Below are 121,896 nucleotides of genomic sequence, written 5' to 3' on the forward strand. Positions count from 1 at the left end.
TCGTACAATTATTCTATGTAGCCATCAATTATTAGTTCATGTTCGTGGGAAAGTAGCGTAACAAAACAAATTTGTGCCATAAATGACAGGTTGTGATTAGTGTAATAGGGTGAATGTTTGTTTATTCAATTAGTTGAATTTTTGATGTTGTGAGTGGGCTACACGTAGGTGCTGATGTTTTGACTCCCAGCGAAAGTGTGAGGGAATACACGATGAGGATAATGTAATTAATGTCCAGAATGATTAATGTTATGATAACATGCATGATATTCGTACTTCAGACATGCCGCTGAAGTTTAAAGCAGATGAATATCATGCTTGAAAAAATTAATTTGTGAATACTTTGTCATTTTTAATAAGTATTGTCTGCAAAATGACCACCCTATGCGGAACTGTGACTCAACCCTTGATATATCCTATGGACTTGTTCCATATTTCTCATACTTGTAGTTGGAACATTGACAAAATACCTTCTTTCACTGAATAATCCTCCTCTGAATCTGACATTGCTCTTCTTCCCCTATCGAGTCCGTCTCCTTGCCTTTTGTATGACTGCAGGCGATGTATTGATCGGCCATCAGTGAAAACCTATTGCATGACAACCCCTTTGTGTGACAGCTACACTCCTGCCTCACGCCACAAGGCAGGGGCAGAGCAAAGTCGCTGATCGAGATGGGGGATAGCTGGGCGCGACGTGATTCAAATTCAAGGCACACCTCACAAAGGCTCACATTGCTTTTTAATCTATCACTCGTAGAAGCAGTCGACCATGCCTCATTAAATTTCTTTTGTTATGGTGTGTTTGATTTAGATTAGAAAAAATAATCAAAGTGAGAAAAAAAGTGAGCATATGCCTCATAGAATGATAAATTGGATCGAAGCTATATCAAACAGAAACCAAGTATTTGGTATAATATATTGAAGATCAGTCCTTCAATTGGTCAAATCATGTCATATCAGCAAATTTAGAAAGTAAATCATTTAAAATTCAAAAATCAGTGTTTAAATACACATTTAAGTTTGATTTGTATGTACATTTCAAACTAAAAGAAAAATGTGGGAAATCAGTTATTCCTTCTTTTTTTTCTTTTCTTACTGGTTTTATTCTGAATGCATCTTCCTCACCTCCAGTATAGCCCTTTGTATTAAAAGAAATCCAGTAGTTGTGAAAAAATAATGATAATCAGTTACTATTTTTAGCACATCGTTGATCATCAACATTCAGTGGTCTGTGGTTGCAGATTGATAGCAGAAATAGTTGTACAGATAAACTCTTCAAAGATAAACCAATATTATTCTGTTTGAATTGCTGTAATGCAATAAAGTAAAAGATGCCCATAATTGTAGTTTTCTAATTTCTATGTTTGTTTGGAACCTATGTATTAATCATGTTATAAATTAATGTGGATATATCCAAAGCCTATTCAATATTAAATTCATTTATTTTCACGTCTGCATACAAATGAGTTTAATTTTTAATTATATTTTTTAAAATTTTGTTCTAATGCTTCAGCTTAAATTACCAATAATCAATATTTCATGAATCCATGCACAATTTTGTCCATGCTCCTTGCGAAACCTAATATTACATTCTAATTTCCACTTTATTAATCCCTGCTACCCTACCAAGTAACTATGATGGGGAAAGGTTAGACGACAATATTGACTTGACTTCTGGGGAAGGAAGGAGCATGTACGTTCCCCTCAGATCCCTCCCTATACTCTGATACTCTTTGAGTGTGGGCGGCATTACCATCCCGGGGCTAGTGAGATAACAAATAAACTCTAGATCGAGATAGGCAGATGATACGCTTCTACTACGATGTCACAACATGTCCCCCGGCCCGGAGGACATATTACAGGCAGTGTACATACGTGTGTATGATGATGTATCCAAGAGTTAGAATACGAAGCAGGATTGTATCACTAAAGAGCCAGCAGCTCGTTTTGTAAACTTCTTGGTTTTGATTGTTTGTCAATCCTCCATTTTTGAGGATTAAAGAGAGAGTAATATAGAGTGGGGAAAAGTTTGCTATTGCATTTTGTATTGTTTAATGGGCAAACCATTGACAAATAAACGACTCCTATTGATGATTCATGCATTACTATGTGGCACATACTATAGCTACAATTTCTCTGTGATCAATTTCTTACACTACCGGCAGTCAAACTTCTCACTTGAACCGTGGATCGAAAACAATGCCCAACCCTAACCCTACAATTTAAAATAAAGCCTAAAGCAGATGTCACTGAAGCAAGTTGGATCATCACATTCACATTTACATCATCATTCTTGTTTAACTTAACTTATTAATCTCCAAATCTGTTATTTGTGTGTTGTGTTTTCATTTCATCTTTTATCAGAATGATTAGACTTCTAAACTTCTTTGCAAAAACAAGATGAAAATAAGATTCTTCTCTTAAGGTACTTTAATTTTTTGGATTATTATCAAATTAGCGTATTATTTATCTCCAAATGGGAAAAATGTTATGCTTTTGTTTCCTATAAAAAAAAGTATTGATGAGAGTCACACAAATCCAGGGTCTAGGATGAGGAAGCTGAATGATAGTCTGTTTGTCCCTCTGCAAGATAATAAGCAATTCTTGGAAACCGAAAGGAACCTAGCACCTCCCTCAAGGCGATCAGGTTGGTAAACAAATATGTAGGATCGCATTGAGGCTTTGAGGGATCTCAATTTGGAACTTGTTGACATATTGGACAGATTGCGTGAAATATAAGAGTTTTATCATTCAAAGTATTCCTCTTTGGAGTTATAAAAAATTATACCTGTCCCACGTCTGTCGCTCATCGAACACTGTGATTGAGATATGAGCAGTGTGGGAGAAATTGAAGAAGAAAGCCTTGTTAGCAGCAAATTGGGATGGTGACAGAGTTGTCATTTTGATTTTGCCTTACTTGAAAGTGGTGGCTGACTGGGTTTTCTGTCACATTGAAAGGCAAGCAATGTCCTGTTTCGATCAGTCATCAGACCATTTGAAAACTTGCTGATAATATATGAAAATGAAAATATAATAAACTGTAAAAAGGGGACACTTTAAGAGAGGCTAAATGATCAAACAAGTATCGGTACATAAAGTTATGGGCCTAACATTGCCTCAGGGCCCCAACAACTTTTTAAAGTAAATACCTGTTAAGACTAGAAATTATATAGAGATGCTATACATTCCAAAGTGTGAAAATTTATACTTCTGGAAATAACTTTACATCTGTATATTTGCCCTGTATTTCCAGATGAGAGTAATGACTGTAATTGTAGATTTCAAGATAAATGTCTAAGGGAATAAGACATACAGCTGACTTAAGATGAATTCCTCACACCTTTCCACCACCATTTGATTTTCAGCTTTCGTAGAGGTTTCATATTATACATGAGTATACATTTCATCCTAAGCTGCATGCAGGCATTGATAAATGCATTGATGTTTACTTGCTCCGGAGAATCTTTGTTTTACCGTGCACTGGATTTGAATTTGACCTCTCCTCGTAAAAAAGAAGAAGAAGGGACTGACTGTTTGAACTTGGGTTTGATAGCAAACAATACGGACCGCAGTCAGTACATGCGTTTTGATGCCAGCAAACACAATCTCCATTCTTTTAATCACCTGCAGCCCTTCATTTCAAGCGAGATGCTCCGCTAGTAGCAAATTAAAACAAGTCGCGACGATTCGTAGGTGATGCAAGTACACCTCGGGCAGATGTTCTTGTCTCTTTTCATTAACATTATATAGCCTCCATTGGATGGGTAGTTACGATGACTTCGCCATGCTGGGTGTATAACAAGACCTGAAGCAACTCCGTCCTATTCACCTCTTTAATGGCATTTTGAGAACAATAAAGGAAAAAAATGCGCTGACACAGTTTTTATGGTTTAAGTTTGGCATGTCTCTGATTTGTTTTCCCCATTGTATACATAGTGTTGAGACTTTTTATGGATAAATATGGGGGTGGGGGAGGAGGGTGGAAGATTTATAATTTGAGGGTATATTGCTTTAATGTTGTTTTCATAGGCCTCCTTTGTCATGTAATAAGTATTCAGTGTACCAAAATTTAAATACATGTTTTGAATTCAACAAGATTTAAGCATATACATGTATAGGACTTAAAAGTGGGCCAGTGTAATGTTGAGAGGTAATTGTTTCTAATAGATATAGGTACCCTCATATGCCATTCTATTTCTGCCAGCTTTGAACGTGAGGATTTATAGTAATTATCAAGAGACTTTGTATTGGATCATTAATGCCAAGGGAGTGATGAATTACAAATATACAGACAATATCGATCACAATAAAGGTAGACTGAGGGATTGCAGGTGTAATAGATTTTCTCTTCTTTTTTAAAGATTAAAGGTACTATGTCCCATTTGCAGGCCAAAAAATGAAAAAGTTAAATTCCAACTGCATTTGAAAGATAATACTAATGTAGAACTTCCCTAAAAAAGGTAGGGCTTGAAAATGTCTTCAAGTGGGAAAATAATGACTATTAGTTGTCAAATCGACTTTAGGGCTATAGAGCCCAAAAGTAATAGTCTTGATTTTCAGACGATTGTACCGAATGGTCATACGTTTTATGCTGCGCAAAAATTCAATCAGTTTAATCTTGGCCATCACAAGAAGTGGGTTATTGATGTAGACAAATGCTCATGTACCCTTTACAACTCTTTTCATGTATGTTATTACCAAAGAAGAAAAAAGGCCAGTCAGTCACTCAATAGTGTCTGATAGTGAAGTCTAGCAAGTAAACGGGTTTCCTTGCATAATTTGAATATGAGGACACTGCTAACGTTTAAATTTCACAGATAGGACATACATGACATATTCATAATTCCTGCAAAGTTCTACAGAATTTGAGGTTGGCTGCAAAAGGGACATAGTACCTTTAAGTTGCTATCTGCAATACGGCCACTGCAGCCAAGCATTGTCGAGGGTGGTTAAAGCATTATGTAGGGCGGCCATTGATTTTTCCGGTGTATTTTTGAAATAAGGATTGTTTTTCTCATGTTCCATATTTCCTCTGTCTATGTTTTTTATGGAACAAACAGGATGCAGTAATGGCATTGACTTTCTGAACCCATTAGCAACTAGAGATTTTGTAGAAATGGCCTACTTCTCACTGGAAGATGTTGCAATATTACTCTCATTTTGACATTGTTCTGAACAATATGAAACATGTGCTATTTTTTTCTATGCAGAATCCTACTGTAGACATCATAAGGATTATGCTGGTATAACATTATCAGGGTAGACCCCATACAACAGCGCGTTGAAAACAGACAGGCAGTTTCAGGCCGTACAGCGAGTAAAAGGATGTGCGGTTTCGTTGCTAAAGGGTTAATAACTTAATGTCCAACAATACTCATATTGAATATGCAAAGTTACTTGAATCAAATGGAGTAGAGCTAACAATATTTCAGATTTTGTAAAAATGTTTTGCGTGTTTTTTAAATTCCAAAATAATGCCAAGGAACAAAACGATGATTGATTGCAATCCATTGCCTTCTTTGTTGTAAAATGGTTGCACGTACACACGGCAGAATAAGTAATAATAGTAATAATAAATACAGTATTTGTTATGCGTCATCAATTTCATAAACTATTTTGAGGTGCAGAAGCATAAAATTAGAATGAGTTACATAGAGAAATGAGATAAATATGCATAGATGTAAATTTGTATTAAAAGGAATAAGAAAGCAAAATTTGAGTTTAGGGGTAAAACAAAAATCATTGACATGGATTGAGTACTTTTTTAAACATTTGATGAATTATCATTTCCAAGAATATTGAAGTCTCTGTGTCAGTGCACTTGCAACACTTGATGATTTGTCTTCCATAAGTACTTCTAATCAATTTGGCAAGTAAGAAAGACTATAAATAGGGATCTAAAGTATTCTTTGGCAGCACTTTTACAAAAGTGCAGCAGTTTTGCTTTGATAATTGATACCACTCATTATCATAATCATCTTGGTGAGATGATTCAGCCTTGGAATAAGTCTACTTATAAGGAATAAGTATCCACCTGAGACTAGCATTAGATTGATACGATGCGGAAGATCCAGGCTTATCCCAGATTTAGAAGAATGGGCCCATGATTGAATATCGGAAAGCTTGGGATTCAGGATTAGGGTAACCAAAGGAGGAAGAGGTAGAGAGGGAGAGATGGAGTAAGAGGGGGAATAGAGAAAGGGGAGAGAAGGGGAGGGGGGGGGGGGGAGAGGGGGAGAAAAGCAACCTTTTTTCAGTGTTTTAATATGTACCCATATCTTAAGATGTTTGAAAACAGGTTTGCGTTTATCAACATGCAAATTTGCCTGAAACGCGTTCTAGGCCAGAAAAGGTATGAAAAACGCACCCACTGACAAACAGATGGAAGCATAGACAATAGGAAACGGATCAATGAGGAAATGAAGAGTTCTGTAAAAAGGTTTTAACATACATATTCTATTTGTTTTCAATATCCCTTATACCAAAACATTAAAATAATAGACAAAAAGATAGACCGGTGAAATTAGAAAATGAAGATGTTTCAAATTAACCTATATATTCTATTTGTTCACAATATCAAATCATTCAAACATTCAAAAGTTCATCAGGTCATATGGATCCTATTTTGTAAACAGGTGAATCTCAAGTGTCGGAATATATACGGTAGATGGAAAGAATTGGAAGTCCAAAATGTAAAATTTCCCAAATGGGATTGTTTTCATATCTACTTAAGACTACTTTATATGGATTTGCTTGATTGGGGAGGTGGGATGGGGGCTCTGATCTCATTAATTTATTGAAGGGTCCCTCTCAGGAGCAGAAGGATCACATTGGAAGAGAGAGAGAGAGAGAGAGGGGTGGGTAGAGTTGGAAGAAAAAGAGAGAGAGAGAGAGAGATAGATAGAGTGAAAGAGAGTTAGGGGGTAGAGTTGAAAGAGATAGAGAGAGAGAGAGAGAGGGGAGGGTAGAGTTGGAAGAGAGGAAGAGAGGGGGTAGAGTTGGAAGAGAGAGAGAGGGGGCATATAGAGAGAAAGAGAAATAGAGAGAGAGAGAGAGAGAGAGAGAGAGAGAGAGAGAGAGAGAGGAGGAGGGTAGAGTTGGAAGAGAGAAAGAGAGGGTAGAGTTGGAAGAGAGAGAGGGGGCATATATATAGAGAGAGAGAGAGATGATGGGAAGAAATCAAGAGGGGTGAAGGCTGGGAGATATTATCATTAGAAGGAAAAGCTGATTTGATCCCAATTACTTTCTTTCCCCAAAGTTACCCTCCCTTCTTTATCATCTTCGTTTATTACATCCTGTTGGGAAATACTTTGCCAGCACCATGCACAACCTATGGTATGAGGTACAGAGTGTTGTGGAGTACCTTTGATATTGGGTTCTCTATCTGATTTAAGCTTTCTCAATTACCATAGTGGAGTATGATTTTAATGAAAGAAAATGAAATTGGCCGCACTTGATTTGAGATGTGGAATCTACAATCTAATGAAGAGATCTTATGATTTGAAATTCATCTGACTAAATGTGTGTAATGAAGAAAATACGTGACAGTTAATATCATTGTTTATTGCATTTTGCAATTTAACTCTCAGAAGTTACAATGTGTGATAAAAAAAATGAATGAATGCAGATTTGCTTTTCCTCAATTTGAAATTGAGCATTTGTACTTTGTAGCATATATAATGAGATGCATGTGTTATTTTGTGTTGATTTTGATGGATTTATATTTTTGTGTATTTATCCACCAATTAATCGTTTCTCTATTCCTGTCTTGAAACTGATCCAGAATAAGATTGGATTCACATTGTTGAAATAGCAAAATAATAATTTGTTAATTGAAGATTAAACCCTTGCATTATAATCTAACATAAGTATAATTATTTTATCTATCATTACCCATTTCTGGAAAGATATGTAAGCTTTTACTATACTTTCCACTGTCATTTGATGAATAGTAAACTAAAATCCAGTGACCCTCACGACTCCTCTTCTCTAGTATTAAAACAAATAAAAATGCATTAGTCAACATTAGATAACTCCTATTAAACTCCCAAACCATATAACTGATTATTGCTGCTCTACATTTGATAAATGTATATGTGTATTGATTTTGATCTAATGTTGGGATGGATGCTTTCTCTTACAAGTCATCACCCTCCAACGACGATGCACCATCGATGCTCCTCCACATGCCCTACATGTGTCAAAAATTGAGACCTATTATGGTATATATAGGAGAAGTAATTATTGTTTTGCATCCCAGCTGAACTCCTAATGGCCATTATATCTAATCAGCGGTTGTCAAATGAATTAACCTCGATTGCTAACAACTTCTGATGTCACATGCATGCATGGCAGGGGTGAAGTATGGCACAGATGGTCCCGGGTCGGGTACTGTTAGACCGCGAGGGAGGACGGTTAGCACATTAATTCATCCCCAACCTTAATTTATGTGAAATATGTGTTTATCATATGACTAATTGATTTGTTTGTATTGTTTAAATACAGCTATGCAAGCATCCAATCTCTTGTACATTACTGTTATACTTACTGCTATATCTATAGGACCATGTTCGTTTGATCTCCAGGGACCAGATACACTGTTAACACATAGCCTTTTTTCAATGACAAATATCAATGACCAATCTGCTGATAACTTCAGAAGCAAGGATTTCTTACTAGCTTATAACAAAAACTGTCATTTATCACTGACAACATGTTTTTGAAACGGAGGCCCTGATCTATATTTTGTGACCTGAATACTTTTCCCATGAGCACACTTTTGATCTTGTCATGAAGTAACAGATTGTATTGCATATTGCATACATGTATATGATAGTAGTTTTAATCAGCGGTTTTAATCCACGTTAAATGATTGCAATTTATTTGAATGCTTATTAGTTTTTCTCTCTGCAGCTTGATCATACAGGAAAATACTGATTCAATATTTATCGATGGAAATTGATTACAAGAATCTAATATTAATGTTATTAGAGCATTGCAGGACCAGGAGCAGTAAAAACAATCATACCAATAGACGTCTACGGTGCTTAGTGAAAAAAAAAATTAATGGAAGGACATAAATGGTCTAATTGTTCGAGCCAATTAGCAGTCATCTAAATGCCTTCGTAGTGCCCTTGTCGTCATGCCGACAGTCGAATGTGTAGTAAGGAGCTGTCGAAAAACACTTGAGACAATAAGTATGTAGAGAAGATTGATAGAGAAGTGCTGGCATGAGTGCCCCGCAGTGAAGTGGGCTTTGACTTGCATTTTTTCTCTAGTTTCATTCGTCAAGAGTAGTTGGCTTTAAGTATACAAAATTCCTTTTCACTACCTTATTTCTATGTTTTATGACAATTATATGTGTTAGAAGTTGTTTATGTTAAATTGCAAGATTGCATTCACACCCTAGAGCTTAGTGTTCTATCACATTTTGTAGACTTGTAATGAATTCGATATTATAAGCAGCCTCTGAATAGTCAGTATGAAATCATTCAAGTGAAATTTTGTATAAAACTGCTGGTACTAAACCGATTTGGCTTCTGAAATAAAAAAAGACATGTAAGTGCATTTTTTTTCTGTAATTTACCAGATCACTCTCTCTAATTCGATAGATGAAATGAGCAATTCATCCCTTGATAATCTCACTGCTATTATTATGTAGAATAAATGCTATCTTTGTAATAAAAAAATCAGCCGCACTGCAGTTTTCCACTACTCAGTCTTCATTTTTAAATCCCTTGTGTTATTCCTAATTCCATTACGACAAGATTATGAAAAGCTAGACTCCTAGCAAGCAAAGATTTGCACAAATCGTACGACAAGCTAGCTTTCATGTATGTAATCAATGAAGGGCGGCCATAAGTGCTTTCCATATTGTCGGATGTAAATTACTCCAGAATCATCATCGATTGGATCATGACGAGACCGTTCTGTCGATGACGAGCAAGAGAGAGAGAAAGAGATGGAGAGGGAGAGGGTGCGTAGAGTGAGTCTGACAGCCAATAGTCATTGATCAAGTTCAATTTTCATCACTTGGTTTGCAGGGGATTTTCTTTGTGTGTGTCTAGCCACTTGTTTAAAGCTAGATTTTTACCATTTCCTGAGAGTCAGAGTCCAATTGTCCAATATTTCTTTATTCAGCTCCTTTCACACTAAGTACTTGACTTGAAATTCGAAGGTCGTGGTTCAATCCCCGACACGGCAGTAATGTCCTTTGGCAAGGCATTAACCTACCTTTGCCACACTCGGCCCAGGTGAGGTAAATGGGTTCCTGGCAGGAATTAACTCCTTAAAATGCTACAGCGCTGTAATGGCAGCTAGGCTAAAGCCGGAGTAATAATTAATTTGTGCTCCTTGGAATAGAATCGTCTAGATAGAGGCGGCTATATAAATGCCTTTTATTATTATTATTATTATTATTATCATTATTATTACTTGAAACTTGAAATGGTAGGACCGAAAATTTGTAAAAATGTTATTTGATGTTGCTGCACAAACTCTCATCTTAAAATCAAGCATTTTTTCTTCTTCTTTCAATCATTGACCTCGTGTTCAAATGCAGGACTCGGCCTTAATTTTGATGCAGTATTCATCAGCATGTTGTACAAATTTGCATGCATGTCCTTCAATTCAGTTCCTTTCATAATGCTTCATGCACGATAGAGGTAGGTATGATCACAACTTGATTTGATGTGAGGCTATTTCATCAAAGTCAGACATAAGGAGAATCGGTAGTACTCGGTCGTTTTCACCTACTTATTAAAAAGAACAACAGCTCGAAAACATTACGGCTGGAAATCATCATCATGATGTAATGTGTGCTAAATATAGCTTGGAGTTACGCAAATGTTTGACGTAGTACATCAACAGAGAAAAAGGGGGGGGGGGGGGGGGGGGGAGAAGTCACATTTTCTTTGCTTCTTTAAACATGGAGGAAACCACTAATGACTAGTGTTCAAGTGTTCATATTTTCTACTCTTAGAGGCAAATCGTTGAGCATGATGAAAGCATTTTTAGTTTTTGGTCCTGTAACAAATTGGTAGGAGGGAAGATTTGCTCTGTAACGCAAAATCCAATGCTGCAGTACAGTTACATTTTTGTATGAAACATGTATGTATGATTAAAATAGGGTTCAGGGTTTGATTTTTCCAGAGTCCTATGAACAACAGACAGAAGATTTTTAATTTTGAATGTTTGTAAAAGCAAGGAGAGAATAGTCAGATGAAAAGCATAGCAAAGAACCGATGAGAACATTTGATGGTTAGATAGATTTGATGGGTAATACTGCAATTTAAAAGCATTTTCTATTTATTGTTTGTTTTTGCAATATTCCTTCTACTTCAACTTGATAGTTGCATCAATTAAAAAAACAGAAACATTTAAACCACTGGAAAAACCCATGAGAAACTATCGAAATGTGCTCGTACCATTTTGGGGGGAGTGTGTTAGCAGGGGGGTGTGTTAGCGTGAAAGCGAGCAGAGTCACGCGAGCAAAAACCGGTATCTTACCAAAATTTGCTTTTACAGTGAAAAAAATCAGTGAAGTTAACTTCGGCAGGCATTTAAAAAAAAAACCTGCAGAGGTTTTTTTAATTGAAAGTAACGTTCACCAGAAGTTGGAACGAAGCAATGTGAGAAAAATGGATGATTTTTGGTTACAGTGTAAATGCAGCTATTGAAAGCATTTATCTAAGAGATACCCTGACCTTTTGATGACTTTGTTTGTCTTGAATTTCCCATGATTTGCATGTTGTTTGCCCCAAAGCACCTCTCTTTTTCTCTCATGTTACTCTCTCCTTTCAATCAATCTTCTCATCTATGCATTATCATGATGCCCGGCGTTCGAGAATCGCCCGCTCTCAAACTCCCACTTTCTAGCTTCGAGAAGGAACGAGGGAGAAAACATTGCAAAAAAACACCCTAGCATTTCTGGCTGCATGCAGCGTCTCTCTCGATCTAACCCTCTATTCCACCTCCAGCATTTCCCTTCACTCTTTCTTTCTGTCTCTCTCTCTCTCTCTCACTTTCTCTCTTGCTCTCTCTCTTTCTCTCTCTCCTCTCTCTTGCTTTTTCTCCGCTCTCTCTTTCTTGCTCACGCTCTTTCTCCTTCTCTTCGCTCTCTCACTCTCCTGCGCTTCTCTTTCTGTCTGTCTGTCTGTCTCTCTCTCTCTCTTTCTGTCTCTGTCTGTCTGTCTGTCTGTCTCTCTCTCTCTCTCTCTTGCTCTCTCCATCTCTCTCTCTCTCTCTCTTCTGGTCTTTCTCTTTCTCTACCTGAGATAAAAGTGTTTGATTTCAAGCTTCCAACGTCTCTGGACCGTTCCCCTGGAGCAGTCGTCAACGTGCGCAGCCCCTCGTATATAAGGCCATATTTCACCACTTGGTCAACACCACATGCAAATACACATGTACATATCCGAAAGAAAAAGTCTTAAGCTTTTATACATCGCTCCAGCGTGTCTCAGATGGCTTTTCTTGTAATAGCCACTGTCGAGGGGTGTTCGGGAGTGATTGGATAATAGACCGTGTTGGTGATTATATTTGATCATTCTTGCGATATACATGGTTAGGAGAATTCAACAGTGCATTTGCATAGAGGAGTCAAAAGAGGAATTCCTCATGAGTGGTACATTAATCACGAGATGGTTTTTCTCTCGCCTTGGCATATTGCATTCTTCCACACCATTATGACGCATGAGCATTATGCTGGGTGATATATGACATTGTGATTTTTAGCAGCTTGGTGATTACACAGATGTTTTCATTATAGATTAATATGAAATAGATATTCTAGGGGGTATACAAAAATGAGCCCCTTAAGTTAAGGAAAAAAAAAGAAAGATACAGGTTGAAATATGAAAAATGATCTTGCCTGTAGAATAACTGGAAATAAAACAATTTTTCACAGCATGAAACATTGCTTTATTGAAAGTGAAAAGATATTTAATTTTTAATTAGGAGAATCATGTTTTTTCATTTTTCTGAAGAAGTATAAAGTGGGCTTGCTTGCTTTTTATTAGTATGTATTTGCAATCCTGCAAATCCACCAAATTTTATCAATTGATGTAATCTTAATGTTCAGTAAGAAATCTTAGCTGGCATATGGCAGATTGAAGTTTGCTAGGAGTAGAATTGAATAAAGATATACTTAAATACTGCTGAAATTGTATACAAAACATATAAAGGAAAGGGAAAAAATATAATTAGATTAGTCATCTGTGTACTAGAAATATTTGTTTGCACAACAGTGTTGTCCTGAAACAGTTTTAATAAAAGAGCGTTTAATTCCAGTATGGGAATCAGCCCACAATAAAGGCCAAAATCAATACACCGCATGCAATCCTATCCCTGTATCCCCGAACTGGCTGCCGATTTATAGTTCAGAGTAGAAAAAATACCCAATACATCATCTATTTCTGCCATATGGTCTGGCTTTATGTAATTTCATCATTTGTATTTGGTGAAATTATAATGTACACTGGATTGTGATAGCAGTGATTATAATGAGGGTTGTGTGTACATTGGATTAATGCTTTGTAGATAAAAATTGATTGCTTGGGTAGTGTACTTAGCTATATGAAATGCAATGTGGTATACAAAATATTAATATGAGGGAATATAAGCTTGAATTATATATCTGGGAAAGGGGTGGGGGTAATACCAAAGCTAAAGTGGCCATGGGGCTGTGTGGATGTTACTCTTTGATATTGGGTAAGCTGGGTATAAGGGTCTCCCCTTCTCTTAAAACATCCATCAAGGATGTTGCCTGGGCAATACTTGTGAGAGCGAGGCTTGTGGGTTTTTTTATGGATTAAACCATGGACCTAACACATGATTAAACCATGATTGAATTAAAAATGCATGAATTAAATCAAGGAGGAAGTAGAACTTGTACTCCTTTTTAAATATAAATTCTGTCCAACATGGTATTTCAAAGGAATAAGGACAACTGTTTAGAGCATTAATTGATGATAGGAGTGATAAAGCAGTTTCTCAATTCTTTTTTTCTTTTTGAGTTATCATTTTATCTCTCCAAAGCCCTCTACAAAGCTACGGTAATTGAAACTCTACAATATGCACCAGAGATGTATACAAAAACTGGAGGGTGGGTGGGGGGGGGGGGGGGGGGTTGCCACAAATGCGATAAATGTTATGCACTTTCAAGTTGATGACCATTAAATCAGCTCTCAATCAATCTGCACAGATACATCATTCTGGCTGCTTTTACATTTTTAAATATTTGTAGTTGCAGTTGTAGTTGCAGTTGTACTGTGTAAGGATAAACACTATTTTTATTATTGAGGAATTGCAGACTCAATGGTTCAATGTCTTTTTTAATGCTACAGTAACATAGAGGAAGGTCACTGCGAGCAGATGGTGGTGAGAAAAAGAACATTTGCCTCTCATGGCTTGGCGAAAAAAACTGTCAAATGAAGTAGAAATTATTGCACTTGAAGGATGGCTGGCTGGCAAATTTGTATTGATTGAAAATTTATGAAGATTTTATTTCCTGGTCAATAAACAGACGTCATCAAAGTCCAGCTACAAAGTGGACAAGAGAATATCAGGTTAAAAGAGTATTGATTTGAAAAGAAAAATATTGATGAAATAAATGAAAAGCTCACCTAAAGTTCATTTAGAGGCTAAGTATGAGATTAATTCGCTATATGAGTTTTGTAGTGGAGTCATAAAGATTGGTATCGCTGGTCACAAACAAGCCGATTTGCCAACTAAATATGGCAGTCGACAGTAGTGAGGAAATATTTGGAGTTCTAAGTTTGCGTGGTCATTAATTTGTCATCTAGAAAGCACATTGACCTCTGGCGATACAGCTTTTATTCTGTCTGATCTTACGTTCTTTCACGACCAAAATTAGGTCTCTAGAGTAAATTCTAATATTTGAGGCCAATCCAGATGGTCTTTGCCTCTACTCTGGGCCGGCCGTCCGTCCGTCCATTGCATCTTTCCTGGTGGAGAAGCAATCAATTCCATATGAAAGTTGCGGAGAATCGTATGAAAATCAATTTTGTTTCAGCTTTGTGCAATAACGGGAATATGAAAATATCCTGAAATAATTTTATTCATTTTGGGTATGAGGACTGAGGAACCATATTGCCATATATGCAGAAAATTTACAATCAAGGAATTTGAATGTTTTGTAAGGTTCATATGAGGTATGTGGTTGTGCAGAATATGAAAATGCCAAATCTATGTTTGAAAATAGCTACACATTGATAAAAGATTGTATCCTCTGTCATATCTCCCCCATATTAAAGTCCTTTAGAGTTTCTTTCTTTTGTGTTTAATCATGTTTTGTTTTCTCCTTTTAAATTTGAAAATTCCATCTTCAGAAACTGGGTCCTATTTTCAGTTAAACTATAGAATCTCACGGTGATACAGAATTTTAATGTCACATACTTATTTGATGCATCAGTGTTGTTATAAGAGAAACTAAAGAAATTCTATATGAAATATACAATCTCCTACCAAAATAGTTTTGGTTTGCAGCCAAAGAATGCATGACTTTTATGTGAGTGAATTTTAAAGGCAAGTTTTAATTGTGTGCTTGACATACCAATTTAGATCACGTATGCATTTAATTGATGAATTTCTTTCTTGAAACTTGTATGCATCATTGATTTAAGAAAGACATAATTATTGAGAATTTCTGGCCTTGAAGGATAATTTCAAGAAATTATGGTGAGGTTGTTTCGTGGACACTCACACAGACATGTTAATAATAAGAAAACACCTTCGTCGCAAAGTGTCGTTTTGATATCTTTCCTCTCATACCATTAGTGCATGTGCATTCTGGTGAATTGTGTAAGAAAGTAGAAATCTAATTATTGGTGGAATTGAGTGGTATCCTTGACAACGCTCACGTCTTTGGAACACAGGCATTTGACTTTCCGCTCTTCTGGTCCCTATTCCTCCTTCTTGGTTTCAATAATAATTATATTGGCAGCCCGGCGTACTGACTGTTCAGGCATGGTGCATGGTGGGAGGCGGCGAGAATCGGGAACGAACATACCTATCAATCAATACTCATTTCCATGTATTGGTTTCACCAATAAACCCAAGATTGTATCTCCATTCACCTGTATAGAGTATGAGCCTTTGCCTGGCCCTAAGAAAGCAAACTGTTATTAATTTTGTATGAACAGCCATTTTTAGAGTTATGTTTGAAATCTTTATAATCATTATTATTCATTTTTCATCCTCTATGTGAATGATGTTATGTGAGTAGTAGATCTGAAGGCATTCTTGAGCATTTGCCATGTTGCTTGTTTTCCACATGAACATAGTGATATCTTATTATCTAGATAATTACTTAAACAAGATGTGATGATGATGATGAAGTGGATGTTGATGTTGATGTTGATGTTGATGTTGGTGATGATGATGGTGTTGATGATGATGATGATGATGTTGATAATGATGATGATGATGGTGGTGATGGTGGTGGTGATGATGATGATGATGATGATGATGATGATGATGATGATGATGATGATGATGATGATGATGATGATGTTGATGATGATGATGATGATGATGATGATGATTATGATGATGATGATGAAGTTGATGATGAGGATGAGGATGATGACGATGATAATAATGATAACTCATTTGTATTGCTGAAAGACTTAAAAGCATTCTTGTTCACGTTCCTGTGTCATGCCGAGTTACTGTGTAGCAAGTTGAGGATAAAGTTTACATATTCTCTCCTCTTCTTGGTGCTCCCGAGCTGAGAACGTTTGTTGACTTGGGAGTCGACTACGATCGAGGGCATTGTCAGGTCATATCTTTCATGTGAAGTGCAAGACAACCACTTCATAGGCTCTTTATTCCTTCTCTCTCACGCTGCGACTATCAAATCGACGTAGAAGGAATTTTGCGTAATGTGGAGATATTGTCCCCCTCCTGTTTTTTAAATATATTATTCCAGTGTTTTAAAATCAGATTTGTTGTTGTTATTCAGTGTTTCACAATCAGCTACACCTTTGGACATTGTTTTGACAGGATTTCTTTTAAGTCACCATTTTTTCTACACGGTCTGCCATTTGTGAGTTGTGCCATGCCTGAGGCTTTCATTACATTGCATCAATGCAGGATAAGAGCTCCTAAAGATTTCCACCATTTAATTATAAATGAGAAAAGATGATATGTTGTTTCACTGCAAAAAATTACTCTAATGTACAGGCAATGTCATTGAGTTGGACATATTTTGCATTGCCCATAGGCTACACTGATCTTTCAAAGAGCAAATGTATAATGAGTCTGTAATTCATACTCCTTAAAGTTTTCATCATTTAGAGATTGTGGATGGTGACCGTGAGAACAAAAATAAAAAGGTCTCTCGACCGACTGTGACAGGTTTGAAGTATTCCATCATTTGAGACATCTGTAAAGGTTTTCTCCTGGAAAAAATATGAAGGCGCTGGCGCTTGTATGGTTTTGAAGTAATCTTTCTTTCATTAAAAATGTGAAAATTATTTCAATGATTTACTTTCAAGTGGAAAAAAAGAGAAAATTGTATCCATTGAGAACTAGAAGAGCTTTAATTATCAGCAATTTACATAGATGCAACATCCTTTTGATACAAGTCTAAGCACCAGACAGACAAAATGATCTTCAGGGACATAATGCCCCCTCATCCGTGAACAATTTCCTTTCATATACGGGCAGTATCAACTTTTGACTCCCGTTTCAGCTTGTTTCTCATTAGGTCGAGGGAGAGAATCGCGAGAGTCGGAGAGGGGGGTTGGCTGCTATCTCTACAGTGGGCAGCTGTGTCCATAAATGTTCTCTGTATACTCAGAAAGCAAGTCAAGTTGGCTGACAGTAAACCAATTATATGTAGTCGGGGAATAATCCAAGGAGGTGATCATCATCGTAACAAGTCACCGTGGCAGCTTGTCTTTGCATGGAACACGAACATGGAGATCGTTTGGAGGAGATAATGATTTCATGTGTATGTGATTACCCAATTGACTTCAGATTCCCTTTATCTGATCAAATGAGCTGTTAGGAAATGTATTGTATCATTTAGAGCCCCAAAAACACACAAATCTCATTAAAAGAGGATTGATTTAGCAGTCTGGAATGTAGAGGTTCAAGTTAACATTTTTTCTTCATGTTACAGACCACCAAAAAAAAGAGAAAAGAAAGAAAAAAAGAAGATGCTGGAAAGAAGAAAAAACTTGCTCGTAAGCTGTAGTAGCTCCAAATGTTACAAAGGTAACATAAATACAGTCAGGTAATTCCCATTGTAATGAGATTAATCGACATCAAAATATACAAGTTCATGCCTTTTTGGCTTTTTTCAGACAGCAAAAACAAAACAAAAACACATTTTGTTTTATCCTATGGGGATTTCTCTTAATCTCATTTATTTCATGATTCCTATTAATTGTTAATTATATTTTGATCTAAAAACAGACTTTAAATCATTCCTTTGGCACGTAACATTCCTATTACCGGTAAAGCTGTCATGACAATGCCCCTACACCCATTGTTGGCTTGTCTGTAGAATTTATGCGAGAGCATGGGCTAAGAACTCAGTTCTTGCATCTAGATAGGTCTGCTAATTGAATGCACTTAAGTTTCATTGATTTATAGGTTGGGGATGTTGTTTTGACGTCTCCTGCTGAAACGTTAACATTTTAGATTACACAATCATTCTACCATCTTGTCATGAATGTCAAACACAGTGAGGCTCCCGTTCGTCCTTTTCTCTCTTCTCATCTACCTCTTCCTCTCTGCATCTTTTCCACTGTCCATCTCACGGACTTCTCATTATAATTGAAATCTTGTGATGCATCCTTTCTTTTTCCTCACGTTCATTTCCTGGAATTCATCTTTGCCTTGATCTGTGTGTATCCATTTTCATTTTTTGTCATGTTGTCAGTTCAGAAAATGCATTATTGAGAATTAGTGCTCTTTTTTTTTTCTTTCTACATTTCATAGATTTCTTATCATGAATGATGTCTTGTGATGTACCCTTTCTCTTCCTCACGTTAATTTCCTGGAATTTATCTTTGCCTTGAACTGTCAGTATTCATTTTCATTTTTGTCATGTTGTCAGTTCAGAGAATACATTAGTGAGAATTAATGCTCATTTTTTCCCTCCAGCAAAAATAAGCTCACAATTTTTTCACATTTCTTGATTAAATCCAGCTGTCAGGATTTGACTGCAGGTATCTATCTACCTCTTCCTTAGGGCTTTAATGATTTCTTTATGCTGGTTAAAGATTTTAACCAAAACAAATACTCTATGGCATTGATGTGACGGTTCTAACCAGCATGTGAGCTTTTCACGGAGTGTCACTCGTAAACTAGGGTAATCTGTTTCATTTTGTAGGCGGAAGCATTGATTGCAGTGCAATGATTGGCTTGACAGCCATACACGAGCAATAATTGATGTGACAGCGCCAGTTTCATATCCACGCAAGATCGGTTGTCATGTGCCGTGCACATAAACACCACAGAAACCCTATATGGACAATGCAGGAAGAAATGTTGGTATGGTGTTTTTAGCTTTTGAAATCGAACCCCAGTTGCCCAAAATAAGCATCACAAACAATATACAGCCTACATCTATCCATTCTTGAGTTAAGATAAAAGGAAATATTTGATATTGTTTTAAAGATGAAGTTGAGTTCTGGTCATGAGATTGCATTGTGAAAGAAACGGTGTGAAATCGACCAGAAAAGGTTGATCATCTAGCACATAAAAATTTGTGTGTATTGCAAGGTTCTGGAATCATCAAAATGATAAGAAATTTGGCCAAGTCTTGGTAAAGTTACAAACACTGTACACAGAAAGATGTATATGGGACTACACGAACACGTGGCATAAAAAACCTACCCCCCCCCCCCCCCCCCCCCCCCCCCCCCGAGTTTTGCGAGTTACATGACATATTCAGAATATGAAGGCATTTTAAGAGCCATGCTTTTCAGGGAACATGTCTTATCTGATGTTCTTCCACACTTGCATAATAAGAATGATAATGCTCACAAATTATTTTTCACCTCTTTCCAGAACTCAACCTTCTCTTTAAAGCCTATGTACAGCACTGTTTACCTCCTTCATGTTCAAACATGGTACTGACAACCTTCTTTGCTTTCACTTCTTTGCTTTATGGTTAGCAGATTTTGAGTAATGAATATTTGTTTATTTTATAATATTTTATAATCAAAGCAAGTAAATGATGAGATTTAAAACAAAGCCTGTCACATGTGATGTATTGATATGACATCTACTTTGAGGAATGATTCCATTGGCCTAATCAATTTCATTATGCTGACCTGTGGCTTTTGAAAGAAAAGCTAATTTGCTGATGAATGGACGGTGGTCAATACAAAAATAATGATTTGCTTGCAGCATCCTCCCACGCCTTCATTTGCATGTCAGTAGAAATGGCATTATTACATTATAGTTGTGTTTATATGACGAGTGGATTAATGAGGATCGTGACCTTACTGTCGGAACTGTCCTAATGACCTGACCGAGCTCTTTATGGTTCGTTAAGGGCTTCACTCATTATCATGTGCGATGCATGGTGTGAATGATCAAAAAGCAGATTTCATTATAATAATGATTTTTGAGATTTGATGACCAAATCATGAATTCCTTGTTACATGCACATCAAATCATACTGCTTCTCACGAATCTCACCCAGGAGTATTAAAGTCACTGATGTGATTTTAAGTGCTTGCAATGATTAATTCAAACCTCGTTAAGAATTCAGGATGCAAACTGCTCATTTTTAGATGCATACTGGTAATTGGATTTTCCTGTTCTCTTGCATACTGTATTAAAGCATGATGAGAAGTTTAACAAAAATGTTAATGTGACAAGCTATTATAAGGTATATGTAGAAAAGAAAGAAAGCTGATACTGACTGTAATTGAGATTAATTTGATACACTAAATGCAGAAGTTAAAAATATATGTCCAAGAAAAAAAAATCATTAACACTGCAAAGAGAGCTGTATTGAAATAAGACAAGCCAGGAGTTTCAATGAAAATCAAACATAAAAGAAAAAAAAACTCATACTTTTTTCTGAGGCTGAGTGAATAAGAAGTAAAAAAGTTGTGTGTTATAGGTATTAAAAAAGAAAACATTTGAATGACAAAGAATAACACAGAATTAGTTGTTTACATAGGAGCAAATAATAGGAGACCATACAAATGACAGCCAATCCTAATATGGGATTTAACTGTGGGACTTGTGATAGATAGATGCTCAAGATTCACGGAGCATGTGAGTGTGGAAAAAAGAAAAACCATTCATTAAAAGCAATTTAAAAGACAAACAGGTCAAGAGTTCATTATGCAAATATATATTATCCTTACCTCGTAGAAGAAATGTGCTTCTTTTGCACACAACCACCGAGAGCCATTCTGCCAGATAATGAGTAAAAAATTTCCTTAGTGAGTATAAATTCCTTGATAGATGTAAATAAGACGAGAAGTCACCAGGTCAGTGAAGATGCCACGTGATAAATCCAAGAAATATGTATCCAGGAGAGGTGAGCGCAACCGAGCTGTAAATCCAATTTTTTTTTCTTCTCGGGCCAGTGCTTCGTGGAGAGCTTATACAAGCAGCATGAGTTGACAAGGTTACGATAAATCTGACCGGTGATTAAAACGATATGAGCGCAATCGGACTGAACGAGGGAAGCTGTGCACCTGTGCGTACGAGATGATGATTTCCAATGAAAAGACTGGGAGAGAGAGAGAGTGAAAGAGTGTGCTGGTTTGAGGGAGAGTGGGAAGCTAGTCAGACTCGTGGTTGTTGGTAGTGGTGGCGGAGCTCGGAGAGAGAGAGTCATCTACAGCTGATCTGAAATTGTTGATAAAAAAAAGAGAAGAGAGGGGGAAAAAAAGAGCCCAAGCCACATGGTGTAGGGCTTTGTCAATACGCACACACACACACACAAACACACACACGCTGGAATAATGTGCGGCTGTAGCGAGATACACTCTCACGCTTCTATGATCACCATCCCACACACAAACTCTCTCAGGCTGTCATTCATTGGTCGACAGACTTACACTCTTTTGTACCAGCTCATGCATATTTCATCATGAAAACAGAAAGGAAAGGGGACTCATTATAATATTGCACCAGGGTGGCTGGTATACACAAGTTGCCAGGCAACGGGATGGTGACGTATGGTTGACGAGGTCTCCTTTTCCATTCATTTCGGGCTTTTGGGAGCTTTTGGGATGCTTTTGAATCCTCTGTGATTTGGCGGTGATGGGTAATGACTAATTTCATCGTGAATTGCCACTGTTGATCCTGCTTCGCAAGGTCAAGTATTTAGTACTAATTGCATTCCCAAATGTCAAACTTGTGTTCATTGACTACTCATTTTAGATTCAAAACAAATGAGCAAAAAAGATCATGCCAGTAATTTGACTGGAAAGTGTCATAGTTACGTCCTCATTTTGATATTAATGACTCTGTTTTAAACGATCTTGTTTCATTTCTGTCAGTTGAACAACAGTAGCACCCTAACATCCTACTGGGGCATATGTGCACTTGCTAAGCTGATGTAGATTATTTATTCTTTTAATTTAATTGATATAAATGCATTTTCAAGAAAATATTAACATTATTATATATATATTATTTTTTACAATAATTACATTCAATACCAAAATGTTGGCGCTTGAAAACATCTACATAATTATGGCACCCAAAAGGATAATATTGAGCACCTGAATATTAGCAAAAATATATAACTTTGATTAACAAAATTGTTTTCATCCACATTTTTTTTTTTTTTTTTAAATAACGAGGGAACAATGACCAATGGGCTAATGTATTTACTCCTTCATTATTATTACATCATTATTATTATTATCATTTAAAAAAATAAAAATCTTCATATGTTTGATTCGGGTGGTTTTAAGAGAGCTGAAATTAAGTCCTAGTATTAAGGAATAAACAATACTATGTTGGGAATTATAAACATTAATTTTGTTAATGCACACAACTTCTTGTACAGTCAAACCTGTCTATAGCAACCACCCAAGGAAAACACAAAAAGTGGTCTTTGTAGACAGGTGGTCTTTACAGACAGGTACCTTTATTACATGTTTCAATGAGAAACCATTTTCAAGGGAAACAAAAAATGTGGTCTTTGTAGACAGGTGGTCACTAAAGCAGGTTTGACTGTATTACACAAAACAGAAGAGAGAAGATCAATATTTTAAAAGAATCTTTCTATTTGGCTCAAGACAATACTCAGGAAAAATATATATTTTCATTCCAAGTTTGTGTCCTTTTAGACAGTGATGTTGTGATGTGAAACCTCTTTAAAATATAAAAGGCTATTCCTATGTAATGAGGACGACTTGCAGACTACCCCTTCTACAAATCCATCCGAAATATTCCCTTTTCCATTTTAAGTGTAGTAGTCAAACAAAGCATTCTTCCATAAAAGTCAATATTTCATGATTCATGGTGAGCAGTAAAAGACCCAGTGCATCCATTTTTAATGTCTTGAAGACTTTTCGACTTTTATTTTGATGGCTTGTGATGATGCATGAAATTGTGATATATCTAAATTCATGCAAGGGTTGCTTTGCCTTTAATAAAAGTTATTCAAACAGAAAAATCACACACTTTCAACCACTGGTTAAGATAACACTTATATTATTTATTCTTTAATTAGTGTGATTGGTACAGATTGAAGTCAAACAGATTAGCCAAATATTTTAGTCAAATTAATTGAGATTCATGAGCAATCATGAGTGACAAGTGATGCATTTTAACAAGAAGATTGTTGCATCTTTTAAAAGCCTGAAGAGGGCAAATAAGTTTTTGTTAAGGGGTAATTGGAAAAAAGGAATGAACTTGACAAAGGGTAAAATAATGAGATTAAATAAGATTGCACCATTAAGGAGAAATCATAAGGATGAAAAACAAATGAGCATTGATAACTGCAAGAAACTCTTTGTAAGTAATCAATATATCAGTTGACTAATATAATTATTTTATCTGTGTCTTAGCATTGGCAAAATGCATAAAAAGTACTATATGAATAATGGCAATAGCGAGAAGAAATTAGAAGAATAAAATACAAATATGTATTGATAACTGCAAGAAATTCTTTTCAACTAATCAATTTTTCAGTTGACTACCACTGTTATGCCTTTTATTTTTTTTCTCTTAGCATCTAAACAATGGCAACATGTCCAGAGCAAGTCAACATTTTAATTATTAATTAAATTACTACTCTGTGCAGAAAGTAAATATTTGTATATGCAGATTGGGCATTATAGAAGTTCTTTAATAAGCTAGGATGAAGCCTATATACCGTATATCTAAATTATGGACCGTCTCTTGTGTGTTTATAAACCTATGTAAACAGTATAAACATAGATGCCTTCCAAACTCCTTCTGTATGATAGAGTGATATATGGCTCCCGGAAATATTTGTATTTGGAAAGAGAAGGATATGATAGCAATGGAAGGGATTATTAATTAACTTGATGCTTCCTGTGGGATTATAGTTTCCCTGTTTTTGGATAAACAAGATATATTAACCTTTATATGGATTTGTGCAGTCTGTATATTGTTGCTTGTATCCAGAATACTATAAGTATATACCATCCTTTAATTAAAGCCCCTCTAAAGTGTTGGGATCCCCGAATTCACCAAAAATTTGATGACAAAATCTAACTTAAATTGTATCATAATGTGAAAGAGGATGTCATTTAGGACACACTTCTGCAAAGATTCCCCCCCCCAAAAAAAAAGAGAAAATGTGTTTGAAGACAAATATAGATAAAAGAACATATAATTATGGTTTTCTGTTGCATGCAGGAAACCTAAATTTTGTATTCTTTCAGTCAAAATGACATCCTTTTTCACATTATGATACAGTTTAAGTGAAATATTGCCATCAATTTTTTTGGGCTCCCAACACTTTAGAGGGGCTTTAATGTACAATTGTTTTTTTTAAATAATGGTTTTGCTGGTAATGTGTTATTATGTATTCATACTGAACATCTACTTCTAAAAATAGCATTTATTTTCCTGTGCATCACAAGCAGTAGACTAGTGTAACATTTAGCTAGAACTAACCTTAAAATTAGAATTCCATGCTATACTGCCGTTTTTTGAGACAGCATTTGAAAGTTCCATTGTTTTCATGAAGTGGCTGAACATAAAATAATTAGATACTTCAGTTGAGACAGTAGAACAATTTCAAAATATAGTATGTAAGCTAAAACCTGTGATTTCCTTTTTGAAATCAACCTTGGAAGTCATGATTGAGAATATCTACCGTATGTCTGGATGGTGACCTTTTGTTTCATGAACAATCTGAAATGTTATCTTAACATTCAAAGTGGATGTCCAAACACATATTAATTGTGAAGTCATATTAGGGTGACCTTTGCATGAAAAAGCAAACTTTATCCCCACAATGCACATAAGTGCTTGTGCATTAAGCCCTGTGATGGAACTTAATTGCTACATGTATTCACTAAATGTACATGTACTTGCGTGGGAGGCCGCGGAGAGAGTAAATAAAGTGTCATTTAAAAGCTGTAGGCCTTGATACATTGATCAATTTGGGCAAGTCCAAATGACTTGGTGAAATTCCTTATGCAGTAATCGTAGCAGCAGCTCCTAGGAGGGGTCTTTTAAGTTGTAAAACCATTAGAATTCTCTAAGCTTTGTTGTTTTCTTGAATCCCAAGATTCAGCCAGCTCATTAAGCAGTCGTATCACTGACCTGACTGTCTCCTCACGAGGCCATCATACTCTAAGCCATAAACCGTGACAAGAATGCTAGCAGATGATCTTCCATCCTTGCTCTAGCCATGTATGATACGTTTCATTTGCTTTTCTTGGCAATTTCAGTCTATACTGGGTGTGAACTTAAGCAAAACAACTTTTATAATTAATAGTAATTTTATTTAAAAAATGCAATTTAATCATAAAGTGCCTTTGATTAAATGCAAATTAAATTTACAGTGCTAAAACTGAACATTTCTGGAGGAATTTCATTTCAGATCATCAGACTTTTAAGCAATGATTTCTTGAACAAAAATATTTCATGTGGAATCTAAAAAGTAGCCCTTAAAACGGTCCCTTCATGGTATATTGCATTTTACCTGACACTATGTATTACATGAAGTAGATAAAAGGGCAGCCATCACTACGTCTCCTTCACAAACATTCACTTTTTCATGTATTCGCATGAATTGATACTGAGGTAAGCTGTCTGGCAAGGGATGTCGAATACTTTGTCTTTCCAAGTAAGCTCCTCCATTCCTCCAGTGTGTCTTGCAGGACAGGTGAAAAATGATGAATGTCTGTTGTTTGACAAATACCCTGCATTTTGATCAATTCTAAAGCTTGTATCATTAATAATGTATAGGAGAATCTACCTTGTAACATTATACCTTATAACATTATAACATTTCATGTAAAAGATTTTGGTACAAATCTGCAGTAAGAAAAATATCATGATTTCTGTACGCCAACATATAGAGCTTAAAACTTGAGAGGATGAAGATAACACATGATGTATTGATGTTTGCAGTGTAAAGCTATTACTCTTCCCAGTGCTGTCCTATGAAGTCATTGATACTTAACTGCATACAGTGAAAAATGTTAAATAGCTATTCATGTTACTAAGATGTCGGAAGAAAACTAGGCTACTTGACTGTGGTTTGCGGGAGAAAACTCATGAGTCAGGCACGCTATTTGCATTTCTTAGGCTTCAGAGGGGATGGCTTTTCTTTTTGTGGCTGAGTGGATTCTGGAAAGCGTACCCTTCTCTTTTTCCTGAACCCCAAGGGCATGCAAGCTGTATTAAATTGAAAATCCCGAAAAGAGTGGATTATTCGAAGTAAACAGCTGGATTAAGAACTAGACGGAGTATGGAAGAGATGGAAGGTCCTTAGAATTGAAGTGGAATTGTTATAGGATGATGAATACTGCATGCATTTTTAATTTATTTGGCTTGAAACGAGGGCTTTCCACTGCATACTGATACTCGATAGGAGTGAAAGCTTTGCATGTTGTAGGGTTCGCTTTTAACGTCACCTCGCGTGAATGTTGATATTGCATTGCCGTTGGGATGGGGTCCTTGGATATTTGATTTTAGAATCGAGGAACGGCCTTGAAAGGTACCTTTCAAGGTAAACAGTGCTCTATGTACGAAAAATATTGATTTTAGGAGACGGTTTTTTTTTTCCTATGAATCTTCCAGAATAAGAGGAAGAGGGTGGCAGAATTAATGAGAGATATTGTGGAAGCATTATCGTGGGAGTCGCCATGTGTGAAATGAGAAATAATGCATGAGTAGAAAGTGTGATATAAGTGCATGTCCTATTAAACTAATCAATGATCCATTATATTCAACATGGATTCTCAAATCAATGATAACAGGCAACTAGGCACGTAACTGATTTTTCTCCTTTTTTTTATACTGAAAATAGTTTCGGTTGATATTTTTCTTAGTGAGCATATATATTTTGTTATTAAATTTGTTGTTAAAGAGTAATTTTTATCAATTTTATTGTTCAGAGAAATATATGTCTTATATAGGAACATTATATTAATTAAACAGACATTTGCCATTTACAATCTATTATTTGAATGTAAGGTTTACTGCAAACAGTTAATATAGAACAGCTGTTAACATTCTGTTTTTTTTAATATAATTTATATATTTTTATTTCTAGAATTGAATTCACTTAATTTTGTCTGTGTGATATTTGTATATGAGAATTAAAGGGGAAAAAAAAGATATTCATTTTTTTTAAAAATCCTTTTAGACACAAATAATCACAATCGGTTAGGCGAGGCGTCAAAAATAAATATACCAGCCAGCGGCAGCAAACTGCACTTGTGCGTCCTGGCTGCATTTTTTAAATTAGCTCAGCCGGCTACCGCTGGCGGTAGGAAATGGCGTTCAAAAGCATACGCCGGCTGCCGCCTTTCGAATGGAAACCGAGCCTCAGATCCCAGCCTGGCGCAAGCCGGCTGGGCTAACAAAAGAAAAGTAATTGCCCTAGCCAGGCTTCGGCCGTAATTGCAGCCTCGATGCGCCAATACGTGAGGCGGCAGCCTGCTGGTATCGATATTTTTGACGCCTCGCCTTATGAACATAGCTTGAACAAGTCTTGTATACCATATTTTGTCCCCCTTATTACAGATCTGCCACACCATACCATGGTTTCATGATCATGAACAGACTGAGCCTTCACAACTTGACTGAACCAATCACTAAGGATTTGGACTACACTCTCCAAGAACCATTCTTGCTCTACAAGACTGCAAAAGGTACAGGATATGGTTTATTAATCAATAACCTTTAAGATATATCTTATACATTACTGCCTCAAACTTAAAATCAGACAATGGTTTGATGGCATGTTTCTTGTCAGTGACCAATCAGAATCTATACAAGATACACTGAGCAGTCCTGCCTCAAACTTGAAATCAGACAATGGTTTGATTGCATGTTTCTTGTCAGTGACCAATCAGAATCTATACAAGATACAGCAGTCCTATCTCAAAGTTGAAATCAGGCAATGGTTTGATTGCATTTTTCTTGTCAATGATCAATCAGAATCTATACAAGATGTAGCAGTCTTGCCTCAAATTTGAAATCAGAAAATGGTTTGATTGCATGTTTCTTGCCAGTGACCAATCAGAATCTGTACAAGATACAGCAGTCCTGTGCCTCAAACTTGAAATCAGATAATGGTTTGATTGCATGTTTCTTGTCAATGACCAATCAGAATCTATACAAAATACAGCAGTCCTGCCTCAAACTTGAAATCAGACAATGGTTTGATTGCATGTTTCTTGTCAGTGAATAATCAGAATCTATAGAAGATAGAGCAGTCCTGCCTCAAACTCGAAATCGCACAATGGTTTGATTGCATGTTTCTTGTCAGTGACCAATCATAATCTTAACAAGATACAGCAGTCCTGCCTCAAACTTGAAATCAGACAATGGTTTGATTGCATGTTTCTTGTCAATATCCAAACAGAATCAGATACAGCAGAAAACTTGATTCTGATTGGATAACTAGATGGATGTTGTAGCTCAGGAAGAAGCAATCTGCAATCAAATAAGTAAATATGTCAGCAGTAAATCTTCTCCAAGCAACAACAAAAAAAAAAAAAAAACATTCAAATTGATTATTTGGTCCATTATAGATTAAATGACAACATTTATCAGTTATCCAACAGTATTTTTAATATGACGAATACCAAAAAAGAAAATACTTTCCACTGAATACCAAGCCAGAGAATACTTTGATTGCAACTTATTGGAAAGCATGCTAATGGAAATGAAAACATCTTGGGTTACTTATACAGATTACAGCCAAAGCGAGGTTCCTTAAGAGGGATAAATCCCGGATAATGTTGATTTTAAAACTCGACAAGACAATGTACAATACAGTCATTTGTTATGAGGAATGTTCCAGGGGTTGAATAATTTGGGATTAGAAACATAGAGATTGCCCTCATGGACTGACCTATTAGCTTGAGAGCACATGAGATGGTTTGTCCCTGTAGGAAAGCATCCGATTTCACTCTGGAAGACGTTCTCTTAGGATCCTGATGCATCGAATAACCCACCACCACTCACTTAGCAAATTAGAACTTTACCTTGCTCCCAGATACCCTCTCTGACTCTGATCATCAGGCTAGTCGGATAGCTTTTAGGGTCTCACAATGTTTCTCTCTCGTTCAGACCAGCATTGTATACGGCAGCTATATGATAAATAAACACGATATATGCTATAGAGTAAGTAATCTATATATATCAAACAAAGGTTTGAGCATCATTTCAAACAACACTGGACAAGAAAATAATAGGATCTATTGCAGAAGTAACGATTGAAATCAAACAAAACCTCATTTTTAGCGCTTACTGATATGACTGACCAGCTGTAAATATTTATGCTGAACGATGCTCATGACAAATTATTGATTACATGGAAAAAATATGGTGTAAGGTGACTTGCCCATACCTAGCTTCTCTGACATTCCTTTACACAATCATTCTTATCCTGTATGAACACACCTTTCACTTCATGGTGATTCTTGAAATGACGTTTCTTTGTACAATTTTTTGTATATATCCTGTCTCGTGTGAATGCCCCATCATTGGTTTCCCTGGGCCAAACTGTTGGATGTCAGTCATGTAAGAACACACCTTTCACTTCATGGTGATTCTTCACGCAACGTTTCTTTGTACAAATTTGGTGTGAACCCTGTCTTGTGTGAATGCCCCATCATCGGTTTCCCTGGGCCAAACTGTTGGATGTCAGTCAGTGACAGTGTCCGTCTTCAATTCGCTAAGTGCTAACTTCTATTTAGTCTGATGTCAGATCATCAATCCTTATGTCGGCGTTGGTGTACTTTTCTCTCCTATTATTTGGTCAGTTCAAGCCCTGTGTAAAGACTCTCCTTTCTGGAGTTTGATAGCATAGTTATGTAGTGCTGGTCAGGTGGAACATATACTTATCATAATGTGATGTTGATGCAAGAAAATGAAAATGTACAATTCAGCCTTCCTCCTAAAAATAGGTATACAATCCAGGAAGACTCCAAGATTTTCATATATCTTTTAAGATCATCAAAACGCCTACAGGTATATTTTCTCGTCCCCCATTTATCATGTCCTCAATGATTAGTTCTTTCATCTGGGTGTTTCAATAGTATCCAGGATTTTAAAAGAAATGTCATATTTTCAATGATCATTATACTCTTACATTATATTTTCAGATTTTTGTGACAAACCAGTTTGATTGTAAGAACAATGAATTGCTATTGAATACATTCTATATGTGATAAGACAGGTTTTCTTTAATTTTCTTGTTGCAATTTCTGAAAAAAAAGAGAGAAAAAGGTGGGAAACATAATGAAGTTCAAATCGTGCCTGACAAGCGTTTGATGTAAAAAGTGGCAAGATGAAGAAAAATTCCTGTGGATGTGACAAGTTAAAATCGTATGCATGTACATGTAACTTCATATTTCATTTCCCGTGCCCCAAAAACGCCTAAAGAGCTGACTTCCTTTTTTTCTTCCATCTGAACGCCCCTTGCATATATCCGAAACCAGGAAATAGAATACCATTTTAAAGTACACCCTGTACATGCTACATGCCTGAGATTGGTGTTATTCACAAATAACACAGTTTTAGTCCATTTGTTGTTAGGAGGGGGGGGGGGGGGGAAGTATGAAAAAATAAATTGTTCATAATTGTGGTCATGTAGTTGCAAGAAAGGGAATGCAAGTAATTCATGTTCGATGTTTCTTTTCATCATTAAGTAAAAGCAGGAAGATGATAGGAATGGGAATGAAGATGAGATGAGACGTTGCTTTAGAAACTTGCTTTTATTTAAAAAAATCCAAGATGGTAAGTTAATCTCATTTGTGCTATGGACAGCAAGTCTAGCCTAAGTTTTTTTTCCTGTTTCAAAGTTTGTTTGTATTAAGAATAGAATTTGTGTCTTCTGCCAAAAGAGACTGGTAGATGCATTTTGTAATTTGAAGTTTATTCTATTAAAATATGACCAAATTTTGCATTGAAACATTGAATTATACCTCAAAATACATCTTGTGAAAGTTCATTTATTATTCATTATAAACATGGTGGCAGTGAACAGGTAAATTATGGATTTTTTTATCATATTGTATCCACATCCATTAACATTGTCTTGAGTATAAACAAAATATAGGAATCTGTGGTTTCAGCAAATCTCCACCTTAATCCTTTATGTATTTAATAGTGTCATCCCAAAACAGAGTAAACAAAAATCTGTGCGTATTTTAATCAGTTTGAAATACTGTCTTTTTTCCCCCAAAGATCTTCAATGCAAGACATCAGGCTCTGATGGTGACAAATCGAAATACTTTCATATTATGAACCTTGTGGTATGTTTTATTATTTTGTCATCTACAGCAATCTGTGGGATCTGGTTTTATAACAGGAAAGACTGTATCAGATTTGCAGAACTGATTCAAAGGTAAATTATATGATGTTGCACCACTCACCACAAATCATATATAATGTTTTCTCTCGTTTGTTCAGGTATATTTCTTGTTTATGTGCTTTGTATCTAATGGACAGGAGCTATGTATTGTAATATTATCATGCTATTATCATGTTATTATTATCATGTTATTATCATGTTACCGGAGTGTTGGCTCAGTCAGTAGAGCGTCCGCCTCACAACCGGGAGGTCGTGGGTTCGAACCCCGGCCGCGTCATACCAAAAGATGTTAAAAGATGGGAGTTGTTGCTACCCTGTTTGACGTTCAACAATAAGGGATAGAGCAACGTCGATCTGGCGCTGCTCAGTGGCTGCCGGGCTCACGATCAATTGGGCAAAAAGAATTTCCGTTTCGGTTTAAAAAAATTTGGAGTGGACTATTAGGCTTTTATTATTATTATTATTGTTATCATTATTATAAGCTAGGATCATTAAAACACCACAGATTTGCAGTTTTATGTTGGTAAAATTGAAATAATAGGGATTGATGACCCTCTCTCATACTTGCCTGTGTTAGAGAGGGTCCCATCTGCATTTTAAAACAATCTCTTCCCTCCATCTTGCGTTCGTCAATTTGATTAACGGAAGTAGGTCGATGTTAATTAATAGCAGGGGTTTACAGATGGCAATGTAGGTTGAAGCGTCATGTTTTCATAAAAGAGTTTGGAAGTTCAATCAAGTCTGAATGCTATGTCTGACATCCTGATATTTATCATGATAAAAGATGCATGTAGTGGATCCCTTAGGCCTACTACATGCCTCTTTATCATGATAAACCTTTTTATTGAAGCCCTGGATTATGTCATTTGTCAAAAATGTTGTATTTTCACTGTTATTACTGTATTATTATCAATTTTTGTATCCATTTGATCTGTTATGATTGTAAAGGAATCTGCGATCTGGCCATCTGGTCGCGATTGATTTCTTATTAATAAATCGTTTTAAATTAATAAATAACTAAAGTTTGGAGGAGAAATATGTGTGTCTGTGCTGATAAGAACATAGTTTGCAGATGTAACAATATTGAATTGACACATATATCATCCGTGTGGAGGAATGGAGTATATACCCTGTGAAATAACAAATATTCTTATAATGAATGTGAAATAATGATAATAATACTAGTGGAGTCTAGTATATAGCTCTCATGTATGACACATTGGCACTCCTGGTGCTCCATTTTTATTACCCTGGCTTTAGCACGGCTGCCATTATGACACTCAAGCATTTAAAGAAATTTATTCCTGGCAGGTACACATTTTCCTCACCTGGGTGCAGTGTGATGTTTAATGTCTTGCCAAAGGAATTTAGTGCTGTGATGGGGATTTGAATCCTGTACCTTGTCCAGTAGACCACAACACATCTACATAATTATGAAATGATTATTTGGAATGAGCTGAGAGCACTATTCTATTTTCGGATCCTACACATAGCCTTTAAGCTTAAAGAGACTATTACTGTTTTCACACTGGCAATATTTTGCTTAACCCCGTACTATAGGTGGGGTTAAGGGGGGGGGGGGGGTCTTAGCCCCACCTATAGTACGGGGTTAAGCCTATTCCACTTTCTGTTCAGACTGGTTTTTACCAAAGTGGGCTAAAGTTGGCTAACCCCACCTATAGTACGGGGTTAACTAACCCTGCAAAATAGCAGGGCTAACTCCGCAATTGTGGTGCTAACTCCTGCTAACCCCGCAATTGCGGTGCTAAGCAAATGAATGAGAACAGAAACGAAAAATAGTCCGGTACTACGCAATGGAGCGTATCGCAGCTGGCCAGATGCGAAGTATGTCCAATCATAACATACACGATATCCGGGGTTAACGAAATGCAGTGAGAACAGCAGGAATTTTCTTATTCCGGAATAGGCGCTAGTACGGGACTAAAAACAGCGAGTGTGAAAAGCCAAACAAATAGTCCGGGGTTAAGGATAGTACGGGGCTAAGCAAAGTACGGGGTTAAGCAAAACCAGTGTGAAAAGAGTATATGAAAGATTGTGCAAAAAGAAAATAGTGGACAAAATATATTAATTACATCAATAAATTGTCTTTTATTAAGCTTTACTTCAATATGTTAAATTTGAAAGGATGCTGACAACATTGGGGGTACATTTCATGTATTTAGAAATGATTTTGTGAAAGGGAACAAAGGAGAAAGGAAGGGACAAGCAGAGACGGTAGTAACGACATCCCTGGACAAAGTATTTTTGTGAAAGAAAGAAGGATAAGACAGGGAAAATAGGGTTCAAGCAGAGAGCAGAAGAATGAACTGTATTAATGAGATGATTCGATGTAGAACCAATGTCCAGTCAAGCTGTTAATTCATCTTTTCAGAGTCATCCATGTTTACTAATTTTGTCACTGATCAGAGTGCATTCTATGAAACAAATACCTTTCTTCTCTTCAAATTAGCTTGCCACTGTTTCACTATTTTGCTGCTTTGACCTTGTGAAGTAACATTGACATAGAGAGGTGCTTTGTTGCAGGTTATTAATATATACCAAAAAGTCAATAGCTCGCTCTCTCTCTCTTTCTCTCTCTCTTTCTCTCTCTCTTTCTCTCTCTCTCTCTCTCTTTCTCTCTCTCTCTCTCTCTCTCTCTTTCTCTCTCTGTCTTTATCTTTGTCTTTCTCCTTCTCCCTCTCCCTCACCCTATTTCCTTCCATACCTCTCTCCTTTTCTCCCTCTCTCTTAAAGGTATAGTTGAGTTCTTGTTTAAGATCGTATGAGGTGCTATCTTGTTGTTCAACAGCTGGTTCAAAATTACTGACTAATTGTGGAGCACCACAAATATTAGAAATGGTTATATTTATGGATATTTCAGCCGTCTCTGAACCAATTTTGATCAAACAAAGATGATTTTGTCATCTAAATTGTATATTCTTTCAAATTTGACACCCAGTTTTGTATTATCTCACAAAAACACATTTTGTGTAGCGCTCTCTGCAACAAAACTCAACTATCCCTTTAACAACATAGAATAGTTTTAACAAAATATATTTGGCAGAAGACATTGCTATTGTTTTGATTCTGAATTGTTTTCATTGAATTCCTACCCTGTCATAAATTGCTAGGTTATATGATAACAATAGGTTTCACTCTATATATTTAAATCCTGTATATTTTCCTATGGTCCTTGAACAGTCTTTAATTTTAAAATTTGTGTTCATTTTATCTCCTTGTAAATTATATGAATATTTCATTCAGTTCTAAAACTGTCATTGGAAGTTCTTTTTTTAAATTTCTTTTTACCTTCTCTCTATAAATCTATTTCATGTTTTTTCATTTTTAAAACAATGTGGACACAGACGCAAAGATATGAAACAGTGGGACTACCCTTATAAACTAAGTGCTTTTTGTCAGGGTCCCAGTTTTTAAAAATCAATAATGATGAACAATATAACATAGAATCAGAGTATTTTTAACAGCATTATAATACAGTACAATAATACATAAAATCTAAACATACAGCATGTTTGACAGGTTAAAAGGAGGCGAGTAGGCTGTGTCTGCCTGTCGAACCAAAGATCGTGGGTTTGAATCCAACCCAGACGGATGACTGAAGCCTGCGTTGTGTGTTAATGTGTCCCTCCCCTATTTCATAGATGTAGGCTATGTTAAGTGGAAAACACTCTATCCCTCGGATAGGACGTAGAGGAGAGTCACCACCATTGCATGTTAAGAACCCGCTGCAATATTTGTATAAGAGTAGGGGGAAACTCTGGTGTAGTGGTCCACCTGCACACCCCCAATCAGTTATACCGGGAGGAGAGACCCGAGGGTTACAGTGATTCAGTTCGCTCGTTTGCCTCCCAGGCGCAGGCGAGGCCAAATACTTAATAATAATAATATGTATGAAGTACAAAAACCTGATAATTTATTCTTTCTTTTTTATGATGTTTTGTAGATTACTGGTCAAAATTAGACAGGAAGGGTCACAGCCAGTCGCAGCAAGTATGCCCGCACCTACAGATATCCTATCAATGCTCAGTAAAGCACAGCATGAATATAAGGTGAGTGGTAATCGGTTTGTGCTCCATCGTTCTGATTCAATGAATAAATTTGCAGGAAAATACAATTTGTCAAAATTTGTGACGATTGCAGGTCATTTCCGTTCATAAATCACAAATTCCAATGTATAATTTCCATGAAGTATTTTGACATGTTTTTATATTTCTTACAATAACATTTGGAGCTACCAGTAATGTTCCATGAAATTAGCATAAAGCATTTTAATGGAAGTAGATTGTGAGAGTAAGGCTTTATAATGGCGTACCGGTAAGTCCTTTGATCCTCTCTGGTATTTGATTTATGGCTTGTTCACGTATGTTGCTGAAAACCGAGGCGTTTCCTTTTTTAATGTGTAAGTAAACATCAAATGAGAATGAAAAAAAAAGCTGTGTGTAACAGAAATTCTGCCTGTTCTCACTTATCTTTGTAATATATCAACATTTTTAAACAGGATGCCGCAAAAGAAATTTAGTTAAATTTTTTTTTAAAAATACATATTTAATAATGTTGATTTCATGAAACACCAAATTACTAGAAGCAGCTAGAGTATGTAATCATGAGGAAAAAGCATTTTTTAAAATTTAAGACAAAAAGTGTATTTCTTCGTATTATTTAGAAACAGTATGATTTCAGGCAATAGAGTGTCCTAGCGCTGTGTTATATGATGCCATAATGTGAAGTGAAGCGCATTATACATATATCATCATTTTTCAAAAGAGCGCCAAGGTTTACCTCGTGATGTGTGAGACGATGCATCAGGGGATCACATAAATGCCTGTAAAACCTTCAACGTATTCCATCTCATCCAAGAGAGGTCATATAACTGCTCTATGAAAGAGGATTGTATGAATATTTGACCTGTTTATTCCTATAGTCAGTCAGGAATGCAGTACAGGCATCTCACAAATTTTACAATTGAATATATATACCACAGACAAGAACAAGATTAATGAGGTTAAATGGAATTTAGCATGAGGATTTAGCGTGATGCGATGTTTGAACACTAGAGGGCAGTATACTAATGCCAATATTTCTGACTGCAAGCTTTGAATGTCCCATAGACATGTGATCCATACTCTAGTATGTCCAATGGATAGATTTTGTTGAAATGTGCCGTTGGAAAAGTACATGCAAAATGTGCCAGGTTGATTTTTTTTTTTCATTGTTACTATGTTAAGGATACATGCACGTACAAATTATTGCACAATCCATCAATGATCACTGGCAGTGCCATGATATTTTAAATGTTTATGAATATCAACCACAACTCCTGACATAGAAATGAATAATTGTAACTTTGCTGTGGATTCTGGTCAATTACAAGTCTTCAAGAGATGGATTTCTAGGCCCCATCCTATGTTTGTGCTTGATTGAAAATAAAAGCAAGCCTTCAAATCGATGGCACAGTTACAATCTCCCATTTGTTACTTTTAGAAATTGCAATCTCTATGATACTTAAGTTGAGTGACAATCCAGTGCGATCACGCGCAGATCTTCACATTAAAGATGCTGCCAGAGTTTTGCATCTCGCCTACAACCGGTCAAATAAACATTGCTAGCAGGGTAATCATTTATTTTTGGCTTGATCAGTTCCTATGCATCATTTTCTTTTCTTTTTCAGCAAGGTACAAAGAAGAAGAGGAGTGCTTCAGAGAGCGGTCCTTCTCCCATAGGACCTGGTGGTGATGCTGGTGGTGGTGGTGCAGGAGTCATAAGACCAATCCCTGTCAAAGTTTCACCAGGTATGGAACTCAAAATGTTTGATATATAATACTTTCTCTCCAATTAGTTGTAGCAAGAGAGGACATAATATACATTTTGATGATTAATGTTAAGTTTTTGTCAAAGAAGAAGAGGAGTGCTTCAGAGAGTGGTCCTTCTTCCATAGGACCTGGTGGTGATGCCAAAGTGATGTCAAAGTTTCACCAGGTATGGAACTCAAAGTCCATTCTAGATGTTTGATATATAATACCTTCTCCTCAACAAGTTTTAACAGGAGAAAACAAATGATTGGTGTTGACAGTTGATGGTAAATTTTATTCATGAAACCTTTATCATGAAGATAAACCTGATTGTAGTCCATGCTTATATTTGATTTCTTGAATTGGATGTGCCACCCACAGCAGCGAAGGGGTTGGTTTGGTTGTTTTAACATTTACCACATTGAATACAAAGCCTGTGATAAAAAGAGGCAAGAACTGTAGAGAATATGTTTTACATCAAAATATTCATTGGTCCAGTTAGTTTATTATTATCATTTAAAATGATACAAGGATTTTTAAGATAGCAAAATTCACTTAGGCCCTTAGTGTGTAAAAAGGGGATGGGGGCGACAATGTCTCACATTTGAGTTGCTTTTGGAAATTTGTTATGGTGGTTCCTTCCTTCATCATCCAGGTTCTGTTTCATAAAACTTGTCATCAATAACAACTGCTACAAATCTATGACAAAGCTGCTCATAACCAATAAAATGTAAGGATTTCAATTATTCATAACAATTTTTGTATCATGAGGAAGCTGACTAAATCTTGATGTCTTAGCCCCTTAATCCTTAATCCCATGAGTAAATGGTAAACTGGTACCTCGTATACATTTTCAAATCCTCCAATGTAGGTGGAGAGCATGGTATAGAAATGCATTTTCTTGATGATGTTTTGTCACCCGATACATCAGTTCATTATAACACCTGTTGTTTTTGTGAGTTTTGGTTTACAAGTGTGATCTCATACAGGCATACACTATGCAAGGTGTTGCCTCATTACCTAGCACCCTAGTTTCCTGTTTTCACCTTGGATATCAATTACACACATTGTGCATGCATATTGAGAGCCAGAAGGGCATTATCTCATGTATTATAAACACAGATGTGGCTCGCAGCTGTCGATGAAATTCCTTCATTGTACAGAATGTTTAATATTTGCATTTCAACTAAGGCATAAGAAATGGGTATATGTTTTGGGTGCAATGCAAAATATTCATTCAATATTGTTTGAATATTGCCTTCAGAGGCTTAGATGGCAATACTTCAACCTATATTTTAAAAAAAAACACAGAAATATTTGCCCAAATATTCAATGTTGAAGTGCATTCGCGATATTTATCCAGGCCGGATCAATGTGATAATTTACCAAATATATCAATTAGTAGGCGGTTTCCTGGCAAATTTGTATCATCACGTATTAGTCAAAACGTATTTTTCACATGATTGGTAATAAGAGCTTCCATTTTATTTTTTGAGAGGGGGGCGTTTCCAAAACTGGTCTATACCTTTAAGCCTAAAATGTACATGTAAATGAATAATCTTGTGAAGCTGATTGAAGAACAAATATTTATATTTTTGAGGTTTGTCATTTTACGTTTTAATCAGTGCGATTCAGGGGTCTCCTAATTGAATGTCTATAGTTGCTTATCATCTTCAGTTGCTCTTGAATGTTCCCTTGTTGCATTTAACCAGAATGTTGTTCATTTACTTGGTTGTTTCTGAATGTTTCCTGTGAATTCATCCTTTGACAGGTCACAGGTGCCTTGTCCTAAACAGATGATAATGTGACAATGCGAGGAGTGACAAAAGCTGATGACCAATTATGAGTAATAAATTCTAAAAATTAATCAATGTTGAAGAAAGTATATCAATTTTCCCATTTTATATCACTCGCTAGGTCATGTGTCAAAAACAGATGATCAGATAACAGCACGAGGAGGAGCCAAGCCCAAGAGCAGTCCGATGGGTCCAAGGTTTCAGAGATCAGTTAGTATGCAGGATACCAGGAGTAAGACGACTACGACATCTAGCATAACTACCACTGCAGGTAATACCTTCATTTCAACTTTGATGAAATTAAACAGGAAGTTATAATTTCCTATGCTCATTATTTACGGTAAATGGGATATGTTCAATTTAATAAGATCCACATAAGCTATAGTATTTACCAAATTTGTAAGTCAGTGCAGAAGTTTCTGTTTATGTCAGCTGATCATTTCAGTCCTTATTCCTGTGTTTGAATATGATTTTAATTGATTTTGTAATCTTCTTTCACTCATCAAGGTTTATCGATAATTTGCAAACATGTGTATTAAGACCCTGTATGAATTTGACCTGCCTTTGGTTGGAAATTTTCACTGAATCACGATATTCATCACAGTTACCGTATTAAGATCAAGAGAAAACGATGTAGTAGACTATAATTCAGAAATCCTTTGTGCTGCTGCTGCAGGTAGAAAACACTGAGGATTTATAAAGCTATAAGGAGATATACCTTACATTTTGATGATTTTTTTATAGTTGAATTGCTGTTAAAGGCATTGTTTAATAATGTTAAACCTGAGATGCATGGCCCTACGTGTTACCAGTGTCTGTGATATGGTGTAATATTGAAGCCCTACGGTTTTTACTCATTTTCCCTAATAGACTGTTGTGTTATTAAAACCGTTAGGAAACAAATTTTTTTTTTGGATTTCCAATCATAAATGTCTTAATAATCTGACAGGTGATCGGCTTGTAAAAGTCATGGGATTCCTGACTGACCTAAAGGTTTATAATTATGATTGCAGCATGAGCTAAATCCAGGATTTTGTTTCAGAATCTAAGGCAATGTTACCGAGTCACTTTAAATCATACTCCTTTTCTACCGTGGATGTCCTTGTGATATGACAGGTCAGGGTGATGGTAGCAAGGTGATTCCTGTTCTTCAGAGGCTGATGTCACAAGGAGCTGAAGAAAGACCAGTCATCTCAGAGAAAGTGCAGGTCCACACATTAGAGAGTCTAGAGAAGATGCACACAACAAAAACAACAGAGGGCGCTACTGTAGCTTCTGCAGGCAAGAAACCAGAGGTAAGGTCTTACATCTGTAAATATTTTTCCATAGAATTATATGTTAATGGAACATGTGTGGCAATATATTGTTGCTATAGGGGAGGAATCTGAGTACTACTCAACCAGCCAGGAGATATCGAGCCTGCAGCGCGTGATAGGATCAACCAGCGACCTGTAGTTACTGCACTCGATGATATTCCAACACGAAAAGAGCTAAACCTGGCAATTGCCTCCTTGGGTGATGGCAAGGCACCCGGAGTGGATGGGATACCAAGCGAGATATGGAAGCACGGAGGAGCCACACTAACCAGCAGTTTACTAATGCTGATACAACAAGCATGGGCAGAAGGCTCCGTACCTCAGGATTGGAAGGATGCTAATATTGTCGCCATCTTCAAAAAAGGAGATAGAACTCAATGTGGAAACTACAGAGGAATATCGCTATTGTCAATAGCAGGGAAAGTTTTTGCCAGGATCCTTCTGAACAGATTGAATACCCACATAGCACCAGATATATTGCCGGAGACGCAATGCGGATTTAGGAACAACCGCAGCACAGTAGATATGATCTTCTGCCTCAGACAACTACAGGAGAAGTGCATTGAGCACAACCGATCCCTCTATGTGGTTTTTGTCGATTTCACGAAAGCCTTTGACACTGTTGGTAGGACAGGTCTTTGGGAACTACTACGAAAGTATGGATGTCCCGAGAAGTTCACCGGAATGGTAGAGTCCTTACATACGGGTATGATGGCTAAAGTCAAGGAAGCAGGCGAAACATCCCATAGCTTCCCTGTAAGTAACGGTGTAAAACAAGGATGTGTGTTGGCCCCTACGCTGTTCTCCATCTTTCTCTCGGCGATGCTGGAGGAGGCCTTGGCGGACTTTGAGGAAGGCGTTTACATACAATCACGTCAAGACGCCGACCTATTCAATGTCGCACACTTCAAAGCTAAGACGAAGTCTACACAGATTCTCGTGAGGGAACTCCTCTTTGCAGATGACAGTGCTCTTGTTTCTCATACACCAGAGCAGATGCAACATGTTATAGATGTATTTTCATCAGCATCAAAGAAGTTCGGTCTACAAATAAACATCAAAAAGACTGAAGTACTATTCCAACCAGGTACAGACCACCTAGAGGAGGAGGAGATCCTAGTGGATGGGACAGCCCTAAACCAGGTAGATGACTTCACTTACCTCGGCAGCACTATATCCAAAGACGGACGCATCGACTCTGAGCTGGTGAAAAGAATGTCAAAGGCCAGCAGTGCCTTTGGAAGACTGCGAACCAGGCTATGGAACAACCATCATGTCTCAACAAGAGTGAAGTGCAAAATCTACAGGGCTATCGTCCTATCCACTCTCTTATACGGTGCGGAAAGCTGGACTCTCTATACAAGTCAAGTAAAGAAACTTCACGCGTTCATGATGAGACACCTTCGAGCAATCATGAGAATCAGTTGGAAGGACAAGGTGACCAACAAAGAGGTACTAGAGCGAGCAAACCTTCCTTCTATGGAGGACCTGCTCATCAGGAAGAACCTACGATGGACAGGCCATGTCATCAGGATGCCCTCTGAGAGGTTACCAAAGCAAGTACTATTCTCGCAACTACCCGCTGGCGAAAGAGGGATTGGTCGTCCACGGCTTCGCTACAAGGACACGATCAAGAGGAACCTTAAGCGGAGGCAAATTGAAACCAAGACTTGGACAACTGCTGCAGGCCAGCGAGCTGTATGGAGAACAGCTGTAAAGTGAAAATGAAGGCGGTCATTGTCGCTTCGCGACAGACAGCTACTACTACTATAGGGGAGGAATCTGAGTAGACACACATTTAGTGATAATGGAAAGGACATTGTTAGCAGTAGCAGTTGAACAGCTCAATATAGTCACGATGTGATTTATGATTTATTCGGCACTTTCAAGGAATATAACAATGAAAAAAATAATCAAGGTGGATACAAAATTAGAATGACAGCAATTTTACAAATAATTTTTTTTGTAGCAATATGTGATGAAAGCACTCAATAAAATAGTAAACTATCTAAATTTACATATGCAATTTACAGAGGGAATAACATGAGAATACCTGATTCCTTATTTTAGAAAAGGGAAGGTGGTCCTTGGCAATTTTATAATAATTTCCAGATTATGAAACAAGTAAACACTTTAAGACTGCAAAATCTGCTATTCTAGAATGAGCAGTCTTAATATGAAAAACCTCTTAAAATTATGGCCATAATGATGATTAAAGTATTTTGTAGTGATTAGAACCTTTTATGTTAAATAAAATTGCACTTTCCTTTATCTGCTTTCTGGCTATACAGGTGCAAAGCCTGGAGAGCATAGAGAGCTTACATATACCTGGTGGAGGAGTCAGTGATAAGAGACCATCGGCCGCGGCTGCTGGTACAGCCGGGGCTCCCTCTAATGCAGAATCATCACAGCACCTCCAAAGACTTCTCCAGCGCCTTCAGAGTGGTGGAGCGGACACCGCTTCAGGACAGGGCCTGTTAGGTGCTGCACCGTCAAGCACCGCGATTGAACCTTCACAGGAGAGAGAGACACCGGAGAAGCTACCCTCACCATCCTCACAACAAACTGATATGAACCAAGCATTGTTAGATAAGCTGAAGTGTGGGGCGCCGCCGGTGAACCTTTTGAAACCGTCTGGTGCCACTCTGACACCTAACCTCTTGGTGTCACAGTCACCGGGTGGTACCGCAGACCCTGGTAGAGCACCACCTGCTATGAAACAGCTTTTCCCTGCTCCGATGGAAACAAGAAAGGTACTAGGTTTTCAGTATGATTGGATAAGAATTATCAAGTGTCTAAATAAAGGAGGGGGGAGGGGAATATTCTCTGCGTGCAAGTGTAATAAGCATTTGAAGGGTGGTATTTAATGATGCTCAGAAACCCCCAAATTCTATCTTTTTGTTAGCTGTCAAAATATGATACCATACAAATTAAAACTTTGAAAAAATATGAATATCATATAAATAATCATGCAATTCACAAGTGGTATAAAGCGCAAAGTCTCCAGCTGAGATGTTGCACATCATCATCATCAATTTCAGGTGGCGCTGTAAAGCGCTGCTGTGGTCTTCACGAGAGCACGCCATGCAACTCTTTCACCTGCCATTTGTGTTGCACCTTTCATTCCTTGTCCAGACACTTTCTTGATATCATCAGTCCAAGATATTGGTGGACGACCTCTACCCCGTTTTCCTTCGACTGCTCCTTGCAGTATTTGCTTCTCAACACCTTCAGATCTCCTAACAATGTGCCCAAAATAGTTTAGTTTTCTCTCCATGATTCCCCTTCTGATGGTCAAGTCTGTTCCAATCTTTTCCAGGACCCACACGTTTGTCTTTTTATCTTTCCATGACACCTGCAACAGCCTCCTGTAGCACCACATTTCAAAGGCATCAACTCTCTTTCTGTCATTCTTTGTCATGGCCCAGGACTCACTCCCATAAGTCGCAATAGTGAAAGAAGTTGCTTGAAGCAGACGAACCTTCAGATTGAGAGATAGGCCTCGGCTCTTCCAGATGTGAGACATATTCTGTACTGTTGATCTCGCCATTGCCATCCTTCTCCTTATCTCTGTGGTGCTCTCTCCTTTGGTAGTGATGATTGAACCCGATTTACACTTCAATCTTATTTCCAGCTACGGTGAAGTCAGTGTTATTATCATCTCTATCGACAACCATTATTTTTGTCTTTTTGGTGGTCAGAAGAAGGTCTTTCTCTTCACTTGCCTGTTTGATGCGATTCAACAAATCCATCAGCTCTTCTCTGCTGCTGCAAACGAGAGTAGTGTCGTCAGCATACCTTAGGTTTGTGATCTTTTTACCTCCAAACTTGACTCCCCCATTGAATCCTTCCAGAGCATTTCTCATAATGTCTTCAGAATAAATGTTAAAAAGGTTCGGAGACAGTATGCATCCTTGACGTACTCCCCTACCAATTCCGAACCACTCAGTATTGCCGTTACTGGTTCTCACTGTTGCTTCTTGGTCATGATAGAGGTTTTTGATCAGTTCGATGATGTGACTTGGGAACCCCATCTTTGTCATTGTATTCCACAATTGAGAGTGGCTCACACAGTCAAATGCTTTGCTATAATCTAATAAGCACAAATAGAGGGGATGTCTGTGTTCTCTGCATTTCTCTATTATGTTTCTAATGTTGACGATCTGTTCTCTTGTCCCTCTACCTTCACGGAACCCTGCTTGCTCATCTGAGATCTCGGCTTGCAGTTTGATTTTCATTCTTCTGCTAATCACCTTCAGAAGTATTTTGCTTGCATGACAAATCAAGCTGATCGTTCGGTGATTTGCACATTCTTTCAGATCTCCCTTCTTTGGTAATGGTATAAAAATAGCTCTACACCAGTCCTTAGGCCACTCCCTACTTTTCCAGATATTGCAACAGAGATGCCACATCAGGTCAGTACCTTCTTCACCTGTAGCCTTCCACATCTCGGAAGTCAAGTTGTCAAAGCCAGGGGATTTGCCATTCTTCAGTTGTTTCATTGCAAGCTCCACTTCTGATCTTAATGGAGGGGGCTCCATTTCATCACTTTCCTCCCACTGAGTGTCAACTTGTTCCTGTGCAGCAAACAGCTTGGTACTATACTGCATCCATCTTTCCTTGATGTCTTCATTTTCCGTCAATGTTTTGCCATTGTCATCATTAATTACATCCAGTCTTGGATTCTTTTCTTTGTGATTTCTTTCACAATTGCAAATGCTGCCTTGGAGTTGTTCTTGTGACGCTCTAGGTCTTCACACTTCCCCTCGATGTATTTCCTTTTGTCCTCCTTCACACTACTTGTAACCGCCTTATTGAGTCTCGTCCATTCTCCTCTATTATGTTTTGCTCTTGCCCTCTTCCTGTCATCAGCAATGTCGAAAGTCTGATTTGAGATCAATGGTTGTTTCCGCTTTCTTTTCTTTGGGATGTGGTTCTTTGTTGCATTTTCAACTGTTTCTTTCATGTCTTCCCACAGCTCATTCGGTGTTTGCTCTGCTTCATCGTTTCTCAACAGCAGCTCAAACTTGTTCTTCAATTCCACTGAGAATTGAGAAGGGATATTTTCCACATCATACCTTGTGGGAGCTGAATCACACTTCTTAGCTTTCAGTCTTAGTCTCAGTTTAGCCACAAGCAGCTGATGATCGCTGCCACAGTCAGCACCTGGTCTTGTCTTGACGTTCTGTAGTGAGGTCCGCCACCTCTTCTTGACCACGATGTAGTCTATCTGGTTTATGGCTCTGTCTCCTGGACTCATCCATGTCCACAGTCTTTTGGGATGATGCTCAAACCATGTGTTACCAATGATGAAGCTGTTCGCTACACAAAATTCTTCCAGTCGATCACAGGTTCAGCTAAATGCACAAAAATATTAATTGCTATGCCCTGAAAAACATGAAGCATTATCATAAGTCTCATGATTTAATTCCCATCTTACCCATCTATTTCAAATACTATCCAAACATTAGTTAAGAACATTTTACAGTGATTCCAAATTTTACACTGCATATTAATGACACTTGCACAGAATTGTTGCTGTTCTTCATGGTCCTGCAGAATGTTTTATTTCATGTTTTATCATGTTTTAATCATCATGTTTTACTGAGGTTTTAATTATTTCCAGGAGTTTTTATGTTTTTAACACAACCTTTACTTGAAGAAATGATTTGTTATGCTTTAAATCCTTTCTTTGTTTTGTTTAACAGACTCCATCTCCTCCTACGACAATACTTGGTATACCTTCCAACCTCCTTACACCGGAACTCCTTAGAACGCGCTCCACCAGCGAGTCATCCTCCACGCTACTCTCACCCCTGAAACTCAGTGGTTCAGTCCAGACTGGCCAGGGTCAGGCTGTAGGGAAGAGGCCTGATCCATTGCTGCAGAGGGGTGCACCTTCTTTACTCACCAAGGAGCAGTTGGCCGCCACACTAACTCATCTCCTGAATGTAAGTTTATATATCTGGGTATTCTCGAAAATGAAAACTTGGGTGTTAATGGCATACCATTATCAATGAGAAGATAATAATGACCATAAACTGAACACAAAACATTACCCCAAATGGGCAAGAATTGATTGGTTTTGGAGTAGGTTTGGAGTCATTTCGGAGTTGATTTAGTGATGCGACTGGCTTATGAAGGATCTACACTGAAACAAAAGACAACAATGGTTGATTATTTGAAGTGTTAGTTGATTGAAGGTTTTAAAAGTTTTTTTTCGAATCATAATTGACGTTATTTCCACAAAACATCATCTGTGGGTCCTTTTACCAAACATTCTTACAAGGTTTTGCCTGTACAGTCTATAAATGAAAGAATATGGAATCATTTCAGTGATTTTGACAGTAAATTAATTTTGGATTTGATTTCAGACCGATGATGATTTCTTGAGCAAGATCCACTCTGCATACACCCACTCTCTTCAGCGTCATCCCCCCTAAGACGGACAACCTTGCTGTTAATTGCACCTTGTGTGAATGCATCCTGTAATGAACACTCGCTCTCTTCAGCGTCATCCCCCTTAAGACGACCTCGGTTGGGTCAAGAAGACGTGTTCACACTCCCTTCATGTCCTACAAACTGCCCATTGAATCCTATGGATGATAAACGTTCATTGCAGTTTGTGTGGATGCGTCATGTAATGAACAATCGCTGTGTTGTGCAGGAAGCGAGGTACTTAATGACCTAAATGTCTTATGAATAATGCATTGCATAAACAACAACACCTAACCTTTACATCCATTCCTTACAGACTTTGTTGCTGTTACTGAAATCTAGCCATGAATAAAACTGTTCTGGAAACTTGTGAAAATCAGTGCAAAAAGATAGAAAGAAGGAGATGACCGTAAAAAACTTTTTTTTTTAAACTCGGCATAAAGTAAAGTCCCTTCAATCTCCTGCAAAGTTTGAAGGAAATATTGTTTAATTATCTCATTAATGCAACATTTCATTTGTAAAGAGCATTTGCTGGATTGTATTTCTTACCAAACTATAAACAGTTATTATCAAGCAATATAAAGAATGAAAAGGATTTTAATAGTTTACAACAAATTATCATGTACAATGGGACATAAGTTTAATCTTTTTCCCTTCTCATGTGGATTAATCTGTATAATTTTGACAAGATGACACAAAGTTCTTATGGTAGAACTATAGAGTATTACGGGGAGTCCAAATAAGGAGGGAATAGTGCAGTACCTGTAATCATAGCATTTTCTAACATAATCAAATTAAAAATAAAAATGATTTGAAATGCAAGTTTTTAACCGTTAAGATGATTGTTTTTTTTAATATTAACCTACCCTTTCAATTCATAGATGTGTTTATTTTGCTTCTCTCTATGTTTAGCCATTGGCTACTGAATTCTCTAATTCACATAGGCTTAATACAAAGACAACCCAATTCCAGTAGGCAGTAGGTTCATTTAAAGGTACTATGTCCCATTTGCAGGCCTGAACAATGTTTTATGCTGTGCAAAGATTCACTCAGTTTAATTTTGGCCATTGCAAGAAGTGGGTTGTTGATGTAGACAAATGCTCATGTACCCTTTACAACTCATTTTATTTATGTTATTACCAAAGAAAAAATGAAGTCAGTCAGTCACTCAATTGTGTCTGACATTGAAGTCTAGCAAGTAAATGGGTTTCCTTGCATAATTTGAATACTAGGACACTGCTAACGTTTAAATTTCACAGATAGGACATACGTGACATATTCACAATTCCTGCAAATAGGACAGTACTTTTAAGCTGATTGAAATTCCTGCTACATGTTTATCAAAAGTCTTCTTTCTTTTTTTAAATCAAGATATCAAATATTCAATGGACATAACCACCAATGATAAGTATTGAAAAGTATAAGCTTAATTCAGGTATACCAGTAGATGTCTATTAACAGTGCATGGTGTTTGCTTCCAGAGATAAAGTACTAAAGGACTGTGGCAGCTGTGATTATCCTGTGGTACTTACATGTTTTGTTTTGTTTCAAGTTTCTAGTTTGTTTCAAGTCTCTTCATCATCAATTACAGCTTTATAATCAACAAAAACCTATTCAAAAATTGCAGATCATAAAAGTCGCACCTCCATTTTACTTATATTTTTAACCGCCATATTCTTTTAATGTTATATTCTGTCATAAAATGTGTTTTCATTCTTAAAATAATATGGTAATTGATTGATTGAAAGGATCTGTGCAATTTAATCATTTTTTAGATGTAACGTCATTTGCCTTGCTGCCAGTTATTGCGGTATTAAGATTTTGAAATATGTATGAGGCATGTTCTCTTTAATTGATCAAATCTACAATTAATTCTTTTTTGTCAATCAGTACCGTACCTACATGCATAGTGTAAACAAATACTAATTTTGAAATTTTGTTCTGTCTAAACAATAATTGTTTAGAGTTGACCTCTTTAAAAACTGGACTTTTCCGAATGAATAATAGAATTGTGACATTCTTAGTAATGTCGTAAAATGTTATCTGGCATTAGGTTAGGAGGAGTTTAACTTGTTTGTCCGAGGATCAGGTGGTCTTTATTAAAATGAAATATTTTGTAAGCTGGTTTGAAAATATGTACATAAAACATTCTGATGATTAACAACATGCTCTAGGATGGTGAGGTCAAAAGTGTACATACATACTTACCGATGGATATGAAAATGGCATGATATTTTTCTGCGTTTTAAAATCAGTGCTGTTATATTTATTGCTTTTGTTGTCTTGATAACACAACATCTATTAAATTCTTGGCCCAAAATTATTCATGATTCAGGCTTTTGATTGAGTGATTGTTTTGGTTGACTTCAAATTGATTTCTCAAAACCAACAAAAGTACTCAGGCACATTTCACACAAACTTTCATGTGAGTTGCACCTTGTTATTAAATCTTCTTGAAATTTGGTCCAAAAACTGTGGACACTTGCTAATTATGTAATTAGTTACTATCATTTTCAGCTTCATTTGTCAAATAAGTGAGGAAGATTTGTTCATCAATATTTCTAGAGACTTTTATGTTGCCTTTGAGATGATGCTAGTAGTGTTGAAGTTTTTTTGATGTTGATTCAATGGTGATCAAAATGGATTAATTTCATAAGATGCACAAACCGCATTCTCAAGAACAACACCAAGATGGTTGATATGAATATCAAGTCCTCTTTTAAACTTCCAGATAGTAACCTCACACACTCTGTGCTCAATGTACATTTTTAGTACTCCTATCATTAGGAGTCCTACAAATATTTCTGATCATGTCTCTTTAAGAGCATGTTGATGCCAATGATTGTTGTACATGTAATGATGATATTCCAAAAACTTGAATGAATAGATTAAGTAATCATTACCAATCCTCCACTTTATTCAGGAATCCCAGATCCTGGAACCCCAGATAATACATGTATTAGTCACTCAAATTATAGTCCACTATTACATCAGCCATGACATATATAAGGACACCTCTGCAGTTGGACCAAAGGTCATGTCCATACACCACATGGGGAATAATGTCAATGATGATGACCACGGTCCAGGCATGATAAGTGACCAGTGCCGTGATTTACGTGGATGTAGAACGATGTCAATGATAATCTCCGGGATGACCATGGTCCAGCGATGATTAGTGACCATTGCTGTGATTGGATGTAGAACGATGTCAATGTTGATGTCCGGGATGAGCAAGGTCCAGCGATGCTTAGTGACCGGTGCTGTGATAATGCATGATGTAGAACGATGTCAATGATGTCGGGGATGACTGAGGTCCAGCGATGATTAGTGACCAGTGCCGTGATTTACGTGGATGAGATGCACAATTGTAATTTAAAGAACACTGTGCACAACGCCTACGCAATGCCCGACATGGTGTTACAGCTTTCAGCAGGAGTGCATCATCTTGTGTAGCTAGACCTTTGAAAAAACTTTTAATTACTTACAAAGCTACTCTGTTTAAATAAAACTTGTTTTGTTTTAATTGTTATTTAATAAAAATGACTGATCTAATAATCATCAGGAGTTCTTTGCTCTGGTATTTCTTAATCCGATCATAATATGACACATAAGACATAACTGACTAGTTTGGAATGCTAAAGATATATCAATTGATTCCTATAATGGTTAAAGAGTTGTGTGTACACGCATAATAATCTATGGCGACCCCCAGTCTAAAGGAATACAGTTTATGAACAAAGTTAGTTTACTAGTAAAAGAGGGGCTTCTAGTGACAGGTGAGAATTGGAACACCTAAATAATACCGCCCCCTGAATGAGGGTCGTTATGCAAGCAGATCGACACAATTCTTCTCTTTTCATGAGCCCCAAATCAATAAGAAAACCTTCAATCCGGCCTTCAATATAAGTAATGTCAAGTTATATCGTCCATGCACCAGTCGAGTTAATCAAACTTTTCTCGTTCTACTATAATGTTGGGACAGGCGCGGATCCAGGGGGGGGGGCCGAGCGGGCCTTGGCCCCCCCCCCCGCAAAAAAAAAAAAAAAAAAAAAAAAGAGAAGAAGGAAAAGAAGGGAGAAAGGGAAAAGGGAAAGAAAGAAGAGGAAGAAGAAAAGTAAAGGGGGAAGAAGGAAATCGGGGGGGGGGGCCGAAAGGGCCTTGCCTCCCAGGCTGATAACCCCCCCCCCCAATCAAAAAAAAAATAAGAGAGAAGGAAGAAAAGGGAAAGAAAGAAAAGGAAAAGAGGAGATACTGGCGTACTGATAGAGGGGGGGGGGGGCTTGGGGGAAATCAAATTCAAACGTGGTTTATTTCTGATTCCACAACGGTGTATTACAAATAATGCTGAAATGACATAATTTCCGAAATTTTTCCTCACTTTTTGGTAAATTATACGTTTGTATGTGTTTGTTGGAAAATAAAAAAAATTCCTAAATTTACAACCAGGCAAAAAATATGATTCTTGAGATTCCTACATGTCAGGGCCCGAGGTACGGCGGGGATCAAGAGCCTCGAGGCATCAAAATATGCTCATCTGACCGTGATTAAATGCCTAAAACCCCTAAGCTTCTAGGGCCCTACGGCGGCCTCTTAGATGATCATCTGACGGTAATTTAATGCCTAAAACCCCTGATTTTTTGGGGCTCCGCCCCCTGGACCCCACGCCAAATAGTGACTTGCCAGTGTCACAAAATAATAAGGTATACACAAAAATATGCTCATCTGACCTTAATTAAACGCCTAAAACCGCTGGGCTTCCGGGGCCGGCTCCGCCGCCTCGACCCCACCTCTTTGAAATTCAGACAAGGATTAAGAGTATAGAGAACGGTACAACGCATCGTTTTCTTTCTCGCGCAGGAGGGGAGGAGGGGGGGGGGCTGAATTGAGACGAGGATTCAGATTCAGAGGCGAGAACGGTAATACGAATCTTTAATTATTTAATGAAACGTAAAAGCTTATGCGCTTCGCGCGGGATGGAGGGGGAACTAAATTCCGATGAGGATTATTTTCGAGAACGGTACAATGAATCGTCTTCTTCTCTAATGATTAAATGAACATTAAAAGCTTCCGCGCTTTGCGCGGGAGGGGGGAACCTGAATTCAGATGAGGATTAAGAGTCGAGAACTGTACAACAAATCGTCTTCTTTCTCTAATGATTTAATGAAACGTAGAAGCTTCCGCGCTTCGCGCAGGAGGGGGAGGGGGAGGAACTGAATTTAGACAAGGATTAAGAGTCGGGAACTGTACAACGAATCGTCTTCTTCTCTAATGATTATATGAAGATTAAAAGCTTCCGCGCGAGGCGCGGGGGGAACCTGAATTCAGACGAGGATTAAGAGTCGAGAACTGTAAAACGGATCGTCTTCTTTCTCTAATGATTTAATGAAACGTAGAAGCTTCCGCGCTTCGCGCAGGAGGGGGAGGGGGGGGACTGATTTTAGACAAGGATTAAGAGTCGAGAACTTTACAACGTATCGTTTTCTTCCTCTAATAATTTAATGAAATGTAAAAGCTTCCGCGCTTCGCGCGGGAGGGGGGGGGGGACATAATTCAGACGAGGATTAAGAGTCGAGAACGGTACAACGAATCGTCTTCTTTCTTTAATAGTTTAATAAAACGTCAAAGCTTCCGCGCTTCGCGCAGGAGGGGAGGGTGAGGAACTGAATTTAGACAAGGATTAAGAGTCGAGGACTGTACAACTAATCGTTTTTTCCTCTAATAATTTAATGAAAATATGTAAAAGCTTCCGCGCTTTGCGCGGGAGGGGGGAACCTGAATTCAGACGAGGATTAAGAGTCGAGAACTGTACAACAAATCGTCTTCTTTCTCTAATGATTTAATGAAACGTAGAAGCTTCCGCGCTTCGCGCAGGAGGGGGAGGGGGAGGAACTGAATTTAGACAAGGATTAAGAGTCGGGAACTGTACAACGAATCGTCTTCTTCTCTAATGATTATATGAAGATTAAAAGCTTCCGCGCCTCGCGCGGGAGGGGGGAACCTGAATTCAGACGAGGATTAAGAGTCGAGAACTGTAAAACGGATCGTCTTCTTTCTCTAATGATTTAATGAAACGTAGAAGCTTCCGCGCTTCGCGCAGGAGGGGGAGGGGGGGGGGGACTGATTTTAGACAAGGATTAAGAGTCGAGAACTTTACAACGTATCGTTTTCTTCCTCTAATAATTTAATGAAATGTAAAAGCTTCCGCGCTTCGCGCGGGAGGGGGGGGGGGACATAATTCAGACGAGGATTAAGAGTCGAGAACGGTACAACGAATCGTCTTCTTTCTTTAATAGTTTAATAAAACGTCAAAGCTTCCGCGCTTCGCGCAGGAGGGGAGGGTGAGGAACTGAATTTAGACAAGGATTAAGAGTCGAGGACTGTACAACTAATCGTTTTTTCCTCTAATAATTTAATGAAAATATGTAAAAGCTTCCGCGCTTTGCGCGGGAGGGGGGAACCTGAATTCAGACGAGGATTAAGAGTCGAGAACTGTACAACTAATCGTCTTCTTTCTCTAATAATTTAATAAGTCGTAAAATTTTCCGCGCTTCGCGCGGGAGGGGAAAAACTAAATTCAGACGAGAATTATTTTCGAGAACGGTACAACGAATCGTCTTCTTTCTTTAATAGTTTAATAAAACGTCAAAGCTTCCGCGCTTCGCGCAGGAGGGGGAGGGGGGCTGAATTTAGACGAGGATTAAGAGTCGAGAACAGTACAACGAATCGTCTTCTTTCTCTAATAATTTAATAAGTCGTAAAATTTTCCGCGCTTCGCGCGGGAGGAGAAAAACTAAATTCAGACGAAAATTATTTTCGAGAACGGTACAACGAATCGTCTTCTTTCTCTAATAATATAATGAAACGTCAAAGCCTGGGAGGGGGGAACTCGCCCCCCCCCTCCGCATTACGTCACTGTTGGTTACCATAACGTACCAATATTTGGCTCGCATAATTTCAAATTTGGGCCCCCCCCCCCCTAAGAAATCCTGGATCCGCGCCTGTGTTGGGATATGACCCCCCGACCACCATCTTGGAATGATGCAGTTTTAACAAACAGAAAGGTGGTATATAACAACTTCGACACAGCTTCTAATTGTTCATTTGATCCCAAAATATTTCAAATGAACAGGGTACATGCATTACGAAAAATCAGAGGAACATGAAAGAAGAAAAAAGATATTTGCTGATCAGAGAAGCAAAATAAATTCAATGGACCCGATCAACATCAATGAAGATAATGATGATGATGCATATTAGAACCAAAACGGCATGATAGATTTGGAAGTATGTACGCATATAATTACGAAATTTAATGATACCTTTTTAGAAAGGAGACATTTCGTTTGCTTGAATTTCGTAATCGACGGATTGACGTAGACTTGCGCTGATAGCCCCAGTCAGACCAACGAGACCAACAAACGGACCGATCAGACTTATTACATTACCAGCAATGACAAGAAGCCATTCGGTTTGAAATCGGTGTGGAATCGGTTTGGCGGTGTGAATGAGGTACCAACAATAATTCTAAAAAGGCAACATTGCTCATTATACAAAGGAGTAGTCGCAATGTCTACGTTGCCTTTGGATGATCACATCTTATACACATGATATAGATCTGAGCCCCGTCTTATAAAAAGTTGCAATTGATCCAAATCAACCGCAAGTCCTTCAATCAATCGCAAGTTTGCAGTCTCCTTTCTCTTATGTACATGGTTGCGATTGATATCAATCGCAAATTAGTTGCGATTAATATCAACTCTTTATATTAAAGACGACGCCCTGATGTCATCAGAACTAGACTGTAGGTGTTACTTCGTAAATTGTCAAAAGAGTCCGTTATCGAGTTAGCCTGTCTAAAGCAATGATATCCCCAAAACTCCCCGAAACTGTTAGATGAACTGTCATCCTTCGTCAACGCCCGATTGTGTCTTTCAAGGAATTTGGTACTCGAATTTCAGTTTTCAAACTTTCTTTTTAAAATGTAGATATTTCTTGTTTTGCTCGTATAGAGGACAACATGCTACTAAACCCGTTTTGTTTGCTTCACTGAGTGCAAAGTACGTTAGAGCATTATTGAACGAGCTAGGGACACTAATTTTCTGGTCATTCCACAAACTGAAAAAGTAAAGGGATTTTACATGGTCGGTCATCATGATACTTGTATCAGTTATATGATTTCCCCGCCTTTATCCCATACATCTCGATTCAGTGGAAATGCAGTGGTGTAATAACACGAAGTTGAGAAGCCGCACTGGAACACAAAGCATCGCAGAACAAAATATTTAAATCATTTTTTTCTTGCAGTCATTTTGACAAGCATGTAACACATCGTGCTTTTTTACTTGTCTATTTGAAAACGGTAGTCGCACCATTATTGCTCACTTCATGAAATGACCTTGTAAAATTGAATTGTCGTTATCTTCAAATGTCCGTAATGATTGCAAATTTCCTTTAAATAGATTGTGCTAGCTTATTAGTCGATTTAAACGGCTGTTCCATAAAGAGCACCCAGGTTCTCTTTTTATTATCCCAAGGTGTTTACTTCACACGCATTTTGAAAGCATTCACAAAGGAGGAAACTCATTCTTTTAATACAATAGCCTCCTCTCCAAACTATATCCGTTCACTTCGATCCATACCCGCATTGTATTCCACCACCCCTCCCCCAGACCCCCTCCCCCTCCATCCCAATCCTCTCTATAACCTCATGCTCGAGATAATCACTAGACTAAAGAACTGTTTGTTCACATTGCCTCATCTTCATTCTCAAGAGTTAGAGAGGAGTTTTCTAAAAAGGGAAAGGAATTTCAAAAAGTTTGCTTGTTATCTGCCCGTGATCGATATTGTGTTGAGGCATTTTGTTTGAATTGCTGCTGTGTATTACCCTGTTGTGTACAAGTTTTGAGCAACATATCTTTTTGGCGGGGAAACTGGCAACGCTTTAAGAAGGAAACATTAGAAAACCAACGTCAAATGGAGGCAAAGATTATACCACTATCTCTTTGATAATAGTACAGTACCGGTGACTGTTCTCCGTTTGTAACAGAAACGTGCACTGTCTGTATTGACAATTTATAGCTAATTCATAAGTGCACCATTATACACGTAGGTAATTTATTTCAAGATTTAAACGGGAAAAGGGGGGGGGGGGAATTATTTATTGATATGCCATATACAAGCTTTGATGAATAGCTGGAATTCATCAGCTTTTAGGCTTAATCCGTCATTTTTGCAAGATAGTAATTACAAATGAGAGTTAATCATAATTATCTTGACAAATTGAAAACTTAACATTGAATACAGCAAAGTGTAAGTTCAGTGGTATACCGCATGATTATGTAAGTGTGCTTTGCTTTAGTGAGTCACACAATCGTTTTGTCTTCTCTCAATAAAATATTCATATATTCGTTTTACATCTACTGTTGTTACCGAATTGGTTTCTGAACAAGTTCTATTGCATCGTCCTATCCCAGGTAGCTAGGTTGTCTCTTAAAATTAGCCAACACAAAAGAAGATGTGTATGCGAATCAATTTGTAACCTCTGCGTGCCCTTTCTAATATCCTACGCCACTTATAAGAAGACCCATTAAGACGTCTGTTAAGCTTAAAGGGGGTTCATCTGAAGAGAGAACATGTAACCCCTCTTTATTTTCTTCTCTCTGGTCGCGATGCATAATGCAGCCGGAACGCGGTTGCGTAATTGAATAAATAACGCAAACTCGCCATTGCTTTCTCGCAATCGGTCCACACTCTGTTTACAATGAGTTCTCTCTTCATTACACGACCTCAGTATAATAAGAGGTTCACGGTTTTAATTAAAAACTGATCATTTTTACGATGCAATTAATGTGTAAAAGCAAATTAATTAGATAGGGTTGTGGTTAGGAAAGTTACGTGCGTCATCTGCATGTAATGAAAACGAAGCTTTTAAGTTCACGCAATACTAAATCCAGTTTTAATGAAATATTATGTGGTCGTCAGCATAATGCATACATCAAGCATGTTTCGTTCATTAATGGATGTAAATGTATAACGAGTATTGTTTTGAGAACACGGCTGATTCAATGGGAAGCCTGTATATGGCGTAGATTGCAGAAGCTTATGATACAAGTGCATATACACAAAAGTAGGGATATGATCTATATTGCAAGGACCATGTCTATACTCGGAAAGGTTCATCGTCTAAACACGGCACCTAGAATTCATAAAAGTTTTGTTTAAAAAATGGGGGGGGGGGAGCTGTTCTCTTTAAAATTTACATCTATGATCTCGCTGTATCCATACAGGCAATATCTTGCTGTCAAAATGTCAGATGAGAAGGAAAATGACTTTGTGGACACGACTTTAGCCGGCATATAATTATACAAGAGGTAAATGCACAATAACACTTTTAGTTTGAAAATGAACGGATTCCTACGATGAAGAAACCGTTTGATGATTCCATAATCTTCATTGATTCTTTTGTTATGTTACTGAACATCGATTAAGTGAGGAAACGAATGTTCTCTTTGTTCAAGAAAGACATCACAAGAGGCGTTGTCGAAGAAAATGGAATAAACATTGGGATGTGCTGTGGCCATTGTGAGCAAGCGCTATCGTTCAATAAAATAAAATGGAGAGAAAAGAGCTTTAGGGACAGTACATCGTAAAATTTGTAATGAATGGTGTTGAAAGAGATAAAAGGAGTTTACTTGAACAATTAGAAATGGGTGATGAATAGGAAATGCGATAGACAATAATAGTTTGAGCTTTTATAGAAATAGGGAGGAGTATTAAAGAGACACAAAATTACATTCTTATAGCTTGGTAAGAGACAGCTGAACATTATGTCTACCAGAATATGTATTTATTGTTTTGAGATTATTTTACTAAAGACCAATTTGGCTTGAACAGAGAAGAATGGTTTTACGAATAAGATATGGTTAGGCAATTATAGTTTCTGTTTTATGGGGATGAGTATTACAGAGGCATAACAATATCGTATAGGCTTAACATTATCTCTACGTTTTCTTCTTTAATCAATTTGATCAGTTATTGTTTGGAAGTGTGAAGCTACTGATTAAAGTGAACAGCTTCTACCGCCAAACTTGTTCACACCTCGTGCCGACAGACGACATTCCCTGTAAAAAAAATTATCGATTGCACGGATCGGTTTTGTTCGATGGCTAGCTAAACGGTCCCGTTGATAACCAATCATGACAAGGGCCTTTTAGAATCTTTAAGCAGCTTCCGCAGTTGAAGAATTGGACGTTCATGCCCGGTAATTACTTCTTTTATGTGAGTTTTAAAAAAGTGGTAACCAAAATGTCATCTACAAGAGTACACAATGGTGCGTTCTAGGTAGTGCCTACCGAAGGGTGAGGTGACACATTCTCTAAAACTTTGTGTTTGGCACATTGTATTCGTAATGCACGGATAGACTGTATTATTAAAAGACACATGATTAATTTTGGGACTTAAACGCCACAGTCATTACAACAAAACGATGTCTGAGATACACATAAATCGTTATTTACGAATTTAATTAATAGAGATAGAAAACAAAACGCAACCAAGTACAATTTATTTATTTACTAAGTAACAATAATCTTAATTTTAAAGAAATGCACATGCAGCTAACTATGTTACTGTCTTAAAAGCGATGTCAGCCGTTCAAATTACACTGTGGTTTACTAAGCGTAATATATGAGCAGCAAATAATTTATAAAATATAAGAGTGAATAGAAATCATGTTGGCTATAGGCTATTTACACTAAAACGCTTTGAGTCCTGGAAAGTGTCTTACCTGGTGAAACAGAGTGTCTTCTATCCCTCTCCTCCGAAACTGCTTCCTCGGTAACTCTTTATGATAACATTCTGAAGACATTTGGCCTCTTAAATCAAGTGTTTCATACGTAGGTAACTTTAATGATGACATTTCGCTGAATACTACTCGACGATCTTACATTCCTGCATGCCATGTCATGTGCCATTCTGCAGACTGTACCAGACTAGGAAAGTGTTACCTGTTGCCCCGTCTCGCGCTCTTTTATGCCAGCCCTCCCAAAGTCCCGTCCATTTACACCTCGTCCCAAGCAAACAATGACTGATAATAGAAAACTCTTTACAAAGTTGGGCACGGTAGCATCTTTACCCGTTTCTATTGTTCGGTGATTCGACGACGGAAAGAAGAAGAGAGCACTTCAAATATCCACCTCTGGCTTCGATCTAACTCACCAATGCATTGTCCATTAAGATTGGCTGATGTCCGACCAGTGACCAGTCCCCTCCAGCCAATGTTTGCCAAGTGTCAGTGGTCAGATCTTTACGATAGAACCCTTTAGCGTATTTCTCCGTCCACGGTGAGATTTGGCGCTTTTTCTCCCTCTCTCTCTCTCTCATTCTCATTGTAGCGGCGTTGGTTGTGACGTCTATCTGCTCGCCTCCAGATAACGCGTTGTTAGGGATGGCACAATGTTATAGACAATGAAGAAGCATTCTATTCATTTCTCAGAACACCGCCATTTCCTTCGTCTATTTGCACATGTTTTTATTGTCCAAATCCCGTTATATTTAATGCCACTTCTATTTCAGTCTCTCTAACTGTCTAAAAATAAATTACCCAAATTTTTTCAGCTCATGTTTGAGGTTTTCTTTATTATGTTAAATAATTGCATTTTGATAATTGCTATTCAGGATTGAACTTATTTTATTTTAGCTCATGTATTAGGCATACAAAAAAGCGTAAGCTTCGTGTAAACTTTATTATGAATTAGCTTAATAGATATGTTTAGATCTTTAGATCTGCTTAACATTTCAAATGTTCTTCATTTTAAAAAGCTATTGGTACATGTATTTGATACAAAATGCGGAAAGTGAGATTTCATTCTGCTTCTATTAATACATTTAATGCTTTTGTTCTTATAATGGGGCAAACATATGGAAATTAGATAAGAGAAATCAAGAAGAAGAAAAAACCGAGACTCAAAATAATACAGAAATTACGTACAATTGGATAAACATTATCGTGCCTGAATTAGGCAGATAGATTAGATAGATTGAAAGATAGATAGAAAGATAGATTAGAGAGATAGAAAAATATACATAATTTTGTATAGATGTATTAGATACTTAGATAGACAGATTGATTCGTTAGATAGATAGATTATATATATATATATATATATATATATATATATATATATACATATATATATATATATATTACATAGGTAGATAAATTAGATAGATAAATATATTGGATATGTAGTTAGATAAATTAGATATATAGATAGATGATAGATAAATTATATTACAAAGACCATATTGTTATACTTAAAATATATAGAAAGATGCAGGTAAGGTTTATATAATATTGATATGAAGAAGATACGATAAGGCAAACACAAAACCAATTTCGCACCCAACTCATTCTCGATTCTCGTATTTTCTTCCAAATTAATGATGTTAATGTTCGACTGGTGGATGTACAGCTGTAGCTTATATATTTTCTGTAAATACGCCTACCATCAAAATATTCACCTTATCAAAAAATTCTAACATTTCTGTGTTGTTTTGATTCTTTGTTTTTTTGTTTAAATAATACAAGTAAATGAAAGTTTTATTAACGATGTAAAAAGGCGTTGAAATTGGCATACAGGTCTACACTTCAGATCATTATAATGTGATGTTAAAAAAAAGAGACCACAGACAAAAACTAAATAAATTACTAACATATAGTATAATAACATATACGTTAAAGTTATGATTTAAAAACTAGTTCTATTCAAAACTTCCATTCTTGTATTCTACACTTAAAAGTTGTAATGAATATTATCAGATCTATTTTTGTAACATAAACTCAACAACTTTTGTATTTAGCATAGCAACAGGAACCATGGACTTGAAGTAGTTTTAGTGTAGGTGACGTAGTGTATAGTGATAATTCCTAGATAACTAGTTCTAATGACTCTTAAAGACGTACATGTCTGTCAGTGTCACTAATATTTATTTTCTACAAGAATTGACAAAATAATATCGATTTTCTTAGCTTGGGTATCTGTGAAGAAGAGGACCAATGTGTTGTGCGGTTAGAATACGACACTGGGGCACGATCCATTTATAGTGTACTGAATCATTCTTTATTTAGTATTGTTATGGCGGCATTTTGTCTAGCGACGAACAGGTGTATGGTTTGAACTGTTGCCTGCTTGTACAGCGTGGTTTTACCGCCTCGATTTTGGTGTAGTTCCATGGCGTAAGTTGTCTTAATTTTGAGGAAGAGAAATGTATTTATAAACACGTCAAAGTAATTCTCTCTGGTTGAAAGTTAGCTTCTTTGGATATTCGTGTATGGAAGATCATGTATATTGGTCAAAATTGTTTTGTAACTGTACAATGTACATGCGTTAATAATGATGATAATAATAGCTCACATTTATAATGCGCCAAATACTTTGTTTCTAGGCGCAGTACATATTACCCCGGTCATCGTATTCAGGTTTGCCCGCTCACAATATATGCACATTCTCCACTCCCTGGGGAGCATTCTGACCAGTCGCCATTTTACAAGCGCCACTTGCTCATCCAACTACATTAACTTTCGCATTCTACCGGGTACCCATTAACGTCTCGCCAAAGGACATTAGTGCCGCGGCGGAACTCGAACCCCGTACCTTGCGATCTGCAGTCGGGTGACTTATCCACTAGACCACAACACCTCTACAATCATGACACGATCTTATATGTTACCTTTGCATGGACCATACCCCTTACCTAAATTGGCGGGTGCTCCATTGTAACACAAATTTTGCTTCCCATTGTCGTTAGAAAGAAAGGAAGACGGAAACCACAAAATTGTCAGCAGTGAAAAACGGACTGTAAAGATTTCGTCAGGTGTTTAAGAGGTGGGCTCAACTTGACGGCAAATAAAGGCAATCAATTAATTAGGGCTGAATACCAGGGGTGAAAGATCGATCCTATAATGGGGGCTTTAAGAGGCCTCTCCTTGTGATCCGTCACAAACATCAATAACGCCATGGGGCTAGATATAAGGTGCTTAGTATACGATGAGTGACAGTTCAGCATCCTAACAGGCACATAGTTATCTCCATGGCTGAATAATGCTTGGTTTGAAAAACGGAAACAACAACTGAAAGGAAATCATGTTAGTTGTTACATTGTAAACAACAATTAATGATTTTTGTTGTTTGGCAGCTTTCATTTTGGTTTGACCTTGTTTTGGGTCGATAATGTTTATCAGCAGAACAAAACGGCACAAATTAAAAATGTTTCAGCTGCATTCGTATGTCAGGTTCTCTTCAAAGTTTATAGCGGGAGAGTTTTAATTTGATCCGAATCAATGTTTACATGGACCTACATTAGAATAAAAGTGTTTTCATTCATATATTCCATTCATCTATTTATCCAATTATTATTATTTTGTTATTCATTTTCTTGCTTTTAAAGTTAAATTCACTGTTTTTACGAGAATACACAAATAAAAAGCGAACACCATACCTACATCTTAATTAAAAGACCTTGATATTTTTTCTTTCGAAATAGTTACCTCGATGATTGATGATAGGCCTATATATAAATCAAGGATATTAAACTAAACGACACATTCACACCAACAACAAAACTCGTCAGACACCAAACTTAGCAATTTCATAAAAAACAAGCTTTATTTTCCTTTTCACCGCGCATAGACAATACGTTATGATCGTCATCGAACAAAATTAGCATATTGTCAACGTTAAATTGACATTTAGCGAATGAACTCATACAACATCTAAATACATATTAATTTTACTAGCGGCGTGGGGGCAAATAGGGCAATTGTCACTAAAGTAAGAAGGCATAGGCTAAATCTACATAATCTGCCCTCTTAAGACTTTCAAATTCGATGAATTACAACAGCAATTTACAGGTGAAATCACTCAAATTTATACGAAAAAAAAAATATGAAAAATAAACGACAATAAACCAAGACATTTGTTTCTGGCAGTCCGAAATAATAAGACTTTTGAACCTAGCAGGAGGTCAGAATTTTTTTTTAATTAGTCCGTATGAATATTGTTATAGTTTCCATCATTCTCTTTGTTTTCAATGTGCTTTCTAAATCCTCTTACACATAAACAGGAGATGATACATTAGTTGGAAATCTAGCAAACTAATAACCTCAGCTACAAATACTTGCCCTAATTTCTAACATGAAACGTGAACCCATGATTAAGCGCTCTAAAACATAATGCTGATGTATTTACTACCAATAATTGCGCCATCTATTGGTTAAACAACGCGAGGGTAGGGCAAATGATTAGCAGTGATCAACTCGCTCTCTAGATCTATTACGAAACTGTTTATTTCAATTATCGGAATACCATTCTACTGGAATATGCGAAAATAACTCATATTCTAAACCATGTAACGTCTAATGAAAAACATCTTTTCATACTATTACTGTTTGTTCTGGCAAAATGTCTAATTCTATAACTATTAAGATTCTACACTGCAATGCAATGATCCACTATTTCCTGAAATTACAAACTCATTTTTCACAAGAAAAATGCAGATTGGCCATTCATATCCACATCATCTTTTTCATGATTAATGTAAAATCCATATCAATTATTTACAAAAAGTACAACAATCTTGTACACATAAGCATATATTGACAAGGTTCAAGCAATATTTTCAAAAGTATAAAAAATACATGTTTCATTATGGAAAGATAACACTGAATGAATACATAATTTTGGCACATGGTTCTACAAAGGGATACATTATCTACAAACACAAAGGCTGAACTACAAACAATAAATAGTATAGATGTATACAATACTATTTACTGAAAATAACAGGACAGCCATAGATAGAAAAAAAACATGCGTAGGCCTATATATAACGATATCAAATTTTACACACACAATAGCTGAATGGAAAATGATATAACACGTACAGCTTCATAAACTAGGCTATTACAATATACTTATATATAATGAATGGTTTTGAAAATTGTATCACTTAAGAGCAATTTCTGATTGTGATAATACTTGGATATAGTTTAGAGGAACGGTACATGTAAATCCGGAAGATCATTAACTGACATGTCAACAGCGTCTGAGTATGGACTCATTCAAGGAACAAGTTCTTGGAATGCTTTCAAAACTTATGATAACCTAATGATCTCACAAAATTCCACAAAATGACGACGGGTCAAAGGTAATAAGTAACGCAGGCTGCTTTGTAATATTATTCTTAATACGCTAATCGTTATCTACCAGGTAAATAATCTGCTCGGAAAAAAAAGATTTAAAGGTACTATGTCCCTTTTGCAGCCAACCTCAAATGTTGTAGAACTTTGCAGGAATTATGAATATGTCATGTATGTCCTATCTGTGAAATTTAAACGTTAGCAGTGCCCTCATATTCAAATTATGCAAGGAAACCCGTTTACTTGCTAGACTTCACTGTCATACACTTGAGTGACTGACTGGCTTTTTTTCTTCTTTGGTAATAACATACATGAAAAGAGTTGTAAAGGGTACATGAGCATTTGTCTACATCAATAACCCACTTCTTGTGATGGCCAAGATTAAACTGATTGAATCTTTGCGCAGCATAAAACGCAAGACCATTCGGTACAATTGTCTGTAAATCAAGACTATTACTTTTGGGCTCTATAGCCCTAAAGTCGATTTGACAACTAATAGTCATTATTTTCCCACTTGAAGACATTTTCAAGCCCCACCTTTTTTAGGGAAGTTCTAAATTAGTATTATCTTTCAAATGCAGTTGGAATTTAACTTTTTCATTTTTTTGGCCTGCAAATGGGACATAGTACCTTTAAGGCTTGGCCGTGATTCGCACTCTCGCGTGAAGTACTAGACATGAAAAATGATGATCGGGCAGCATCTTATTTTTTCGTACTCAAGCGAGCCCAGATTCCAGTATGAACTCTTTTCTATACATAACAAGCTACGAAAGCTTGCAAAGAGGTCACAACAAATTAGACTAGGAACATTTATTGCTTTGCCTCACTATTCACAAAGGCAAAAAAACTGAATATATACTGAAATTAAAACCCACAACTCAAAAGTTCTATTAATCTGTCCTTACCAATTGAGCCAACGATGGTTTGATGAAAGGTCGGTTTGCATAATTATTATAACCCTATTAACAACTCCAACGGTTATCATGTGCACATGCGCAGGTTTCATTCACGAGCTCTATCTGGGCTCGCCGTGGTACGAAAATATAAGACGCATTCGGGCAAGAGTCATGCAGCCCGCACCTGCCAAGACAAGTCATGTATCCCTGTTACCTACAGTCATATTAAGTTTACTTTGTTTAAATTTCTATCTGTGCTCATCATAAAAATAGATTTGGCATGGTGGAATGGTGACATGGCAGATTCAATATTGTCTGTGCTAGATTTCAAGGGGGAGTACTGCTGCACCTCATCGTCTGGAGAGGTCGGACACTTTGGTTCGTCTTCGGACGGACTTTGGAATTCATCGGTTTTAAACGGACAAGATGAAGGCTTTATACCCGAGTCACACCGACAAAACCGACCCCAAAATTTACATTACCCCTATATGGCAAAAAACAAGACGGTTCGGAATCGGTCTGTAGTCGGTTAGGCGGTGTGACTGAGGTATACATAGTACAAGCGGAGAATATAATCGTGAAAATAGTACATCATTGTCCAGGTTCATGGGTTAAAGTTTCATCTCAGATCAATCAAGAGATGAAAAATGATTTGGCTAAACTTTGAGTATCTTTCTTCCCGAATAAACATCCGAAATCACTTCGTCACCGTCGATCGATTTTATCGGCTTTTCGGGAGGAGGCACCTCTATGTTTCCCTCGTCTTTTTCGACTTGAGGATCCGCCAGCTTTGGCGCGCTTTCTTCTGAAGAAATGGGAAGGTCTTCGACTTTACTGGTGGAGGGCGTGGCTTCTTCATGTTGAGAGATGGAGGTGGGGCTTTGTTGAGGAGGGGCTGGAGCCCGCTCTTTCTTGGTTGATGGCTTCCTCGCTACACCGTTGGCTGAAAGGTAAGAATATACAACTTCAGTCATTCAATGGTGAGGTGTTATTTTGTGGACATATTCATCATAACTAAATGACGGTCATAAGTTTTTTAAGTGTATAACAATTAAAAAAAATAATGTTATATAAGGTTGAAGACAATGAGTAAAAGGGTAAACAACTGCAATAATAAGATTAAAATAAAACACATAAAAAAGTTGTCAACGATAATTTAAATGGAAAAGGTATCTAGTTGATCTAGCAAGCAAATGAACTACAGTGTCAATTCAATACCGCAAACGTCTCCTTAATCTCAGAAAAAGTGCCTTTAAATTTTACGTATTCCCCAGTTGTTTTTCCTCGGATTTCTGTACCCATTTATGGGAAATGTTTGTCAAAAAATATCCCCTTTCAGATATTCCGAAATTGCATATGATTAAAGGGAAACAGGCTAGGGATTTACAGTAAGAGATTTAGTTGCCCATAAACGAACCTCCGGCAGCGCTGGTGCTGGGTGCGGCATCGGCACCAGTCATCTTACTCTCCGATGGTCGATCACTCAGGCGGCGTGTGTTGCCACTGACCACGCCCACTGGAGACCCCGCCCCTCTGTAGCGCGTCGCCGAACCACCATGTGCTCTGAGCAGCTGCGCCTTTGACAATAGGAACGAGTCGGTAGTCTGCATGATTTGTGGGCGTGGCCGGCCTTGGGGGCGACACCATCTTTGTGCGAGCGGGCGAGTAAGAAGCTCTCGTCCGTCTGGGTTGCCATGCCGCCCAAATGCGACTTCTCGTCCATCAGCTCTAAAGCTACCACGTTCTCGATGCCGAACAGCTCTTCAGATCTAGTAAAAATATAATAAATCTGGTAAAGAATAATGTAATTTACTTTTTTGTAACTTTTTTTTTAGAGAAACCGAGAAACTTTCGCGACATGATCTTTTGCGAATTATTGATAACGGGCGTTTTTGCGGAGCTTTTCGAAACTGTTGCAAAACTCGACCATGCCCGCGATTCCAAGTTCTGGTTTTATAGTAATTCTTTTTGATAAATGATGTTTTTATATTAACTAAGAAACTCTATTAAAAGTATTCTGCATATTTTCAAAAAACAGTTTTGATAACGTTAAGGAAATTGATCTTTATATTGCCATACGTTGCCGATTCCTCAATAATGTTCCTGCAAAGCTAATGTTGCGTCAATGTCAATGAATGATCCATTTGATCTCCTTTAATAACTCAAATCTTGAGTTTCCATGTATGCTCGTTTTTTCTTCTCTCTCTCTTCATATTTAATGCACTTTACAAGGATTTACAAGGATGATACCAATTAAAGTGAAATTTGTAAACTGATTTTCCACCTAACCAGAAACTCTTCTCTATTCGGTGAGATATCAACGGTGTAGTTAAACAAGCTGCATGAAATAGGGATGGCTAAGTATCCTTACAGGAATATAAATAACTTCTGCCAGTTTTCCATGCTTTAATTAATTAAAACAAATCTCTCTTTATTTCCCCATGGTCCAGGTAACCCTGTATATACGATACCTTCCAGTTCTAATGCGTCTCTTATTGAAGAGGTTGATACAGGTTCCGAGAAGGATAGCCAGAACGATGATACATGCTATCACACTCGCTGCAATGATCCCTACATAAAGATCAGCTGGAGAAAAACAAGAAATATGGAGCAAAAGTTATGAATCATTCATGATGTGTTTAGCTCAGGAAGAATATACAACGACTAGCTTCGTTATGAACGTCTACAAATATCAAATTGATTAAAAATCAAATTACATTTTAATTTATGAAACGGCGATGATTTTTCATAAACCAGAATACATCACGTTGAAGCAATATTCAAGGGGTAATAATTCAGACATGCAAGTTAATTGAATTTAAATGAGCAACTACAGCGTCATACCAGCACAACAAACAAACAAACAAACAAAATAATATGAAAAGTGTGACAAAATAAGATGAACGTGTACATGTAAGTGCAGATTCTATAATCATGCGATAGAACTTATAACGTACACAAATACGCAGTGAACAAAATTAGGGGTGAGTCTAGAAAAAATAAAAAATGTGAATGCTTAACAAATGAAATTGAAAAGAAAACCACTTTGATAAAATCATGATTGAATGTAAAACAAGCAGATAGAGATGTGAAAAAACAAAACAAAAATTATAAGGTGAACTACAAAACAATGAATGTGCATCCATACGTTTACCCTCGCTCTCATCGCGTATCTCTTTGTCACATCTTCCACCGGTGTAACCCTCTTCACAACTGTATAGACATAATATAAAAAGACAATGTTGAAATGGCATTATTAATTTTAGGATACCTTGGTAAAGCATGTATTGGTATAAAGTATGTAACTTTGATAATTTGACTAAAACTGAACAAGTATGATCTACTCATTGATTCTACTTCCAACTTTCAATTTATCGGTTCGAATCTTCCCCTTAGTACAACCGTAAAAAAGTACCTCCACGTATGTAATCTATAGGTTCTCCCATCCTTTCATTCATTCATTGTCATACACTTTTCATTCTATTTCATCCCGAAACTTCATGAGCTTCTAGATCTCGTGGTTAGATTTGTTTTTGGTACTTCATTTTCGAACTTTGTCAAATCGTTTTCATCATCATAATTTATGCATCCAATTTCGTCAAAGTTAATCAATTCGTCTTCAGGTTTCCAACGGACGATTAGATTGCATGAATCAATAATTTCGCCATTTTGCATCAAATTTCTTTTCTTTCTTTGAATGTCACAGAATTTTCGAACTTATGCCCACCCCCCCCCCCCCCCTTGCCAGAGAATCCTCGATCCACCAGTGCAATCTGCCATTCCTTGAATACATTTTTTTTAGCTCGTCATAGATTTTATATCATTTTGTCCCTGTTCTTTACAGAATCCGGGAACCGCCAAGAAGGGGTGGATTAGTAATTGAAAGGGTAAATCATTGGGGTGAGTTTTAAGGGGATGGGGTAAATGAATCAGCCATCCAAGTGTGAGTAAAAAAAAAAGGAGAAAGTTGTAGAAAACCAACGAATGTGGCCATGGGAAACCATTGCCTCCCCCCTCCCCTTCCCTTTTCTAGGTTTCGCCACCATGACAACGTTTCAAGAAACCATCTTTAGTACTATACTAGTTTATTTTTTATTAAAACGCGTTTTAACGTGATGTGATGTCGTTAAACTTGTACTGTACTTGTACTACGGTGCACAGAACTTGATTCTCTTACTGGCATGTGATGAATGGAGACCGTTTAGACACCTTCTCACATGTTCCATGATGACAGTAGTGTTGATTGGTCGTACAAACAGACGTACAATCATTCCCATCAGTAAAGCATGTCATTCCGGATGGACAACGGGTGATGTGACAGGCATCATCTATCCTATCGTACGATCCTTGACAAAATAAAAATGAGAATAAGGAAACGATAACAGTTACATTTTCATACATTTTAAAATGACTTGCTCTTTTTATTTTCTTCAGAGAAATTTAACTCGCATATTCGCGTCATTCAAATGCCCCCTTTTTTATTTAAGATTGTAATTTCGTTTAGGAAGTGTATTCCTCTATTAAACATTAATTCACATTTTCTACAGACATATTCTCTGTCTCCATCTCTCTTTCTCCCTCTCTTCCTCTCTCTCTCTATCTCTCATAGCCTCTCACCGGTATGTAACCGAGTTCATCATCCTTGCCTGTTTAAATCTTAGTCTGTTAAACTGTCTCTTGAAAACTCATTACCTTTTATTTTTACTGCATCTATATATATATATATATATATATATATATATATATATATATATATATATCTTATGTTTCAAATGTTGCCTAATTACCAAAGCTTGTGATCTTCTCTTCTTTTTTAACCCTTCTCACAAAGTGACAACATGACAATTTTTTGTCTGGGAGCAAATAATATAAAACGTTTTTTTTTTCTTTTTTTAATGACAGAAATAAGCCCACCTTGTACATTCAATACATAAAGCTTCTCAACACGAAGGCTTCCAAGGGTATTATTCCGCTCGACCATCTCGTAAAAGACCTTGATCACCTCTCGTCTTTCTTCTACCGTGATCCGCAATCTAAAGTCTAGTTTCACATTCGCTATGAGACTACCCGAACTGCAAAAGAGAGAGAAATTTAGGTGGGAATCACATAAATATTTACTAAATGTTTGCCACTGAATAGCGCCGGATAAATGAATGAGCTACACAACGGCTTTAATCCGACCCTGAATGATGCTCTATTTTAAATGGTTTCCCTGAAGAAGAAAACAAATCAGAATCCATTTTCATAAATTATACAACTTAGAACTGCTATTCATTATGTAAATAATACTTAAAGACGAAAACAAAAAAATGCAAGTTCATCCTAAGTAAAGAGCATGATCATAAAATGAGCAATGTAGTAATGCATTTACAAGCGCGTACGCAGGGGGGGGGGGGGGGGGGTCGAACCCCCTCAATTTTTTTTTGTATGTGTGTGTTTTAGAGGACAATTCTGTGGCCTTACCTAAATGCAATGGACGATGCATTGTAGTCCTCAAATTTCTCCTTCAGAATTGGATTGATCTAAGAAAAGAGATGAACAAATCAATTCAAACTAATGTTTAGACTTTAGATCAATAAAATGCATCAGGAACGATATAGTTACAGCTGATAGTAAAACTCGACCCGGCTATTCAATTCTGTGACATTTATAGACATCCACCACTAACATGGAAAATAAAATTTATTCCGGAAAAATATCAGGGGAATTGAGGGAACTTCAATAGAGAGAGATTGTGTTCAGTGTGGAATTATAATTATGTGGAGGAAGAAATTACAGCGCACATTCGTCGAAACTTTATTTGCCACATCTTGGCTATAGCATGACTATAATTTAAAGCAGACATCAGTAACTGGGGAAAACGGTAAAGGTGACGTCACATAAAAACAAAACAGAGGATCAAAGCGGATATTACTTACCGCATTTCTAATCTCTAGTCTTAGAGGCTCTCCGATATCGGTAGGCGATTTATCAGGCAACGTAAATTTTACTGTAACGGATTTCCAAATTCTCGGCCCTTTCTCTTCCTCATCTAAAGAACGAATAGAAAAAAAATGGCATCAACAAATATGAGGATACAGATACTCAAGAAAGTGAATTGAGAGAGTTTAGCTGGATAGAACAATATTATCATCACAAGACAGATACTATACGAAATTTACCAAATAAAAAGTATAATAATAAGTTAAAATCTTGAGGTGATGTAACAAATAAACTTAGTTAACCATGCAAACACGCAAATATAACTTTTGGTCAAAATAATGATAGCAAGGTACACAAGAGACAATCAACAGTTAATTATACTTGGGTAAAGCATCTTTTTGTGCTCCCCCCCCCCCCTCCGGATGTCAGGCCCATCCTCTGACCACCGCCCCACCCCCAATGACCATCCCATGACTATCCCCCTTTAAAATACATTGTCTTCTTTAAATTTGAAAAATTTGAACTTGGCATCGGGACTTCGAAAAGATCGTCTGAACAGTTGAAATACAAACTGACTCTAAGACTTACATTTTACGGAAGTTAAAAGGGGAGACAAAATCAAAGAATTAAAAAAATAACATTGTTTACGATGAAATATCCACCAGAAACATTCCCACAAATCTGTCATTGCAGCAACACACATTTTTTTAGATGTCAAAAACTGAGAGTTCAGAATTAGAAATGAAGCGCCCTCTCCCAGATAATAAATGTCATTTTAAAATGATAAATGAGAGAGTGCGTCACTCGATCAATTCTACCAAACATTAATTTCCCCTATCTGATTTAATCGTTTTAAAACTAAATATACAATACAATACAAATGTTTTCAGTTATTGTAGTGTATTACATTATCATTCAGCATAAATGAGAATGAGCCAAGTAATTGATCGTATCTAATATCTTAAAGAAAACGAGAAAACAATAATACTATGAATCGGCAGCTGCACATTATTATGTACATTATTGCGATGATTTGATCATCTTTCCACATCATTACTTAAAAACTCCCAAATCACACACACACGCACACAAACAATACCTGGTATGAATGTTGTGAATGACTCTTCTGTCGTCATGGCAACCGTCTCATCATCCATCGGTAGCGTTGTGATTTCCTCTACGTACTCCTCCTCCGCCCCCATGTCTGTTGGCCCTTCATTGACTATGAAATCCGTTACCAGCTCAGTGGTAGGATCTATAGTGGGTACTATGGGGGGGGGGGTGTAAATAGGAGGAGCAAAAGAAAGAAGGTGGGTTAAATAGAAGAAGAAAAAACATGTGGCAGTGATTCTTATTTTTTGTGAATTTCGCAAGAAGGCAATTCGCAAGAATTTTTTTAAACGGGGGGTTGCATCAACGACGTTTCTACACGTAAGTATGAACGGTACAAATTGGGGATGATAATGATCTAATGCCATCCTTTAAATAGCGAAAGATGATAGAGGAATGTATCTAAATATAACTTTCAGATTATATAATACACGTACTTCAAACATAGTGCGAAAATTGGGGTAAGGATGAGTGGGACAGATCCGGGGGGGGGGGGGGGAGGTCACGGGCGTCCGACTTCCACTTTTTTCGCTTGACATAGATTTTTCTTATTTATTTGACCCCTTCCTTTTTGTTAGATAACCTTTTTTCTACTTTTTTCTTGTCATACTTTTTTTTCAGGATTCCTCCTTTAACAATTTCCTGGATCCGCCTCTGGGGGTGATTATTATGATATCTATAAGTAACCTTCACTGAGCGATGATAATGGAGTGACATAAAGCATGTCTAAGAAGCATTTTGTAAAGTGCTGGTATATTATCTCTGCTGAACGGTCTTCTCATTTACTACAGGAACTATCTAGAAATATTTTGGTGAATCTTTCCTTCTGATTTTCTGATATAACTTAGGTTTCTGAGCGAATGTAATAATAAAATCAGCGTCTACATCCAATCTGAAATTCATGCTAGTAATATAATGCTTCACTAATTTTAATAATTAAATGATAAACATTATGGTGTCAAGAGAGTGAAAGAAAGGGAGAGAGAAAGAGAGAGAGAGATATGGGGATATTGGTAGTAGAATTGAAATTTTATCACGCATCATTGATTTTATATCATTCTTTTCAGGAGCGTCGCTGAAGATCATTTTGAAAGGAGGGGGTCAGACAAAATATAGGCAACAGCATATAATAACACTTCACACGTGATATTGAAGTATTGTAGTATTCATAACTCTTCTCGAAGTATCTATATCATAAAACAGGAACAAATTTGGTCTTTGACCTCCAAAGATCCATGTTTTCCACATTCCGAGGGCTTTTTGTCTTTTCATTCCATGAAAAATATGAAAAATTATTGCGCATTAGTTGAATTTTAATGCAGCCCTACCTAACAAATCAGTGCCCTTGTTTATACTAAATCTAAACAAAACTAAAAGCTTTCAAGTATGCAAGATAAGTCTGTGCAAAAGTCGTGACCTGTTTCGGGTCACGTGTCTAGTCTAACAAACTCAGACACGGTGGGATTAAACACCAATCGTTCTGGTGGTTGACAAAATTAAATATTTATATACATTACGAACCAGTGCTTTTGGACTTGATTGACAAAAATTAATTTTAAAAATGCGCCTAGTTTGATACATTCTACATGTATAATGTACACGATTTACATTATTAGTTAACTGAGACAGAGCACTGCTAGCGATATGAGGGGGGGGGGGGGGGGTGCGACACCTAGGCTTCTTAAATTCAATATTTCTGGCCTCCTTTCCCCAAATCTATTGTTATATTTCATCCTAAATATTTTGCCCCTTTTCTTGTATCGATTACAGTCGGCAAAATTATCAGAAACTCCCATGAAACTTTAAATAGCGATGCCCAACGTGTAAAATGGCGAGAACTGTGTCTGCAAGATAGACATGGCCACTCTTTCCTACAGTTTGTTCTCGCATCCTTATAATTATCTTCAATTTTATACGTTCATTTATTTATATAACAATACTTCAAAAGCTACTGTTCTCACAATAGCACTTAATAACTCGCGCGCTCTCTCTCTGTCTTTCTCTCTCTCAATCTCCCTCTCTATCATATGTCTTTCTCTCTCTCTCTCTCTCTCCCTCTATATATCTTTCTCTCAATTTTCCCCGTTTCTGTTTTGACTGTGCCTGTGAGCATGACTACCTTTCCACACGTTGTAACAGGAGACGATTTGTATTTCCACGATGGTGTAACACCATACTCGTGTCAGTAATCCTACATACTGTCAAGATCGAGGTCGAGTTGTTAGAGGAAGGAGGTTAAGAGAGGTCATCTATCTCGAGGTCAGAGGTCAGCACACCGCTCCCATGCCCAGGGCTTGGTATAAACACAGCACCAACCAAGCCCACATAATTATGTGAATCAGTGCACCAAACACTATTTAAAGGCCTTGGTCATAATTGTTACCATAGTTTTTAATACGGCTCCGTAATTTCCTTAGATATTTTCCTCCTCGCTCAGATTTGTGAATTAAGTATATTAAATGAATAATTGAATATTGGAATGTACTATACTTGAATTGTAATTAATGAGAAATAGAATATAACGCAATAAAACATCATCACATACATCGTTTCGTTTGCCAAAGAATTTTCTTAGTGATTACATGGGTAGGACTTCATACCCCTTCTCAAATTGATTCACAGTGAGTAGGTTGCACATGCATGTGTCTAACAGCTACCACATTAAATTGTAATTATCATATCACAATAAAGTGCATGGTTTAATTTAACCAACTATTCGAAGTAATATGCTATGCGTTTCAATGGCGACCGTAACTTCGTTGTGGGAAAGCTACTGTCATCTGGGCCCCGTTGCAATTGATCCAAATCAATCGCAAGTTTGCAATCTCTAATCTCTTATGTACATGGTTACGATTGATATCAATCGCAAATGAGTTACGATTAGTCGCAACTGTTTATAAGACAGGGCCCTAGATATCTGCTTTTCTATTCCTGCTTTCACCCTCCAAGATAAGCGAGAAAAGGAAAAAAAGAAGGAGGAAGAAGAAAGACAGAACGTGATTTTAAAAAATGTTGCAACTGAGGTAAGAAAGACAGCCTCTCTGCACTATCTTCATTATGTTGACGCGTGATATCTCCATTTTAAACATCTCAGTTGAATGAAATGTAAATATGCCTAGGATATTCCTTCTTTGAAATTAATTGGAAACTCACCCCTTCTCTGCGTCAACACATTGCTGACAATCATATCAGGACATGCTAAACTGCGTAATGTAAGATCCTAAATCGTGTTTGGTTACCACGCAAATTTAAACGAAGCGCTGGGAAATTAGTTTACGAGAAGCAAGGTGTCGACAAGATTACAAATCAGTATATATTTTGGAGGAGAGCTCATATTTTAAGCTGAGAGATACAAAAACGTGTCTACATGAGTAGAATCTGGATGTCCCAGAAGACCTAGATACAGTGGAAGAGTATTGAAAGAGAAGGCAATCACAGCAGACTACCCGACATAAACCTGGAAATACACCGATTCCTTCGTAATTGTAATTTTACTTCAATCAGAGCTCGTTCTGGTAGACGAATGCATTTATTATCTATTATTTATTTATTTTTAGCACTTATTCTCGGTGAGCTGTCGTTGCCTAAAAGAAAACATTACAAATAAAGCAACGACAACAAGTTTGCAAAGCTTGCGATGGTGGAATTGAACCTCGAGTTTGTACAGACTATAATGTGAATTTTGTTGACACTCAAACAGCATTTTCATGCCATGATGACATATTGCAATGTTTGCTATTATATCTCATAGATATTGGTTTTGAAACGTAATAATAATGTGATTTTGTTTCCACCTCAAAAGTTGAAAACCATTGAAATTAATTAAGGCATGCAGCTCGTAATAATTATTATAAGGCATGAACGTATTAGTAGACTGATATCACCGAAATTCTGACGTTGTCTTTAAAGTCTTTAGAGAGGCTGAAGAAGAAAGGATGAAGTGGAATATAAAACGAAAACTGTAGGAATTAGAAAGACACCACCCGGGTCACGTAGACAATGGGTTGACCAAGAATCTCCATACACTCCACCTCCTCCCCCAGATTTCCCTAAGTGAAAATTTCCAACGAAAGAAAGCCGGTAGAATCTTTTCTGCTTAGGGGATCATGAATGCATTCTGCCATGCATCTAGGTGAGCCAGAGATGGCTGATGGGAGATCACTAATACCTCAGTCACATCGACGAGACAGACATCAGACTGACATCAGATTGATACCAGTCCGACAGCGGGCCGACAGCAGACCGACAACAGACGACAGCAGACCAAGAACAGACCGACATTAGACGACATCAGACCAATAACAGATCGACAGCAGATTGACATCAGACGGCAGCAGACCAATAGCAGATCGACAGCAGGCCGACAGCAGACCAATACCAGACCGACATCAAACTGACAGCAGACCGACAACAGACGACAGCAGACTGATACCACATCGACACCAGACTAACATCAGACCAACAGCAGAAGGACAGCAGGCTGACAGCAGACGACAGCAGACCGACAGCAGCCCGACAGCAGGCCGACAGCAGGCCGACAGCAGACGATAGCAGACTGACAACAGACTGACAGCAGACCGACATCAGGACAGCAGGCTGACAGCAGACGACAGCAGACCGACAGCAGCCCGACAGCAGACCGACATCGAAAGTACAGCAGCCGACAGCAGACAACAGCAGACTGACAGCAGACCGACAGCAGGCCGACATCAGAAGGACAGCAGGCCGACAGCAGGCGACAGCAGCCCGACAGCAGACCGACATCAAAGGACAGCGGCCGACAGCACATCACAGCAGACCGACAGCAGACCGACATCAGAAGGACATCAGGCCGACAGCAGACGACAGCAGACCGACATCAGCCCGACAGCAGAGCGACATCAGAAGGACAGCAGGCCGACAGCGGACGATAGCAGACTGACAGCAGACTGACAGCAGACCGACATCAAAAGGACAGCAGGCTGACAGCAGACGACAGCAGACCGAAAGCAGCCCGACAGCAGACCGACAGCAGACTAACAGCAGACTGACAGCAGACTGACATCAGAAGGACACCAGGCCGATAGCAGACCGGCAGGATGACACCAGACGACAGCTGGCTGACATCAGACCGATAGCAGGCCGACAGCAGACCGACAGCAGACGAAAGCAGACGACAGCAGACTGACAGCAGACCGACAGCCGACCGATAGCAGACCGGCAGGATGACACCAGACGACAGCTGGCTGACATCAGACCGATAGCAGACCGACAGCAGACCGACAGCAGACGAAAGCAGACGAGAGCAGACTGACAGCAGACCGACATCAGAAGGACAGCATGCTGACATCAGACGACAGCAGACCGACAGCAGCCCGACAGCAGCCCGACAGCAGGCCGACAGCAGACGATAGCAGACTGACAGCAGACTGACAGAAGACCGACATCAAAGGACAGCGGCCGACAGCACACGACAGCAGCCTGACAGCAGACCGACAGCAGAAGAACAGCAGGCCGACAGCGGACGATAGCAGACTGACAGCAGACTGACAGCAGACCGACATCAAAAGGACAGCAGGCCGATAGCAGACCGGCAGGATGACACCAGACGACAGCTGGCTGACATCAGACCGATCGCAGGCCGACAGCAGACCGACAGCAGACGAAAGCAGACGACAGCAGACTGACAGCAGACCGACAGCCGACCGATAGCAGACCGGCAGGATGACACCAGACGACAGCTGGCTGACATCAGACCGATAGCAGACCGACAGCAGCCCGACAGCAGCCCGACAGCAGGCCGACAGCAGACGATAGCAGACTGACAGCAGACTGACAGCAGACCGACATCAAAGGACAGCGGCCGACAGCACACGACAGCAGCCTGACAGCAGACCGACAGCAGGCCGACATCAGAAGGACAGCAGGCCGACAGCAGACGACAGCAGACCGACATCAGCCCGACAGCAGAGCGACATCAGAAGGACAGCAGGCCGACAGCGGACGATAGCAGACCGACATCAGACTGACAGCAGACCGACATCAAAAGGACAGCAGGCTGACAGCAGACGACAGCAGACCGACAGCAGACCGCCAGCAGACCGACATCAGAAGGACAGCAGGCTGACAGCAGACTACAGCGGACCGATATCAGCCCGATAGCAGACCGACATCAGACCGACATCAGGACAGCTGGATGACAGCAGACAACAGCAGACCGACAGCAGGCCGACACCAGATCGACACCAGACCGACACCAGACCGATTTGGCGGTGTGATTCAGGTATGGGATTGGCGGTGGTAATCCATGAGAAATGAGACGCATCTTCAATTTCTGAAAGGATTTCTTGGAATAACACTTTTTTTCAGAATATATCACTATACAAATAATCTGCGACTTGCTTGATCTATCTTTTATACGAGAGTAAACTTTGTTCAACATCTTGTTTTCATTTGGACCACATTATGATGACAAACTTATGTTCAGTATCATCAAGAGAGCCCCTTACGTGCTAACTCTAGTAGGAAGTACTGCCAGAGGAATCCTGTGGAAGAAAGATACAAAATCTAAAATGTGAGCAAGATCATGAAACCAAATATTTTAAGAAGTACATAAACCAATACAAACAAAGCGAACAATTGCAATATACTCTATTAAAAGAAGTAAACATTCATGGCCTGATTCTTATTTGATTGCAAAATTTAATTCCAGTATCATTGCTTTTAATTATTGTTAAGCCCAACCTAGAAAATAAGAAGATAAATCATGTGCAGATCAGATGATTTAGGGCCGGTTTAAAATAAGAAACTCGTTGATTTTCTGATATTACTATATCATAGTCTCGAATTATCCCGCAAAGCGCCTGTGCTCGAGTCTTGAGGGTAGAAACTAAAAGCGTTGAAAGAGAGTGAGACGAAATTTCTCGATATAGAATCGTGCGAAAATGGGCAACAGTAATGTATGATGAAGGCTTTGCTTTTCTATCTCAAAGGAATGGAGAGCATAGCCGAGATGGCAATAATCAATAATGATAATCATCATCGCCTCACAGGTTTCAATTTACTAGGCAAATTATGAAAGGTTTGGAGTAAACAAGGGAGGTGGAAAACTGATCCATGCAGTTACCGTCGCAATGGTTTGATGTAAAGAAGGAGGATAATAACCAGCTATTTTTAGGATATGAGATGATGAGGATTGGAGAGGAAGAAGAAAGTGAGAAGGCATATCGCCTCTTACATATTCATCTATCATCATGATAGGCTACAGGCGTAGACGGTTATGACAGAACATTCTTAATATATTATGAACATAACAGAACAGCCGGGAGCAATTCTATACATACTTTTTTTATTGGGGGGGGGGGGGTCTTGACCCACAACCCCCTCTAGAACCAATATTGAGGTCAACATGGAAAAGAGTAACTGAGGAGGAGGAGGAGGAGGAGGAGGAGGAGGAGGAGGTGGTGGAGGAGGAGGAAGAAGAGGAGGAGGAGGAGGGGGAGGAGGAGGGGGAGGAGGAGGAGGAGGAAGAAGAGGAGGAGGAGGGGGAGAAGGAGGAGGAAGAAGAGGAAGAGGAGGAGGAGGGGGAGAAGGAGAAGGAGGTGGAGGAGGAGGGGAGGAGGAGGAGGAGGGGGAGAATGAGGAGGAGGAGGAGGAAGAGGAAGCGAGAAGGGGGCGAGGGGGAGAAGAAGAAGGAAGCACAGAAAAGGAAGGAAAGAGAAAGGGAAGAGGAGGAGGATAATTTGCGACCGAAGAGATAGCACAGATGAGACACCCTTTGCAATAGTTAAAACCATCCCTTCTGAGAGGCTCAAGTCCCATAAGTCGTTTGGACAAACTGGACAGGAATCTGTATCACGGTAATTGGTAGAGTACTCGCACTGGAATTAGTCGTAATCATTATCATGATTGAGGGGGTACTGGCACAGAGGAAATTCTCCTACACAGACTTGTATTAGGGTTGTAAATCACGGGGTATGGAATTTGTTTTAGGAATTACAATTAATGGGATTATTTAGCTTTACTGCTTTTGGAATATAATCATTCGGGACAAATTTACAAGATGAAATCGACAATGGATAACGGCAAATTCTTTCAAATTCAGTTTTCTCATACATTTTCTGTGACATGTAATTGTACATGTCACAGAGATATCATTATTGTGAAAACGAAATTCTTTCGTTTTGATAAAATTACTTCAAAGTTCAACTTTCTCAAATTTCATTTCTTTTCAATTCAGATAATGTATGGCAATGGGAAATACGATGTTTTAATTACTCGCACGCAATCGTATCAGAGAGAAGACGCAGGATTATTTGAACTTAAATTGGAAACAGACAAGTAGGCCAGAAAATATTAACGTCTGCATTACATTTCAGAAGGGTATTAGGGGTAGAAAGCTATCCTAGTTTTAAGGCGATTTGTGAGCATACATAATAATTTTGTTACAGTTATTTTAAACTATTTTTCTCGGCTAAAGAAAGAAAGCGGAATGCCTTGCACGAGTGCTTCCAGCCATAATTATAATGACAAACATGGTCGCGAATCGTAACATATCGATCCTTTTCCTATCGTACACCTGCTCCAGATAATCCTTGCGAATTTCATAATCCCAATCTTTCTTTAAAAGCTCTTCAATATCGCTTCCACTGACTAAATGGAAACATAAATGATCTCGTTGTGTATCCAGGTATATCACACTACGTATTTAGACTTTGCAGTCTTGTTGTATGCAACATTTATCTTTCTTTTATACCACATACTGCATAATTGAGAAATTTGATTAGAAAATAATAAAAGAATGTCAGCGCATTTCCAAATTAAAATTGAATCTTTGCATTAATAGTCCTTCAATTTATCATTCTCATGCAATGTATTACTATAAGTAACTTGGTCAGTACTAAACTGAATTATAATCTGTCAATGAGATTTGTTAACAAACAATGGCAAATTAACTGTTGACACTATGAATATGACGGACAAAGAAAGCGGACAAAATATACAGTTCGTCAGGTAGACAAAGGAACATCCCTTCACTGCTTTTATGTAAAGAGGTGAATATGCACGTGACACCTGTTCTACACATTTTTACATAATAGCAATGAAGGAATGTTCCTTTGTCTTCCTGAGGAACTGTATATTTTGTCCGCTTTCTTTGTCAGTCATGTTCATAGTGTGAACCGCCCTTGGCTTATAGTGACATTCACAATCATCATCCCATTCTCTTTCACTATTCCTCTTCAAGTTTATCTCATTTTCTCGTTATCTCTCTCCCTATCTTCCTCGCAACGTGCACCTATTTCTCTGCATGACAATCGTCTTGCATTTCAATATCAACAAGGAAATTTATAATCGCAAACAGATCCATCCATCATAATGCCATTTGAGATCATGTCGATTTCGTCTGACCCGGGGTCATTTAAGGCCGAGTTGAATGCAAACGAGGGAAAATCTGAAACAGGTGGATAATACCTACTGCGGCTTAGAGGAATACATTCAAAATGAAATTAAATCAGACGCACTATGATGGAGGTGAATTATTTAGAGTCACATTCAAATAAGCTAAGGCCACATGAGGTTCAAGGGCGCAAAAATGTACCGGGCCATTTCCCTCATATTTAAAGAATTTAACACAACGTTTAAGCAGCCGCTTCTTATTCACTTATGTAGTTTATACAAAGACTCTGACTGCTACATAGGCCTACTATACCATAGTCAGAAGTCACTCGTGGATTGACATTATTTAAATACCTCAAGCAAAATTATCTTATCTTTCCACGGAGTGGGAAGTGTACATAGCCTACAATGTTGTATGAAAAATAATAACAGAATTACAGTATCAGAACAAAACAAACACCAATAAACAATCATAAAAACGAATAAAATAAACCACCACCAAAAAAGGTACATACATGATAAATATAATGCCTATAGATATCTAAGGTTGGATGCCATTTCATAGAATTGTCTCCATTCATTTTGTCAGTGGATTGCTAGACAATAGGCATGTGATTTTCATGTTAGTCGGGGTCAAAGGGTTAATCACGTATGATGCATGAGTTCAATTGGTGCTCCCGACAAAACAATCTCCACTTTCAGTCACCATCCAAGTTCACGCTGATTATACCACTCCTACTTTAGATTGTCTATCAGAGAGAGAGAGAGAGAGAGAGAGAGAGAGAGAGAGAGAGATGGAGGATTGGAGGGGGGATGAGGCAGGCGGAGAAAAGAGATTGAGACAGACAGCCAGCATACAGGAAGAGAGGGAGAAGGAGAGAGAAGGAGGTGAAACAAAAAGAAACAGAGACAGAGGACCCCTCCCCCTAAATAATGGTATATGAGGATGGAATATGATCTTTCACTCATACTTATTGACATTTGGACTCGCCCACTAAAATTATGATTCCCCCCCCCCCCCCCCCCCGTATTCCTCTCGTAATATGCGTGCCCAATAAATATTGAGGCTAAACTTTTTGTTAATCCCCTTTCATTTTCAAATACCAAATGGTAAGAAAATCTATAATATTGGCATGGGGGCGTGGAACACTCTTCATGATTGGGGAGGGGGGGGGGCTCCATATATATAGAAACACACTTCAATTATTGTGAAGCAACTCTCCCTGCCCATCCCAGTGTAGACATAATTATGCTGTACCACACAGGCGCGGATCCAGGATTTCTTAGGGGGGGGGGGCCCAAATTTGAAATTATGCGAGCCAAATATTGGTACGTAATAGTGACCAACAGTGACGTAATGCGGGGGGGGGGTCGGTGCAGGGAGGGGCGAAACGCGGAAGCTTTGACGTTTTATTAAATTATTAGAGAAAGAAGACGATTCGTTGTACCATTCTCGAAAATAATTCTCGTCTGAATTTAATTTTTCCCCTCCCGCGCGGAGCGCGGAAAAAATTTACGATTTATTAAACTATTAGAGAAAGAAGACGATTCGTTGTCGAGTTCTCGACTCTTAATCCTCGTCTGAATTCAGTTTTCCCCCTTCCTCGTGAAGCGTGGAAGCTTTTACGATTCATTAAATCATTAGAGAAAGAAGACGATTCGTTGTACCGTTCTCGACTCTTAATCCTTGTCTAAATTCAGTCTCCCCCCTCCCCCTCTTGCGCGAAGCGCGGAAGCTTTTACGTTTCATTAAGCCATTAAAGATTCGTATTACCGTTCTCGCCTCTTAATCCTCGTCTAAATTTAGGTTCCCCCCCCCTTCCCGCGCGAAGCGTGGAAGCTTTTAAATTTCCTTAAATCATTAGAGAAAGAAGACGATTCGTTGTACCGTTCTCGAAAATAATTCTCATCGGAATTTAGTTCCCCCTCCATCCCGCGCGAAGCGCGGAAGCTTTTACGTTTCATTAAGCCATTAAAGATTCGTATTACCGTTCTCGCCTCTTAATCCTCGTCTGAATTTGGGTTTCCCCTCCCCCCCCCCCTCCCGCGCGAAGCGCGGAAGCTTTTAAATTTCCTTAAATCATTAGAGAAAGAAGACAATTCGTTGTACCGTTTTCGAAAATAATCCTCATCTGAATTTAGATTCTCCCTCCCCCCCTCCTTCCGCGCGAAGCGCGGAAGCTTTTAAGTTTCATTAAATCATTAGAAAAACAAGACGATTCGTTGTACAGTTCTCGACTCTTAATCCTCGTCTGAATTCAGTTTTCCCCCTTCTGCGCGAAGCGTGGAAGCTTTTACGATTCATTAAATCATTAGAGAAAGAAGACGATTCGTTGTACCGTTCTCGACTCTTAATCCTTGTCTTAATTCAGTCTCCCCCCTCCCCCTCTTGCGCGAAGCGCGGAAGCTTTGACGCTTCATTAAACTATTAAAGAAAGAAGACGATTCATTGTTCAGTTCTCGACTCTTAATCCTCGTCTAGATTCAGGTTCCCCCCTCTCGCGCGAAGCGCGGAAGCTTTTAATTTTCATTAAATCATTAGAGAAAGAAGACGATTCGTTGTACCGTTCTCGACTCTTAATCCTTGTCTAAATTCAGTCTCCCCCCTCCCCCTCTTGCGCGAAGCGCGGAAGCTTTTACGTTTCATTAAGCCATTTAAGATTCGTATTACCGTTCTCGCCTCTGAATCCTCGTCTGAATTCTCCCTCCCCCCCCCCCCCCTGGCTACGCGTCTGCGGTCAGATAAACACATTTTGATACCTTGTCTAACCCCGCAAGCGGTCAGATAAGCATTCAGGGGCCCGTCTTAGGGCCCCTGGTGGGGTCGAGGCGGCGGAGCCGGCACTGGAAGCTCAGGGGTTTTAGGCGTTTAATTAAGGTCAGATGAGCATTTTTTTTGTATACCTTATTATTTTGTGACACTGGCAGGTCACTATTTGGCGTGGGGTCCAGGGGGCGGAGCCGCCAAAAATCAGGGGTTTGAGGCATTAAATTACCGTCAGATGATCATCTAAGGGCCCGCCGTAGGGCCCTAGGTGGAATCCAGGGGGCAGAGCCCCCGGAGGCTTAGGGGTTTTAGGCATTATTCACGGTCAGATGGGCATATTTTGATGCCTCATTATTTTTTAACACTGGCAGTTAACTATTCTTTCATTCTTGCTCTCATTCTATATTATTTCTCTTTAATATACTTTTTCAAAAAAGTGAGGGTGGGGGGGGGGGGGGGGAGCTCGAGGCTCCCGATCCCCGCCGTACCTCGGGCACTGACATGTAGGAATCTCAAGAATCATATTTCTTGCCTGGCTGTAAATTTAGGAATTTGTCATTTTCCAACAAACACATACAAACGTATAATTTACTAAAAAGTGAGGAAAAATCTCGGAAATTATTTCATATCAGCATTATTTGTAATCCACCGTTGTGGAATTAGAAATAAACCACGTTTGAATTTGATTTCCCCCAAGCCCCCCCCCCCCCCATCGGTACGCCAGTATCTCCTCTTTTCCTTTTTTCTTTCCCTTTCCTTCCTTCTCTCTTATTTTTTTGATTGGGGGGAGGGGGGGGGGGGGGGGGGTCAACAGCCTGGGAGGCAAGGCCCTTTCGCCCCCCCCCCCCCGATCTCCTTTTTCCCCCTTTTCTTTTCTTCTTCCTCTTCTTTCTTTCCCTTTCTCTCCTCTTTCCCTTTCCCTTCTTTTCCTTTCTTCTCTCTTTTTTTTTTTTTTTTTTTGCGGGGGGGGGGGCCAAGGCCCGCTCGGCCCCCCCCCTGGATCCGCGCCTGGTACCACACCATCCTTCCATGCATCAGTCAGGCAAAATAACAAACGATCACTGATAGTCATCATAGTTGTAGCAAATGAAATACAGTGCTTAATGATGAAATTAAAATAATTTCAAAAGGATTAATTAGTTATAATGGGTGACACTGTCATTCCGCCTGAGGCTGAACTTAATCTTATAGAGCTGTATATAGCCTATAGGCCTATGCATATACCCTCTTATACAGTATATTCGACATACCTTCACCGGTCATTAACGTCAATTAGCTCCGGTAGAAGATACTTTAATATGGCACAATGTCATCACGATATCTCGTGCCCAAAAAACAGACACCGTATCTTTGAAATGATACCAAGGCCTTGCTAATTGATGAGATGTTTTTGGATATCCCGTCGTGCTCATGCAGGCGGCAGTTTGTTAAACATGTAATGAAGAGAAGAAGATCGTTTCATAAAATGTATTTGCAAATTATGTTCCTCCTGAGATGGGAGACGTTGCTAATATTATCCATTTCACCCTCGTTTTGTCCCCTTACCCCCTCTTTATCTCTCACTCTCCGTCTCTCTGTTTCTGTCTGTCCATCTCTCTCTGTCTCCCAGTCTCTTTTTTCCTCCCTCTTTCTCTTTGTGACTTTGTTATAATGTCATTCGTCAAATAATTTTTACATCTCCGTTGGCAGTTTTTTTTCTCGGCGGGGTATGTTTTTTAGCACGGATTTGGGGAGGGGGGGGGGTCATTCACCCCCGCTACAGCGATCGCCCTGTTAAAACCTTATAATATAGTCAAACGCATTTTACATCTAGGCCATTACTAGCCTTTCTTGGGTTGAAATATAATGTGATGAAAGATTAATGCTCCGCCCGAGATGTAACAGTTGACATATGAATTTTACGACAGGGGAAAACATAACACAATGTAGAGTAAATATTTATGATAGACCTTGCTTCTGTTGTGAAACCAAGCATATATCCGACGTTCCGATGCATCTATCACAGAGTTTAATGTACATTACGTCGATCATAGATGATGTGTTGGAGGGAAGAGTGGAAGGAACTAGACCGAGAGGGAGACCCAGAATCAAATGGGAAGAAAATGTGAAGAACTGGAGTGGACTAAAACTACAAGAGTGCACCAGAATGGCAGAAGATAGAGTGAAATGGAGAGATGTTGCAATCAACCTCCGAACCGGGAGAAGATACTTAATAGATAGATAGACGTCGATCATAAACTTGTTCATTCGCTCAAAATATTCATATTTACATAATCCGCACTGGAAGTGTGATTCTGATGACGAAAACGAATACTGATTTACGAGACAATGGACGGTATAAATGATTAGACACCTTTCTAGAAGTCTCTCCTCTTAAAATAATCGACATGTGCTTTCAAAACGTATGCGCACATTGATTGGTTTTGGAATGTTATTGACAATGAAAGTCACCTTTAAATTGCTGAAATGTGTGTCTGTGGCACGTCTAAAGAAACTTATATAAAGGGACGATGATTAATTTGGGAAAGGACAACATTTAACGCCGGATAGATGGATCAAGGAGAGGGATCTATCTCTATATAGCTTTACTAACTGATAATATCCATGGTTTCATTAACCGTCATAAAAAATTTAAGTTGATTTCAAAACATTCATTTCACCTGAATATTATTATTTTATTGCCTAGAGAGTTGCCTAATTATGAACCTTCTTGGGTGTATACGTACCTCCATGTGATCCGATGAACACCGAGCCCAATATGACGATGATGAATGTACTCGATGTCATCGTTCTGTTCGCCATCATTTTCTAAATTTTATGTTGAGATGACCGACACTTGATGAATTGGATCTGATGTGAGAAACATAAAAATAATTGGCACACATGATTATATTAGAACTGTGATTCGATGAGGCATCCTGGTTATGCTTTTCGTGTGAAAGATTTCAATTAACATCGTGAATTCTGTAGTGATTTCATTTCTTACCGTTAAAGAGAGCAATAAATTTGATTCATAGATAGTTAGATAGTATTCAGGAGTATGCTGCATAAATGGAATATATCAGATTTGTGATTGCATCATTTCTTGTTAATTTTTGCATATATACTTTTAATGTGAACTTCTTTTTCCCCACAAAATAGCAAAATATTACTGATTACTGGTCCCCTTTTAGTACCCTAGATAACAAACAAGTAGAAGTGGGATGAAAGTTATAAAACTTTGATTTCTATACTACATCCAGACCAGTATAACTGTGTGGGTAACCTACCTACATCTATTATAAAGGCGGTGATGTATCGCCTTTATAAAATTCAATGTAGAAATCCAGACTCTAGGTAAATATGAAACGAGCTATAACAGCTACCCAAGGGTCCTTCCCATATTATCCTTCTCACATTTATTTCAAATTCCACACAAGTTCAATATTATGATTCCTGTCTCATTGTTTTTCAACTTTCTTATTGCACATCTTCACCGAGCTCGGGGAATAAAAGAGAAATGATACGAGGTGGTTCGATAGAGTGGCTATATAGGATTTCACTTGGCCTCGTTATCACCATTTTTAAAGCATGAGTCAGCAACCGTTTAATATCTGGACGATTCATCCGCTGTAAAATTAGATAGGGTTTTACTGTACAACTTACAAGTAATTTTCATTTGACTTCCGTCTGCCAAAGTCAAACCAAAGTAGAGAATCATGAAAGATGAACTCCATTACTCGGAGCCACATTAGTATTCGTTCGTTGCAAACTTCATTCTTCCATGCCCTTCTAACTTGAAAAATTTGTTTTATAGTCTAGTTTCGTCTCCCACACTTCATATTTCTTCGTTCTTTACTTCTTCTTTTTTTAAACTTTTATATTTGTTCCTTTTCCTCCATTGTTGTTAATCAACGTTTCGTCATTTCATCCTAGCTGTTCCTCCATGGTCGGCCTAAATAAAGTAAGCCTGGTATAAACAACTAAATATGTGAAGATGGAAAGGGATTATACACGAAATCAAAACTTTACGTAGTATATTGCAATGTTGATGACTTGTGTTTATATGATACATTGACCTTCTAATCTGTATCCGAACCATGTGGGACTGAATCTCGACTGAGTCTGAACTAAGTATGAAGTTTCTCCGGAGGATAATGTCGGCTCCAAAATAAGAAAATCCATCTCGTCAGTAAATCTTTGATCATTGTCAATAAACGACACCGTGCCTGTATATCATGTCAGTATTGAGCATGAGATGACATACCACACATCTTCACCACGCTCGGTAAATACAAGAGAAAGATGCCCTAGTGCCTCGGGGAGATGGAGTTCGGGTGGTGATGAGAACGTCGAAGAGCCGAATCAACCGACATAATGGCACGAAATACAGCGAAGATATCAAAATGTATGTAATGTAGGCCATGTAATATTGAGCCCAATGAGCTGGTAAAATTGGTAGGGGAAATTACGTAAAAATACATTAATGTTTAGTTTCGTGTGGAACGCAAATGGCAAACGTCCATAATGATAAATGAGGAAATGAGCAGTCTAGAACACCTGTGGCCACACCCATCCCATCCACTTTGTTCCTTGCACATTTCACATTACTGACCATGTTTCTGCTAGTAAGAATTACGTATGGTCAACGTCTGTGGCTAGATTTCAAGGTAGAAAACTAGAAATATTTTCTTCGTTTTAACTTAAATATTACTTTTTTAACATTATTTGTTACGAATGAAATCCATTTTTAAAACGTAATTGCAACAAAACAAAACATTTTTTTTTTTAAATCGCGTAAGTTTAGTGATGACAATTATATCAAAACCATAATGCATGAGATTGAATTTAGTTCTCGCCCGGCCCTCAGCAGATATAATAAAAGCGACCGCCCCCTCCCTCCTTCAATTGCATCTTGAAGCCTGGGGCAAAGTAATATCCTGTGAAGAACGGGCGGTAGAAGTGAAGCGAATAAAGTATTCTACCCATGATTTTTTTCTTTGAGAATAAAAATGGAATACAAACATGTAAGATATAAATCCCTGAAGAAACATTACGTCATCCATACAGTACGTCTATAATTTATCCTGGATGAGGATACGAAAATAAACTAAAGCCTGAATAAACAAACACGGGGGGGGGGGGCCTGTTCGCCCCTATTTTTTAATTGAGTTTGTTTACATTTCCATCCTTTGGAGAAGCACATGCCCCCTTCCTATACTCGATACATAACTCCATCTGCCCTTTAATCGTTCAAAAGGAATATAATGCCACTTTTAAAGGGCTGAGTGTGTTTACCAATATCCACACCAGTGGCGGATCCAGGGGGGGGGGGCCCGGGGGGCCCGGGCCCCCCCCTTGAGAAAAAATTCATGTAAAATCACGTGATTTTTACCTTTTTGGGGGGTTGGGCCCCCCCCCTGGCGCTCAAGGGGGGGGTGCAAATAGAATTTTTTTTGAGGATCAAAAAAAAAAATGTGCTCACTACCCCCCCCCCCCCACTGAGCGAATTTTTGGCCGGCGCGTTTTTCAAATTTTCGGGAGCAAAAAAAAAAAAAAAAAAAAAAAAAAAACTGTGCTCTGTACCCCCCCCCCCCCCCCCACTGAGCGACTTTTCGGCCGGCGCGATTTTCAAATTTTCGGGAGCAAAAAAAAAAAAGTTGGGCCCCCTCCCCTAAGAAATCCTGGATCCGCGCCTGATCCACACCAACCCTAGACATTGCAGGCCCACATGAAATCTCGCATTGTTTGTTTTCAATGAGTCATGTGGAGTAAGACGTGGTGTGACATGGGGAACATGCAGTTAGGAGAAATGCCACGAACCTTGAATTACAGGCGACCCAATAATTCCCGCCAATTTGCTTTCTCTTTTAACATGTACCAAAATAAGTTAACAGATATTAAAATGTTAAAGGGCTAGCTTAGCCATGGACCTAGGTCCATTGTTTAGCCATGGCTGTCAAGGTAGTGACGAACACCTGCGTGCAAAGACCCGATATGTTTTTTTTCTTCTTCTTCTTGGTTCTGAAAATATTATTCCTCCTGTGATCTATGCTATACGCGATTTACCCTTCACTAATTCTGCCAGTCTGCCACGGTTCTCGATGCACTTGATATGAAAATCTTCTGCTCCAATTAGTTAACACACTTTATTTATTTCAATTACATCTACAGGCGAAAATTACAAGCGAATGCTCTTTTGAAATAATCTAGCCTAATATTTCACAGAGATGATGTACTTACACAAGTTTATATTCATAACAGAGGGCATGACAGTGGCATATCAATCACGATGAAAAATATTAACGAAATCAATTTGTGCTTAAAATGGTTTTGACTTTCATGATTGCCATAACTTCATATACCATGGAGTAAGTCCATGATAACCCTGGAGGTGCAAGGCAAGCAAGTGCTCCTTCACAAGGGAGTGCCCGCGTTCACAATCGCAGTTCAAGCATTCTTCTGATTCCCAGGCGGGCTAGCCCCTGGCACGACCTTGAAAGTGTACACTCATAAACTGTTCATGAAAACATAATTCATAGTAAACTCCATAGACATTTCATTATGGTCGTCTGCATAATCAGACTTGCCACAAGTTCAGGTTCAATCTCCAAATTACGACAAGATCGGAGTGTCAACACTTTCCTCCTAACTTTAGATGTATATATAGTTACTTCTCAGACAATTATTATTCAACGCTGCACTACATATATCAACGTGATGCTCTGGCAGTCAGATATAATTAAGGAGATGATATTAAATCATACTTTCACGGCAATTACATGAAGACGTTTGGGAGTTTTTTTTTCGTCCACATTTTGATCTCGATATGATCAAACTTGAGTTTTAAGTTTTTGGCAACGCATGCTAATGTAAGTCGATCCAGCCTCTTGCATGGTCTGTATACTTAACGCACACAGGGCTCCTTGTCTTATGTTGACATCAAACTCCAGTTTACAACTACCTAACGGAGCGGAGTTCCCGCCCTTGGTAATTTACCTTTCGCGCGAAAACATAAATGGATGTTTAACTTCTACTAGTACCTGCCTCATCACACCCATAAGTTTGAAATACACTCCATCCTATGCAATCTTTGAAAAGATGTAGCACAACGAAATAAGAAATATGATGGTTTGGAATACACTTACCAGTTGTACAGTAGTTCTACTTCTAGTACTTGCTGGAGTATTCCTTAGGCGTGTAGTGCAGAAGTTTCATTCTCATCTCTGCTCAAGCCCTGCCCTCACACCGCGAAAGACCAGATAAATCTACCGCTCCGCATCCGAGTCACGATAGTAACTTATCTGCACGGTGTAGTCTCACTTCCTAGACTCTCATTACCAAAACTTTCACTCCAAAAAAACTGTACCCATGTTATTTATGTAAATGACGATTATATTTCATTTTCAGTGAATCAAAGAATGAAGGCTTTAACAAATAAGATTGAAAGTAATCATTTTACAGCTTTAGATGTTTTCGTTTATGGAGAATAATAAATTCAGTGATAAAAGGTCTATTTATAAGGTCTATCGCTCAGCAGCTGCCAGCCAACATCTTGAGTGGGAATGACCCCCTAAGGATTAGTGTGATGGTATGCTTACGGACCAAAGGCACACACACAATGCAGTGTTCAAACTCGACACTTGTTGCCTGGGGAGTTGGTTACTCCTTGGTAAACCAGGCAAAGGCGTCACCCTCCAATCACCCGCTATGTTTTCTCATACAACCTGTGCCTCGGAAAAACCATCCTTCTGATTTTTTTAAATCTTTTATAGAATAAACTGTCTATACGACTCCAAAGTTCAGATATACATTCTTGATCCTGCCCTCCAAGTGATGGGTGTTGTGGTATTATAGAAACAAACTTCCTTAGCCGACAAAAGCGACTCTGATTTTTAGCTAATTTTTATTTCTTTCACAAATATTTGCCTGTTAGGGTTCCAATTTGTCTATAAATTAGACATTACACGAGATGTATGCATTTAAATGAAAGAAGCAAAGCCTAGGCTACTTCACAACATTTTGACCGGTTAAGAAGCGTGAAAGAATGTTTCATTCGTAAAGAGAGAGAGAGAGAGAGAGAGAGAGAGAGAGAGAGGGGGGGGGTTCAGAGGAGAGAGAGAGAGAGAGAGAGAGAGAGAGAGAGAAAGAGAGAGAGAGAGATGACGATGAGACAGATGAGAGGCACGTGAATCAAGGAAGGGGAAGAAAATGAGAGAAATTAAGTAAGAAGCATGAGAGAATGAAGTTTCATAGCACTAGCTATCGTCAGAAATCTGTTTCTTTCGCAAGGTGTTTAAGGGCAATTCAATTATAGAGAGTGAATGAGAGAAAGCGAGAGATAGAGAGACAGAGAGAGAAGAGAGAGAGAGAGAGAGAGAGAGAGAGAGAGAGAGAGAGAGAGAGATGGCAAGAGGGGGAGATATATATTGAGACAGAAAGAGAGGCAGGGGATCGAGGAAGGGGAAGAAAATGAGAGAAAGAGGCTGAGCGGCAGACAGACGAGCCAAAGAAAATTAAGAGGGAGAGTCAGAAAGAGAAAGAGAGAGAGAGAGAGAGGGAGGGAGAGAGAGAGAAGGTGGGATGAAGGAGTTGGGAAGTGGAGATGGAAACAACAGGGAAAATGGTGAGGAGAGAGAGAAAGAGGCTTGATTTGTAATCTAACATTTGCAGTATTACTATCAAATGTAGCATTGTCCCAGCATCTCCTTGATTACAAGACATATACATACATGTATTTGAATAAATGTTATTATTCATTTAAGATGATCTGTCTCACTCTCTGAAGCAAAAGATACTACCAAAGCAATCAAAGCTATCAATATCAAATCCCTTCGGCAGTCTAGTTTTATGATTGAATGAAATGCTTATCTCCGGACATCCCTTACTACACAACTACAAACAATTACAGAGAAAAATGCAAATATAGTATAGCAATGTCTTTTAATAAACTCAGCAAAAATATCAAACATTGTTTCATCACATGAGACAAAATACATTTGTACTCGCAAGCTTTTAGTATATACATGTACCTAACATAAAGTATAATCCATCATAACACTGGTGGACTGGGCATGGGGAGTATGGAGGGGGGGGGGGGGGTTCTCCACAGCTGCTCGACATTTTTGTTTAAGGGCCATTTGAGTCAGGTTTTGAACAAAATTCAGCTCCAAAAAGGTTAGCACTATTATATTGCATTATTGTGCAAATGGTAAAGAATTCCTTTGAAATGACTCCTAGCTATGAAAATATATATGGTTTTAGATTTCATACTGAAATTGAAATTATTTCCCCCATTTTCTCTTATAAATCTTCATGATTTCTTTTCTAAGAAAAGTTAACATACAATTCACCTACTCCTAGGATAATGTAATAATGTTAAAATAGATGTTATAACATATTTACATACAGGAGAAAGTGCTTTCCTGATTAACAGGTCTGTCAGGAGAACTCATCAGATAATGGAACATTCTCCAAAGCTGAATAAATATATTACTATTTCACTATATTAGTTGATCCGTTACATAAGTATTAGCATAATGATACCTCATAATAAAAATATGTTTCAAAACTTAGGTTATTATCATAGTATCACAACGGCTCTACAAGATGCCTGAATGATCATCTGTCTTTATACGCAGCTATAATTTTGAAGTTTTCATACATTAGGTAACTGTGACAAGAACAGTGAGAATTTAAATTCAACAACTCGTTTTTCAGTGACAGCTTTCAGTATGCAATCTGATACTCATGCATGTTCATGTACAAACCTTTTTTTTTCAGCAGCCACATGAACTCCAAATTCTATTGTTGATTCTCTCTGTGCAGTTGACAATACTTTCTGTCACAATGTACATTTATCAATGCATTAAACAGAAAGGTGAACTATCTGAACTCACAAGCCAAGGCTTTACCATAATACATAAATGAAAGAAGCCACTCATTTAATTAAATTGCTGAATGTTATTTCAACATAATTAGCATCATGCAGTATGCAGGTGTTTAAGTAGTTAACCTGTGCAATAACACAACTACTCTAATGGGTATATTCAGTGAATTTATTTATGGAGTTGTAAACTTGTCAAACGAACTGAACAAGAACAATTTTCTTTGGCACACTGCTGGGCATTACCACAACCTTTTGTGTAGTCTATAACTATTGCACAATTCATTTTTGTTGTTCTACACATAAGGTAGCTACTGCACAATGAATGACATCTGTAATCATGTCTTCGATCAACATCATGTCTACATGAACGTCAAAGTCCTTGCATTACTTCTTAATCAACAAGAGTACCGCATCAAAACTTTGACAACCAACGCTGCGACAAAGGTGCTTGCATCACATCATTTGCACTAAATGTTCATCATGTACATTTGTACACAGCTCTCCTAGAACATACATGGAGAGTTAGTCATGTTACATCATCTATCTGGGACAGTGTAGATGATTGGCGACGTTGACAACATCAAACTCTGAAGAGATATCGATGGAATGGTTGAACTCTTCAGTCAAATTCCCACGGATCCACCATGTCCAAAGACTCAAACTTCTCCACTGCTTCTGCTATGTTCCCCACCTCAGAGTTGTCTATTGATGGAATTTTAAAGATGAGGAGATAAAAGCTGATTAGATAATAGGTCAAGCATTACTCACAATATTTTTTTGAGTACTTAAAAGTAATTTGCAATATTATCATCAATATCATCATCATTGTCATTTTTATCACCATCATCATTTGAATCATCATCATCACCACCATCATCATCATCACCATCATAATCATCATTTGAATCATCATAATTGTCATCATCATATTGGTCATAATGATCATATTCATCATTCTTTTCAACATCATTATCATCATCAATATCAGCATTATCATCATCATCAATCATCATTTCCATCTTTAATCATCATCCTCATCAACAGACCACTACCACCACCATCATCACTGATCAATCTTGGGATAAGCATCACTATTCCTAAAATACAGATTCATGACATCTACGAGAATTCAAAACCTGGGCCGGTATTCAATTCAATACTTAGACTAAATAAGAAATTTACTAAGTAAATGACTAAGCTAAGAAGTTTACTTATCTCGTATTCAAATCGCATTTTAGACCTTTACTTACCTGAGAAAAAATCTAAGTAAAATGCTTACTGGTAACCATTGTGACATCACACAGTCAAACAAAAGTAATGTGCAATTAATGCGGCGCAAAAATGCGTGCTAATATAATTGGGCGCAGGTTATGATACTGCGTAAGAAAACCATATGCCTGCCAATCAAGGCCTCCAAATAATTGGCTCAAGTCTGGTGGGAGCTGTCTTAAATTTAGGGTAAAATACTTAGCCAAAAGTTTGAATTGAATACCAAAATTGGCTACGTATTTTATCTAAGCCAAATACTGGGTAAAAAGCTTAAATTTTGTACTTAAGTATTTAATTGAATATTGGCTTACCTGGTCATCATGGTAGCTAACACAAGATTAAAGGTAAAGACCAGTTATGGTCATGCGATTGCATTGTGAAAGAAACGTTGTGGAATCGATCAGAAAAGGTTGATCATCTAGCATCTAGCATCTGCAAGGTTCTTGAATCATCAAAATGATAAGAAATTTGGCCCATTCTTCGTAAAGTTACAAGCACTATACACAGAAAGATGTATATGGGACTACCCTATATCTCTCACAGACCATGAGAGAAACAAATTTACCAAATATATGAATTAGTAGGCGGTTTCCCGGCAAATTTTTTATCATCATGTATTAGTCAAAACATATTCTTTCACATGATTGGTAATGAGATCTTCCATTTAATTTTTTGAAATTGGGGCGTTTCCAATACTGGTCTTTACCTTTAAATACGAGATAGAAGTTCATGCACACCTATGTACTCACTTTGGTCATCCACTTTGCCCTCTGTCAGCTGAGAGAGAGGGTGGACGGCTTGAAGCATTGGACCAAGGACATCACTGGATGACTTCCGCACTTGCTTGAAGAAGGGATGTTGCAGGAGTTGAGAGGCACTGGGTCTAGAATTTAAAAAATAATTTTTCAGTTAAATGAAAGTACATTCTCATGTCATTTGCACTTTTCCGCCAAAAAGAAGGCAAATTGTAGGAAAGTCAAAGATTAATTGATTTACTGTATTATTGTTATGTAATGGTAGTACTAGTCTACACCCACCTCAGTAATAGTATATGATATCACTCAGTATGCCCCAATTCAGATAAGACCCACCCTGTGATATAGCAGACTCCCCCTTCCAGAACACTTGTTTAATAACTTAATCCCAGCCAAATAAACCCCAAATTGTATACATCGGATAAGAACCCCCAAACTTCCAAAACAAAAGACTTCCTGTCTCCCTCCCAATAAATAAAGCCCCCTTTGTTTGATAAGACCCTTTCCCAGAATAGATTACATGTGTTTAATAGCTAGATGACCGTGAGAATGAACTTGGGAATATAATGAGGAGTTCAGACCATCACCAAGCTATTACCTAAGATCTTGGCTGCTCTACAACTTGTGAAAATATATTGAATCTGGACTTTGTGACTCGTTGTTAGAGTTAACCATTGTGACTCGTTGTTAGAGTTAATAAATTATACTCTCCTATATTACTCTTAAAATACAAGTCTCACCACCTCTTTATTTATGTACCTCTCGATATTGCAATAACTACAAAAACACCGATCTCCAACACAACATTATGTACATTTAATACTAAAGCCTAGTATTAGAAAGTATCTTGTCAGTGTGTAATAAAGTTGATAATAAAGCAATGCTATTTTGAAAGACTTAATTCGGTTTTTCAATCAATAAAATACAAGGCTCTTGCATGTTTGGGTGAAAGCATATTTCCTGACACCCTTCTTTCAAATCTCATCTCCTCTCCATATTTTCAGAGACAAGACAACTTCTACAAGCACCTTATATCTCTTTCTTTTTAACATACCTTGAAATTTCTTGGCCTATACATGTATTTCTATGAAATGTTTCCTCTTATCTACATTTGTTCCACATTAAAGATAAAATTCAGTTCTGGTCATGAGATTGCATTGTGAAAGAAACGTTGTGGAATCGATCAGAAAAGGTTGATTATCTAGCATATAAGTATTGATGATTTAGTGTGTACTGCAAGGTTCTGGAATCATCAAAGTGATAAGAAATTTGGCCCAGTCTTGGTAAAGTTACAAGCACTGTACACAGAAATATGTATATGGGACGACGCGACACGTGCGCGACATCTATCAGGTCCAAATAGATATACTCATTTACCAAATATATCAAATAGTAGGCGGCTTCTCGGCAAAATTTGTATCTTCACATAAAAACATATTCTTTCACATGATTGGTAATAAGAGCTTTCATTTCATTTTTTTGAGAGGGGGGCATTTCCAAAACTGGTCTTTACCTTTAAGAAACACAAGTCAAGAAAATGATTGCTTTACCTATCCACTGGATCTCTTCTGAGACAGACTTCCATGAAATCATGAAAGTGAGTTGAGAATCTCCTCTGGTAGGGGTCGGGTACGTTGGCTAGCCCCGTGCTTCCACCGATGCCACTGTCCACCCTCAAGCCTGTATCCTGAGGCTGAACCCCATCAACATCACACAGTGTAGAGCAGTCCAGGAGCTTGGGGGTTGTACCGTTGATCTTCTCAAGTAACATCTACGGTAAATACAAATTAAATCATATTTCTGTAAACTTGTGGATGCATACAGGTGAATTTTTGCAACCACTCAAATACAACAGTACCTTTGTCTGAAAAGCTTTGTAGGGCCATTCAACAAGATTAGGATATGTTTGTATTCACCTCTATTGAAGATGGATTACTCCTAATACACTCTATTAAATACAGAAAACAAGGTCCAATTTTTTCTAACAATGCACATTTCTACGAATAATAGTAGTTTTAAATTCAATAGCTGGTCTTTAGGATTTCCAAGGATTTTACAGGCATTTTACACATTTTTCCATTATTTTCTTCTTGTGTGTCGTGATTTAGTTAGTGCAGGGATTTGCAATAAAGATCTAACTGCAGGTCTTCCGCATCAGGGTTTCAATTAACATATTCATTATTTGTGTGTTTGTTTGTTTTACCTGACTGATAAGAAAGCATGTGCATGCTTGAAACTGACAGCTGAAAGTCCTCTCTGAGGGACATGGTAATGAGGATTAATGCCTTACCAAAGGGCATTAGCACATCGGGCATGGTTTCGAACCTGGGACCTCCCAATTACGAGACCACTGCTTTACCACTGAGCCATCATGCCTCCATTATAAAACAAAAGACTGAGAAACACTGTAAAAGATAATTTACCTTCATTGGTACCATATCTGAGAAAGGAACACACCCGTTGGATAGCTCACATGCAGTGATACCAACGCTGTAGATGTCTGACTTGGCATCATAACCAAGAAGATTCTGTGTATAAGATGGAAGGGAGAGACAATCAATCAGAGCGTGAGCCACATAGTAAGTAGACATATAGGGCAAGAATGTGAGAATGATATAAACGTGAATAAGTAATCAAATACTTTGAAATAAAAAATAATGAAATATACACAAACAAAGGTGATTTGATGGCAACTTAGGTAATCACTAAAATTCTTTTCAAATATTTTCTCTTTGCATACCGGGTAATTATAATAATGGTAGGTAGTTGGTACTTGGCAGAAAGCAAATTAAATTACTATTTTCATAAACTTTTTTAACTACACAGCAACAACCCATGGTACATCAGTATTTATTATTATACATTTACAGTAATATGCCAAAGACAGAGCAAACAGTCAAATGCTTTCAATGATATAAGTAGTTAACATGTTTGGAGAAAAAAATTCCAACTGTAATTTCTATGACTCCTTTATCCTACTGTCTGGCAAAATAGAAATCAGTTTAACTCTATCTTGAAGATGATGGGTACAACCTATCGAAACTTCGTGATAGAGCATGAATGGACCCTGAACTAACCCTATCAAAAGGATACATGGTGTAACAGCAAACTTCACTCAAATTTCACTCTGATTGTATCTCCTCAATACAAGAATCTGAGTTTAATAACAAAACTGAGTTAAGCAACTGTACCTGTTCCAGAACTTCTGTTGCCAGCCAGGGCAAGTTCCTGACTGCGTTCCTGGTTGGGAAATCAAAGACTGCTTTGAGTCGTTTGCCCTCTTCCACCATACTGACTGCTGTTCTAAGACCGGATAGATGAACTCCACCAGATTGAGTGAGCAGGATGTGACTGGCCTTAACACTCCTGGTATCGACATGAAAGGATAATGTAGATAGAGTGAATTCATTTGTGTTGCAAGGTAAGGCATGGGTTTGTGAAACTGTCAAATATACAAGCTTTGTGACCTGCAATTGGGCGCATGTACTCAAATTCAAATGCATTTCATTGGGATGTCGGCTAACTTGTACTTTTGACGAACTAACAATTTAAAAGTTTGACATTCAAAGTTACAGTGATTAGTACAACCTTTAGAATAATTGATATGCACCTCGACAATTCATTCAGTGACTTTACACAAAATTTCTTCAGAGTCAAAATTACAACCAGATTCTGAACTACTCTTCACAATAGAAGGTATTCAAATTCCCACTTGTCCAAAAAAATGCTGGGGATCTTTTTCACAACATTACGGCTTACGGCTATAGGACAATCTACTTCGTAATAAATTCAAGAAGAAATTTGTATAGGAAAAGAAAAGAACATTTACTTCATACATACTGATTACATGGATGATACCAGTGGAAAATTATACATTTATACCGGCCCTGAGCTCTACTCACCTATGGATAAAGCCCATCCGATGAAGGTAGTCTAGAGCCAGAACAACATCTCTCATGATCTGTGCTATCACACTCTCCTTCAAACCATCGGGGCAGTTCCTATCTAGTAGATCCCTAGCAGAACCTATCAATGAGAAATGAAGTAAAGAATTAGGAGACAGGAAGAAATATTTGATACAAAATTGACTCATGTATACAAAAAGAAAATGCTGCAAGGTGTCTAGTATAAATTTGCTTGTCTCTGTTTTTATTTCTCCACAAGGGCTCCACATTAGCTTTTCTCTGGGGGTTCAGAGCACAATATTGGGGTCCATGTGCTCCACAACCTTGTCAAAACATTGAGACTTGGGGTATAGACTGGGTTTTGGGGACTGTGTGTACCACATTCTTGTTAGTGAAACAATGTGACGTTTCTTGCAAGGTCCTCTCCAATTTCCTCTGTACATAAAATGTAATAAACTGTCATTCTCTTAGTTATTGATGACAGAGTAGATTTTATTTCATACAGGGGTCGTATAAAAACATATTTGCAATAATTACATTTAGGGTGCATGTATGATTGAAACTTTCTGTCAAGAAAATGGAAAGTTCAGATTTTTAGCTGAAGGGTCTACGTGAGATACGAGTTGCCAATTTGAGTTTGATTGAAAGCAACTTTATACCTTTCTTATTTTTAATCAAATTTTGCTCCACCTTTCACTAACCGGTTCTTATTTCCTGCTTCTTTTAAAACCAACACTCCAATATCAGGGTGGACTTTCCCTTTAATGTCAAGCTAATGCTTGCTTGGTAAGTCATTTCTTGCTTGTGCTCTTAGCCTATACCAAAGTGATAAGTTTGTATGTTGGAGGAGAATATTTGTGAATAGATAGATGACTTTCTTACCATGTTCCATAAGAGGCATGACCACCCATAGTTCATTGGCGTTCACAAATGATGTGTAGTGTGGTAGGATGTGTTCATGTTGCATCAGCTTGGAGAAATTGCATTCTTGCTGCATGGAAGGATGTGAAAAGAAAAAAAGCGTTGTTTCATATTTCAAACATCATAAATCAATATTCAGCGCATTAAAGATTATTCTGCAGGCAGATGTGCAGATAAAGATCTCAATCATAGATTACTGAGACTGCATCTACCGGTATTAGGAATCTAAACTAGGCATATAGACTATGCCAAGTGTTTAATAGCATTGGCCCGTTTGTGCCACAATGAAATGAAATTATCTGTGTGCGACTTAGTTTCACTTTAACCTATTATAATCTAAACATGGCTGTGACGATTTCAGAGTTTGTATACTTCCATGTCTGAATTAAATAAGTCAGCCACAATACAAGTGCACTAAGCCCATGAAAATGTACATGTGAACTGGTACACATGTCTTAGTGTTATACAGCGCTCAAAATACACGGGGGCGGTGGGCGATTCGCCCCCGTGAGCTCCATAATCGCCCCCGTCAGGTTGCTCACGGGGGCGATTGCAAAATTAAAAATCGCCCCCGTGGAATTATGAAATTAAGATTATCTTTTCTGATATAACTTTAACACAATATTGAGTATTAATTTTCAAACCTTAAACCAATGAAATAGAACTTAGATGGCGCTTTCTCTACCATCTCTACGAGTATTCCCGATACAAACAACGGAAGCTCGCGGTGCGGCCGTCAGCACAGTGGCTATACTGCGCTGGTAGTAACGGTGTGCACGCTGACGCCCAATATCTGCTGGAGCTGGAGATCGACAATCGCGCAAGGACTGAAACATGGAGAAGTTTTTCGTTGTGAAAGTTTGAATCCTCTGAAATCTGGTGATTCTTAAAGACCAGCAAATAATGTAACCCGACCAATAAATCAATATTGAGAAGAGGAAGAAGGCATAAGATGTTGCAGGGGCGGATCTAGGCGGTTTAGGGGGTTTAACCCCCCCCCCCCCTTACGCTGCCAAGGAAAAATGTGATGTGCACAGAAAAATACTATCATGTGTCCAGACTTACACAGTATTAGTAGATGTCAGTAGATGCCAGGAAAACATCACTAACGGGGGTTCAAAAAAGCACCAAAAAATCGCCTCGCCGCTTTGCGGCTCGTGGACGATGATCCGCATGTTAGTAGATGCCAGGAAAACACCACTTACGGGGGTTCAAAATAGCAACAACAAAAATCGCCTCGCCGCTACGCGGCTCGTGGACGATGCTCCACATCGTATTTGGGGTACCCCCCCACCCTTAGCAAAAAGCTTGATCCGCCCCTCTGTTTTGGAAGGATATGGTAAAGACTAAAAGTAAAGAAAGAATGTAAATAAGGTTGCTCCGAATAATGAGGAGGAAATTATGTGCAGAACGGGAAGAAATGGAGAAAATGTCCTCACGGGGATAAAAGTCAATAACAGCTATGTAACAAGTAAATTTCTAAGAGGAAAAATACCGACTTAGATAAATGATAATGATAAAATACCAAGGAGTTTCACGGGTACCAATTCAATGGAAATTTGTATTAAAATAAGAGCCCCCGTCAGCACTAAAAGCGCCCCCGTGAGAAGGCTCACGGGGGCTCTTTTTTTGTTGGAAGAGCCCCCGTGGGCAAAAAATTAATTTGAGCCCTGGTGTTATACACTGTCAGGAGTGCAAGATCACTACAACAGCTTCATGAAGTAGTATCCATTTTGTAGGTGTAGCCTCATATATTTTGGTATATTATGAATCCTAAACAAAAATTAAACTGAGAGGTGTCTGAATCAAGCAAATGCCTGAATGTTGGCATCCCTGTGTCTAAATGTTTAAGTACTTGCATTCAATCATTATAACCATTATTATAACTTACATGAAGTTCAACAAAACTGTCTTTAACTTTGTCTAGGTTGATTCTTCTGACTGCCACCAGGTTATCTGAAGAAACATGTCTAGCAATATGGACAACAGCATTACCCTCAAAGTTACGTCCTGCAAAATAAAACAAAAATATTGTTACTGAAATGATTAAATGAAGGGAGATATTTCAGAAAGAATTATAAGTGAAGTCCCACTTTATTGTTACATTTATATTAGATATTTTGAATTGTTAAATTTCCCACACAATATGATTCATGAAAGCTGTAAATTGTGTAAAATAAAAAATTGCTCTCACATTAAATATATATAGATGTAGGCTACCTATTATCAATTTTTTTCTACTTTCATTATTTGTATTACTTACCAATTAGAGTCAGAAGTGTGTAGTGCCTAGCATCCCCTTCATATTGTACATCAGCCATTTTGTTCTGTTTAATAAAAAAAAAATCATAGAGAGAGGGAGAGAAGGAAATGAAGACATTACATTTTGTTCAATCCAAATCTTGAATCTTGTTTCCAGGACCCAACAACAAATAGAGACAAGTTTACCAAATTGTTATTTACCGGTATGTCTTTATTGCTCGTAAACTGCAGCTAAATTAGCACAGCACTGCAAAGTGCATACTCTACAAACGATTTCTTCCATTCATCCAATGTAGAAGGTTATGACCTTGAAATCCATTAGTTCTGTCATTGCTTATAATTGGAAGATACAGATTCACTGAGTATTATCTGCATAGTCTATATAGACTTGCATGTGACAAAGGACGTTGTCAAAGACCAAACCAGTACATCAACTACTCTGCCAGGACCGATCACAAGAACAGTTTCTATCCTCGTAACATTAAGCAATGGAATCAACTACCAGCCACCATCATCAAAGCTCAGATCCTCGTTAAATTCATGCAAGTAATTCACATCATGAATTGATGATGTTCATTACGGTCACTAACTTCGCGCATGCGCGCTCACACCCCTACCTTCTGTCGGTATGTAATTGTATTGTGCAGCAGTTTGCCGTGAAACCTGTTAGAAAGTGCATAGACCTACTAATATTTTTGTTTTTAGGAAAAATACCCAATAGTTGATACCGGTATAGAAAAATTGACACAAAACAGGTAAGAAAGACAACAACTTTTAAATCATGACCATTATTTGAACAATAGTGGAAGATTTAGATGATTTTTGGTGTGTTATAGTAAGGTATCTCCACGCTGGAGTCACAGGTCCAAAATGGTCACAGTTGTGAACAAGCACCCAAAGACTTGGGTTCCTACATGTACATTCTGAATCATGCAAATGCTAATTTTATGGGTTATGTATGTGCAAAACATGGTATGGATCGAGTTTTGAGAATCAATAGAGAATGTCTTGAAACAAAAGAACACCAACACTGACGCTTGCAGAATATAACTGCAGATCTCCGAGAACAACGGAGGAAGAAGAAGAAGAAGAAGAAGAAGCTGCTATGAGTGAATCAAAATCATGTTTCGCATGCCTCTCATTTGAATGGGCAGAGACTGAGATTGAGACAAGACCGAGAGAGAATGAGTCGAGTGCAGTGTTTTCCTGTTTCAGAATAGGGTCGACGTCAGGGATAATGCCCATTTAATGCACTATGGCCTGGCATGCCATACAATATTTGGTCAAATCGAAATTAAACAAAGCATTCTCTCATTACTTTGTATCTTTTTGATAATGATAACTCCTTTCAAAGCAAAGATTAACAATAACAAACAGGTCTGACAAACAGCTCCACTCTTAGTCTTATTAGTTGTCCCACTTGCTATTTTCTGCGTCATGTTTGTCAGACTTTGGAAAATACCAATGACAAAATTAATAGGTAAAACGAACGAATCGAATGTACATTGAACATTATATTACTTACCAAAATATCGATGTAGTACAATGACAAAATTCTGATGCAACTCTTTCAAAGTAAATGGTAATATAGGAGAAAAACTAATGATCAATTTGCAGCCTTCCTGATTCGCAAAAACGTAAACAAAGGCGTCGATCCCAATTCGATCACCACAATCGCACACTCACACGCATTATCGATACTTGATATTTGTACAAGGGAATCCATTTATGCAAAGCCGTTTGGATTATTTCATTATATCAGAGAATTTAGAACAGATAACATCCAAATGTGACATTATTCCCTCCTTAGCACCCGACCATTCAGCTGTTAATTTGGTTCTGCATGATAGAACGTCTGGACAATTTCAGGGTAAAAGGGGTTATTGGAAGTTCAATAATAGCTTGGTAAATGATAGAGACTATGTTTTAAAGATGAAGGAAGAAATACAGACTTTAAAGAACAAAATGTTATCTGAGATAAAAGACAAGAGAGTATTATGGGACTATATCAAAATGGAAATACGCAGGTTTACAACTAAATTTTCAAAGAAAAGGGCAAGGGAAAGGAAGGAAAAAATAGAAAAGCTAGAAAAAGAAATTGAAGACTTGGAAGAGAATCTACTATCAATCAATAATGTACATTATAAAGATATCCTTGAACAACTGAAAATTAAGAAACAACAACTAAGAGTATTTTATGACTATATTAATGAAGGTTTAAAAATATGATCAAGGGCCTCTTGGTATGAATGTGGAGAGAAGAATACAGCATTTTTTAAACAGCTCATGGAAGCAAATAGAAAGAAAAGTGTAATACAGAAATTAAACGTAAACGGAAAGATTGTTACTAAGGAAAAAGAAATTGTCGAGGGAATAAAACAGTTTTACAGTCAGTTGCATAAAAAAATAGAAGTTGTACTAGATGGAGGTTTAGAATTTTTCCCTAGTAACATGCCAAAATTGAACGAGACCTTAAGGGGTTTAGGTGAAGAAAAGATAGTAGAAAGGGAATGTATAGAAATATTTAAAAATATGAAATTAAATAAATCACCAGGAAATGATGGCTTAAGTGTAGAGTTTTATCTTAAATTTTGGCCGGTAATTGGAGATCTAATCCTTGCATCTTTTAATGAAGCCTTTAATCATGGAGAACTATCGGCCTCTCAGAGACAAGCAGTTATCACCTTGATACATAAAAAAGATAAAGATTCAGACTTTATTAAGAATTACAGACCGATTTCTCTTTTAAATGTGGATTATAAAATTTTAACAAAGATACTTTCAAAGAGATTGCAAGAAATTTTACCTGATATTGTATCTTCTGATCAACTTGGATATGTTAAGAATAGAAACATTGGAGAAGCCATAAGAACAATAGATGACATGATTTTTCATACTTCTTTTTATAAGGAAAATGCTTTTTTGATGGCCTTAGATTTTGAAAAGGCATTCGACTCTGTTTCTCATTGTTTTCTATACAAAGTCTTAAATTCATTTGGGTTTGGACCATTGTTTTGTAAATGGGTGAATATACTTTATACTAATACTGAAAGTTGTGTTATGAATGGAAACGCATCAACAGGTTATTTTAAAGTTGAAAGAGGAATTAGACAAGGAGACCCATTATCTCCATACCTGTTCATTTTATGCATTGAAATTTTAGCTCATACGATTAGAAACAATCAATTGGTAAAAGGAATTTGTTTTGGAAATACAGAAATAAAGCAAGTATTATATGCTGATGATATAACACTCTTCATCAAAGATATGAGTTCAGTTAAGGAAATAGAACACGTTTTAGAAGGTTTTTATAAAATATCAGGATTAAAGTTAAACAAGGATAAGACATATATTCTGCCCCTGGGCCCACAGGTGTCTAATAACACATTTCCGTTTGGGAAAATTGTAGATGCTGTTAAAATATTAGGTGTTTATTTTTCAGTTCATGTAGATATCAAGGAAAAAATGAATTATAAGGAAATATTGAGCAAAATTAAAAAACTACTGACGTGGTGGAAACAGCGTGACCTAACTTTAATGGGTAAAATTCAATTGATGAAAGTATATGGATACTCTAAATTGACATATGTAACATCACTAATGCCAGTTCCAGAGTGGGTATACAAAGAAATGGAAGTAATATGTTTTGATTTTTTGTGGAGAGGTAAAGATAAAATTAAAAGAAGTACAATGATGTTAGACTATCAGCAGGGTGGGCTCAAAATGATGAATTTTAGGTTGTTTGTAAAAGCACAAAGAATAATGTGGATAAAAAGGCTTGTAACAGGAACTCATGATATCAAGTGGAAACAATACTTTAAATATTTAATGAGACCGATAGGAGGTAATTTAATATTTTATTGCAATTATTGGAGAGATACAGTGAAACTTATGTTACCTTCCTTTTATCAGAATCTTCTGAAAGCATGGATAGATATGAAAGAATATGTTAAAACAGAAGAGAGATACAAAGGGAATGAAATATTGTATAATAATAATTTTATTCAACTAGAAGGTCAAACCTTATTTGAGGAAACTTTGTTTTTGAAAAATATATATCGAATTCATCACATTTGTGAAGAAAATGGAGAATTGAAACCTGAAGCTCATTTTATAATGTTAGGTTTGAGCAGAGTGGAAATTGATAAAGTAAAACAAATTTATAACGTAGCCCCTTATGAATGGAAACAGAATGTTCAACCTTTAAGAAAAGCAATTCACACTGGCTTTAGTTTAGAATTTATTTTTTCAAAGAAAGTGTTTACATTTGAAGATTTAACTGCAAAAATGGTATATAAGAGTCAAATTAAAAAGAATGTAGAAACAAACTCGGCAGGCGGCAATTTAATGACACTTTACAATATTCCAAGAAAAGAAGTAGAAAAGATATATGTTCAACCAAGGATGACAGTAGTAAACTGCGAGAATTTCAGTTCAAATTATTGCATAATATTTTATATACAAATCATCATTTACATAGATTCAGGTTCCATGAAAATGGTTTGTGCTCATTTTGCAAAAATTTTGAAGAAACTTATCAACATAATTTATATTCTTTGAATGTAATACAATAAAGGAAGTCTGGGGGAAATGTGGAGATAGACTTAATTTACCAATTTTGAAGAAATTATCCTGGAAAGAAATTCATATAGGAATAGATGACACTACATTTAAAACAGAGCAATTATTGAACCACATTTTAATTTTGATTAAATATATGATTTTCCACAGTAGAGAGAAGGGAAACCCTCCAAAAGCAAAAGAAATAGAATATAGATTGTTGGAAAATAGAAATGAAGAGAAAAAACTTTCAATGGAAAGAGACACACTTTCAATTCATTTAAGGAAATGGGAAGCTTTGGAAAGTGTAGAATAAATGTTTTCATTTTTTTCATTTTTTTTTTTTTTCTCTCAATATACAACTTCCTGACCCTCCTTCTCTTCTCTTTTTTTTTGTTTTTTTTGTTTTGTTTTGTTTTTTGTTTTTTTTGTTGCTCGTTCTATGTTAGCGTGTGTTTTGTATACTGTTGTACATGTTATGTGTTTAAATGTTGTGTGGGGGGGGGGGGGTAGTAGGTGTTTTGTAGCTTTTTCCCTTTTTTATATATATAATTTTTTTTTTTGTCTCCAAAGGAAAATGAAGAGGTGTAACTTTTGTATGTAAATGTAAAAGATCATTGGTAAATTTATAAAGACCTATGTTAAATTATTTTGTTATTTTGTATCCAATGTATTATGTTATAAATGTACAATTTTCTTTGAGAAAAACGAATAAAAACCTATGAAAACAAAAAAAATGTTATTTTCCAGGAATTAGCTCTCTGACTCTCTCTCCTATTTTTCTCAAATATACACTCTCTCACACTCTCACTATTTCCTCTCTCTCGTCTTTGGCCTTCCTCCCTCAAATCCGCCCTCTTCTCCCGCTCCGTCCCCCCATGATACCTCTCTCTTTCTCTCCGAAGCTCCGCGCTCCCTAAGGCGAGATGAAGTTGATGGGGGTTTGGGCGCGAAAAGGGGGTGGGGCGAGATCTGGGCATTTTTGTATTGCTATCCACCGGAAAGGGGAGGGGGATGGTTAAGGGGGTGGGGGAGGGGGTTGTGGGATAGAGCCATCTCAAGTCAGCCGAGAAATTAAAAAAGAATGAAAATTGGGTCCTTGGGCCATGCAAAGTTTTGGGTGGATCCTAGCTGATGTCTACCGGGGGAGTACGAAGTTGAGGGGGCGTGGGCACTGCAGGGAGAGATGGAGCAGGTTTTGGGCGGTTCATTATAAAATTTCGTCCTTGTTTTCACGAAGTGACGGTAGTGAGGAAAATCGTCACGCAAAGTGAATGCAATTTTTTTTCACTATCGTCACTTCGTGAAAACAGCGACGAAATTATTGCTACTTTCCGGGAAGTTTATGGGAAGTAGCCATCTCAAGTCAGGCGGGATATATATTTTTTTTAAATGAAAATTTTATATTGTGAAAGACATTCGAATAGGGGCTTATATTCGTCTGCATATTTTCGGAGTCAGAGCTGGTGCTCAACAGGCTTGGGTGGGGGGGGGGGGGGGGTAGGCGGAGGGGGAAAGTGCTCCATTAACTTTGTTTTTGTTTATTCAGTTACGTTGTACCTTTTGATATATTAGATGCTATTTCACATACCTTCAAGACTGCCGAGCTACGAATCATTTACTGCTTCTTGTCCTAAAACACCGGCTTCTGGACTGTATTCCGAGAAGAAACAAGGGCTCGCGAGCTTGGGCATATAGCTCCATTTAGGTATTTATTTCTCTATCTTTCTTTCTACAATATTCTGACAGGATTGGGTGCTCTGTTTCAATCAAGAATGCCGAGCCACGAATTATCTATACCAGTGGCGGATCCAGGGGGGGGGGGGGCCGGGGGGCCCGGGCCCCCCCTTGAGAAAAAAAATCATGTAAAATCACGTGATTTTTACCTTTTTGGGGGGTTGGGCCCCCCCTGACGCTCAAGGGGGGGGGGGGGGGGGGTGCAAATTGAAATTTTTTTGAGGATCAAAAAAAAAAATGTGCTCACACCCCCCCCCCCCCCCCCCCCCCCCCCCCCCCCCCCCCCCCCCCCAATGAGCGAATTTTTGGCCGGCGCGTTTTTCAAATTTTCGGGAGCAAAAAAAAATTTAAAAAAATGTGCTCTGTACCCCCCCCCCCCCCCCCCCCCCCCCCCCCCCCCCCCACTGAGCGACTTTTCGGGAGCAAAAAAAAAAAGAAAAAAAGTTGGGCCCCCTCCCCTAAGAAATCCTGGATCCGCGCCTGATCTATACTGCGCCTCGTCCTTTCTTTCTCCCGGTCCCCCACTCCGAGAACGGACGGACCCCATGCGTGTTGCCAAAATGTCCTTTTCGTAACAAAAGAAAAAGGTCGACCCGTATTGACTTTACACACTGGACTTTTGCTGAAAAGGGGGGGGGGGGTGTGCTGAAAAAGGCTCGTATACAAAAGAAAAAGGTCGAGCCGTATTGACTTTACACACCGGACTTTTGCTAAAAAGGGAGGGGGGTCGGTTGGAACACGCATATGCGTACCCTAAATAACACTGAGTGGGGGGGGGGGGGCGGGTTCTTTCTTTCTTACATTATTGTTTCTTTTGCTGCCCAGGACACGCTAGTGGTAACTATTTAGTTAGTACAATTTGCATAAATACCAAATAGAGAGACATTCAGAATATGTTATTTATTATTATTATTATTATTATTATTATTCACCATGTTATGAAGCCATTAAACATGGAGCGACATGGAGCTGTCACTTTGGCTCTTCACACGGCCTCCTTGCTAAATATACACCCTCACGATAGCACGGACTGCAGAACTTTTTATATTTTTCAAATGTTGAGAAGAGTGTGGAAGCTTCATGAGACATGACAAAGAGATATTTTTTATACACCTTTTCCCTTTCAAACAATGTGGGGGGGGGGGTATTTTACCACACCCTTTGATAGAGGGAAGCATCGTCAGCTCGCATGCGGTACATCTATTCATCAATGTAAAAGACCATTTACAAGGGTATTTCCAAACGTATTGAATTCAAACCCGACGTTGGGTTACAGCATTTTTGTTGAAATCGATACCAACCGTAACCAACGCCAACATCAAGCATGTTCAAGTCCATTGATACAATAATGGTATTTGCACCTGTAATTTCTTTATCTTATTACGTTTATTCTGCCTCTCTCTCTCTCCCTCTCTCTCTCTCTCTCTCTCTCTCTCTTTCTCTCTTCTCGATCAGATATAGACCTGGGAGCTGTTGATGACGTTGAGCGGGTGATACCTCGATGCAGAGCTAATGTGTTACGGGGTATGTTTCTAATACATTATCAAGCATAATAATTACTGACACACTTTGAACTCTCCATGATGAAGCAGTTAATTGCCGTTGCGTTATACAAACAGTTTCGGACAAGGAAATTAACCTCGTATATACTTGATTACTAAAATGAGAGCACGGTTTACTAGACCGCCACAATATTTTTGACTTAATTTCATGAGCATCATTCATTTATTCACGCCCCAAAGGATTCCGACACATAACGTGAGCAGCAAACGCCAATTTTATTGTTGAGAGTGTGCGGTTGAATTCTTGTAACGTGCTTAAATGTATAGGCCTCTGGAGAAGTGACATTCATTTCTTCTAGCTCTAGCTCTACTATGGGCCTGGGAGCTGTTTGATCAGTTGTTCACGGTGCAGAGCTAGATAATTAACATAATATGTTACAAGGTATGTTTTTAATAATGATATAATGGTATACTTGAGTATGAGAGCACGGTTTTGCTAGAGTACTAGACATTCATATTCTTGACTTCATTTCCTGAGCATCTTTCATATTCACGTCCCAAGGTTTCCGACACATAACGTGAGTATATATGCGACTGTCAATTTCCTGGTTGAGAGTATATGCATGGGCTTATTTGAAAGTCTGTGATTGAATTCTTGTGATGTGTTAACGACACACGTCTTGATGCATGAAGAAATCTGTAAAGGTTCGAGGGATTGAGATCGTGAAGAGTCAAAGAGTCAGAGAGTAGAGAGAGAGATGGAGGGAAAACGTAAAAGGGGAGAGGGGACGATAGAGAAATGATGAAAGTTCAATGTCAACATTCATTTTGAATTCAAAGTTTAGTATTGGTAGGACCAAAGAGATACCACAAACTGGTATCTCTTTGGTAGGACGAACGAATCTCCGACGCGCTAGTTATCGAGAACAGAGTGATGAAGCCTGATTCAAATAAACAAAATGACAAGGGAACCAATATATATCAACTCTTTTATAATAATCAATGTTTTGGGGGATTGACCTCCGATAGGTCGAAAAATGTATTGCCCTTTTAATCCCACATTTTGTTGTGTATTACTTCTTTTTAAACCATTAATTGTCTATACCAGTTTTTTTTAATTGCTTGTTAATAATTGTTTGATTGTTCGTTATTTTTTTTTAAAGTGTAGATAATAAGATTGAACTTGAACTTGGAATCAAGGCTCCATTATATGAATAAAAGTCGGACTTCTAATGGTTCACTGATATTCATGGTTCTTCATAATTTTCTCTCGAACGAAAGCCACTGTTGTATTTACCTTTCTTGGGGAAAAAGACATCGGTGCCTACAATCCTATCCCATAATATCTCTTGTCATCCATTTCAAAGTCTGAAATGTTATTGTCAAGCTGAGACATAATTGATCATCTTACGTTTCAAGTTATCATTTGGTCCCATCTTATCTATCCGGGCATCGAACCCTTTCCCGCCTCATATTACTCCCACTTGACATCATGGTCATATACGTGCTGAATTATATACTGCAAGGGCGAAGCAGGAACTCGATAAGGAAATGGTACGATCATATTTTGATTTCATGAGCTGATCGCTACTCGGGGCTCAAAGGTCATAATATTCCATAACGATGTTCCAGTTCAAGTTCGCCTCGCTCAATACACAGGCGTCATGAATGGAAATGATGAGCCAAACGAATGGGTTTCTGTCTTTGCTATATCACAATGGTTGTCATGGCAGCTGGAAAGCTGCATGGCAACGAAATACATTAGGTGGGGTTATTATTTTGTAAAGCGTACTCCTGCAAAAATTCATCAACAATTAAGAAAGATGATTAATCATCATGAAGCACACATGGACATTGTGAAAAGTAGCATCCCTAATTCCATGTCAGAAAGCCATATTGACACAGTTATCATTCGAAACCACACGTACAGGGGTGGCCATTATGATTCGATACACGTCCGAAGAGCATGCATACATTGGTTATTGAAAATCCATAAATCATTAACCTCTGAAAGGATCGTATTTCTCATACATCAAGAGTAAGTATACATGGATTATTTTATCCGGATATTTGCGACATTGCAAGGTATCTCTATTTCAATTTCGGCCCTGTGTGGCATTTGAGCGAGTCATTTATGAATTGGAAAAGTACAGCGCATGAGACACTATCGTAATAATAATGATAGTGTCAAGTGCTATTCATTTCAAAACGAAACTTCTGTCATAATTTGAATAGGCGCTATTATAAAAGCAACAACCCAGTAAACGAACGGCCCTGCACAAAACCAACAATGTTGGTCTAGTGGCATAATATCTTTTCTAACAGTTCACGAAACCCTGACAATGCCGGTCTCGCGATTCTCTTTAACATGATTGTTTTGTATCTTTTCGTAATATTCACGAGACCAATCGACGCACTGATTGTCGGTTTTGTTGGTCTTCGGATTTTCCCATGATAATTTACTCACGATTGTTTAGTCTATCCAAACATTCTCTTGACTGTTTCTCTACAAAAGACTTCGAATTCATTTGCAATCATCATGCGGACATCAAGAGATCTTCGGTCAAATGGCACTAAATCGGCAGACCCCGCCGATGCGACCCTTCGAAACCGCTCTAGCGAGCCGACACCAGGCTCATCTGCCATCTTCACCTGGGATGAGATTCGAACCCATGTCCTGCCAGAAGACAAGTGGTTGGTGATAGACGGTGACGTGTATGATATCAGCAAATGGTCAAGAAGACATCCGGGTGGGAAGGCTATCATCAGTCACTACGCAGGACAAGATGCTTCGGTAGGTTTAATACTTCGGTGGGAAATGCTCATGATTACCATATTAACAAAAAATGAGTGTTCACAAAGTGGGAATTTTTATTTGTTATTTGTGACAAGATGAGAAAAGCGACGAACAAGAAAAGTAATAGAAGGGTTCAGACTTTAGTAGATACAAATTATTATTATATTGAAATAATCTTTTGTGCCATCGCCCAAGAAAATAATACATCCTCCGCAGCAGGGGCGGCGATTTGTTTTCTTGACCGGGGGACGAAACGCGAGGGACGAGGGAGCATTGTGAAGGATATTATGCGAGGGAACGTAGCGACCGAGCAAGAAGATTTTCGCATTTGTATTAGTCTAACGCTGCACTCTTGGGCCCTCCAGAGCCTAAAAGTTTGATGCAGTCTTTAGTCAGTAATTGCTATACATTTGTGTGCACTTTTTCAAATTTTCCTGGGAAGGGGGACGATCCCCCTTAACAAATTGAGGGGGGGGGGACGTGTCCCTGCGCCCCTGCTCAGCAGAAAATGAAAGGCCCTTACATTCGTAGCTAATAAAAAGAATGTTGAAGGAAAAAAAAAACCCAGATAATATTGGTATTTAAGTCAGTGCCGTCGTTATTGACCAGCAGGTAAGTGGATGAACATGTTTTGGGGCTGCATGCAACAAGTTCATTTAGGGAAAATTCCTTATTTTGTTACTTGACTCGCGACAATTTAACAGGAAGTACCTCCAAAAATGAGTTGGGGGCGAGGGGGTGGTCACATATCCAGGCCCCACCATTTGTTCGAGATAACACGTTTTATTTGTATTAATATTGTTAGTTTACTCATTACTACTTTCATAAGAAACTCATTTTTCTACAAATTAATGTACGTTAATTGTATTTTGTGTAATTTCACTTAGGATGCATTCGGCGCTTTCCATCGAGACCGTCAATACGTTAGCAAGTATTTGAACATGTATCGAATAGGGAAGGTCAAAGGTTATGATGAGCACATATCTGACCTCTCTCGAGACTTCAGTGACCTCAGAGACCTGACAAAGAAAATGGTAATATATATAAACTTGCTTGCTGTATTTGCATTATGAATCATAATTACATAACTAGACTTTGCTTGTTTGCTTGTTTGCTCGATGACAGGAATATTATTCATTGTAGACTATACCTTGTTATCTACTATTCCAATTATTTTATATTTGTGCCGTCAAAACTGAAAGCTTAAATATCTTTTACGATCTTTAGGATGATAATGTTAAATCAGGAATGTCAGTAGTCTTGTGTCGCATTGAGTAAAAATCTTTCTTACATAATAGATACGCATTGTCGGAACGCTACCATATTTTCTGATTAACCAAAGCTTTCAAATTATTGATTTTCCCATAATTATTCAAATAACCATTTAAAATTTTGTTTCAAGGAACCATTCAGGTATTACTATTGTTCGACTTGTCCTAGAATTTGTCGTCGTTAAATTATAAATCTCCTATATAATGATGCTTATTTTGAGCTATAATTGTTGTAGATTGACTTGCCACCGAAGAAACGTTTCCCTCTTTTCCCCCACCAAACAGGGTCTCTACGAGCCAAACTATTGGTTCTACGTCTTCCACCTCTCACACATCATCGCACTGGAGATCGCAGCCTACTTGGTAGTCTCTCTCCTCGGCGGGACCGTTCTCTCTTGGATCCTCGCAGCCGTGCTCATCGGGACCAGTCAGACGCAGGGGTCGTGGCTCAATCACGACTTCGGCCACCTGTCCGTCTTCAAGTCGACCAAGGCTAATCTCATGGCTCAGAAGCTGGTGTTCACTGGAATTCAGGTGGTTTTTTAAATATATCTTTTAAAGAAATTATGATGTCTAGGATTTGATAGTGATTGAAGATTAAGTGTGACAAAACTGGAGCATTGTAATTAGCGGAAATACGAGTAATTTAAGAATAAGAATTAACTCTCTATTCTCCCTCTTCCTTCCCTTGCCCTACCCTCGTCTCCCGCCCGCACATTTTTTTTTCTCTCTCTCACTTCCTCTCTGTCTCTGTGTGTCTCTCCCTCTTTGGCTCTCTTTGTCTTCCTCCATCTCCTCTTCTCTCTCCCCCTCTCTCTTTCTCTCTCTCTCTCTCCGACCCTCTCTCTCCTCTTTTCTTCTCTTTTATCTCACACCACACAGGGCGTGTCAGCATCGTGGTGGAAGTATCGCCATTATTTGCATCACTCTAAACCAAATGTGGTAAGATATTTGTTTGAGCAAATTAGAAGTGTTTATGCTACTGTTATGCATACAATTATCCATTAACAACTACTTTTTTTCTTAATGCTTCTAGCCTTCTCAACCATACAAACATTACTATACATCAATCGAATGGTTGTATAGTTTTAACCAATCAGAACGCAGGAAACTATACAACCATACAACCAGTGGCGTACGCAGGATTTTTTCAAGGGTGGGGGGGGGGGGGGGGTTAACATTTTGAAATCGGGCCAAAAATTTCGCAGCGACTCAGCCAGCCGCTGAATAAGCGTGGGGGGGGGGGGGGGGGGGGGGGGAGAGGACACTTTTTTTTTTTTTTTGGTCTCGCAATTTGAAAATTTGACATTTTGCCCCGTAGGGGGGGGGGGTAAGGTTACTCTTTTTAGGTCAGCCATTGACATCACTTTTATGATTTCATCATTAAACTAAAAGCTTTATCTCGTGTTTTATTTTGTCCTCGATTGTTTAGATCGATAAGGATCCTGACATCAAAATGGAGGTCTTCCTATTGGTTGGTGACACCATCCCGGTTGAGATGGCCAAGTCAAAGAAAGGTTTCATGCCTTACCAACATCAACATCAATACTTCACTGTTTGTAAGTAAAACAGTATTCCTCAAACTTATTTTTCTGAAGATATAATTATTGCAAACTTCGATTTTGAAGACTATACACAAAGAACTTGACAGCGTCTTCTAGTTTTCTAGACTTGAGAAATTATTTTCATTAAAAGAGAATACTGTACAGTCTTTATCCTCGTGAGGCATAAAGCTTCAAAAAATAATCATGGACTGTGTTGCGTATAAATCGTAATTACCTTTAATCGATGAACGCAGAACTACCTTGTTAAGCAAATATTTGTAAATGTAATTGAAAAGGAAAATATATATGCATAATTTCCTTTATGTGCAAACCTTAATATCGAACCGAAATAGACTTCACCCACCTCCAGCGCTTCGCTATTAAAGAGGTGTAGCTAGGCCCCTTTTCAACATTTCTGTTGGTAATGTTTATTGCTTTCGGAGCTTCATTGTTTGTAAAAATTCTTTTCGGAAATGGTTTAATTTTTGCCGTTAAATTTGTTGAAAAAATAGTACTCGACATGCCTCCTTTAACAATGTTAGGGCCCCTGACATCCGAGATATGAGAAAATGCAATGATCTTTATTATGTTTCTCATCTTACCTTAACTTTTTTCCTTCATATTTTTCTTTTTCATACAGTGTCTCCGTTATTGCTGGTTGTATATTATTACTACGAAGTTTTGCGTTTTGTCTTCAAAAGGAGAGAATGGCTGGTGAGAATTTTTTTGAAAACATTACAGGCATAATATTATAACAACGATATATTTCTGTATATGATAATACATGAAACATAAAGTAGGAAAGGACGAAATACAAATCTTGTTTATTAACCGCATGAACTATTTTGCTTAATCATTCTGTATATAGTTTTCTATGTTTTAAGATTATTCAGCCATTCATTTTGCTAAAAGTGTACATCGCTCAAAAAACAGTTTGTGGATTGAACACATTTTTGATATGCTTTCTTGACAGGACCTTTTCCTTATGATGTTGTATTTCGTCCGTTATTTCTACTTCTTCTTACCCTTGACTGGGCTTTTTGGAGCATATATCATTTTGTATCTTGGAAGGTGAGTTATTTACTTTTGCCTAATTCTTTTGATTTTATAAAAATAAATATAAACTGTTTAAAATTCAAAGTAATCTATTGGTTGACAGAGGCAATGAAACAGTACTTTGTAAGATTGACGTACCATTATAATTTTCTGTCAATAAGAATACTGATTAATGCGATTATGATTGACACTTTCTTAAAAAAACTCCGTTAGGCGTCTTTATATAGAATTCTTATCAAATTCATCCTTGTTGGAGAAAATTATTTCACTTTTACTTTACATTAAAAAAAAATGTAATTTCATCCTAGAAATAAAATATACATAAATAAACGATTGTTATATCACATTTTTTAATTTGACATTAAAAAAAATAGATTTAATGAATTTAATTCGTTAGGACGTCTAACTTTTTGTGTAAATGACTTATTTCTTTTCATAATTATATAGGGTCATCCAGAGTGCGTGGTTTGTATGGGTGAGTCAGTCGAACCACATTCCAATGGCAGTGGAACATGATGAACAGGATAAACACTGGGTCCCTCTTCAGGTAATTAATCCTTATAAAATTATAATGAAGGTAGGCAGTTAGAAAGAGAGAGGAGTGAAACAGAGACGCGTATGCAGAGAGAGAGAGAGAGGGGGGGGTAGGGTAGGTGGAGAAAGGTAAAGTTGCAAAGAGAGTAGGGCGATAAGTGAAAATAGAAAACTAAACAAAAAAGGGATTTGAATAATTAACAAAAAGATGCGGTTGAATATGAAATATTAAGCGATCGGTTTCAGTGGTTATATCGCTTTGGTATTGAGATGGCGCTCTTCATCAAAATGAAATAGAACCAAGTAAAGTCGCGTTCGCAAATTAGAGACAGGTTTACTCTTATGTTCGGTCAAACATAACGATATTTTGGCGCCACCTCACGAGATCAGAAACTGGGGGAATATTTACTCCTATTTTTAAAAATCACAATATTTCTGATGATATTTTTTCACCTCTCTTAATCATTCTTCTCTCATGACATCACTTGATTATGCAATGATATTATGATGTATAATACAAATTATCATCCGCAGATGCATGCTACATGTAACCTCGAATCTTCCCCTTTCATTGATTGGTTTACGGGTCATCTCAACTTCCAAATTGAGCATCAGTAAGTAGCATTACACATTGACGTAGACACAGAGGTGGGGGGGGGGCGTGTGTTCTCCCCCAGTTGAGGAGTGGGATAAGAAGAAAAAAAGGAAAGAAAAGGCTAGAAAATGAGAGAGAATTATTCCCGTGCCTGCTCAATAGATGCATGGATTTACATTATATATAAGATGAAAGTTGGTACTCTGTTGAAATAATGTTTGTTAACAATCTCGTTTCATCATTTCGAGAATATTATTGATCATTAATAGCAAAATTAATGACGCCTTGAAACAAATTCACTTTGTCACACTATTAATAAATTTGATAAATCTTTATTATCGCCAATGAAATATAACTTTTACTTTGTATTATTTTGTACCGGTTTTTAATGTTGTTTTTGTTGATTTTAATTTGCCTTTGATACATCGCTTTTACTGCTGTTTTTCCTGATATATGTTTGTATTTTACTATTAATACAGTTTATTCCCAACTATGCCGAGACACAACCTCTCAAAGATCAAACCACAAGTGGAGTCTCTTTGTAAGAAGCACAACATTCCATACATCAACAAGCCTTTCTGGACCGCCATGTTTGATATTCTCAGGTAATATCATTTTCATAGTAATTCTTTTCATAGTAATTCTTTTTCCTCGTTCAGATGACATGATAAATAGTTTGTTGAAAGTTTATCATTAGCTCTAAAGTTGTATAACCTGGCTCCGGGTGCCAGTATTTTCCCGGTATTTTCCTTAAGTCCAGAATCTGGGTGGTGTTATTTAATTTCGCGACCCCATTCCCTAGACTATACCTGCTGCAAGCCGAAGATGGCGTGATCCATGAATTCGTACGCATCGATGGTATTATGCCCAGCCTAAACACCGGCCTTATAAACATCATCTTCAAAGAATGAGAAAGCTCAAAACTAATGTTTCACTTTGCCAGAATACTCACGCTTCTCTTGAATCTGGTTTGGCGACCCGCATTTTAAAGTAGAATGTAGAACACAAAGAACGTAATTAAAAGAGAGAATTCGACGGCACTATGAACATGGAGGAAATGGCCTAAATCAATTTCCATCAATATACACTGCCTTCTGCCCTTAAGCCAGTCCATACCCCTTCCGCCCCAAGCACCCATTGCTACAGTACCCTGACATCATTTTCGTAGACGAATGTAGGGTAAGATACATGTAGTACTTTTTTGTCCTACGTTAGCTTTTGAATAATTTAATAATCTGAAGTAGGATAATTATTATTGTTAAAGACAGCATACGAATTATCACTCGTTGCAGAGGAATTTTGTAAGGTGTTTTAGCTTTTTTATGTCACAATTATTATTTTGTTTGCAATCTGAATTATTCTTTCCCCTTACAGGTCCTTACGAAAATCTGGAAACTTATGGTATGACATGTCTCACACAAACGACCTTCTCATGCAGTGAGCAGTAATAACCGATTACGGATGTCATTAAGGAACATTGGCTATAACAACGGCAATTTTGTTGAGGGTTCACAAGACCGATGGCCCACGAGACGGACAGCCCGAACAAGACCGACGTTTTATATCACCCTTTGTTAATTTTTTTTTATCGGTGTCATTGGCTGTTGATGTAAAGGTTCTAGGACCTTTTAAAACTTTCTCCTTTTCTTTATTTTCTTTTTTCTTAACTTTTCTGTATTAAGATTTTTTTTTAATCGGTCTAGTAAACAGATTCATCAATGTCGGTCTCGTGGGCTGTCGATCTACTGAGATGACCCCGTCATCGACCGAGGACCACCACCAATTAGAGTTTGTTTCATTTCCAGAGGCGTCAATAATTGGGGGAGGGGGGTAAGGCCTAAAATAAAAAACTTGTTGCATTGCCCTTTGCAATCTGAAAATGTACGGTCGGCATTTTTTTTTTTTTTTAACCGTTTTTAAGATTTTTTTTTTATTAATGAATAAAAATATAAAAATATATGTATTTTGTTTGTTTAAATGAGATATAAATGCATAAAATCAAATTATTCCAAAATTCTCACTCGTGCAAACCATGGATAATTATGAGGTGAAAAAGATATCAATGGAATGATGACGCTGAAGCACATGTATTAAAGCATTAAAAACTAGAGGGCGGGAAAAAAAACAAAAAAACATTCAAATCTGAAAATATCGGCCCAAAGAGAGCGACAAAAAAAAAGTTTAAAAAAAAAATCTTTTCCAACCGACCGAACCATGTTTTGGCACCCAAAGGGCAATACAACAAGTTTTTATTTTAGGCCTAATGGAGGTTTAAATAACTTCTGTCGGCAAATTTTGAATTTCTTGAGCTTTACCGGCAAAATTAAAAATGAGTAAGATGAAAAGAACGAGGAATGCTTTTGCTTTTTCTTTTTGGAGAAAAAAATCTCTTTAAACCACTGTCGGTCGTGATCATACTTTTGTTTGTTTGTTTGTTTTTTAATTTTGTATTTTGGTTATGTCCATTCTTGTATGTTATGGGCCCAAACGTTGTAAATCATCTGGTTATGTTTATTCTTGTATTTATAGCCAACTCTCTCATGTTTGTTCAAAGTTTTAAAAAGGGTTCATGAGAGTGTTGTTACCTCCAGACTGTGGCGAATAACCTAAATTTTTTTTAAAGGGAACTGACTATATCATCATATTTTGGTGCACTTCGAATGATTATGGAATTGTACATTAGAAAGACATTCTAAT

General features: G+C 37.9%; 4 protein-coding genes across 7 annotated transcripts; 2 read left to right on the forward strand and 2 right to left on the reverse strand.

Annotated features, from left to right (window-relative positions):
- The first annotated feature begins 28,186 nt into the window (after window positions 1-28,186).
- LOC115918284 (mRNA-decapping enzyme 1B-like) lies at window positions 28,187-48,388 on the forward strand. Its single transcript, XM_030972388.1, has 9 exons — window positions 28,187-28,319; window positions 31,963-32,026; window positions 35,958-36,063; window positions 37,683-37,803; window positions 39,721-39,870; window positions 40,716-40,894; window positions 43,207-43,668; window positions 46,624-46,866; window positions 47,290-48,388. Exons 1-9 carry the CDS (start codon window positions 28,217-28,219, stop codon window positions 47,356-47,358), a joined length of 1,497 nt encoding a protein of 498 aa, XP_030828248.1. The 5' UTR covers window positions 28,187-28,216; the 3' UTR covers window positions 47,359-48,388.
- A 16,706-nt stretch (window positions 48,389-65,094) lies between these two features.
- LOC100891846 lies at window positions 65,095-87,468 on the reverse strand. 2 transcript variants are annotated; one of them, XM_030973510.1, is made up of 10 exons: window positions 87,350-87,468; window positions 72,471-72,638; window positions 71,368-71,480; window positions 70,913-70,971; window positions 70,364-70,521; window positions 69,627-69,795; window positions 68,604-68,662; window positions 67,921-68,035; window positions 66,867-67,218; window positions 65,095-66,392 (listed from the first exon to the last, which is right to left on the reverse strand). In XM_030973510.1, exons 1-9 carry the CDS (start codon window positions 87,426-87,428, stop codon window positions 66,933-66,935), a joined length of 1,206 nt encoding a protein of 401 aa, XP_030829370.1. In that variant the 5' UTR covers window positions 87,429-87,468; the 3' UTR covers window positions 65,095-66,392; window positions 66,867-66,932. The 2 variants fall into 2 exon arrangements, with proteins under 2 accessions (XP_030829370.1, XP_030829369.1); XM_030973509.1 differs by having other exon boundaries at window positions 65,096-66,392; window positions 68,598-68,662.
- A 7,278-nt stretch (window positions 87,469-94,746) lies between these two features.
- On the reverse strand, window positions 94,747-105,296 carry LOC578270 (STE20-related kinase adapter protein alpha). 2 transcript variants are annotated; one of them, XM_030972612.1, is made up of 10 exons: window positions 105,129-105,296; window positions 103,605-103,668; window positions 103,233-103,351; window positions 101,303-101,411; window positions 100,418-100,541; window positions 99,707-99,881; window positions 98,939-99,043; window positions 98,066-98,286; window positions 96,498-96,643; window positions 94,747-95,193 (listed from the first exon to the last, which is right to left on the reverse strand). In XM_030972612.1, exons 2-10 carry the CDS (start codon window positions 103,660-103,662, stop codon window positions 95,111-95,113), a joined length of 1,140 nt encoding a protein of 379 aa, XP_030828472.1. In that variant the 5' UTR covers window positions 103,663-103,668; window positions 105,129-105,296; the 3' UTR covers window positions 94,747-95,110. The 2 variants fall into 2 exon arrangements, with proteins under 2 accessions (XP_030828472.1, XP_030828474.1); XM_030972614.1 differs by having other exon boundaries at window positions 96,510-96,643; window positions 105,129-105,292.
- Window positions 105,297-111,593: 6,297 nt separating this feature from the next.
- Window positions 111,594-121,053, forward strand: LOC756151 (acyl-CoA 6-desaturase). 2 transcript variants are annotated; one of them, XM_030973591.1, is made up of 12 exons: window positions 111,594-111,980; window positions 113,918-114,196; window positions 115,087-115,233; window positions 115,756-116,004; window positions 116,353-116,412; window positions 116,903-117,029; window positions 117,655-117,728; window positions 117,988-118,085; window positions 118,518-118,617; window positions 119,139-119,218; window positions 119,679-119,804; window positions 120,574-121,053. In XM_030973591.1, exons 2-12 carry the CDS (start codon window positions 113,942-113,944, stop codon window positions 120,638-120,640), a joined length of 1,383 nt encoding a protein of 460 aa, XP_030829451.1. In that variant the 5' UTR covers window positions 111,594-111,980; window positions 113,918-113,941; the 3' UTR covers window positions 120,641-121,053. The 2 variants fall into 2 exon arrangements, with proteins under 2 accessions (XP_030829451.1, XP_030829450.1); XM_030973590.1 differs by having other exon boundaries at window positions 111,594-111,844.
- The last annotated feature ends 843 nt before the right edge of the window (window positions 121,054-121,896 follow it).

This window comes from Strongylocentrotus purpuratus, unplaced genomic scaffold, assembly GCF_000002235.5.
Source record: "Strongylocentrotus purpuratus isolate Spur 01 unplaced genomic scaffold, Spur_5.0 spur5_scaffold_6, whole genome shotgun sequence".
Lineage (NCBI taxonomy): Eukaryota > Metazoa > Echinodermata > Echinoidea > Camarodonta > Strongylocentrotidae > Strongylocentrotus > Strongylocentrotus purpuratus.

Coding starts and splice junctions, on each gene's coding strand:
- LOC115918284 (XM_030972388.1), top strand. CDS start 28,217: ATGATCATGAACAGACTGAGCCTTCACAACTTGACTGAACCAATCACT. Junction 36,064..37,682: donor AAGCACAGCATGAATATAAG/GTGAGTGGTAAT, acceptor TTTCTTTTTCAG/CAAGGTACAAAGAAGAAGAG. Junction 37,804..39,720: donor CCCTGTCAAAGTTTCACCAG/GTATGGAACTCA, acceptor ATCACTCGCTAG/GTCATGTGTCAAAAACAGAT.
- LOC100891846 (XM_030973509.1), bottom strand. CDS start 87,428: ATGATGGCGAACAGAACGATGACATCGAGTACATTCATCATCGTCATA. Junction 69,796..70,363: donor TTATGTATTGAATGTACAAG/GTGGGCTTATTT, acceptor TATTTTGTCAAG/GATCGTACGATAGGATAGAT. Junction 68,036..68,597: donor CGATGAGAGCGAGGGTAAAC/GTATGGATGCAC, acceptor GTTTTTCTCCAG/CTGATCTTTATGTAGGGATC.
- LOC578270 (XM_030972612.1), bottom strand. CDS start 103,662: ATGGCTGATGTACAATATGAAGGGGATGCTAGGCACTACACACTTCTG. Junction 101,412..103,232: donor ACAGTTTTGTTGAACTTCAT/GTAAGTTATAAT, acceptor CCTTCCATGCAG/CAAGAATGCAATTTCTCCAA. Junction 100,542..101,302: donor CATGCCTCTTATGGAACATG/GTAAGAAAGTCA, acceptor TCTCATTGATAG/GTTCTGCTAGGGATCTACTA.
- LOC756151 (XM_030973591.1), top strand. CDS start 113,942: ATGCGGACATCAAGAGATCTTCGGTCAAATGGCACTAAATCGGCAGAC. Junction 116,413..116,902: donor ATCACTCTAAACCAAATGTG/GTAAGATATTTG, acceptor TCGATTGTTTAG/ATCGATAAGGATCCTGACAT. Junction 118,086..118,517: donor ATCATTTTGTATCTTGGAAG/GTGAGTTATTTA, acceptor ATAATTATATAG/GGTCATCCAGAGTGCGTGGT.